The 105,581-nt window shown below is 37.1% G+C and overlaps 5 protein-coding genes across 5 annotated transcripts; 1 reads left to right on the top strand and 4 right to left on the bottom strand.

Annotated features, from left to right (window-relative positions):
• Positions 1-11,639: 11,639 nt before the first annotated feature.
• Positions 11,640-14,299, bottom strand: LOC145770465 (3-oxoacyl-[acyl-carrier-protein] reductase FabG-like). The gene has a single exon (XM_082582123.1). The coding sequence runs from the start codon at positions 12,918-12,920 to the stop codon at positions 12,147-12,149; it is 774 nt and encodes a 257-aa protein (XP_082438249.1). The 5' UTR covers positions 12,921-14,299; the 3' UTR covers positions 11,640-12,146.
• A 15-nt stretch (positions 14,300-14,314) lies between these two features.
• LOC145770123 (3-oxoacyl-[acyl-carrier-protein] reductase FabG-like) lies at positions 14,315-15,126 on the bottom strand. The gene has a single exon (XM_082581708.1). The coding sequence runs from the start codon at positions 15,124-15,126 to the stop codon at positions 14,356-14,358; it is 771 nt and encodes a 256-aa protein (XP_082437834.1). The 3' UTR covers positions 14,315-14,355.
• Positions 15,127-27,951: 12,825 nt separating this feature from the next.
• LOC145770840 (ceramide kinase-like) lies at positions 27,952-30,439 on the bottom strand. Its single transcript, XM_082582574.1, has 2 exons — positions 29,151-30,439; positions 27,952-28,770 (listed from the first exon to the last, which is right to left on the bottom strand). The coding sequence occupies exons 1-2, from the start codon at positions 30,354-30,356 to the stop codon at positions 28,276-28,278; spliced, it is 1,701 nt and encodes a 566-aa protein (XP_082438700.1). The 5' UTR covers positions 30,357-30,439; the 3' UTR covers positions 27,952-28,275.
• A 7,317-nt stretch (positions 30,440-37,756) lies between these two features.
• LOC145770199 (mucolipin-3-like) lies at positions 37,757-53,801 on the bottom strand. The gene is made up of 14 exons (XM_082581787.1): positions 53,598-53,801; positions 49,457-49,622; positions 48,788-48,934; positions 47,700-47,899; positions 46,887-46,991; positions 46,215-46,311; positions 44,776-44,988; positions 43,800-43,949; positions 43,364-43,471; positions 42,515-42,645; positions 41,827-41,935; positions 41,469-41,558; positions 41,206-41,348; positions 37,757-40,838 (listed from the first exon to the last, which is right to left on the bottom strand). Exons 1-14 carry the CDS (start codon positions 53,768-53,770, stop codon positions 40,793-40,795), a joined length of 1,878 nt encoding a protein of 625 aa, XP_082437913.1. The 5' UTR covers positions 53,771-53,801; the 3' UTR covers positions 37,757-40,792.
• Positions 53,802-69,790: 15,989 nt separating this feature from the next.
• On the top strand, positions 69,791-84,701 carry LOC145769872 (lysyl oxidase homolog 3-like). The gene is made up of 15 exons (XM_082581414.1): positions 69,791-69,923; positions 71,107-71,287; positions 73,427-73,584; positions 74,394-74,605; positions 75,904-76,135; positions 76,742-76,928; positions 77,601-77,785; positions 78,190-78,345; positions 78,815-78,986; positions 79,762-79,848; positions 80,339-80,495; positions 80,742-80,936; positions 81,476-81,539; positions 82,059-82,170; positions 84,130-84,701. The coding sequence occupies exons 1-15, from the start codon at positions 69,807-69,809 to the stop codon at positions 84,186-84,188; spliced, it is 2,274 nt and encodes a 757-aa protein (XP_082437540.1). The 5' UTR covers positions 69,791-69,806; the 3' UTR covers positions 84,189-84,701.
• The last annotated feature ends 20,880 nt before the right edge of the window (positions 84,702-105,581 follow it).

Raw genomic sequence — 105,581 nt, forward strand, 5'->3', positions numbered from 1 at the left:
CCTTCCTGTGTGAAAAAAGACGCCAAAACACACACCTTGTAAGCTGTAAGAAACGAAGAACGGCAACAACAAAGCAGCTGTTCAGGAAATTAAAATGAAAACGAACAAATTAGAAAGTGATTTGAAAGCGACAGTTTGTGGAAATGAGTTCTCACACGCTTCCGAAGATTGCTTTTCGCTCAGGTTTTTCTCTATGAACTGTGTCATGAATTTTTTGACATCGACAGTGTTCAAAATGTATTGGTGTACAGTTGTACACTGTACATTTTGTACAATGTAAGTTTACATACATCAACGCAAGATAGGAACTTTATAAATATTTCAAGCATATCAAGTAAACTTCATTATCCACGTTTCATAGCTTATGCCATGACTAAGGCTAGTCTTGATCACTTTACTAAAACCTCAGCTTTGGAACTATCAGCCAAAAACATTCGAATTAACTCTATAAATCCGAGTCTTGTGCGGACACCTCTATATGACAACATTGAAATGGGAATTGGGCTGGATGAGTTTTTTAAAACAGTGGCTGTGAAGCACCCTCTGGGTCAGCAAATGATTGAATTGAACGACATAGCGGATGCTGTTCTTTTTTTGTCTTCTGATGCAGCAAGAATGATCACTGGCGTTTTTTTGACCGTGGACGCTGTATGGAGTTTAACTGGACAATAAAGCGCAGCAGCAAGAGTTGTTTTGGATTTTGTTCAATGGCTTAAATATAACTGGAAAATGACTTGTTGTAGCAAACGCTTCAAATCAATCAATAGCTATTACATCAACTCTATTAATTAAAACTATAACCATATTTAACTTAGAACTTAGTAGGCCTATAGCTTTGCAGCCTATTTTAAGCTGGCATGTAGCCTACGTTTTGTGTATTAGATTGTAACACATATACTGTGCAATGTGCATAGTATGGGATAATATGATATAAACAATGTACATAGTATGGGATGGAATGGAAGACTTTTTTTCCATCCTATTTCCATTCCATTTCAACTTTTTTTTCCATTTTCTATTCCATCTTCCATTTGCACATTTTGTGGTTTCCGCATTGTGTATGTCGCAAGTAAGTCCATAGTGGACTATAGGCAGTGCTGGATTAACCATTATGCAAAGTAGGCACGTGCCTACAGGCCAGTCAAAAATCCAGGCCACTTTAACATCAGTAGAAATTTAGTCATGTTTTCAAAGTAATTATTTTCTAAACTAATAAGTATTTATCTTAATAGCTCTGTTTTTCCAGATGAATTAAAGGTTGCAAAAATTGTTAAAAAAAGACGAATTGAAACATGTTGCAATTTCCTTTTTGATATTTTTAAAAATTCGCATTTCCGTTGGGTGACGCAACGTAACAAACGTGGCGCTGTGTTGTGTTAAGAAATTAGAAATAACTTTTAATAGTCAGATTCAGAATGATGATCAGATCAGATTGAATATTTGGACGTAGGTAGGCCAGTGCAAGATTGGGTCTCGAGTGTATTTACTGTATAGCAGATCCAAATGATTATATTTGTAATTTTCCATAGACTAGTTTTATAGTGCAATTGAAGCTGTGAGTGTGACTTGTGAACCGTTTCTTGTCGGACGTTTTATGCAGAGGCGTTGAAAGGGGGGGTCTAGGTGATACTTTTGGACCAGGGCCCGGAATATTTAAGAAGCCCGGATTTAAAAGATTTACCGCGACTTCAAACATTACAAGATCTTAATATAAAACAGCCACTTCAGCCGTCAGACGGTAAAGCACCAGGCCCACTTCAGCTCTTTGTGATAAAATAGCCACTTCAAACACCAAACAGTAAAGTAAAAATTTAGTTTAGTCTAGTATAGCGATTTTCCTAACCACGATTATTTCGTGAAATATAACCCAAAACACGAATTTCAAAATAAACAAGCTAATATTTGTTTAAACTCAAAAACTGAAATGGCACAGGTAGGAAAATTGCTATCCCTATTTCTGGACTAAAAATTAGACCAAAATCGCTTTTCAGATTGCAGCAATCATCAAATGTTTGACCTAGGCCCAAAAACCTTTCCCAAATCAAATTGAAAACTTTCTGACCGTCTGCACTAACTTTGCTGTAAATTCTCTTCTGGTGAGCCTAGAATGACCAGTGAAACATCAATGGAATCGGGAAGTATTACTCTAGCGCCATGTGACCAATAAAAGTTCAAAAATGTAACCACTAGAAAGAGATAGTAAGTTTTGCGGTTCGGGATATTTTAGAATTGCGAAAAATTTGTTAAGCAACCATGCTTTTGGCATATCAGGTTTGATCTATTCCTTTTAATTTTCTACTTTGAACGGCATGTTGCATCCTCAGTTTAACAGCAACCTTTATATTCATAACATTGTCGATGAAAAGGGCCCGAAAATAAATTGGTACCGGACCCGAGAAATCCTGTCAACGGCGCTGGTTTTATGCTTCTAAGAAAAAAAAGGAGATTGGAGGGGTTGTTTACGTTTTCAGTCGATTTATGTGAACATTAGGGGTATCCGACTTACATAAATGTTTGGTTTTTTTGATGTTTCCAGGTGTATCGTCAACATTTTTTTTTGCGGATTGGTGTAGCGTGAGAGCGGTTCCTTTAGTTTAGTAGCCTATGATGTGTTTTCGCGATGATTTTTGCCCATTGTTTGTTTGGAGTTTGTAGCGAGACAAGCTTAAGCCTAGCCTACCTGCCTACACTGTTTTCTATAAAACAAAACAAAAAAACTTCAACCAGAAGATAGAAATGTTTTTTTTCCAGATTTTGTAAAATTCGCTGTTTCAATACCAATCACAACGTAGCGTAAGTAAAATTAAATTTAAAAAAATGAAAAACGACTAAAAGTCAAAACAATCTTGCAACTCTCAAAATTATGGCAACACTGAATCCGGAGTGGGCCACCTATAAATCGAAGAGTCTAAGTCGTATAATTTTCACCCGACTCCACAGCCCTGCATATAACCTGCTTGCTGTTTATCAAAGAAGGTGCATGCAAGTGTAAACTGAATTAGTGTGCAATATAAAGCAACGAAAATTCAACTCTCCTGGTGTGCTCTTGATTGATTGATTGGTTTATTTTGTTGTGCAATATTATAACAGCAAAATCATTAAATGATGCAGCACGCTTAACGAACACAATTGAAACAAAGAAAAATAACAAACGTACACTGCATCTTTGAAGTAAGTAATTCACAACGGGAAGCTGCGAAGTGACCATGACGGTCTTCGTGTCAAGCAGCTGTTAGAATTCATGGAAAGCACAGCATTTTAGTGGCAGCTTTTCATGTAGCGGCATCTAGTGGAATAATTTACACGCAAAAACATTTAAAAAAAATAGAATTTTCTCTATAATCTCAGCACACCAAACTGCCAAGGCTTAACCAGCGAAAAACCTGTGTCCGCTGATTTTCCCGCACCTCCTGCGACTCCAAAATAAAACATGCCCAATTCTGCTAGAAAAATAGCAGAACTGGCAACCCCAAAGTGGCTGAAGACAATAAGCGTAAAATTAAGAGCCGGCGTTTTGGTGCATTTAGGAGCAAAACTCTCGGGTATTGGCCGGAATGGAGCCGAAGTCTGAATTTCTTGGCAAAAACAGGAACCAAATTGGAGGTGGAGTCTAATTTTTTTCCGGTTGATACTTTTAACACAGCAGATAAATATTTACACTATAGGCCTACGCTACTCTTGGAGCAGTTTATTTTTGTGTAGGCTACTCTTGGAGCAGTTTGTTTTTGTGTAGGCTACTTCTATGGTTTTATATGCTTTTCTTTTCATGATAATTTGGGTAGGGAAGGTAGGCTATAAGTATTATACGTAGGCTACTAGGCTATAAAAAAACCTGGATTGTGGTTTATGTTTTGCGTTTGGATCAATATTCCCAAAATATTTGCAACAAGAGTGGATGTGGAATCGCAGCCTCGGAGTCGGAGTGAAGCAGCAGCTCAGAAAACCTGACTCCGTACACCTCTGTTGAGAACTGAGGCAATTGTAGTTTGCGATTGCATATTTGTCTCGGTTTGCACACTGCGCACACACACGTAACCTTCCAAAGAAAAGAGAGAGATACTTTGCAGGTAACGGCAAGGGCGCGGGAAGTAGGGGTGCTCAAGGGGCTGCAGCCCCCCCTAGAAAAAATTCAGCCCCCCTGGAATTTTTAATAATTCCTTGAGCCCCCCCTAGAAAATTCTGACAATTTAAGGTAGGCCTACATAACATAATTTCAGAAATTTTTTCGAACACTAATTGCTATGATGAATCGAGTTCCTGTTACGTGTCGCGCTCATCATTTGCTATAAAGAGTCGTCAATCACAGGGAGCTATACCTCTCAGTGGCGGTGCTAGCCACCTTCCCTACTAACACGGCGGTACATCGTTTATTGTACATCGTTCTGCAATATTTACATTTCATGCGTAGGCTACTTTTAAACATTACAATAATATATGATATTGCTTTGTCAAGTCTGACCGACATGACAGAAGATACCGTAATGCAATGAGAGGAGACGCACGTGCAAACATATTCGGCTTAGTAAAACAAGCACGCACGACGCGGCTTTATTTTGCGATTACCTGCAGCGGGGAAGTTTTTCAGCCTGCAGAAGCCGTCGCAAGACAGCTCCAAAACAAGATCTTTGCTTCTTCAGCTTTGGAATCAATCACCACTCTCCGCAAACAGATCAAAAATCTCAGAAAAGATGAATCCGTTTCCAAGCTTATGAAAGCAGCGAACGTCTTTGCGTCTGTCAATAACCTAAAGACGCCAAAGGATCTCCGAGTGAGAAAAACTCCAGCAAGATTTCGAAACACAGAGGAATCGGATGCTTTGTCGTCTGCGGGAGAAGGAGCGTAGAAACGGCAATACATCGAAGCCCTTGATTTGGTTCAAGCTGAGCTTGATCGAAGATTCGACCTGGCGGATCTGCTTACAGCAGCCAACAGAGAGAAGGTCCTTTTGATCTGTGCAAATGGTGAGGAAAGATTTGATACTGAGATCTGCTTACCCAATGCCATCAGAAAATATCGCCTAAAAACGGAACTTACTTTGCTCAGCGATGTTGTAAGTGGAAAAACCGCAAACTCCGTTCAAAAGGTTGCTGAGATACTATTGCAACTAAACCCTCAAACACTAAATCTTTTCAAAGAAACGCGAAAATTCGTGGAGCTCTACTTTTTGCCTCTCGGTTTCGGCTGCATCATCAGAACATTCTTTTTCTGCTCTAAGACGCCTGAAAACGTGGTTGAGAAGCTCAATGACACAAAAACGACTTACGGTACTCATCTTGCGTTGATGCTTGTCCACCAAAACATTTTGGACACTGTGGATGTCAAAGAACTTATGACACAGTTTATAGAGAAAACACCTGAGCAAAAATCAATCTTCGGAAGCGTGTGAGAGCTCATTTCTACAAACTGTCGTTTTCATATAACTTTCTAATTTGTTCGTTTTCATTTTAATTTTCTGAACAGCTGCTTTGCTGTTTGCCGTTCTTCATTTGTTACAATTTGCAATGTGTGTGTTTTAGCGTCGTTTTATTTACACAGGAGGAGACCGAATGCCCAGTACCAGTTGTAATTGTACCCCCATGTAAGGGGGTCTGGGGAGCGAAGCCCCCCAGAAGCTGACAACACTACGACAGCTTCAGCTCCCCCTAGAAAAAAATAGTTCCCGCCATGGGCGTCCGCAGGTTTTCGGCTAGGGGGGGTCAAGGTGGGTTCACTCTGCCCTTTCGGCCGGATGCAAAAAATTTTTGAAAATTTGACCATTACACCATGCAGACAATTTATCATTTTTATCAGTGTTTACATTTCTACGGATTTTTATCAAAATTGGCCAGAGCAAAAATTATCAGAGTTATATAATCGTTTTATTGCATGGGCTACTATTATCGTGCTCAAGTGAACCTTGCGTAAGGTATAATCTATACTTTTGGGGCAATAATGCACTTTATTTTGTCATAACTGTGTGGTTTCCGCAGCGACCGACTGCTTCTAGCTAGTAGTTCCAAGAAGAGATAGCAAAGGAAGGTAAGAACAGAAAAAAAGAAGCATTTCAAATACGCGATGGTATTTGGGAGTCTATAATCTTTAAAACCATACACAGAAAAAAGTTATGAGTTGTGATTATATCAACAGCAAATTTGAAAATTAGCGATTGTTCAAATAGCTTAGTTTCAATCTGCCAAGGACTGGTAGAAGTGTGGCAAGCTGTTAATGCAGTTTACCAGTAGCCTATATGTGGTGATTTGACATTTGCAGTGAGCCTAAAAAGATTTGAGCATTCTGCACTAATCCCCAAAATCAATTATTCTGATATCTACGAACCACAAATCACCATATACTTGTAACTGCGTTTGTCAAAAAACTACAGAAATTGAACAGCAAGCGTATACTGTATAGTAGGAATTTATTTTCCCATTTATGTTTGGTTTGTATTGGACCGACTTAGTAGTTCAGTGAATCCTCGCAGTTAAACTTCCAATGCTTAAAAACATAGTAAGGTGGGGCTCTGAACAGCATCGTGTACTTTCTTAGTTGCCTTTTTTTTCTGGGTTTATTATTAAATGCACATTTACATGTACATAAAACGCTATATATCATCGCTAAGTATTCATCAATTTTGGAGCCTGTCACCCAAGCCCTTCAGGCAGTCCAACTGAACATGTTAGGTGTCAAGAACCACATTGACAAACTCGTATCAATGTTTTGTGATCATCGGCAAAATACAGAAACACTTTTTGCAGAAAACATTTATACAGCGGCATTGAAGTCAGCCGAAGAGATCGGTGTCACCATATCTGTCCCACGGCAATGTGTCCGTCAAGTATTCAGAGCAAATACTGGTGGCACCAGTGAGGAATACTATTGCCGCTCCATTTACGTTCCTTACATCGACTCTTTAATCCAGTCTCTGAAAAGCCGCTTCCCAGAGACGAACATGCCGGCATTCATGCTATACCGACTGCATCCAGCGCAGATGGAGAAAATTGACCGTTCAGACTACAAAGCCCTGGTCAAAACCATACACCAATTCTACAACTTTGACAATTTTCAGCAGGACACCATGTCGTGGTATGACATAACCATAAAAGGAAAATTTCCTCAGTCCGAAGACCAGGAAGAATTGGAATTTGTGGACTTGGTGAAAAATATGGAACTTTTTCCAGCTGTACGTCAAGCGATGATAACATTACTGACCCTCCCCGCCACTACTTGTACGGTAGAAAGATCATTCAGCACAATGAGGCGGGTCAAAACATGGCTCAGATCAACCATGTCTGACAACAGGCTATTCGGGCTGTGTATGATGAGTGTCCACAGAAGCCGAATAAACTCGGACAAAAATTCGTTCATCCAAAAAGTGGTTGAAAAATTCGGCAAAGACCCACGTCGACTTCACTTTTTATTCAAGAACTGATTTACTAAATTGGTGGCTGATTGTTCTTTTCTGTATGATTCAATGTTACGAACAGCTTCATTGAATTCATGCCTATTTTTGCATGTTCTCGCTTTTTTATTTTTCATCTAACAATTTTCCAGGGGGGGTCAGCTGACCCCATTTGCCCCTATGTGCGGACGCCCATGGTTCCCGCGCCACTGGGTAACGGTGTCTATCGCTGTCAATTCTTGCTACAAATCGGATGCCGAGAAACAAATACTACAGTACATAATTATGCTCGCATGTGCAATGTAAGTTTGTTCAGCATATATACAGTACACACACGAGCAAACATACAAAATCGCATGGACAACTCTATCGTCAAATAGCTTATCCCACTTTCAAGCGATTTGCGAACTATGAGGTCTGATAGAAGTAGCTGGAAATGTGGAGACTGTTTTAGCTCAGTGAAAGCTGTTTTGAATTTTCAGAGGTGCGAACTTTGTCAAACTCTTGGGGTCTGTTTTAGCTCAGTGAAGGTTGTTTTTAATCTTCAGGGGTGCAAATTCTGTCAACGTTTGTTGAAGCAGATTCAATTTTTCAAGAGATTAATTTTTTGGTTAGTTTTAAGGTTAATTTTTTGGTTCAATGAAACAGGAAGTTTTAAAAGTCAAGTGTGAAAATAAAAAGAAATTCTCACTCACGCCATTGTGCGGACAGTAGTCTATATAGCTCTTTCGTAGAAGTTGTCACCGCTTATTAAGTCCACCTTGGGCTAGACCAGGGGTTCCCAACCTTTTTTGCTGTTCGTACCCTTTTGTCAGGTCAGAGCATTCTTCGTACCCCCAAAAAATTCTGATTGAATTTTTCAGGTATATATTGCTAAATTAAATTGCTTTTATAGCTCAATTAAAAGTTGAACCGATATTTCACACAAACATGCAAAAATTATCAATAAATTAAATGTCACTTATTTTGTTTGTCACTTCTCAGTGATATATCTGTTGCTGCTTCATTAATAAAATTCGCTCAAACGATGGTTCGATTTTACTCAAGGCAATACGTAAATCATCTTCTAGTTGCAGATGATTTCTGTACTTGTTCTTGATATACATCATGATTGAACTTTCACAGTAATAAGTTGTTGAGAAGAGAATTGACACTGTCATGGCATCCATAGCAAGACTTGGGAAGATTTCATAGCAACACACCAAAAATCTTGTAACTTTGATTTGTCAAAAGCAGTTTCAATTTTTGGCAGCTTTTTATTTTGATGATGTTCTCCTGCAAATTATCCCCATCCGACATTTTTGTTAAATCAAAAAGAAATGGATTTATAATCCAATGCTGGAAATAATTCAATTCACCAGAAAAAAGTAATTGAAAGAATCAACCATAGAAAGGCCGAGGTGTCGAAATCGACACTTTTAGAAATTTGGTGCATTATTTTGGGCCTTGTTATCGCAACGTTTTCAAACCTGCAATAGCTTCCCAATATTGTGCTTACACTTTATAGTTCAGTATTATTTTTCTAAAAAAACTTTTTATGTTATCTACAATGTGTGGATATACGTCCAACGGCCGAAGTGTAAAATCGACACCTCATACAAATTTAATTGTATTGTAAAGATTTGTAAAGTACAAAAGATTTCCTGTGTGAAAAACTAATTCAATAGTTTTCACACTTACATATAGCGTTTTTCATGGTAATTATCCAACACTTGGCTTGATGTGTGTCATAGCTTGGTTTGCTTTCTGGTCATCGTACTGAGTTTACAGATACCTTTCACAAATTTATCAGCGATTAGCAACAGATAAGTTTATTCATATTCGAGAGCCATTAGAAGGACTTGTTGCTAATTGCATCTACAACTACACGCCGGATTGGAGCCTGACAATCGATGAACAGCTATTTCCAATGAAAAACAGATGCCCTTTGGTCGTGTTTATGCCTAACTAACCAAATAAATTTGGCATGAAATTCTGGGTGTTAGCAGAGATTCATTCCAAATATGCATGCAATTTATTACCGTACCTGGGAGCTATTCAAAATGAGCAGCGAAGTGGGAGGTTTCTCGCCGAGGATGCAGTGATCAGGATCACCACCAATTTACACAGACAAAATTTACACACCACCAATTTACACAACTTCTTTACTAGGGTGAATCTTGCTGGTTTGCAACAGGAAAGAAATAATATAACCATTGTTGAAGCTGTTCGAGCGAACAGTAAAAGACTGACAAAGGAAATGACCAAGGGTGAAGGAGAAAGATTTTCCAGTAAATTCTTCTACAATTCAACGAACAGCTGCATGCTTGTAAAGCATCAGTGCAAACAAAAGAAAAATGTAAATCTTCTTTCTACTATGCATGCCAGCCCTATTATCGATGCAACGGAGAAAAAGAAACCCTTTGTGATCCATTTTTATAACGAGAACAAAGTAGAAGTTGGTGTGTTTGACCAAATGGCAAGAAAATGCACCACACATGCAGCAAGCAGAAGATGGCTTCTTGCAGTTTGAACAAATATGCTAGATATTGCAACTTTGAACTCTGGTTATTTTTAGAAAATTTCCGGCAGCAACATCAGCCGACGTGATTTTATCTTCCAGCTCATTTAGAGCTTGGAAACTGCTCATGTGCTGAAACGAAAGCCGACAGAGCAGAGAGAAGAAGAGCAGGAACGACCATCTGGAAAGCGCATGGAAATGTGCTGGACTTTATTGCAAAAACAATAGCCTACTGTTTCTATTTGCCGCCACTGTCGAAAACCAACTTGTGGGAAGTGTGGTGATGGTGACTGCTGGAAAGTTACAGAGTGCCAAGGCTGCACTGCGTAAAGTCTTTATTGGTTTGTTTGACTTTTTTTTCTTCTGAATAAGAAAACTTTGTGCTATTTTTATGATTATTCCGTCGCTCTGTTGTATTTTTAGGTTATCGTATAGAGTGAAGATACAGTCAAGATTCGAACTGAATCAAAACCTTCGTCTAAAACCAAAAAATGAACAGCGCGAATAGGTGACAAAAGTAATAAGTGCTTCAGATAATTTTCTCAGGGTAAAATAAAACGAACTTTTTCTGTTAATTTTGCAAAAAAATATTTTTTTGAGTGTTGATTTCTACATCAGAAGCCGTTGGAGGTAACCTATACCTACTTTTTTTTTGACGTTCTAGTGTTAGCAATAGGAAATTTCACTTTGTCAAACTCGGTGATTGAGCCAGAGCTAGTAAAACTGCCAGAGATATCCCATCGGAGACTGTTTTAGTCTGAGAATAAAGATTCAAACCAACCAACCAAGAAAGATTCCGAGCAGAACGCACCAGGTGAAACATGCAATACTTTGAACTTTTTCACTGTAACATTAAACTAAAGGAGACCAACCCACAAAAAAAAAACAGCAGCTAACGGAAAATTGAAGGTAAGTAGGCTGCAAAGTTTATAAATTTATTGCCAATAGATTTGTTTCCTGCCCAACTGGCAAAAGTGATTTTTTGCATTTATTGAACTGCACACGTTGAATTAGAGAAAATGGTTGGAACGCCTGGTAAATCTAATCAAAAAAATAAAGAGTTTGCTCCTAAGGTTAGAGCAATTCTCTTATTATGACACATTTTGTTTTTACAAATCCTCAGTTTTATGGTAGCCTTCGGAAATCTGAAACCTAGTACTTGCATTATCATGACCAACACAGAAATATTTTGAAATGGCAATACTGACCAAATTAGATTGGGACTTTAAATCGACTTTTGTCGTATCTTGTATTGTTTTGTTTTTGTTTCACATGTGCTGATGATGCAAAATAAAAGAACTTCTTCTTCAGACACAAAGTAGCTTGGTGTTAGTAGTTGTCCCTAACTACTTTGTACAGTACCAATTCTAATAGAAAAATGCCTCTATCTGGTAAATAAAAACTTAAATTCTAGAGTAATTTCAATCTTATTAATTTTCACGATAAGTATCACACAAAAAAGTGATCTTACATCAAGATCAAATTACCAATCTTGATCGTTAAGTTCACATTGTGATCTTCAAGATTAAGATCGAGCCCATCTAGCCTAACGTACATTGATATCATAAGCAAATTGGTGCAAATAACAAAGAAGAACTACTTGTGGATTCACAAATGTCTGTGACAACTCTCCCGGTCCCCGTAAAACTTAAGTTCTTATTTACTATAGCATAATTTACAAAAATGCTGTATAATTGCCTATAATGATCATTGGTCATGGCTGCAAATATTCAATCAAAGCCTTCTCGTAATTGTGTAGAAAGTGTATTTTTAAGAAAGACAAAAACACCTTTCGTACAACTGCATTCATGCAAAAAAAAAAACTTTTATGCCTAGTGTTGAGATAGCCTAATTATAAAAGATAATAAAAATTAAAAAGTACATCACAATCAAACGCATTGAAAACTTTAAAAGAACTAAAAAGATGGGCTACATTGAAAACAGTTATATAATTTCTACAAATTCTCCATCAGTTTATGCTTTGAAGTGTTTATCTGGCGCTGTATAGTTTATAGTAAACTAATTTTATACAGTTGCAAATATAAGTAGCCTAAGTCACGAGTATTGGTGTTAAAGTTAATGCATACAGAGTGCCAAAATAACTAAAATTGCAGCTTTGCCCACATTATTTCTAAAAACACAAACTTTATTGAGTTTACCAGAAAAATAGGTTCATTTCTTTGAGTCATATTATGAAAATATCACCCATTTTGATGCGTAAATTGTAATCTCATGTTATTTATGAAATGCATTTGTAACATTAAGCAATCATGTTTGCCCGGTTAAAACTCGTCCACCGTCTACGCTCAAACAAACTCCAGTTATCATTTTTGCTTTATCCGAAGATAAAAAGAGAACAGCATCCGCTATATCATCAGCGCCGATGTTTTTCTTGCCAAGAGGCTGTGTGGAAGCCAGTTGTTCCAAAATTTTATCCACTCCAATTTTTGATTGAACGTTATCCCATAGGGCAGTACGTACTGAACTTGGATTAATTGCGTTAACTCGAATTCCTTTCGCTGATAGTTCCAAAGCAGAGGTTTTAGTGAAATGATCAAGACTTGCTTTTGTCATGCAGTAAGCTATGGCACCAATAGACTGAATTTTACTTCCTACGCTTGAAAGATTTATGATGTTTCCTTTAGTTTTTTCAAGAAATGGTATGCACAATTGAGTCATAAAAAATGGAGCTCTGAGATTGATATTAAACATTTTGTTATAATCTTCCAATGTTGTGGATTCTGTGGTACCGCCATAAAGCAACCCTGCACTGTTCACCAACACATTGAGTGTTTCATAGTGTCCCATTGTTTCTTTGACAATCTTTTCCATTTCGTCTTTACTCGTCAAGTCAGCAACAATCGTGATGACACTTTTAGCTCCAAGACTTTTGCATTCCTCTGCAACTTTCGAGAGACCCTCTCGATCTATAGAAGCAAGACTTAAGGAAACTCCCTTTTTTGCAAAAGCTCTTGATATTTCAGCCCCGATTCCACCTGAACCACCAACAACTAGAACGGTAAGACCAGATTTTTCTGCCATTCCTATGCGTGAAAAGTAACACAGTTTAAACTCTATAAGAAATGAAACAACAATGATACACGATAGAACAATTCACATGCAACAAAACTTTAACACAAGAAAGGCCGAAGTGTCGTAATCGGTACCCGGTCATTTGGTCGACAGACATTTGGCCAGTGATGTACGCGCATACAAAAAAATATTGACGCCGTCAGCGCAAACACAAACGTTTGAAAAACCATACGCCGTATGCGTCAACGTAACTTGTAAAAAAAGTTGGCGGCGTCAGCGTCAGCGCATACACTAGCGTAAACAAATTTTGTTTGCTAGGTGTCAAACATTCACACGGTATAAACCAGTCGAAACAAACAAGTTTTATTTTGAATTTACACGAAGAAACACAAGCATCTGAAAGTGTTTATCTGACATTTTGCTGTGTTTTGGAAACATTTTTTAATTTTGAAATGGCAATACTGACCAAATTGGATTGGGACTTTAAATCGACTTTTGTCAGACACAAAGTAGCTTGGTGTTAGTAGTTACCACTAACTACTTTGTACAGTACCAATTCTAATAGAAAAATGCCTCTGTCTGGTAAAAAAAAACTTATATTCTTGAGTGATTTCAATCTTATTAATTTTCACGATAAGTATCACACAAAAAAGTGATCTTACATCAAGATCAAATTACAAATCTTGATCTTTAAGTTCACATTGTGATCTTCAAGATTAAGATTGGGCCCACTTGGCCTAACGTATATTGAAATCATAAGCAAATTGGTGCAAATAGCAAAGAAGAACTTGTGGATTCACCAATGTCTGTGACAACTTTCCCGGTCCTCCGTAAAACGTAAGTTCTTGTTTACTATAGCATAATTTACAAAAATGCTGTAGGCCTATAATTGCCAATAATGATCATTGGTCATGGTTGCAAATATTCAATCAAAACCTTCTCGTAATTGTGTAGAAAGTGTATTTTTAAGAAAGTCAAAAACACCATTTGCACAACTGCATTCATGCAAAAAAAACTTTTATGCCTAGTGTTGAGATAGCCTAATTATAAAAGATGATGAAAATTACTAAGTTCATCACAATCAAACCCATTGAAAACTTTGAAAAGACTAAAAAGATAGGCTACATTGAATTGCAAATACTCTATCAGTTCATGTTTTGAAGTGTTCATCTGGTGCTGTATACAAAACTACTTTTGTACAGTTGCAAATACAACTAGGTCACAAGTATTGGTGTTCAAATTAATGCATACAGAGTGGTAAAATAACTAAAATTGCAGCTTTGCCCACATTATTTCAAAAACCACAAACTTTATTGAGTTCACCAGAAAAATAGGTTCATTTAACCTTGAGTCATATTATGAAAATATCACTCATTCTGATGCGTAAATTGTAATCTCATGTTATTTATGAAATGCATTTGTAACATAAGCAATCATGTATGCTTCATCGCCCGATTAAAACTCGTCCACAGTCTACGCTCAAACAAACTCCAGTTATCATTTTTGCTTTATCCGAAGATAAAAAGAGAACAGCATCCGCTATATCATCAGCGCCGATGTTTTTCTTGCCAAGAGGCTGTGTGGAAGCCAATTGTTCAAAAATCTTATCCACTCCGACTTCTGATTGAAAGTTATCCCATATGGCAGTATGTACTGCACTTGGATTAATTGCGTTAACTCGAATTCCTTTCGCTGATAGTTCCAAAGCAGAGGTTTTAGTGAAATGATCAAGACTTGCTTTTGTCATGCAATAAGCTATGGCAGCTATAGACTGAATTTTACTTCCTACGCTTGAAAGATTTATGATGTTTCCTTTAGTCTTTTCAAGAAATGGTATGCACAATTGAGTCATAAAAAATGGAGCTCTGAGATTGATATTAAACATTTTGTTATAATCTTCCAATGTTGTGGATTCTGTGGTACCGCCATAAAGCAACCCTGCACTGTTCACCAACACATTGAGTGTTTCATAGTGTCCCATTGTTTTTTTGACAATCTTTTCCATTTCGTCTTTACTCGTCAAATCTGCAACAGTCGTGATGACACTCTTAGCTCCAAGACTTTTGCATTCCTCTGCAACTTTCGAGAGACCCTCTCGATCTATAGAAGCAAGACTTAAGGAAGCTCCTTTTTTTGCAAAAGCTCTTGATATTTCAGCTCCGATTCCGCCTGAACCACCAACAACTAGAACGGTAAGATCAGATTTCTCTGCCATTCCTATGCGTGAAAAGTAACCCAGTTTATACTCTATAAGAAATAAAACAACAATGAAACATGTTAAAATAATTCACATACAACAAAACTTTAACAATTGGAAATTTTACTTTGTCAAACTCGGTGAACGAGCCTGAGCTAGTAAAACTGCCAGGGATATCGCATCGAAGGCTGCTTTAGTCTGAGAATAAAGATTCAAACCAACCAACCAAGTTAAAGATAGAGAAGATTCCGAGCAAAACGCACCAGGTGAAGCATGCAGTACTTTGAACTTTTTCACTGCAGCATTAAACCAAAGGAGACCAAGCCACAAAAAATACACAACAAACGCAAGATGGAAGATATGTATAAAAAAGCAACTGGCGTTTGATGAATAGGCTAAAAATTTCTACAACGATTTTTTCACACGCTACATAGGCTACAATTGCATTAGCGATGCTCGTTGCAAGAGGCAATGCAATATTTCATTTGGAGCACACGTGTGGTAGGGAAAGGGGGGCAAAACAACAATTTTTCAAATTCCTACATAACTTTCGCTGTATGAACGATACAGACATTGTTTAAAATAACAATCGTTACATTCCAAGTTTAGTTTTATACATCATCTCATATTTCTTGTTTTTACATGACTAATTTTACAGAACAATTTTAAAATACTTTGTTTGTAGGCTACCCATCATTTGGGGCAAAGCAGATAGTATGTTCATGGTTGTGATAAACTTCAGTTGTTCGAAAAAGTGATTCTTGTATTTTTATACCTTGTATAGCAGCTTGCAATTGGTTCACTAAACACTTAGCATTTGCAGCTTTACGTTAATAACATAAAACCATGTTTTTTTACAGCGTATCATGGAGTATGATTGTAACACATACATAGATGACTTCATCTAGACATTTTTGTTGAAAATGTCATCATAATATTGCTTAATTTGATTCGAGTATGTGCAATTCAATAAAACTAGCGTTAATTACATTGAAACCATCCGCGCGGCATAGCGGAACGACGTTCCCTTTTGCCCAATGAACAATATTCCGTTTTGGCCCAATGTGTGATTATAAATAAAAGTGAAAAAAATGAAACTTTTTAAAATACAAAAGTTGTGTTCAACCTTCATGCAAGTGCGCTTTAAAAACCCTTCAAATTCAACTTAAGCTTTGATAGCTTAACTATTCGGTTAAAAACAAACTGACGCATTTGAAACAGCCCGGCTCAAGATCACGCGGGGCAAGTTCGACTCTCGGGGTGTGCGCTTGAGCAACGCATTTCAGGACTGCTCTCCATTCAGCGGCACCTAGTGAATGGAATAATTCCCTGGCAACAACACTTCAACAATCGGAAAAGTTCACTCTGCCGATCTCAGTAACCGGCCCTGCGTCAAAAGCCTTTCTACCAGGAATAACTAATCAAGGCTTTGACAGTCCGAGGATAAAGATTCAAAACCAACCAACCAACCAGGTCTCCTCATATAGCAGCATGATAAAACTGAAATTTCTACTTAACTCAGTACACCTAACCAACCGCTCAACAATTTTGGCACGGAAATCTGTCGCATGATTATCTCAAACGTGACCGATGAGGGTAGCGGTGTTTCTACCAGTTCGTGAGAAATTCTAATATTTTGCTTTGGCCGCATTCTTCTTTGCCCCAATTTCACTTTACTAAGTTTATATCAAAATTTGCAAAGTGTGGTAAATCCAGTCAATTTGTAAAATAATTGAGTAAGGTTCCCATAGGCTATTGATTTCATTAGTCTCACTCTCACCATTATATAACTAGACTATTGAGCGTTGGTGGATGTTGTGCTTTTGGCATTCATCATAACTATGGTAACTTTTGCAATGTTTTTTTTTAATGCAACTTACTGTAACCTTCTCCAAGCAGCTTATTATTCCAATAGAAAAAGTAACAAGTGGTAGGCCTAACAAGTAACAACTAACAGGTAGAGTAACAAACCATTTTTTGTTTTGACTTTGACAGCGATCCGGTTGGGATAAACTTGTAACGTAGACTAGCTTGCTTGGGTTAGCTTTGTATCACAGCACGGCACAATCCATCACGAGTTCTTCTAGAAAAAAGCAAAGGCAAAACTACTCCCACACTTCGACTCGGGACTCAGCTCCAAAAGTACCAAGATGACCATGCTTCGAAACGAAATATAGATAAGAAAGGATAGATGTTCCTCACCCAACAGAGCAACACCACACTTGATGGAATTCGAGAAGACAATCGAGGACAACGGATACCCCAAGGGTTTTCTGACGACGACACCAGCAAAATAGACAAAACCCCCTAACACCATACAACCCACTACATTTTGAATTTCCTTTTATGAGCGATGACGAGGACTGTAAAGTAACGAAAGTCTTCAAAGACCTGGATTCGCCAGTCCGCCTCTTTAGACGCTCACGAACCATCCCTTCAAAACGCCCTTCAAAAACGACTAAAATCCGAACCTTGCCAGCTACAAAATTGCCCACTACGGAACGACGACATGTGTACCATCAAGAACTGTGTTTACGAAATCATAGGCTATACAAGAAATGCAGAGAAAGTTACATAGGCCAGGCAGCACAATCCGCCCACTCCACTCCCGCCTGAAAGAACACCTAAGCTCAGATAAAAGTTCGGTCTTTGATCATCAACAACAGTACCTCACCCACTTTAAATTTACAATCATTGCCAGAGAAAACGAGATGGTGCAATTGCGCTTCAAAGAGGCCATTTTCATAAGCAGATAGAGTCCAAAGATCAACAACCGTGCCGAAAGAGAAGAACCACGTCACCTAATCCACAACTGATTCAACAAAATTTCACAGCAATAATGACAAACAACACAGAAACTCAACAGACAGCATTAAAGGCGGCAGCCTCAAGCCACAGAAAAGAGCTGCATAAAATAACGACTCACTGACTTCAACACCATTCGTCATAGCACATGACCAGGAAACTGTGTTCCGAAAGCTAGTGCAATTCGCTATTACCATAGCAAACTCGCGGCATCAAGCTAAAACAGGTGGTTAATATCTACATTGTGAAGTAAGCGACGATCATGTTGCTAAAAGCGAAACTCAATCCATTGCATATTTGCAGATTTTTCACTTTGTAGGTTAATATTGCAAAGCAGTCGCCCTAATTTTGATACTTTGAGAACTAGTATTTTAAAGTTTTTTTAATTATACAGTTGGTGTTACCAGACAATTACTGCACTTTGTCTTCAGCAAAATTAAAGCAAAACTAATGTCATAGGCTACAGTAGGCTATGTTTTAGACCAGGGGTGGGGAACCTGCGGCCCGCGGGCCGAATGTGGCCCGCGTGACTGTTCCATGTGGCCCGCGTCAAAATTTCTTTACCCAAAATATATTGAAACAACAGCTCAAAAAAGAGTAGGCTCTGCATTCTCGGTATATTGCGAATGGCCGTCGATGAAGAAATGAAACGAAACGAAGTCGATCAGTTCATGAATAATCAGGGAAACCATGTCGTCGAACTCACTGATAGCCAATGGTTGTGTGACCTAGCGTTTATGGTTGACATTAGCGAGCACCTCTCCGAGCTCAACGTCAAGTTGTAGGGACCGAATCAGCTTTTGAACTCCTTGTTTGCAAAAGTGAAATCATTTGAAGCTAAACTACATCTGTGGAAAGTACAACTTGAAAACAATATGATGTTCTTAATAATGATGTTCCTAATAACTTCCAACATGAAATAGTAGATCTCCAGAATGACGGTACGTTGAAAGCGATGTACCAAAACATTCCACAGCTCAACTTTTATCAAAGCTGCATAAATGCTGGTGATTTTCCAGTCATGCGGGAACATGCTTTGAAATATGTGTCTCTGTTTGGAAGCACCTACCGCTGCGAATCAGTTTTTTCTGTAAATAAAATTTCGAAATTTTTAGTGGCCCGCTTGTGTTATTTCTCATTTTATGTGGCCCGCAATACTGAAAAGGTTCCCCACCCCTGTTTTAGACTAAATGTCAAGACATCATCGCCCAACCAAACTACGCCCACAGTCCACGTTCAAACAAACTCCAGTGATCATTTTTGCTGCATCAGAAGTTAAAAACAGAACCGTATCAGCGATGTCATTGGCATCGATATTTTTCTTGCCTAGTGGTTGCTTGGAAGCAAATTCTTTGAAAAACTCATCAACTCCAACGTTCAGTTTACACTTGTCCCACAAACCAGTACGCACCGCGCTCGGGTTTACTGCATTGACTCGAATTCCTTTCGCTGATAGTTCTAAAGCTGACGTTTTAGTGAAGTGTTCCAGACCTGCCTTTGTCATACAATATGCAATAAAATCTGGCATGCTGCATTTGCTGCAAATGCTTGAAACATGAATAATATTTCCTTTACTTTTTTCAAGATATGGTGTGCACAGTTGAGTCATGAAAAATGGAGCTCTGAGATTGATGTTAAACATTTTGTTATAATCTTCAAATGTTGTGGATTCTACGGTGCCGGGACAAAATGATCCAGCACTATTAACAAATACATTAAGAGTTTTAAAATGTTCCATTGTTTCTTTGACAATCTTTGCCATCCCATCTTTGTTCATCAAATCTGCAACAATCGTTATGACACTTTTAGCTCCAAGACTTTTGCATTCTTCTGCAACTTTTGAAAGATCATCTGTGTCAATAGAAGCAAGACTTAATGAAGCTCGTTTTTTGGCAAACGCTCTTGATATTCCAGCTCCGATGCCACCTGAACCACCAACAACCAAGACTGTAAGATCGGATTTCTCAGCCATTGTTTTAAATGGATAGCAAGCATAAAGCTGCAGTTACGAAATCAAATCCTAATTAGACTAAATCTGAATAATGAAAACAAATGAGTGAAATCTTTGGTTATGTGATAGCTCAAGCTATAAGTTATGATTATTTTAAAGAGTAGCTTAAGGTTAGGCTGTAGGATATTTTGTAAAGTAGGTTAGTTTTTCGTTTTAAAATATAAAAAATAGTTTTCTTTTATGAATAGCCTATCTACTGCATTTCGGTAGGCAAGAGAAAAAAATGCATCAAGCTCTTCAACTGCTCCTAGGGTATGGCCTACTCGTATCCACAACAGCGTTGACTGGGAGTCCAAGAGGTAATTTTGGGACCGGGATAATTTTAGGTACCCGAAACATTTTCTGAAAGCCCAGAAAGTTAAAGAAAACGTTGCATTTGATTTTGCCATAATGCAGTTTTAGCTGTGCCTTGTTTTGGGGGCCCGCAAATGTCATTGGTACTGGGCCCAAATTAGCCTTTCTACGGCCCTGCGTAGCCAATTGCACGCTAGAGAAATTGGGAAAATTAGAGCAAGTTGTTCGCATTAGCAGTTGGCGCAACAAACGTTGGAAATATTATTCACTTTCAAAATAATGTTTACATAGCCCATCCTACCTTGGTACTTTTTTTTTCAAACCATTTGCTCCTCAATAGTGTTTGCCTAACTAATTCTTTTTTTCAGACAGCAGCATTACAATGATGTCTAACTTATTACCAGAGTAACTTGTAACTAGTTACTGTAACTAGTTACTTTTTGAGTAACTGTAACGGTAACTTCGTTACTATTTTCCAAAAGTAACGAAACGCGGTAACTAGTTCCTATTTTAACACTTTTTCAACAGTTACAGTTACAAGTTACTTTTGTATTGAAATTTTAGTTTTTAATTGCCGTTTATTTCTCTGCACGTGTTTGTGTCTTGCTTAGTGCGTGTTTGCTGCGTTTTGCGCACTAGGCTAATGCATTTTTTTCGCAGATGTATCGGCGCAGCACTGCGCATGCGCGGTTCTACTTTTGTTTTATGGTCTGGTGGAGAAGGGTTGCCATATTGGCGAATTGATCGCCAAAGTCCAGAAATCTGGCGATTTTTTAAGACGTTTAGCTTCATATTTATGATTTAGCTCTTTTTTGGCGATTTTTTATAACTGATTTGGCTAAATTAGTTGTTTTTGGCGATTAATCAATATGTACCAAAGACAGGCAAGACACAACAATGCAACAGGGTTGAGCATTATAATAATCAATTTTACATATTTACAAATGAATTTAACAGTCAAACGTTTTCGGTTTAACTTAAGCCCTCATCAGGAACCTGAAAATATTTATAAAAATGCAGTAAATTTCAACTTCTTGAAGGTAACTAACTAACTGACTTTAAGCATCAAGAAACACGCAGCGATTAAAAGAAATTTGTTGATGCTTATAGTCAGTTAGTTATAGTTATCTTCAAGAAGTTGAAACTTATTGCATTTAGTGTAACGCTTGCAATGCCTCTAAAAAGATTGTCTGACATTAAAACCAGCAACAGCATTGCTGTTTGCTTGCCGTTGGTGGACTTTCTTGTGGAAGCAATACAAACCAGATTTGGTCATTGGTTCGAGGACAGCGACTGCATTCCACCTACAATTTAGACTTATCTGTGTTTAATGCCTGATCATTAAGCGACACTGCTGAATTGAAGACAAAAATAAAACAGAACATGCTTCAAGCAATTGAAGAAGCAAACTGGTCTGCTGAAGAGGGGAGCAGCAGCGACGCTGAAGTGGATGGTGGTAGGTAGAGCCACGGAGGACTTTTGCACCACTTTACGCAAATATCTAGAAAAGAAAGCAATGCGCGTTGAATCTGTTACAGGAGTATTTGGAAGCGGACCCTGAGGACAAGTTAAGCGGATCCAGATTTACAATTGGACCGATGAAAAAACTGTTTTAAAAACATAACACTCCCATTCCGTCAAGTGCTGCAGTAGAAATATTGTTTTCATTGCAGCACTTGTTCATCACCAGACTATTCGTTCATCCCCGACGCCGACACACGCTCCATCGACCTGACACTACCAAGACAGGCATGGGTGCGCCTCAACCGTCTCCGTACGGGCGTCGGGCTTTTCCGCTCAACCATGGACCAATGGGAAATGGCCTCTTCCTCCTGTGAATGTGGTGCCGAGGAACAGACTGCAGACCACATCATTGATTGATTGATTAAATCTTTATCCTCGGACTGGGAAAGCTTCTTGCAGAACTTAATCCTGGCAGTTTCGCAACTTGTAGAGGCTTTAAATCACTGATGCAGGCCCGGTCACCGAGATTGACAGAGTGAAGTTTCCGATTGTTGAAGTCTTGTTGCCGGGAAATTATTCCATCTATTAGATGCCGCTAAATAGAGAGGAGTCCTTAACGTGCGTTGCTCAAGCGCATGCCCTGAGAGTCGAACCAGTGCCGCTTGATCTTGAAGCTTTTTCGTTCCAGAAGTGACGCGCTAACCAATTGAACTATCGGGGCGGACATCATCGATGACTGTAACATCTTCAAGCCACCTAACGGAGTGGAAGATCTGCGTCATGGATGATGAAACCAAAGACTGGCTGCTCTCTAGTAGCCTTCCAGTGTAGTCCGGGAACATCGTGAATCTGGGGCGGTAAAAGGATAGACTTTCGGCCCCAGGAGCTCACACAACGACGACGATTGGGCATGGATGGACATTTTAAAGCCCAAAAGGGCAGGCCTGAGTGACGAGCACTTTGAAATGCTCGTATTTCTCAAAGGAAATAAACATATAAGCCACTGAGTATTTTTTTTTAAATAAAACCTTGTTGGTTTTGTACTTGTGCTGTTATGTTAGCATGGATGGCTCTAACACTATATATCAAACATTGCGGTTAAACTGGGCTTGCATGCAGAGCTGGCCAGGTGCAGAATTTTATGTTCAGATTTGTGAGTAACTGAAAGTAACTAGTAACTGTAACTAGTAACGGTAACTAGTTACTTTTTAAAATTGGTAACTGTAATGGTAACTCAGTTACTATTTTGGCCAAGTAACTGTAACTGTAACTCAGTTACTTTTGAAAGTAACTTTGCCCACCTCTGCTTATTACCTACGTAAGAAGAACTACAAAAATTGGCCCTTGTTAGTGGGCTGGCATGCTTTTTGTCAGCTTCACTCTTTTTCCTCACCCCCAGTCTTTAAAACTACTTCCTTGTAGGCCATCTATAGCTAAACAGCCTCTAAGTCTCAATAATTTTAAAGCTAAAGTATTAGGCTGTTGTAGTATTCCTGGCTATATAGGCTAAGTTTCTTATGTAATTTCATGCCATTTTTTTTTATTGTAGGTCAAAGGTGAAGAGCTGGTTTCCTACATGCGTATCTTAAAATAAGGCTGTTCAAAACAGTATTTTTGGTCCAAAAAAAAGTGCATTCGTCACAAAGAACTTGGATTTTTTACAGAAGCGAATCATTGCAGCCTGGTGCTGAATAATCGAAAGTCAGAATAAAAAGAACATTTTTACACAGTCACAACGAAATCAAACGTTTTGAAATAGAACCGTGGCAACAATTTTGGCCCGAAACGAAACAATTTTGTTTTGAACAGCCACAACCGGAGTGGGAGAAAATTTTTCAGAAGCCACCATTTCAAGGAAACCGGTTAGTTTTTTATACAAGCCCTAAGCAAACTTTCAAATCCCACAACCTCAGCATCTTTTCAGCAACTTGCACGGTGCGTTGTTGATTGAGGTTGCACTAGTTTAGCGGCATTAGTCAGGTTACTCAGAAAGCAAATACCCTGAAGCAATGTGGTTTGCAAATCATTAACGCAATTTAAGCAGCTTATCATTGAAGACCTTGAATAAGGTCTAAAGCTAAAGTATTATAGCTTACAAGCTACATGAGCCATGGGCATTTATTTTATTTTTTTTAAGAGTGGCTAACGTTGAGATAACGTTTTACTATTGTTGGTTTACGGTTCATTAAAACGTTTAAAAATCCGGTTGTGCACATAGATTAAAAACCATTCTAAACGGTTTTATAGGTTACATCAAATTTCAGATTACTTCATCGACGTACACTGAATGATCCAATTCGATCATGAATGGAAGTAAAAAAAATACTTATTTCATGTATTCAGTTTGTACCTCAAAGCAATAGGCTGTCCAAACGTCTTCTAAGGTTTTGCAAAGTTGAGAAAACGTTTTGCAATTACTGGGGTCAGGGTTACAACTAGGGCTGTAAAGTTGGATTCGGAAAAAATTGGCATATCCAGAGTATAGGGTGTCTTTAAAAACGGCAGATTTCGACTTGATATACAGCGATGAACAATAAATTTTTGTTTGCAATCTTTTTTCAAAATCTTTTTTCTTGTTCTTCGTAGGCTACTGCGCTTTTAAACGTTGCCATAAAATAGCCTATTTGTAGGCCTATCAGTTTTTGGAAAAGTCGTTGTTTAAATTTCGATCGCAACTTAAGTGAAATTAAATTTTAAAATATGAAAAACAAAAACTTTAAAAAAAATCAGGCAAAAACAAAATTCTTGCAACACAACGACAAAATTCTTGAAGTCGGAATCGGTCATCCATAAACTGAGGAGTCGGAGTCGTAACAATTCTCGCCCGACTTCACAACTCTGATTACAACCAGGACCTGTAGCGCACCCAGCATGGGGCTAAGGGGGATCAAGCCCCCCCCAAACCCGCCACCAAAAATCAAGTTTTTGTATGTTTCCCAAATAAATGTGGAGGAAAATAGACGCGCCTCCAGCAAATAGGCTAAGTTAATTTTTTGTTTAAATTTGGGTTGTAGCTTTTGATTAACACTGCTTCCTGAATTTTGATGTCAAATTGAGATTTGCCTTTGCGTAGAATTATGAGTCAGCAGAGAATTTTTGATCGGTACAAAAAGAACACTCCATGATATGGTCTTTGATGGCACTTTTAAAGTTCATATGCTCTCAACGTCAAATGTCTGGTGGACATACCGATGTGCCGTACGTCAATGCTGAAGCACACGGACATGTAAAACTGAATACGAAATTTGAGCAGAAAGACGAAGGCGTCTAGGACTTCAGTTGAAAATACGAACTAATTTTGAATGTTATGTAAGTAGGAAAAATGTTCACATCAAACTTATTGTTTACAAAATTAGTGTTCTGTTTCAAATTGTTTTCGTGCTAGTTGTTGTTTTTGCACTTATTTGTCTATTGGCAAACAGGAAGCTAATTCTATTTTGTCATACATGAGGAAAAAGTCAAGATCTATAGAAGATTGCAAGAGTAGACGTAGGGATAAGGATGCTGATAGTGCTAGTAGCATGGGGTTCACTAGGCTAACTTGTAATCTGATTGAGAAATAAAATCCTGATGTATCGGCAACCGGTGGGTTGTGGGCCGTGAGTGCCTTAAATATTAATCAAAGGAATGGGTATTGGCCTATTGTCACTGTCACTCAGGGGCGTATCCTTAATGGAAGCAAGGGAAGCATTGTTTCCCCCACCAAAATTGAAAAAAAAAGATAATGTTTTTCAGTAAAACGATTTCGTAATTTCTTTATCTGAATACGAATTAAAACAGTTTCTAACTCATGTCCCGTCTAGGTTTTAATTTTAAAAAAGTTGGAAGCTTGCGGAAGCAGAGATTCGTACCGCATCCATTGCTCTCGTTTTTGTTATACGAAGAAACAAGGTGAGAAACAAAGGAAAAAAGCAGAGCAAAGTTTACGCGATTTACGTTTCTTTTAACTAATCTGTGAAAACAATCTCAGAGTTGCTTCCTGTTGGGTATTATTCCGGTGCGTAATGAGAAAATCTAAGGCTTTGGGGTTATATCTGCCTTGCAAGGAAAAGTTTGAGCCTAATGTTAGATTTACACTGTTATCCTGGCTACTAGCCTACAGCAGTAGGTAGCTGTTACTGAGCAGTTAAGCTGAATTTTTGGTGTTCTCTAATTTGAACCGCAGTTTTTGCCTGTTCATGTAAGAGCTACCTTTCATTATAAGTTACCGTAATAGCTGTTTATCTGCTAATAAATTTCATACAAATATTACCTTAAGAATGTTTTCAGAAAGCACTATAATCCATTATTCAAGTGTAATTTTGCAAAAATTTTCCGGGGGGCATGCCCCGGACCCCCTAGGATACGCGTCCCTTCGGCACGCTTTTACCCCCACGACTTTTATTGCTTCCCTTGCTCAACCCACCAGTATACGCCACTACGTGTCAGTATTGTCGTAAATCACTCAGCCGACATTTCTGAATTAGCCCCCCCCCTAAACTTTTTTCTGGGTGTGCTACTGGCCAGGGCTGTGGAGTCGGAAGGGTTTTGGCATGTGCGGAGTCTGCCAGTTATAAACCAAGGAGTCGAAGTAGTATACTTTTCCCCCAATTCTGCAGCTATGCAAAGGCTGTCAAATAGGATTTGCAGGAACTTTGACGTTTAAGGAGTCGACCAGTTATAAACTCAGGAGTAAGAGTCGGATATTTTTTGCCCGATTTCACTGCCCTGGTTACAACACAACGAAAAGCTGGAGAAGAATAAGAGTTATTGCATTTTATAGTAGATTTGCCCTATAGCTCAACTATACAAAACAACAAAACGCCATAATATGCAGGTTATCCTTTTGTGCTATTCCATTCTGGCAATATGATTCATATTTGCAGAAAAGGAAGACATGCTCCATTGTCTAACATGTGAGGATATTAGGTGACTCAAAATGGCTCCAAATGATGCAAGGCAGTGTGTCAGGAACACAATTATCTGAAGAACGTACAATGTACTAAACAAAATAAGAGATCCTGGCGTCGTAACGAAGCATTACAAAAATCCTTTACTTGCGTTTGCCACAAACGTATTAGTTTTATGGCCATTATTCTCTGATTATTTTTTGAATTAGAGCTAGGTCAAGAAACAAACAAGATGTCTTCACATACAAACAAACAAACAAACAAACAAACAAGACAAACAAACAAACAAACAAACAAACAAACAAACAAACAAACAAACAAACAAACAAACAAACAAACAAACAAACAAACAAACAAACAAACAAACAAACAAACAAACAAACAAACAAACAAACAAACAAACAAACAAACAAACAAACAAACAAACAAGATTTCTTCACATTGACCTACCCCTGGCACCTGCTGGTTTTGTTGGCTCTTTCTTTCCACAAAGATAAGAGTTAAACTGACTGGTAAAGCGGCGGTCGATTACTGATCGCTAGCCTCCCCGACCCAGCTGGGCGAACCTGCCTCAACGTCTGGCCAGTGCACATCCGTGCTCGCCGAATGAAAGCTTACTCTTCTCCAGTGAGTATTAATTACACTCCCACCTATATATATATATATATTTTTTGATTACAGTATATTGATTCATCGAGCCTCTGCTCCACATTTTTATTGAATATTCGTCTGCCACGAGAGCCAAATTATCCTTAAATGGTTCGACTCTCTTCCTCGTGGGAGACCCCAATTTTATCCGCTCTGCCTACTGGCAGACCGGGTATAAGAGTCAAAGTACCTGCGCGAGGACGCGTGAAGGAGACGTGGGCGCTGCCCGGCGGTCAATTACTGCCGGTTCCAGCGTCCACACACGACGGGTCGCCCGGTTCGTCGCAGGGCTTCTTTCTGGGCTATGCAGAAAGAGCCTGTCTCCCTGGCCCGCTCCGCCATTCTAAATTTGCGGACGGGCCATATAGTTTTTCGATCCACACTCTCCCTCCACTGGTACCTCGACTCCCCAGCCTGGCCCTCGCGACCTAAGCTGGTGGACTTAACCCTCCGGGTGCATCGTCACCCCTAAATCACGCCGCTCCCCGCCGCCGCGGGGTGTGGCAGGCCGGTTTCTGAAAGTCTTCGACCTGGCTATGTTTGTTTGTGCTCTCTCGCCGTGTCAATTATTTGTACCCGTGCGCTGTTGATGCAAATAAAACAGTTTAACATACGGTGCGATACTGATGAGCCCAGCCTCATGGGCGAAACACGTGTCTATCGCTGTCTATTCGATGCTACAATCGGCTGCCAAAATAACTTAAAACAAACAAGATAGTAGTCTATGTTCATTGTAATGTATTGGACATAGAAAACAGGATGATACGAAAAACAAAAATCTGAAACGAATTTCGTTTTGAAATAAAACGTTAATTGACACAATTAGGACAGTTCTCTGCTCTGTTTCCTAATACCTGCACCAGGGAACAATGAGTGCACTAAGATTACCGTACTTGATTATAATATATAGTAATCACCAACTTAACTCTTTCGAAAGTAGGCTATGCTTGTGAGAATATGTAGCCTATTTCCGCAGAAGAGCCTATTGACAATAACAACCACTGTCGTGCCTACACGTTTTATAATTATCGCTACCCTCCAGTTAGATAGTAGGCATTAGACGCACGATTCTAAAATTTGATATTCCTCAATTCCTTTTGCAAACACATTGATTAATCCTTTATGACCCCAAACAGTAATTTCATCATGTCCAGTTATGAGCTCACCATCTACAAACCAATCTTTGTGATTGAAAAATGTACCAGGATTATTGTCTCGATGATTTGTTACTGGTTGTGAATGAGCGGAACCATTAAAATCTTTTGATTTTTTTTGAACACTCATTGGTTCAACCTCCTCATCTGACAAAGAACGAATACGAATTCCTTTCACTCTGGCAGTTTCAAAGAAAGGTTGATCTAAATAGTTTTTTGTTCGTGAAACATAAGATCGAAAAACGTTGAGCAATTGACCTCTGGATGCGTTTTTCATCAACACTAAATCTATGTTTCCGTCGGACAAATGCGCACTTGGAGAGGCACCTCGGGGACAAGCGTTATAGATGCATGGTCCATTAGTTAAGTTCACAGCCAAGAAGTTATCATGAATCACCTGCAAAACATGAGTACTTTTTGTTACTTGATTGCGATGTAAATGGTCAACTGAATATAAAAAAATAAGTACCCTAACCCTTTCGTGAATATTAGGGTATTTTAGTATTTGTGCACCGTAGGCTATACAGTTTTTTCATGTGCGGATTTCGCTTTTTGGTTTAAAATCACCATTGTCATTAGCCTACTAGAGTAGACAATGTAGTGCTTTAAATATACTTTATCCAAATAACACCAGTTAGCCTATCACTCTCCAAGTAAAAACCTTAGAGTTTTGTGCAAAATCAACATACTGTAAAATACAGTATGAAACACAATAGCCTACTAGAAAACCATGAAAAGCAAAACTCTAAATTTAATGTTAGCTAACCTTCAACATACCTTCAAATATTTGTTCTCATCTAAGACAACGCTATCATGCTTTGATCGTTTTAATTCCTTTGTGAGATTAGTTTCTTCTAAACATGTATGACATGGGTACCTACATCTGGTGGTGTCCTTACTTATATCAACTGGATGATTGTCGCAAGCTGGAAGGTAGGTTACCTCACATGGGTAATGTTTAAAATTTGCAATAGCATAAAGCAAACCCAAAAAAACACGGCTTGGACCAAGAAAGTGAATTTTCTCGCAGGCCTTGTGGGCATCAACGCCAAAACCATAACAAGCAGTTAGAGAAGAAAAAGTTAGAAGATTTCCTCTTTTGTCATGAAGTGAAGATAAGCCAAGTGGATGATTTTCACCACTGATTATTTGTAAAGTTGCTGTTACGGGATCAGTGGTTCCTTGAGTTGAGGAGTTGAATGAATTGTTTGTTCCACCAGGTATAAGACCAAGTTTTATTGAAGGCTTGGAGTAAGGCATAGGTTTGTCAAGAAGAACACCATCGCCACACAAAGCTATACCTTTTTCTCGCTGTTTCGCAATCAACACTCCGTTTAAAACCTCACTAAAAGTTCCGTCTCCGCCTATTGCTATAACACCATCGTATGAAGACAAATCGGCAGTTTCAACATATTTTTTAGCGTGGTTTTGATATTCTGTGAGAATAACCGTTTCCTTTATCCCAGCTAGTTTGAACAAAGGTGATACAACTTTTTCATGAACGGATTTCGCTTTTCGCTTTCCGCTTTTTGGATTTACAATCACCAACAAGTTATGAGGACGGACATAACCTTGCTTGTTCAATTCTCTCTTGAGTTCCTGTTGAATGAGCGAATGCATTTCCATGCAATGTTCCTTCTTCTTTGTCCGAAGCTTAATCGTTTCAAGCTTTCGACAACGTTTATCTGATCTTACCCAAAAGTGAATATGCAAGGTGAAGCATGAAGACAATTTTGGTCTTTTGAAACTAAAATAACCGATCGTTTCTAACAGTGGCTCTCCGTTTTCATCAACTTTCCATTTGTCTTCTTCGAAGTTTGTGGATATGATGTTGACAAAATCAATGTACTTATCAAGTGTCGACAATGGTTCGGTGTTTGATTTGTATGTTCCACTTGATTTCAAACAAAGAAACCCATTTTCTATTTGAAGAATACAAATCAAATCCTCCCAAAGAAATTGGGTCGATGTTGTTGTTGACATTTTACTTGAAATTTTGTTTGCAAATAAAGTTATGTTTTAAATTAGCATCATATTGATTTAGATACATATTTTTTGTACCTGCACGCTTTCTTGCAACCACCTACAAAAATAATTGAAAAGATTGAAAGAAAATGTTTTCAAACTATTGCAGGGGCATCATTTGTTAGTTCGAGTAAGCCCATGGTAGGCCTTAAGTCGATGAAATTCCATTCTCTTCACTGTTCAGTGGCCACTCTGCTCTGTCCACTTTTCTGATGCTTTCGGCTAACCATAAACTAATGTGTCGTAGCGTAACTTAGGCTACTAGCTGTTTCGATTTCCGCCTTTGCCAATTTCTTACTTCTTGTAAACAACAAGCACATATCTCCACTGAGTAAAATTTTGCTGGGTTACTTATGGTTGCCATACCGGAAACAATTAGGCAAAAAAGATTAAAGAAGCTCAGCAGCAGCATACGAAACAGTAGAATATTTATCTCATCTGTTCTTTTCAATGTAGTCTGCATAGTGACGTACGCAGACGACTCTCAAATGACGTCAACACTTGAACATCAAGAAGCCCAGGTTCGGCTCTTGGGGTGTGCGTTTGAGCAACGCATTTCAGGGCTGCTTTCCGTTTAGCGGCACCCAGTGGATGGAAAGCTTACACACTCAACAGTTATGGAAATTTAGTCAAAGGTCTCCGCATGTATGCGAAACTACAAGAAATAACCTATCAGAGGCTTTGTCAGTCCGAGGCTAAAGTTTTAAAACAAACAATCAAAACTTCTTTTCATCTGCTCTTGCTGTTGATAACCTACTCTACTCAGCACTCATGTCATTATGACTGTAGAACCTTATTTTCTACGTAGCAAGCGATTTCACATATTGAGATCTCTTGCCAAACCAGAATAGCTAAGACGGTGCGGCTTTCTTAGGCAATTGGGTCGCTGATCTCGTCTGCAGGTGCCAAGCGAAATGCTCTCAAATAATTTCTATTAACTTCTAACGTTTCCACTCAAAAAGACAGTACGCTTCCAAAGACAAATTCGAAATAAACTACGTAGAAAGAGAGATTTTGAATAGTTGTGGCAAACACCTACAACGAGCATCTGAAAGATAGTGCGAAACTGTTATTGTTTGTATTGATGCCATAAACGAAACTGCACTAAAAGTACGAATACACGCTATAGGCTCACATCAAGCTACTAAACTGGTCAAATAAATTGGACGATGGATGTAAAGCGCGTGCGACTGGACATTGGACAATATTGTGCGCTTAGAATGCAGTGGCCCATATCTTTACTAAATACATAGAATTTACGTTGAACAACAAAACAAATACATCATAACGAGCGAGAAAGTCGCTGTCGTGACTCCACCATGATTCGTATCGAGAGAGTTTCAAACTCCACTACTCTGGCGACAAATGTAGGAAACCTAAAAATGACGTTGCCACGACGAATATTTATGAAATATCTACGCAACATCAAAATCAGAGAGAAAGCATTACAACCGGCCTGAAACGACGATGTTTGTGAAAATGCTGATAAAGCTCTTTTATCACAGTGTCACAACTCATAACCCTCCGAGCTGGAAAAATAATTCTTATTAAAGATTAACTTACTTCAAATATTTCTTGTCACAAGATGAGCAGAAGAAATGGGGTTAATTGTTATGACAGATCAGATAGGTCAAAGGTTGGCAAATTACTAGTTTTCCAAACGTTTTTTGATTAACAAATTGTCGTAGGCTACTTTTGAATAGATAATTATACCTTGCAATCAACTATAAACGTTAGAACACGTTTTGCAGATGTAAAAGTTGCAAACACGTAATTTGCAGCAAAACACTTACATTCAGATCTCAACAGAAATACAAACAGTTAGCCTATGCCAGTACGCTCTACAGTCTATCCAGTCTATCTACGCTATCATATCCATCTACGCTCTACAGTCTATGCCTAGTACGCTCTACACCAAAGGTTCTCAACCTTTTGAGATTCAAGGACCACTAAAAAACCTGTGTCTCAGCCACGGACCACTACTCCCCTTCCTCCTTCCCTTGTAACAAAAATATGTCACTTATTGCTTGCTTGCTTCTTCTTCTTGCGTTTGAGGCCGCCACAGATCACGTTGTTACATCCAGGCGCAGCAGCCAATGGATTGTGTATTCATCGAGCGTTGTTAGGTCCACATGTCTATCTTGTGGTCGGTATACAGGACATTGATAGATAATGTGGTGTGCAGTTTGAAAATCTGAGCCACACGCACAAAATGGTGAATCGGCGAGGCCCCACTGGAACATGTTGCAGCTAAAACGGCCCACTCCAGTCAGCAGGCGATTGAGCTTCACCCATTCCTTCCGGGGTAGTTCTGCTCCAGGTGGGGTGTTGGTATTGGGAAGGACTGTGAATTGGGTTGGTCTCGCAACTTCTCTCCATTCACGGTTCCAAACTTCGGAAATGTGGAAGTTCGATTTTCACATAGCTGCAGCATGTCGGGAGAACGGGCGTCGAGATTTCAAGCGCTGGGGCTTTTGGAAGTGCGAGTTTAGAACAATCTGGTTGAGGAGGTGGTCATCCCTTTTTCATTATGAAAAAAGGCACTTTTGTTGCTGAAAGGCCAATTTTTTTAAAACTTTTAAGATAAGATATTGCTGAAAAGTTTGGGTGTTCATCAGGACAATTATCGTTTCTAGCACTAGTTGCAACGTTCATCTGATGAACGTTCATCAGATGTACGTTGCAACTAGTGCTAGAAACGATAAGATATTGCGATAATGCTCATCTATCAGCTCACTATCTAGTAATGATATAAGCGTCCGGTGTACAAAGAAGGACATCATGCTATGTTATAATGATGTAACCTACTGTGTTGCAGAATTTGTGCTGTAAATATTATTTTGAGCTTTTGATTGAAAGCTTTTGATTAACAATTTCATTATTTTCATTGTCGAATATCTCGAAAACTAGAGCCAATTCGAAAAAACTAAGTGCATTTTCGGAATCAGGGGCCTTGAAATACTTTAAAATGACTCTCACCTTTTGTGCAAATTTTTTTTGTTGGCCTGTGTTATTATAGGCTAAAAGCGAATAGCAGAAATTGTTATATTGCAAAATGTGCAGTAGCTTATATGACTTTAAGAGGGCACCATTGCCCCCCTGTCCCTCCATGATGCCCTCCTGCCCCCCGCTTCTGGCGCCCCTGAGTAACAACTGAAAAATTGTTCACAAACAATTGACATATCACCTGTTTACGAACAATTCGCCTACACGAACAATTGATGTATACGAAGAAATGATTTACGAAGAATATAAATTAATTTTACGAACAACTGTTTACGAACAATTGTTTTACAAACAACTGTTTACGAACAATTCACCTGTAACCGTTTATTTTGCAGACTAACTTTATTGATTCAAGACAAATGTACGACCAGTCCAATTGATGTCAAGTTATCTTGTTGTGTATCGCGATTTCGAATAATAAATTCTCTTCAGCACAACTTTATAACAGGCATAGTAAAATCTTCAGTAGGTCAGTTTAAGAATGCAGCAGTTAAGTTTAGAAAGAAAAAAATTAAAAATTAACTTTATTGAGTTGCATACTGGTCACAGCGGTAAACCATAATCTCTTCGTGGGAAAATTGTAACATAAGATTCCCAAATCCGTTCGTCTGCATGCAATGACCGAACAAGAAACACGCCTTTGAAACGTCTATTCAAATTGTATTTCTGTAAAATTAGCCCGCGGCTACCGAAAACGAGGGGGTGCAACGCCGTACACCTCTAAAAACTGTCACTACAGAACAGATTAATTGGATAAAGACGGAATTTTTGTCCAGCTAGCAAGCACTAAGCCAACAGTTAAATGTGCGACTACTCAAGCAACCATTTCACGAATGACCAGAATAGATATCAATATCTCAAATTCACGTATGCAGTACTGTGACGCAATAAAAAGACATTGTCACGCAATTCAAAACAGGTGTTCAAAGCTGGTAATCCTATGTTTCCTGTTTAAACAGGTTTCAAACTGAAACAGGCCCAAACAGGTTTAAACAGGTTTGACACAAGTCTTATGAACGATGTGCAATTTTGGCACATTTTCTAGCAACTTCCATGACGTAATATTCAGTAGACTTGAACGGTTTTTATATGACGTTTGATTAGGTAAACAATTGTCTGGAACACATACCTATTGACATATTTGATTTACTTACTAAGATTACCATAACAAAGGCTTTATAAAACATAGCTAAACATAAACATAAAGTTAGCACCTAAACTTTACACAACCCTCACAACACAACTGAAAAGTGGACAAAGAGAAATGTGAACAAGAGCTTCGCGAATCACGCCAGATGCCAACACGTCGACTGTGCGCAGAGCACGCAAGATTAATTAAACACAACCAATCAGAAGAAAGAAGCAATAGTTTTACAACATTCTCCCAAACTTTAAAATGAAAGCAATGCATACTAACAAAAACTTGACAATAACTAATAATACATTGAACGATCAACGGGGCGTCGTTCACGAGTAGATCGACGTAATGTTTCTGGTGCGACAACACTTCGCCCTTTTGTTAGATCGTCCGTTACAGGCTCTGACTGTGTATCAGTAATTGGAGCGACAGCTTCTTCAGACAAAATCGGTGTATTATTCAATTCCGATGCTCCTGGAGGAGTTTCGGTGAAGTCAGTTTGTTCGGCGACTTTACTACTACTGGTAGTATTTTCTTCATGGACATCTTCATCATCTGGAGCACACACTTTGTCACAATTGGATATGATCTCCAGTTTTTCGGAAAATCCTCCGTACGGTGCTAAATGCTTTGTAGCTACTGTTGAGGTTCGTCCATCTGGATATTCTACACGAGCGTAATGTGATTTAGCTTCAATGAGTTGCACTTCATCAACTAACGGGTCGTTTTTAGACTTTCGTACATAGCGTTTAAGAAGCACCGGGCCCGGAGTCGACAACCACGTAGGCATTGCATATCCACTTGTAGATCTGTGAACAAAGTTAAAAAGTCTCTCATGTGGAGTGGCGTTAGTAGCTGTGCACATGCATAGGCGTAGCCATGGGGGGGGGGCATGCCCCCCCCCAAATTTTCAAAGTTTGGATTCCGAAGTTGAGCCCTTTGTTGAAAATATAATAAAGTTTGTAGAAACTTATAACGTTTTCCAAGTCATCTGGCTATTAACACCCCCAAGGGTTTGTTTTAGTCACACAGAAAGACACCAATAAATTTTGCAAATCGTAAATCGCGCAAAATTTACGCGATTTACGTTTCTTTTAACTAATTTGTGGAATCAATTTCAGAATGGCTTACTCTGTTATGTTTATGTGTAGTTATTGTAGCTGAGTTTTTGGTGTTCTCTAATTTAGCCGCAGGTTTTGCCCGTTCGTGTGTAAGAGCTACCTTTAATAAGTTAATAGCTGTTTACCTGCTAATAAATTTCATACAAATATTACCCTAAAAGTGTTTCCAGAAAGCGCTATAATCCATTATTTGAGTGTAATTTTGCAAAAATTTTCCGGGAGAGCATGCCCCCGGACCCCCCTAGAATACGCGTGCCACGCTCTAACACTCACCACTTTTATTGCTTCCCTTGCTCAACCCACCAGGATACGCCACTGCACATCAGGTGGCGATGGCTTAAATCAAACACTTTGTCGTTCTCTTCAATTCATCAAATATTTGGCCCCCCCAAATTTTTTTTCTGGCTACGCCACTGTGCACATGGCCACCTGAAGATGCGGCCTGATTTGTCACATTTTGCAGATTTTGATTACAGCTACTGCTAGTGCTTGACTGATATTTTTTGAGATGTTTTTACTTTTTGCGGTTTCCTAATGACAAAAAACTTTTTTGTTACCTTGGGGAAGCAGTAGCAAATGAGAAAAAGTAAGTTGAAAAACGCAAAATCAGACTGCTATTGAAAATTAACAGTCTGACTAAAATCTACAAAATCAAATTTCCTTTGTTTTTTAACATGTGAGGATATTAAAACTTATTGTGTCATCTGGGGAAAAGAATAAAGAAAGCGTAAAAATCTAATTTTTAGAAAAATTTATTTAAACGTTCGCTCAAAGTTAGAAAAACCTGGAAATTTTTGCAAAATGTGACAAATCGGCCCGTATCTTTAGGTGGCCATGCTGTGCATAAAAGTGATCTCATCGAATGTAGGACATCAGGAAGTACATCCTGCCAGCACTCAGTAGGTAAGTGTTTCGACTTTGGGCTAGTTGAATACCTTTTCAAATAACGCCATTGCATCTCTCGACTTGTCCGTTTCCAGCAGGATTGTACGGCGTGGTTCTGCTTGTGGCTACTCTTCTTTCTAACAAAAACTGTTTTAGTTCATGACTCATAAAAGAAGACCCTCGATCAAAATGTATGTAACCAGGCATTCCAAAAACGGCAAACAATGAAGTTAACGCTTCGATCACACTTTCAGTGGTCATACTGGGAGTGGGTATGGCAAATGGGAACCTAGAAAATTCGTCGATGACACACAAGAAGTATTTGTTACGATTACGAGATGGGAGAGGTCCTTTAAAATCTATGCTCAAACGTTCGAATGAAATGTCAGGATCAAGCTCTCAAAGAAGCTTTCTCAGTGCTAGGATAAAATTCAATTAATCAACCAGAAAACTTTAAACCTTACAGCCAGTAAAAAAACAGCAATTTTATTTTGTTAAGCGAAGCGTATCCCCCTTGGCATTCATAAAATAAATATTAATGTCATATTTTCCATCAACTAGTCAATGTTCTGCGAGAACATTGTCATTGAAAAATATTTACCCACATACAATTAGGCTAGTACTCTATTCTAACTTCGTAAAAACAAGTTTGTTCTAACTTATTTAGCCCACTTAGGCTACCCTGCCCGATTTTCTTTGTCAAAGCTACTGTAACTACTCTGAGGTTGCTTGGTTATGACTACGTAGGCTACTATCAACCAACGCAAAATTAAACATGAAGAAAACTTTGCATGAAATTAGCTTTGCCTACGACTCTGTAAAATGTAAGCTCACCACTTTTCCTGGAAAACCATGAAGCCATATGCAATTCAAGAAACTAGTGCACAAACCGCAATCAAAACTAGCTCAAAAATCCGCTACTGCTGAATTTTTTCCGCAACTCTGAAGCAAAACTAGCCCAATTCCGCGGGATAACGGCGTAAGTGGCAACTTTAGGGGGAGTGATCACCCCTTCACTCCAATAAGTGGGGGGTGATCACCCCCCCTTGGATACAGCCCATGCCAAAAGTAACAATGCTAAATCTTGGCTCGAAAGCTAACAATAAATTCATAGGCTTAGGCCCCATCTAGCAATGACTTTAAAATTGCAATCAAAAGTTATTTCAATATTTAGTTAAAGTAAAACAAAAAAGAAACCAATAAGTCAGTGATATGATCAAGAATGTATTTAACAAAACATGGTCCGATTTACGGTGAAACACATCATACAAACGTAAGAAATGTTTGAATTTACAAATGCAACAACCCCTTTACCCAGACAGCAAATTCCGTCGTTTCTACATTGATTTTAAGTCTGCAAATGTTGAATCAATGTAAAAATGATGGACTGTTCTGTCTGGGAAGAAATCAAAACAAATTTCAGGTTCCATCAAGTAAAATATTACGCTCATTAAAGAAAATAGCTTGGCCTGATTTGTCACATTTTGCAGAAATTTTCAGGTTTTTCTAACTTTGGGCGAACGTTTGAATACATTTTTCTAAAAATTAGATTTTTACGCTTTCTTAACTCTTTTCCCCAGATGACACAACAGGAACACTACCAGTGCCGACCGCGCGTATACACGCGGTCACTCCTGGACCGCACTGGTCATTTGAAAAATAGATAAATCTGGTCTTTTTGTTTGCCAAACTGCATGAGTCTGATGTTTTAGAAAGAGGAAGACTTGTATTGTCTAAAAGTTGAAAGAAATTACTAGTCGCAAAACGCGTCAATATCTCCGTGACAACCTTTGTGCGACAAGCGTAGTACTTGCCTGACATCTACCGGTGAAGTTTATCGCAGTTTGAAAATTTTTTCCCGATATCTAAACGGAAGCGAAAAAAAGTCAAAAAACGCAGAATTTTTGTAGTTTGTCAGAAATTTTAGTAATTTAAGGCATTTTAAAAAGAAAATACACAAAATTTGATAACATACTGTAAAAGACTGTTGAAAATGCAACAACTTTCATGTTTTGATTGTTTTTCCAGGAGTTACGGTTCTCAAAATACAGCAGTTCAAAATCAAAGCCTTTGCTCAAGCTAAAACCTAAAAATTTAATCAAAAAAAGCGTGGCACTGAAAGGGTTTTAACATCCTTACATGTTGAAAAACAAAGAAAAAAGATTTGGAAGATTTTAGTCAGACTGTTAATTTTTCAATAACAGTCTGATTTCGCGTTTTTCAACTCACTTTTTCTCATTTGCTACTGCTTCCCCAAGGCAACAAAAAAGTTTTATGTCATTAGGAAACCGCAAAAAGTAAAAACATCTCAAAAAATGTCAGTCAAGCACTAGCAGTAGCTGTAATCAAAATCTGCAAAATGTGACAAATCAGGCGCTTACTCCAACAAAATATAACCAAATTAATGACGATCTTTCTCACACAGCAACAGTAGCAGATAACAGGGTAACGAGAAAAGAAGAAAACTAAACACAAAAATTCAAAAACCTGTGCGTCATAATCCAAACCAACAGCTCTACAATGCATTGTTTTGTCAATTCCATTTGCTCTGGTTGTTTTTTTCATATATGGCGCTATTGAAACAAAATAAATTCCCTTGACTCTAAAGAAAGCAGCCAGCATGATAAACTATTGACAAACAAAATATATTGAAAAGAAAAATAGTAGCTTGTGTAGCAAATAGAATGAGCTACGAATATGGAAAAAATGCAATGGAAATGGAAAGTAAAATAAACAAATTAAAACAAACAAATGCGTTTATAAAAATGATTTTTTACGTTTAAAAATGGAAACATCCACATTTTTACATTAATTTGTATTGAGTAGTAGTTCCACTACAGTAATTGTCCAGGATTCGAAAAGCAGAAGAGCCCAAAATGAAACACTGAACTCTTGCTACAGTCACTCCCGCTGATGGGGACAAGACCAAATTTGGATGATGAGAACAAGAAGTTAAAATTTCAGTTTTCACCATCACCTCTTCAGCATCTTTGAAGTTAAATATATATTAGAAAGTTTTATTTTCATTACAGTTTTAAGACATGCAAGCTTTTAAACTCTGGTGTTATTCAAATATTACAATCACAAGACGTCTTTGGAGAGGTGAGGGTAAGAGAAGTCTATAAAATGACGTCACACTCCTTTTCATGTGGTTTTGTACAATGCAACTTCAAGTAAAAACACCAAATCAGCCATGAATGAAACAGCAACTCAAGTCAACGGTCAGTCATGAAGGGGTGAAAATTAAACTTGGTGAAAATTATGCGAGCACATTAGACCAAAAGCAAAACTGCCAGGGCTAGGTGAAAAATCAAACGCTTTCGAAAACATCCTAAACCTGAATTGTTCAAGTGCACTATGACAAGAAAGACTTAGTGGATAGACTTGTACAGAATCAGTAAATTTCGGTTCACTACCCTGAGTTGTCGGACCATAGCAAAAAGCTCACAAAACTGCCAATGAGAGCACATGCCGAAGTGAGTGATCATGATGGGTATTTGACTAAATTAAATTGACCGTTTGGTGCGTTCACAGTAACTCATTGCAAATGGAAACTACACTACATTTGTTTATGGCAAGTAATATCTTTAAGTTTTGAGGCAAGTCATTGCACATATGCGGATGGTGTATATATACTTGTGTAAGAAAAACATTTGGTAAAACAAAGTAGATTAAACTTAAAGAAAACTGGGTATGCGGCAATAAACCTACCACAGCAATCTGTCAAGACAAAATTTAAGTCTCAGATAAACCTCATTAACAAACGAACCGACCACTCGTACAACAAACTAAAACGGCGAAGCATGCGCAAGTCATGTTTCAGCATAATGCATTTGTCCAAAAGAAGACCGGCTGAATGAAAAGACTTAGCAAAGACTGAATGCTTAAGGCTCAGTAAACTATAGGCGGGTTGTTTTCACCATCACATGAAAAACACCTTTCCATTTTTTCAGATCTTAGTTTAGTGCAACATGAAAAAGCATGGGTGTAACACTATGGGTTGGATGCACCAACAGTGGATTGTTCACCAACATTTTTCAAAAACATAAGTTTCCAGCGCAGCAAATATAGAACAAACGCAGAATGCTCCATTCTCAAAACAATTTCAGGAAAGAACAATGTAGAAATCAAACCATATTTACAAACTTTCTATCTTAACTATTTCGAGGCAGTTATACTGTGAGTGTATGTGCAATGAAAATAATAATCTACTATGTTCCAAAGGGCTCGTCAAAGCACATTTTCTAGGTTGTGATAAGCTCTTCGTCGTCACTAGAATCATCATCGATACTGAAAGTAAACAATATGTAAGTTTTTCAACTATTATAATGAGAGAGACGTTGTTTCTACATAAACTCTCTACTAAACATTTCACAAACTTTTTTTTAATCCAGCTCGCAAATCAATCCTTTTTTACATTGATTCAACGTCTGCAGAAATCAATGTAAAAAGCACTGATTTGTTTGCGGGGAAACAATTATAAGAAACAGAAAAGAAATGCATGTGCTTCCCATGCCACAAACATGTGATGTTAATTAAGCTATTAGCTTTGTTGACTCAGCGTCAGCGTAGCTTTGTGCCTATCGCAGCGGAAAGCAAACTTCCGCTTCACGATTGTTGGTCTATTTAAAAAAAAAACAAACGAATCCGCACTTACTCTGGTCCATTGTTATGGTAGCAGCAACAGCAGCAGTAAACGTCGCTCGAAATGTCATAATCGTAATCGTCAGCACCGCCTGTGTGTTGCACTAGAAAGCGTTGAATTTCGGTTTGTGGCGGGAAATTGTTAGTCTGCCAATCCTGCATTGACCGGTACAAGTTTACATTTTTTATTTCTGTGTTTATAAAAACATACATTGGTTCACAATATAATCGATTCGACAGCATGTATGTTTAAACTGAAACGTTTCACTTTATTACCTTAATCGTTTCATACGTCTCCATTATCACTGCGATGAATAAACTGAGAACAATGTAGATAAACAATGAGATGAAAATGTAGAGATAAATCTGAAAGATAAAACATGGTCAATTTATAAACAAAAAACAATAAATTGATGCACCGTTGGGTGTGGACAACGGTTGAATATATTAACGAAAAAAGACACTGTCAAGAAGACAAAAAGTTTGTTGCGTTAAATAACAAGGCTTATAATAAAGATAAACAATGACACAGTGGAAGTTATACCACACGACCAAACCAGCCAAAAGGTCAAAACGACAAAGATGAAGCTTCAGCTTAACTAAGAAAAAGGCAAAACCTTGGCATAAACCCAACCTGTGAGAACCACCAAACAACGTTGCTTTTAACTCCCATCTCTTCAAACGTCATATACATGTCGTCACCATTGATGAGCGAAAACAGAGCTGCTGACGTCACTATGGGACTGCAATGAAAAATAGAGGCAGACGGCGTATGGTTAAAAGTTTCAAGAATTTTCAAAAATAAATAGACACTTTGAATGAGTTTAAACTCAAACCAGGAAATAGCTTCGGGATAGTTTCCATATTAAATGCTTCAAACCACGGTTGTTGTTTGAAAATGAAGTTGGTTCACGTGCCTTCCGTGAAACCGCAAACATCTGCTCTTGAGAACGCAAATTCAACGTCATAACTTGTTAAAATAATATGGAAATATTAATTGAAAATTAGGCAAATCTCAACTGTTTGATAAGATAATTTCGGTCCCAAGATTGAATGAAATGGAATTTTTTCAGGACACTGACTAATCTTAGAAACAAAAAAAACAACAAATTTCAAGAAAATGGGAAAATGGATGTTGATGATGTTGAGTAAGATAACGTTAAGGAGTTTTTTCAAACAAAACATCTAGGAGAAAATGCGACTAGACAAAATACCACACAAATTTATATTTTAAAAACATAAATCCAAGGTCAACCAACAAAACAATAAGTCAAACTAAATAGCCATGCAAACACATGGATTAAAACTCTAAACAAGCTTACGTCCTAAACTTGCGGTGGTATGGACCCAGTACAACCCAACCACAAAACATAAAACCAAGATAGAGCAGACCAGCGCAAACTATGAATCTCAAGACGTGGGGGAGGGACTTCTTCATGGTGAGAACTAAAATCTGAAATTGGAGAGTAAAAAGTTTCCTGCCCGCTTTGGTCAAGTACACTCTAGTACACTAGTACAATTTGGAAAAGAATTGATTTTCTTGAACCATAGACAAATCGAATCTAGCAACGACACGGCATTTCAGATGACACAGTAAAGTGAAAATAAACTATAAATTAAGAACGTTTTCGGCCATACACATGTTAGCCCTTATCAAGCAACGAAATTCATGACTTATTTTTACTGAACTGAATTATGTTAAAACTTAAAAGCCGTGCGGTTGCTAAGTTTTATTTGTCCATATTCTTGTAAGTGACGAAGTCGGACAATTCCCAACTGTTTTTCAGTAATAAAAGCATCAGGAAAGTCGATGACCTTCAGGATTTTTCAACCTTCAGGACTTTTCAACTCTCACAAACGGACCTCGCTACAACAACATCATTCAACGAAAGGTCTTACTATTAGGTTGCAGTGACGAGGTTGGACTGAGAATAATAATTGAAACTTTTTAACGGTTTCTCCTTATTGGCAAATTAACAAAATTTACCAGCACCAAATGAAGTGATACTTTCTGCAATTAAGCCAGAAATAAATCTACAAGCTTAGCTGAAGATGTTCTAGTAGCAGATCGAAACCGAATTTTTAGTTAAACAGAATTGAATTGAACAGAATGCTAATAAATTTATTTGTATTTAAGCAACACCATTACCGTTTTACCAATCCGAACTTACATTGTACTGGTGGAAAAAGCCGACATATCTCAGAACGCCCACCCAAACGCACAGACATCCCACACCCAGAAACAAGCTGCATAGGTCATAATTAATCACTCCTTCCATCTGATGACAAAAACAAAATCAAATAATTTTAAATAGTCATCAAGGAAACTGTAGGCGTAATAAATGTTTAGATTTTATTTTTCATTTTAACGTAAAACATAGCTTCCACAATACCAAAAGCAACTGTTGTTGGTAAGGGCCGATCCAGAAAGCGTTTTGGTTTACCAATACAGCAGAGATGCTCAATGTAAGATTATGAGATTGATTGCGAAAGCAGTAGCACGTGTTTTTTCATATAAGTGCTTCCCAAAAATTATTCTGACTGTTAGGTGACTTTAGCACATTAAGAAGAAGAAATTAAACACATTTCCGCGCGCTTGTGGCATACCTGCATTTCAACAACAATCTTTGTTATTGAACCAGAGATAGTTAGAAAATCACTTATAATTATCAACAAATGCCATCCATTAAAGAACTCCATCTTTTGCCACCACGATATTGTCTTGCCGTATCGTCGCAAGTAAAATTTCTGGAATGACTGAAGCACAAAAACAAAGAGTTAAATTTCGCTTTTTGTACGTTCATTCAATGGGATTTTATGTAGCAGATAACCCAGCCATTTACATTCAGCCTCTAACTCTTATTCAGCCTCTAACTCTTGTGAAGTAGCTAAAACCAGAGCTCAATTTAGGCTACTCATGGCTACTTCAAAAACGTAACTAACGAAACAACCCCAACAAATTTGAAAAATATGAAAATCTCACTTAGTTGACAAAAAAAAAACTTCAGAAAATAAAAATATAACAGTATGTTTGTTTCAAGTTTCTGGTGGAATTAGCCAAAAAGTTTCGCAGCAAAAATTGTAAAGATGTGTCATGCATGCAACAATGCTTTGAATATAATAAAGCAAATGACTCTATTTGTTGTAAGTTTATAAGAACAAATTAATGACTTTACTGTATAGTATAGACTATAGACTGTTCGATATATACTTTCCATCGCGCGGTAGTTCTATGTCACTCGTATCCCGCTAATTTCCTTGATGTGCTTTTGTGCTGTGCCATTTAATGTCAGAAAAACTACAAAAACTAATTGGTTTTTAGGAACAAAGAGACCTTACAAGCCCTACCCCCGTCTCCGCCCTTCCACACTCCGAGTGTCTATCCTTCCACTATTTTGTGTTCGATGTACGTCCAGATTACACTGAAAGACGCGAGCCAGAGAGCAGCCAACCATAGGTCTCGTCATGCACGATAAGAAAGTTTTATGCACCATTTGGTGGAAAGATGATGGCAAAAGCAAATAAGCAGAGTTAACTGTGCGAACTATAGCACAAAATAATAAAAAAACAAAGACCAGCTCACCTGAAGAAGGCGTTGTGCTCTGTGTAAAGATCTTATACAAAGGATAACTGACGTTGTGCATATGAGTATGATCACCAGATCAAGCATTAGAAGCAATATAAGAATAGGTTTAGTGTTTAGGTTTCTCAGGGAGTGTTCGGAAGGTGTGAGAAAAAAATTCAAATCGACATATACAAGAATCCTCCCGCTGTGAGCCGAGTTGTCAAAAGTGACCTGAAACATGAAAACAATGCATCAGTTAGTGGCATTGCATGACAAATTACATAACTGAGCAATACGACAGGTGTTGAATATTAAAACTGAATCATCGTCATTAAATTGCTTCCTCTCGTCGAGAGTTGGAGGCAATGAAACGACAAGTTTCTCTCTTTATAGTAAGACTTTTCCATTGCATATTATCTAATTAAACGTTGCAAAAATGTTATACATAATATGTAAATAACTTGGTTTGAATTAAATTTGCAGTTTGCAAGTGTTTTTTAAACACCCAGGGCATTGCATTAGATTTAAACAAAAGAAAGAAATCTTACATAACAAGGTCAGTTTATTGCTAGGTAAGCATATCAGATGCAATGAAAGATCGCATAAGCAGTATCACAGTTTATGCTGACATGAGACATCCCTTATGAAAGCTGTGGCATGAAATCTATACAACCACTGATATGAGTAACCGAGTAGTTTTGACCAGTGATGTGCAATGAACAGCTAATAAGAACGCAATTTCAAGCAAATAAAAGTTTTACTTGTCAGTATAACTTGACGCACAACAACAAGAATACTTGGAGTGATAGCAACACGAACAAAGCAGGTAATTTCTATGATCATCATCAGTTACTGCATTGGAAGGCAATCGAATTTCTTTCAAGTCTTTATTGAGTCCGATTGCTTGACGGGGAATTTTTTCAATTTTTTTTTTAAATTATCGGGTACCGTAGCCTAATTATCATTGCCGTTTTAGGGTTAGAGGTTAGGAACTCACCGAATAGTAGCAGACCCTTATTTTCACGTAGACGATAGGCAAACTATAGCTGATAGCATTTCACATCAAGTATAATGCCACATAGAATTAAACATAACTGGCGCACTCTAAATTATTCAAATTGTCGAAGGACTTGCTTTTCTGTTTCAAATTCAACTCCAAAAATTAAGGTGAAAAAGCAGACACTAAAAACATGGTCAGCGAAAAGGTTCTAAAACTATGCAGTGATGAAATCCAACCGAAGTTCTACTTTAACGCACAAACAAACTCGATTTAAGAATTATTCTCGAATGATTTCCTTTCCCCTGCACTCCGCACACCAAGTGCTTGACTCAAACTTTTTAACAGTATTATTGTCTGTCAGAAGACACACATCAGTTGCGTAGTATTATGGTCTGTCAGAAGACACAGATCAGTGTGCGTTGGTATTATGGTATTGAACGAACAAGAACTGCTTTACCTGGGCTGTAATGTTATAAAAATCTGCTTGGTGATAGTTGTGAGATGACAACATCCTGATAGTGCGAATGCCAAGAAAAATTCGGAGCGACTTCACCCTGAACAGAACCAGCCAATTGAAATAAAATGAACGTTTCAAGAACAAGGTCATTGAGAGGTGCCTTGGCGGATACACATTTGAATACTGAAAAGTTTAGGTGTTCATCAGAATAACTACCGTTTGAATCTAATCAACTTGTTTGTCTTAGCTTTTACTTTCATCAAATGAACATTGCAACTTACAACTAGTGCTAGAAAGGATATATAATATATCAACATTTCAATTTTTACGAGGTTAGCTTTAACCACAAAGATAAATAAAGTAGCCTATAGTATCATGGTTCGACGAATGTCATCACTTCTAATCTTGATGGTGTTGTATTGGACTAAGTTGTCGCGCAGCACAGTTTTACATGCTGATTGAATACTGATTATAATTTAATCAATTGCTTCGTTGCTAAATCTTTGCCAGCATCTTAGTAAGGTAGACACAAAGATTGGCTGTTCAAATCTAAATTACAATTTTTTTTACAAAACTAGATGCCAAACGACTTCAGTTGACGCCCTTACGCAATTTAAACACGAGAAGTTGTAACAGAAAACAAACGACAAGCTTCCTAACTTGCTCTCTCACCTATGGAACCTGATTTTGTATGAAGAGCCATTTGCAAGAGGGACAAATCTGTTAGAGGCAGACGAGTTTTCGTCTTTTGTCCATGGCTTTACGCAATATCGAGATCTGAAAAGGTGGAGACATTTTTAAAACAACAACAAATAGAACTTGCAAAAACAAATGAAAAACAACAAAACAAACAAACAAATCGAAACAAGAAAATCTATATAAGCTACGCAAACACAAAAATGGTTATATCATCAACACATTCTAGGTATTTTAAGTTTATTTGTACATTGTAGCTTGTATTGTCTTGTTCAAAAAAAGGATAATCTTTGCGCAGGGTCTTTGCGTCGCAATAAGTGTCTGAAGAAATTGTGACAAAAATTCAACACTGGTAAAAAAAAATATCTGCACAATGTAAGACAACATAAAATTCGCGTCAAGTAGTCTCGCAGTGAGACGTAGGCTACCCTGCGTTGCAACCTTGAGACATCTCTGCGACAGGTCAGTATCAAGTCGGCCGCGACGTAATTTACTGATCAAGTCTGTGGCTACTTCAAATTAGGCTATCATCAATTATGTTTATTTTTGACGCAGTTGCGCAGTGCGCACGAAAGTGCTTATTCAATTATATATATACAGAATGTTCTCATATACACGTTGCAATGAAAAAAGTAAAACAAGTTGAAAATATAATTACATTAAGAGGCAGAACCAACCTAGTATAAGCTTATGTGTCTGTGGTTACTACTTACTACCCTATATTTATTAAGATCAATTGGGGGTTATTTGTCTTGTAAAATCGATAAGGATATCGAATGCCGTACTTACATATTCAAACCATTTATAGACAAATTTAGAACATTGTTGTCTAAATCCGCAGTATAATGAGGATATTCCTCAACCTCCAACACAAAGGGATGTCCAATAAATTTATCATTGCTCACAGGTGGGGTTTTGGTGCACTGGTTGATGGCATCAATGCTGGCAAAACCAAAATTTCCAATGGACATATTTTCAAGCCGAGCATGCTGCAATATTATTGAACAAATCTTTTACATATCAGATAAGTATTGCATACCACAGTATCAGTTCATTAATGAAAATAGCACTTTGTGTGAACTGTAAAAGGGTTAAGTTACATAATAAGCCTGCATAAGTCCGGAATGGCCCGTTTCGGTGAGTCCGATCCCTATTCGGTGATTTTTTTAATTTTTTTTTAGATTATCGGGTACCGTAGCCTAATTATCATTGCCGTTTTAGGGTTAGGGGTTAGGAGTTAGGGGTTAGAGGTTAGAAACTCACCGAATCGGACTCACCGAATAGTAGCAGACCCGCATAAGTCAAGAGCAATTGACAAGATTTTAAACCAACAAGAAGCTTTGTAAATGCTTGCTGAATGACATAATGATGAAAACGGTATTGCATAAAAATACTTATTGAATTTATTCTACTATGATACAAGTTTTACACCATATTGAGAAAGGAGCTTGCACCAGTGTATCTTGTTGCCATTTAACCATTTACGTTTTTTTTTTAATAAACAAAAATATTCAGATACTTCTGAACTTGTTATATCAGCATGACAATATTGAGACAGCGTGTCTTTAAATGACTTGATCTTTCATGAAAAACATGTTGCTTCTCTCAACAGTATGTAAAACTCTAATTTCCAGACAGCTGCAATAATGATCACTAAAAGGTTAGGTATGTTTAATAATTGTATAGTTTAGAAATTGTAACTACACCATACCATAACCACGATTTACCACTTTAAGAATTGGTAAAGACCATTTGCAAGAGAAAATGTAAGTTAGGCTACAAATGACACACATTCACTATTTCTGTTGAAATTTATAAATCCATTGTTTAAGATATTGAACAAAACATATGAATTAGCATGATGCATAGCGTAGTACCTGTTGTCGAATGAAATTGATTCCATTGTAAACGTCTTCTCTTGTGTACAAGTATGAGCGATTATTTAGTAGAATAACACTGAAGACTTCATTTGTGCCATCCATAAAATTGACCAAGTCTTCATTCGTCCGACCAAAAATGACCAACTAAAAGACATGGAACACAGAATATATGGACAAAATGAATCATGAAATAATAGATAAATGTCATCAGTAGGCTTACACTTTTATTGTGTTGAGACTATCAGAGTTTTCTGAAGTCATAGATAGTTCTGCTAAAAAACAACAGATATAATAGTACAAAATATATTCTTTGAATGTCAACATTTCTGAAACTAGCAAAAAGTTGTTCAAACTAATATAAGCAGCGAGGTGCTTTTTTATTTTTCTGATGTAAATAATTAATTTTTTTTATAATTAATGCAGTTACTGTCAAATTAGGTTAACAGCTACAGTGCTACACTTTCATAACTAATAACAATTAATAATATCTGATAACATACCATAAATAAACCTTCATAAAAGATAATTATGAGACTACAACTACAACATGCAAAAAAATGTGACATGTTCCAAAAACTAAACAAATGTGAAAGTATCAGGATAGACATGATGTGTTCATTTTCACAGTGAACCAAACAAAGTTCATGTAGAAAAACACTTACACACCTGAAGTGTAACCAATGCAATTTTAAATATTTGAATTCCCAGTTTATATGGCTTTCTCTTTTTTGCTTTGTACTTTTGACAAGGATTCATAAAGAAATATCGCAGTTCATTGCGCATTCGGGTTTCTCTGTTTGTCCTAGTTGAAAACGTGCTTCCACTTGATGAACTGAACAAATGGTACCAGTAATAATGTTGTGTATATATATATATTAATATGATCAATAGTGCTGTATCAATCGCAGATACGCTATGAGTATCTCTCTTTGCTTATAAAGCAAGAAGCATCAATGGCACTACCAAGTACAGCAGAAATCTATTTTTTCTATGGTGTAGAGCAGTGATTCTCAACTGCAGCCCATTGGGCCGCATGGGGTCCTTAACATTTTTTTCTGCTGCCCTCATCAATGCAGCAAAAAATATAATTTGTTTTGGAAGAACTGCCAAAAACGGCCAGAGTATATGGTTGTTACATAAGTTACTTGCTAGCAAAGAAAATGTCTTACACTAACGTTTCTCCACACTATAATATTATATAGTATGTATGGATATAGAGCAATTAGCTGTGTTTATCAGGGGAATTACACCAGACAATAACTTTGGAAGCAATGTTTCACTTTGCATTCCATTTATGGCACAACAAAAGCGATAAGCTATTTATTATGTGCTTTGTGAATGTCATTTAAGTAATGCATACCACACTACCACAGTATCATTTCATTAATGAAAATAGCAAATGTGCTCCTCTAGAAGCACATTTAGACCCGTCATAAGCTGTGTTCAGTTACAACAAATGAGTGTCTTTCCTTCCAAGTGAGTGCATGTAGTCATTAACACATAGGCTATAACAGATGCTGATGGCATAAAGAGAATATCTTATCCCTGTGACTGTGTTGTGGCACCACTGCATTTTGCACCAAGAAAATATCGTTAAATCACTGATGTATAATGTATATATATTAGGGTGGCTCTTATTTGGCAAAAAATGAAAAAAAATTGAATTTTGTGTGGGACACCCTTTTAAAAGGTGAGGTTGTAAGAAAAAATAACACCTGTAAAAAATTTTTGAATTTCAAATTGATTTAGAGGTGGCCCTCCCCCCCTAAAGTTTTGCGCCCTCCTCCAAAATACAAAACCTGCATATCTCAAAAACTGCTTGAGCTAGAGATACGGTTTTTGTGTCAAAAGATGCAGAAAGCATGATTTCCTATCTGCTTTCTGAACAGTGATTGCGTCTATCTTGAGTAGAAAAGCAGTTATTTAGAAAAAACCTGTTTTCGGTATTCTAGCACAAAACAGTGCTAAACAAGTATTGTGGCCCAACCTATTCAATTAACAAAGTTCATAAACTAACCTGTAAAACTGGTAAAGCAATAAACGAAATAAGTATTCTTTAACTTTTATGCATTCATGCATAGCTAAAATAACCGTTTTTTATCATATTCCTTGGAGAAACTCCTGAGCGTGGAATCCGCTTTCCAGCTTCAGGTGCTATGCATCGCACTTGTTGGATGGCGAAGGCGATTTATGCAAAAAGCTTGATTTGCATTCATGGTATCTGTCCGAAGAAATGGTTGGACTAGCCTTGTTTGACTCTTGATTGTCCGAATGTCCGTGGAAAGTAAAAAGCTAATGGTGGCAACCATGTTAGATGAAACAGGAGAACGTCCACCAAGGAGACCAAGCATCAAAGTAGATGCGTTTCTTAGCAATAAGGGTCTAGAACAGTATTACACCTCTAATTCAAAATGGCTTCTTCAGCTGTTGGGTGAAGATGAAGCAATAATTATACTTTCAAAGGATCTTGCTCATTGGACTGAAGATGGTGCATTTATTCAAGCTTTACACATGGCGAAGGGACTTTCAGTAGTGAATGACAGAGCAGAGAGAGGAGTTGCTCTAAGTCTAATCCAGGATTTTAACAAAATCTTAACTGAAGATGAGCCACAACTTCAGTTTCTTTTGCAAGTTGTTACTGAACACAGGAAACTGTTTCCAAATTCCAACAAGAACAATATTGTCGATTCTTCTTCGTTTAAACCTTCTTTGTTACTCCAGGGGTCAAGGGCTCTGTCTTTTACCACTCTTGGGCAGTGGCGATGCGGTTTAGATGCTTGAGCAAGTGTCGAGCAGCAATCCTTTGATTCGTCCATTTATCCATTGATTCGTCATCCAGTTCAAGCAGACCACGCACCCCATTTGGCGCAGTTACAGATGGTGTGGTCTGTGGTTTGTTCCTCTTTGCCACACTCACAGATTGCGGATGGAGCCATCCCCCATTTGTGCATGTTGGAGCGGAATAGTCTGACTCCTGTAGGCTAGCCCAGTACGCAGGCGGTTGAGCCGCACCCAGGCCTTCCTTGGCAAATTATGCATTCCGGTTGGATGGGGGCTGGTGTCGGAGATACAACTTTAGAGTCTTGAGGAGTTCTTCTTCCACTCTGAGCTCCATTTGTTGTCCTCCCAGGTAGTCGCGCTGATGGATTGGTCTTCAGCGGTTTTCATCAGGAGTTGTGCGTCACATACAAATGGTTGTCTCGATTTCAGTTGCCGAGGATGCTCGATTGCTCGCTCATAGACTCATAGAGACTTGAGTGGAGCAAGTGGTTGGGGTTCGTAGTGCGGCGAGAAAGAGACAGGATGGCTTCTTCGCGACGAAACTCAGTTGGTTGGTTGCCTGCAAGGACAGGGAAATTGTCCGATGGTGTAGGTCGCAGACATCCTGTCACGATACGCAAGGCAATATGTAAAATATTGTCGATAATATCGCTTCTTCCAGTACTGACCAGAATTACATTTTGAAATGAATATTGTTACCAGTGTTCCCTCTAAGGTGCAAAAATTAAGACAAAAAAACGACATTTTGTAGACGGTTTCGTGGTCACAAAAAAGGTTGTAAAATCAAGATTTGGTCAAATGCGTTTTTTCTAAATAACTGCTTTTCTACTCAAGGTAGATGCATTCAATGTTCAGAAAGCAGATAGAAAACCATGTTTTCTGCATCTTTTAACACAAAAACTGTATCTCTAGCTGAAGTGGTTTTCGAGATATGCAGATTTGGTATTTTGAGGGAGGGCACAGAACTTTAGGGGGGGAGGGCCACCTCTAAATCAACTTCAAATTTAAAAAAAATTTGCAAGAGTTATTTTTTCTGACAACCTCACCACTTGAAAGGGTGTCCCAAGCAAAATTCAAAAACTCAATTTTAAGAGCCACCCTAATATATATAATAGAAATTGTAACATCAACAGTAACTGTAAATCTGATTCGTGCAAATCGCTTAATCATCGCAAGTTTAGGCAATTTCTGGAAGATGTTGATGCTGACTGTGGAGACTTGTTCATGTTGACAGCCGTTTGGTGTTTGAGTCATACTATGGTTACATCAGAGCACCACGTCAAAGCATTATTTAAAAATACACTACGCTTATTAGCGACATAATTGATGAATTTGAAAGTCGCATTAATGGTATCAATTCTCTCCTGCCCTTGATGAAAATATTTGCAACACCTATGGCAACTAACAAAGCCACCCCCAACAATTTTCATCTGGAGCTGCTAGATTTGCAGTCAGATGTGGATTGTGGAGCTGACACAAGCATACAAATGCGATCATGTACTTTACTTCTGGAGTCGAGTCCCACAGGGAAAGTATCTTAATTTGATAACCTAGTCATTAGTCAATGCACTAAAAATGCCTCTGTTTAACATAACTAAGTTGTGTGAAGCACATTTTAACAAAATGGTTTGAATAAAAATAAAATATCACAACCGATTGATGAACCATCATTTTAACTAGCAATTGAGTAGGCCTATTGCATCATTCAGTGTTAGGCTACCTTTCATTTTGGGAAGCTTATTAAAAGTCAAAGCCAACATCAAGTTTCACATTAAATTGTATTATATTTATTTTGTTGCAACACTTTACAAAACTTAGGTTTTGAATTTGGCCCCCATGCTGAAAAAAGTTGAGAACCATTGGTGTATAAGGTTATGGCTTTTGTTTTTTATGTATTGTATTATATAACACAATGTTAAAACCTTTGTTTTGTGTAAACATTATGCAGAAACAGTTTTATATTTTTGTTAATTTTAATTGAAGTGAAAAGCACAAAAGAGTTTTAGAAAAAAAACATCACACTTACCTTCGTTCCAAATGATGATTTGGCATTCTAGTCGATTCTGACTTTGAGATAAAGCGCCGAACTGATTTACGAACATTTATAAACCAATGACGTTTTGTTGGTTGACTTGTGGTGTCTATTACAGGGGATAACAAGTCACTACCCAAATGTTCATCATTTTCTAATACATCCATTCTCTTAATTACATATATATATAACCAAAACAAAAATCTAAACCAACATATATAGATAAAAAAAATTGTTGCTGGCTGCACTATTCTGCAAACCTGATAAAACAACAAGCTTACAGCAATATCTAGTACTTTCCTAAGTTTAGTCATTGATGATTTGCTTTAATTTGCAGAGCAAACCCATCTTTCATTTGCATTCTTGTTTCACTCAGGTTGAATTATGTTACTAATGTTCATTGCCCATATTTTTAATGCATATGATAGCCTAACAGTATAGCGGCACACCTTTGATGCATGATTGTTAGACAGTGTCAATTCTTCGATGGTATAACTTTGTGTTTGATGCTACAAGTGAGAACAGGGAAACGTTTGCAAAAATTATCTTTATTGAATGTCAAATTGAGAAAGCTTCTTTGCAAACTTAATACTGGCAATTTTGTGTACCTACTTGTATTTGAAGTGTTGTAGTTTGTGAATTATATTTTGGTATGATCACAACTACCAACATCATAACCAACATGAATAGCCATATGAGCCAGGGGGCAGCTGCCCAGCCTATTGTTTCAAAACGTCGCGAATTCAGGCAAAATCTTGAAATTATTAGGGCAAAAATTGCTATATGAAAAGCTACAAAATTGCATGAATTAAGAAAAACTATAAATTAATATCTTTTACCTATCAAACTAAGTACAGCATCTTATTTGCATAAGAAATGTCTCGCAAAATTTTCATTTGACACACTCGTCACTCGTATTGATGTATTGTATTGCATGGTGATCAAATTGTAGTATATACGACATGCATTTAACCAACTGCATCATGCCAATTTGGGCAGCCACCAAAATATGTCTCTAATACTTTTGTGAAACTGCCCAATTCAAAACGCAAAATTTGCTATACTGTATAGCTAATTTTATTAATTTTCACAAATGCATCGTGTTGATTTGGGCAGCTGAAAACATGAAATTATCTGATGAAACTGATTAGTCTGTTTATGCAACTGCCCAAATTAGCGTGAGGCAGTTTGAGTTTCCCCAAAATGAACAAATTCATTAATTTTTCCCATTTACATAACTGTATCGTTTAGATGTGGGCAAAAAAAAAAAATTATTTGATCATAGTCTATTAGTAAAACTGCCCAAATTGGCATGATGCAGTTGCCTCGGCATCAAAATTTACAAAGTCTTTAATTTTTTTCATAATATCCATACATGCATCATCTTGATTTGGGCAACTGCAAAATATGAATTTATATAAATCTGGTGAATACTTTTATAAAACAATTCGGGTGGAGAGGTTACAGTACTTTTTCAACCATAAACGGACATAGCTAAGCAACACCACAACATTTAACAAAAAAATGTTAATGTTGTGGTGTTGCTTAGCTTTGTTTGGTTAGTTTTATAAAACTACCCAAATTAAAATGATGCAGTTGCACCCTAAAATAAAAAATAAATATTTAGTTTGTTTATGCAACTGTGTCATGTTAATTTCACCAACATTTAAAATGCTACTGCTGAAATATATAATCTCAAACCAATCATAATATATTTATTTATTTCAAAGCTTTCCAAACTCAAAACCTGCCATGCAAGCTGGCAAAATATTTGTTTTGCAAGATCTTGTGTGAAACATGGCAGCTCCACTTTTTTTCATTAATATCTTGACTTCTGTTCTGTGGAGACAGATCCAGTTGTTTGCATTAACTTGACCTGCCTCTTCTGGTTGCAAAAAAATGTTGGCAAGCTGCAGGCATAGAAAGTGTTTCTTGTGATGATGTAGAAAGCATATTTTTATAGTTTTTAGCTCAAGTATTCAACAGTTTCTGCTGCACGATGGCATGCATTGGTTATGTGTACCATAGCCTACTATAGTTTACTGCAGATGTATAGCCCTTGGTTCTGATGTCAGCAGTTAGCAAGCGTCTGCAATACTTCAGAGATTTGACTGTGAGAGCAACATACCTAAAACATTATATCTGGATGTGTAGTGTATGCCTATCTTAATTTTGATATGACCTCATTGGCATAGATATTATACAATCAGTCTTCGAAATTAGCCTCGGCAATTGCCGAGGTGATTGCCGACGCAGATGCATAAATGGCGCCTTAGCGTCGGCAATAAAAGTGCCGAGGCCACGGCGAAGACAGTGTAGATTTACAGCCAAGCGATGAGCCTCTTGATGCGTCTGATTCCAGTGATGACGCGACAACCTCATCCTCCGATGCAGCATCTGATGATTCTGAAAACTAGTTCTTTATCAAACAGACTTTGTGTTGCTCACAGTATCCCAATTGTGCTGAAATTATGTTTGTGTATACGTAAATCGAGGCAATCTTCTCGCAGGGATCTATTAATTTGTTACTGGTACCTGGTTGAGCAATTAATATTATTTTATGATAATTCAACGTCGCTAGATGTCGAATTAAAGTAAAACAAATGTAAATTTCTTATTCGACATTGTTAATGATGCAATATAACCCGCCGGGAAAATTAAATCGATTTGTACTGACTCGAATGTTGAATCAACCGAAAATTAACTACCCCTCCCCGTGAGTTATTTAACGTGAATTACCGTAACAGCGTGCGTATCGCGTTGCTCGCTTTATCACTACTTTTGGTATTATTACATCACAAAAAATCTAGCAGTGCGGCCGTGATAGACTACTGTAGTATATTTTTCGCTTCTCGTTTTACATGTTTTGGTACAATTTTTTTCGTATTAAACGTTTACAGCAATTGCGGAGGCAATTTCAACTTTTGCCATTTGGCCTCGGCAACGTTTTTGCCCAAGTAAAAATATGATAATTTCGAAGACTGTACAATGGAGAATTAATTAAAGCACTTGAATGCATACGGTACTCAATGAGGTGTTTTAACACAGATAAGTTATTTTTAAGATAAGCAGTGCATTCTAGAAAAAGATTATACAGATATAAGGTAGAATGTAGGCTACTGCTACAGTGTGCAAAAAAAGGTTTTATTCTGATTACAAAAAAGAACACCTGAAAAGGATACACAGTGAGTATTATATAGTAACATTAAATTTATAAAAGCCAATGAAGATCCAAATGTTCAGTATCGGTACAACAAGAGCTCAGAATGTTTCCAGCAGTGACACAAGCTTTAGAGCAGATGAAGAGTCAACAATTGCCGAGGTTGCTAATGAAGCAAACACTGATAAGGATATGGAAAATACTGAGGCCACTCATGTATCAATTGTAAATTTGACATCTGCCAGAAACGTAGAAATAGTAACTTGAATAAATAAATTCTAGCTAGCTGGTGATCTTATTATGTTAATTTTTCACTGTTATCATGCACCGCATACATTATATTTGAGCAGTTTCTATAAAAGCGTGCAGATTTGGGCAAATTTACGTTCTGCCCCCCAAAATGGTTTGGTCTCGTACGGCTATGCCTACATGCACACACAATTATTACCCAGTGCAAAAAATATTACTATACCACCTTTTTCTATTCATTAGCGAGCCTAGTATATTTGTTAAAACTTATCATTTTCGTCAATTTAATGATTAAACATACCACCTCAAACAAAACAAAATCTCCTATGCTGTCACTATTTGCACTTTAGCCTACTTCATGAGGTCGAATTTTTAGTCAAGGCCGACTTGAGCTCAAATAAGGTTTTAAAATATGGCCCTTAATGTCTTTATTTAACAAACAAACAAATTTTAGATACTACGGTACTACCAGCCAATCAGTTTTCTTCACAACAGCTCATCATGCTCATGTATCTTTTACGTGGACCACCATTGCTCATATTTTCTACTAGCCTATTTGATGGCTGCCAGCTGGTGCAGCCTCCACTACTTTGGGATACAAGTTGGCGAGCTGGAAGCTGTCCTTTTAAAGTTATTAAATTCTCTAAATTGGTTATATTTTATTTAGTCTGAGCTAGTTAACACCAAATCGCTTAACATCAGATTTTTGGGCAAAAACATCAAACATCAAAAGGTTACCCAAAAACATCAAATTTGATGTAATTACATCAACAGTGGCATCGCATTGCTGTGGAGCGTGGAACAGTGTTGCCAGATTTTTTAAAAAAAAAGAGCCCAAAAATGCGCCAAAGCAACTTAAAAGTAGCCCAATTTGCCGTCGCGACGTCGACGGTTGAGCAACGAAGGCGCAGGCTTTCTAGGGGGGTTTTTGGGCATGCCCCCAAGAGTCATGGACAAAGCAACATCTTTGTCCATCATGCTGATTGTGTAGATACAAAATACATACATTAATACAACATACAATAAGTATATATATACAATGTTCAATATTGAATCAAGCATTGTTCAATAGAAAAAAAACTTAGACGAGCCAATGCTATATATACAGACTTCATACAAATTCCTATTTTCAAATTCAAGATACAAATGGTTCCATAGTAGATGCTAATGCATAGCATAAGCCCGTCAACTCAGATGAACTACCAAGAATCAACACCCAACAAAATTCTATCATCACTGCTGAAGCTTCATTTTCATATATAGAGCTGTCATGCTTCCGCATTGATGACCGGGGATCAAACAGCATTTTTCCAATTGTTGCAGCAAAGTTCTGATCCTCACAATCGCTGACAAAAGTTGAAGTCCGATACGATTTCGCAGTTTGGTTTTGATTGCAGAAACTCTCGAAAAGGCTCGCTCAACTACCGTAATGCATTGCTGATTGGTATAGGCTACATTGTTAGTGCCAATTGAGCAACTTCTCTAAATTTATACTCCCCTGCAGCATTTCTAAACTCGTACACCTTGGTACAAAAAATACAAAAATCTATCATTGTTTTTTAATCATACAAGGAAGACCAGTTTACATTCAGTAAGTTTCTCCACTGACATTCAATTTTTCCCACTTTAATTTATAGCTTAGACACCAATAAAAGCTTCAAAAATTATGGTACGGTACTAAACCAAGATCATAACTACCCTGTAATTTCCGATATTCGATACAAGTGCAATTTCGCTTTCGCCACTCAGTCCTTCCATTCTCCCGGATGAAAATGAATACAGCATTGCTGTAACAACAGTTAAAGCTGCTAATGGTCAGCAGTAAAATCAATCCTCATGCCGAATCAAAAAAATAACGTCATTTTTTCCGTAATAAACCGAAACTTTACCAACATTTTCAAAGGCTGGTCGGATTCTACCAATTATTCAGTACTGCCAACTCAAAATTCACTGTCAAACAACTTAAAATTCTGCCAAATTTAGGCGCCGTCTCGCGCCAAATCAGAGACTGAAAGTAGCCCAAAAAAGCGCAAGTCGCAAACCAACATTTTTTGGCGCCAAGCCCAACTAAAAGTAGCCCAATTGCAGATAAATCGCCCAATCTGACAACACTGGCGTGGAACCTAAACAAAAAGCCATTCCGGCCAACAACAACAAAAAAATATAATAGTGTGGGAATTTCCCGAAAGTGAGAAAAAACTGGGGGAGGGGCAAACATCAACATTTTTCAGTAATTTATTGAACAAAAAATATTTCGCAAAATAGTACTTTATGAGCCTACTGTCACATAATCACAAACTATGTACTTATGAAATTTATCAAGATTTGTTTGTTGTTTGTCATATATTTATCCTGCATTGCGGGAAAGCGGACTTGAGCGCTATGCATCGGTGTTCGCCTTCCGACGTACACCTGACCCACGCTGCAGCCGAGGGCAATGTCTGTTTCCGGTTGTCTACTCTACTTATGACTTAAATTTGGTGCTACCCATTACTCGAAATCGATCACTGGGTAGAGGCAATTATCGTAAAGTTTCTTGCTCAGAGAAACAACAGCAAGTGCGGGTGGCTGGAGTCGAACATGCAGGCTCTCGACTGCGAGTCCAACGCGCTAACCACTCGGCCACTGCTGCCGACAAAAACAAAATCATAATCACTTTCAACAAAAGCAACCCCGGGAGGTTACAAGAAACAAGTGTTGCAACCGTGTTTTCAACTGCTTGTTTTGTTTTGGTATCCATGCACGTTATCACGTCCGCGTTTTGTCGATTCCACCTTTTTCTAGACCTCTGCTGTGTTTGGCATATCTTGTTTTTCGTTGTGATGGTCGTCATCGCATGAGCATCTCTGGCCGAGTCAAGTCAAGTCAATTTATTTTGTTTTAACAGCGCCATATATTAACAAACAATCAGAGTAAATGCAATTGTCAAAACAATGCATTGTAGGCTACAACTGTTGGTTAGATTATGGCGCAATCAGAGGGTCTATTTTATTACCACCCCACATTCACGATGTTTACGAACAACACTGGAAGGCTGCCAGTTAGCAGCCATTCTTTGGATTCATCATCCCAGATAAGCAGACCTTCCACTTCATCAAGCGAGCTAAAGATGTTACTGTTAATTTTATAATCGACTTGAATAACATGTCAAGTAGCAGCCACTCTATTCTTTGTTGTTTTAAGAAAACCTCTGAAACGTCAATCGCGTCTTCGTGCTGATAGAATTATTACGTTACTTTTACAGACATAAAGCTTGTGTTTACTTAAATCCATATATCTCTCTCCAAGGAATTAGTAGTCTATCGAATTGTACGAAAACAATTTACATTTTTAGCAATTCCTTATTCTTCCCGAAACACAAGCTTAAATAATTGCTGTCAGTTTCTAGACAAGAGACTGGGCTTGCAAGGGATTGTAACTCATGAAACGGCACCAGAATATCTGTAGTGTGTTGTTTTAAAATGCTATTTTTAACTTCTATTGCTCTAAAAAACAATTTATGTCATCTTGTGGGCTGAAAATTAATCGTTGTTTTTCATCATCCATTTAAACGTTGGCATAGCACGGCCAACGGTAATTCAACGTCTAAATGCTGTGTGTCTGTATGTGACTATAAATACTGGCTAAGCGCGTTATTTCTTCGAAGCCTTTCGCCGCATCTGGAAAGATGTTGTATGAACGTTAGCGAACGATTGTTATCCGCTTGCTTTCTTCAACCAAGGCATATTACTGAAGCTATTTTTTCTTATCGTTGTCTTTATATAGCGCATCTTCTTTGTGTTTTGCAATATCAGCATAAAAGGCTTAGCAAAGCGAACGTTTGAGAGCATAAACCAGAAAGTCCGTTGAGTTTTGTATTAGCTGCATTTGGTAAAACGAGATGTTTAAATCTTAACTCTTAAGCATAAATTGAGAAACTTTATGTGAAATATTTCTTGACCATTTACTAATTGTACATTTTGTATTATATTCTATTTGAATAAGATGCACTAGTAGAATCAATTGCTGTATGACTGTTACGACTATTATTATTTGGATTATTATTTGTACGGATTATCACTTCAAGCCCTGATTGCTGTCTCGGTGAGTCTGAACTAATCACCAGCTCTATCTAGAATTGAAGTAGCCTATATCTGCCCACTAAGTTTGTTAAACGACCTTGCGACCTGCAACCTTGACTGGACCTTGCGACCTGCAACCTTGTGGCTGGACCTTGCGACCTGCAACCTTGTGGCTGGACCTTGCGACCTGCAACCTTGTGACTGAACCTTCGACCTGCAACTTGTGATCTTGTGACCTTGTGATCTTCTGACTTGTAATCTTGCAACCTATCTGCCACAATAAACTAACAGAACTCAAGACCGCGTTCAGATTCAATCTACTTGGCTTGTTTTTCTGTCTGTTGTAGGCGCATAACCGTATTAACTGAGCGACGCATATAATAATCCAATCCACTGTTTGGCGCCAGTGAGAAAGATATTCTTTAACGTAGAATTCGCGTCAAAATTCTACAGTTACAGTCGTTGATGATGTGGTATGAGGTCTTTTCCTCAGCACCTCACTCACAAGAGAAAAAAGAGGCCATTGCCTACATCAGTGCATAGTTTAGCGGAAAAACTCGATCTGTGCAAAAACAAAACACTCCATTACATGGTCTTTGATGGCACTTTTCTTTAAGTTCTTAAAGTTCAGATGTTCCCGTAGCCTACTTAACTAGCAACTAGAAAATGCCCAAGCAAAAGTAATTAAAAATAAATATTCAAACAACGTCTTCTGGAAGTAGGTTCTGCCCAAAGCAAATTAATTAAAAATATTTTAAATCCAAATTGAGGTAGTAGCCCACATAGCTCATATGGCACACTATTTCTCTTCCACATTGACCCAACGTGCGCCGACGTTGAATCAACGTAAAAAGTGACAATGACGGGCAAGACATATTATGTAATGAGAGAGCAATGTCCAGTCAGAAATCAAAGGCAGATTTATATATTAGGTTTTCAAAACGCATCATCAAAAGAACTGTCCAAAGAAAAGATCTACGCATGTAGCCTAATTAAAGTTTATTGAGTTTAAAATAATTAGATTTACGATTTATCAGCCAATTTTTGCTTTTGAACATATGGGCTTCAATTTTGCAAACATTACGTACCGTAAAATGGGGATAGGCTACTTTGAAACCGGCTAAACTTTGAACAGTTCCCCAAAATTAGTTGACAGGGTAATAGTTTTGTTAATAACTCCCTAATAGAGCGGAATGTCGGGTTAAAACTTAAAAGTCACTTTTTCGTAGTCCATGATAAAATTGCTTTCGATTAAGTCTGGAAATTTGGTTCGAGACTTAATTTACTTCACGCCTCAGTGCACAATTTCATAAATGAGTGATTCTACCAAAGCAGCATGGTGAAGTGTTGTGTTCTAACTTCTATCTGGTTCTCAGCCGTTTGATGGCATTTCATCTCAGTTTTGTAACCAGATGTTAGAAATATCATCAAGATCTTAGATCTAAAAGGATTTTTTTGTATTATTTTCAGTTCTTCCGAAAATCAGGGTTTTCTGGCTAGCTAAGCTTTTATTTTACTGATGGGGTTACTTTGAACGGTGTTTTTGAACAAGAAAAATGGCTGTGGAACCGGGTAAAAGCATTCGCAATGAAGATGCTCGTGATCCAGAAGTAAGTGTTCCAAGCAGTAAGAAAAAGTGTGTGCCAAGAGATGAGGATTCCATCGCAAGTGAGGAAAGAAATGAAGATGATGAAGAGATAATGAGTGATGCAAGCCTATCCAACTGCTATGAAAATGATCTGGAAGTTGAAGCAAGCTCTAACTCTACCGTTTCTGATGAAAAAAATTACAAATAATTCCCCAGCAACAGGACTGTATGCAAAACTACCAGGAATAACCTTCAAGACTTTGTCAGACCGAGGATAAAGATTCAAAAACCAACCAAACCAACCATCCATAGTAGGGTGTTTCATTTTTTCACCATTTTTGAAATTCAAAATGCCTGGGGTCCCATCTGGTGGTATTTGGGGTAAAAAGTTTACACCCCAATTTTTTTTCAATTATGACGTCATATTGAGGTGGTCCACGAGGTTTGAAGTTTTTGGGCCTCAAAATTTCGAAGTTTGGCCGTATCTCCGGAACCACTCATCATAGATCGACAAAATTAGTATCAAAATACGCAGAAGGGTCGGTTTCCTATACCTGATGTAGTGAATATTAAAGTCTATCTGCTTGAGAAAAAAAGTTATTTCAAAAAATCTGATTTTTGGTCTATTTTCTCCTGATGAACAGAGATCAGGTGATCAAGATAACAAGTTTTTCTGTATCTTTCCACTCTTGGAAGCTGCTATTGCGTAATAATAGTCATTGTTTGTTTTGCAACAGACGAAAGGGTAATAATTAAAGGTATTACTATTATAATGATAATGATGATGATGATGGCTATCCCTCGTCGAGGATATTATAATGTAACCGTTGAGGAAGAGGTACGCTGCTCACCTGCTTTAGATTTTGAATAAGTGTCGTTATGGCATTAAGGTCAAGTATTAGTAAGTCGATGTAATACTTCAAGGAATCGGAGAAAAATGCGCTTCCCCTTAATTCAGATATAGTCATCACTATTTTTACTTGAGGAAGAAAGTACGGTAGCCGACACTAATCCCAAGTTTTTGAAGAAAATACCCTATTTCAAAGATTTGAAAGATGAACTGCTGAAAGATGTAGTTGGCATATGGAACAAAGCTGGTCTTCCAGTGCTTAGCAAACAGAGAATTGAAGCCAAGTTAAAAGACGTGATAGAGAAGTACAATACCGTACAGCAAGAAAGAAAGAAATGAAACGCAGAGGTAATGAGGTTAATCAAGAATGGTTACAGAACTTGTTCGATATATGTACATGTAAGTGAAGTGTTTGATCTCCGAAAATCCGGTTGTTTTTCAAAAGAAACTCTCTTGCAGCTGTGAACTCGAAAACCGAGTCCAGGAGAAAGAAATCGCTTTCTAGAAAGACCAGCGAAAAAATTGAAAAATGTTTATAGGTGGCGTAGATGTCAACCATGTAGAAAAGGCTTTGGAACGGGAAAATCATAAAAGGAGGTGGGAAACGAGCAGTGAAGTTGAACAACCGAGCATTTCTGGCATACAATCTACCAAAGCATCGGCACTACTATGTTCGAAACAGAGAAAAAGAAATGAAGCAGAAATGTAGCGAAATGTAGCGAAAGCGACTCTGATGGTGATATGAATTGGGAAGATGATAGGGAATACGATCTTCTGAAACCAGCTGTTGGGGGAAAAGTGTACAAGAAAGTAGCTACATTCTTTTTCAATAAATGATAAAAGTTGTTTACTTGCTGATCGTAGGATGACTTCGGTACGCCAACACCCAACAGCAACTACCATTACAGCAATGGCAGAATGCTGAGTTGTTGAGATAAGAATTAAAAATTGCACTGTATTAGTGGGAATAGTCCGGAAACATCGTGAATCTGGGATGGTAAAAGGATAGACCCTCGGCCCTAGAGGCTCACACGACGACGAGTGGGAATAAAAATATTTGATTGAGGTAGGCTATGTCGCATAGGTAGCCGAAATGAGAAAGGTTATACTGTAGGTATTTAGCATAATTTTGCCACGCAACTCGATGCGCCTATTGTCATGCAAAAACTACTACAAGATGCAAAAAATGTGATGTCGGTCTGCATGTCAAATGCTTCAAGCAATAGGCTATTATATTCCGCAATGACTTGTTTCAGTGATGTTGTGTTACTTTGCTAATTTTCATCTTCATATTTTTTGAACTTTCATTTCAATAAAATGCTCGATGACATGACAAGACATGAACAAGACATTTCCCATTCATCACTTTGAGCGATAAGTAAAATGTAATAACGCTTAAAGGCATACTAAATGAAATTTTCAAACGAGAATTAAGCATTAAAATGCGTAAACTGAACATTCAAGAATACATTTCAAAAAAAAATTACCGAAAAAAAATTGTTTTCAATGGCGCTGGCAAGGTCCGAAGTTCCATATTTCATTTATTTCCATTTTTTTCAAAATGACCAAAAAGTGCACACACAGCTCGAGAATACGTCACAAAACACAGCAATAACAAAAGCAACGTTACAACATCTGATGTCTTAACATCAGATCTGAGGTTTTGAGCAAACTGTCTGATGTTTTGACGTTGAAATCTGATGTTTTGATGTACATACAATACATACATGGCCTACAGTTAAATTGCCGGCAGTAACAACTGTTGCGTGATTAGCTGATTGCTCGTCTTTTGTTACGTAGACTGTACAGTCGCACGCTTCGCTGCTCAGGCCCATTCTGGTTTTGAAAGCTCTGACAAAAGTACGCGCGGAATGCTGATCAGACCGCAATGGGGCAAAATTTTATTGAAAATCGTTTTATGGTAGCTGGTTAAACACAAAGAACGTGGAAAATCGCCAAGTCAGGTTTTTCCTTTACTATCCCTTTAAGCATTAGGCCTACGCACAAGAAACTTGTGAAATTTGATAACGGATTTGCCTAGCGTCTTATATATAGGACGGCTTTTTTCTCAAAAAGTACGAACACAATTAGGTAAAAAATAATTGTGATATGGTATTTAGGTCATAATTATGCAATATTTAAATTTTCCGAAAATTTTTTTAAGTAGGCTACTTTCACTTTCGGCACAAATGGGTTAACTTTTTAAGTTAAATGGCACTTACGCATTTGGTTATTATTTTTAGATTAAAGTTATATCGCCAAGTTAGAAAAAAATCGATCTTACAGTGTATAACCGATCTTGTGTTGTTATTGTGTGTGAATTTTGTCTTTTAAACTGAGTTTGTAACGTAACCGCACGTCTCAAGGCAAGTTCTTGCCATTTTAGTTAATCTACTCATCTAAAGATTTAATGCGCTTAAAACGGTAAGTTTTATGTTTTGACAAGAGAGATTTTATTTTTTTACGACAATTACTAAAAACTAACACTTCCAACGAAAAAAGAAAACACAAGAATAAAATAGTTGATTGTGAGGTGGCGCGAAAGACCATGTTTTCTATGTAAAAGCAGCCTCGTATTGTGACACTTTCACAAACCACTTGCCAATTTCTGTCGCTTCGCTTCAAAGGAATCTGTACCGCCTGTGCGCTTACATTTTAATTGTAAAATTCACTCGCGATTGCCGATTGCAGCAAAACAACAAGAGACTTGTTGCATGCATTTCATTGCATTGCAATTTGCAACTCTAAAAATTATTGTGTTGTCAGGGCCGTCGCTGCAGGAGGGCGTGCTCCCTCCCCTGACAACGACCTGTGCACACACACTTCAGGCACTGAAGATGAACTGGTTTTAATTTTAATTTCATTAACTATAGGTGGCTAGTAAAAATATTACTTTTCATGGTCTTTCCACTTGTGTGTTGATCCAAAATAAAATTTATCGGCGATTAATTATCGGCGATAATCAAATATTGCCTTTGGCGATAACGATAAACGATAACTGAAAAAATAATTGAGCGATAACGACAAGCGATAAAAATTTATCGCCGATAATTATCGCCGATAATGCCCATCACTGCCCCCAGATAAGGTTAAATGTCATAAAATGACTGTTGTGTGTACATATTCGTTGACTTGTGTGTTTAAAATACAATTTTCTGTTCAAAGCAGTGTGATACGCAAAACAATATTGAACTGAACACAGGAAGGAATTTAGTGCTCGTTCAAAGTAACCCCAAAATCTCGTGAAACTTTGAACACCAAATAATTTCAAAAAAAGGTAACTTGTGCAAATTTTTTTAACATTCCTTGCACATGGCAATAGGGGAATATGTAGCCCCTAATATATTGCAATATCAGGACGGTTGGTTCAGAGTTTAAAATTTCACGATATAAAAAGGACGAAAACTGTTCAAACTATCCCCAGTTTACGGTACAAAATATGTAGAAAATAATGCAGTACAGCACTGGGTAATGGGTATCTACACGTTGATGAACTGGACCAGGAGGAAAAACAAAGTAGAAAGATGAGCAAGAAATGGTAAAAATAATGCGTACATCAACGAGAAAGCTTGGCGAAAAAGCAAGAAAAAAAAAACGAGACCAGGTAGAGGATTAGCTAAAAAAAGTTGATCAATAGCCTACAAATATCTCAGATAAATTCTAGTAGAAAACAACATCGAAATTGAGTTAACCAAAGTATAGCCTGACACCAGGTTTCACAAGATTTGGTCAACAAAGAATTTGTTAAAGAATGAGAACTTTCTAGTTACCGTTAGTTCAAGACAAAAAATCATAGGCAGAGTAATTTTGCTAACCGGTAAAAGGCTAGAATTGTTAAAATACAAATAAGTTTAGTCCTAATAATTTTAACATTTTTAAAAACTAAACTACAGCATCAAAATAAATTTTATTGTACTGTAGCCTGCTGATTATAAAGTTGTACTGAAGAGGATTCAATATCAAACATTGCGATCTGCAACTTCATAATTTGTTATTTGGATTATGTCGTAAATTTATCTAAATAATTTTGATCTAAAATTTCGGCTGCATAGTGCATAGCCGAGCGGTGAGAGCCCTGGAACGGCAATCGAAAGGGCGCCGGTTCGACACCGCTCAAAAGCATCCGGCTGTGTCTTTGGCAGGACACTTAAAGTTAAAGGCATGCCTGAAGGTGGACACGAAGATTGGCTTCCTTGCCTTCCCGTCCACTTAATCTAAATCTTCAACCACCAGGTGTAAGCCTGGATACGACAAACAAAAAATCTGGGATTTTACTAGCAGTAAGCTATATCTCTATCCAACACAAACTAAATCGGGAAGCTGATGGAGATTTTAAGCCCAAACGATGCTGAAAAACCTAGTCAGTTTTATGTATGTACTATGCAGTAGCGTATTTAGGGGGGAGGATAAAGGGCGATGGCCTCCCCCTAATGATCAGGTAAAAAAATAAAATAAAATATAAATTTTGCAAAAAAAAAAGTTGTAGCGCAATAATTGCTTGGATGATTCATCCTAGCGCGGGGGGCGGGGTATACTTTTTGCAATGTAATTTATCAACAGTTTTTCTTCCTTTTCTTGACAATTGCATGGCACAAATTCACGATAGATTCAATGAGCACTGCTCAGCTTTTAAAGTCAGCACATTTCTGCCTTCATTGATTCATGAAGATGAGGACTGCACGATCGACGAGATTTTCGACTTCTACCATGGAATGCTGGATGTTGAACCAAGCAATTGCTTTGCAGCTACTATTGAATTGCGAAGATGGAGAGCGAATTGGCTTGCAGTTTCTGTGGATAAACGACCTGCGACTCTTGTGGATGCGTATCAAGCGGCTGAACAACTCGGCACTTATCCGATTATCCATAAATTATTACTTCGAATCTTTGCTACGCTTCCAGTTACAACTGCCTCCAATGAGCGATGTTTCAGTTCACTAAAGTACCTGAAAAATTATTACCGCACGACCATGACCGAGCCACGTTTGGATGGTCTAGCTCAGATGTATTTAAATAAGGATATTGTACTCGAGCATGATGCAGTCATTGATATATTTGCCAAGCACAGCCATCGCATTAAACTGTAAATTGTCATTGCGAATCGCAGAGAATGTTCAAAATGTATTCGAGGTCGGGAGGACTATATGTTCTGAAGTGTTTCATATCTTTTGTTGGTTCATTGATCGGAACAGTAACTTACTTCTGCGGATTCGCTCTTGATTTTGGACCCTCTCTCCCCTTATCTGACAGTTTCAGCTAACCCCCTCCCCCCGTTCTGACGCATCATATGACATTTTGATATACCCCATCCCTATTTAAAGGCTCAAACAAGTCTAATTTCAACCCAAGTAGAATAAATTTGAACCAATTAACTGCCATTTTCATCAAGTTTGAGCTTTCTGTGTACTACCGTTGACTACCCCGTGTGTACTACCCCCAGACCCCCATTGGACTCCAGCCGCCGATTCAGCCGCTGCGCGGCTGACTGACACAATGTCTTGGCCTTCCCTTAACAAAATTTCTAAATACGCCACTGGTACTATGTATATACTATGTAGTGGCGTGTGTCCAAATTAAAGCAAAACGCAAAACCACAACCTTGGTCAACAAAACACCTTCACCAGCCGCCACTGTGTTTATTTTGTAGCCTACGATGCATGCTAATTATTAGGCTGTTATGATTTGCTTGAAGGTTAGATAAAACGTCTTCACGGCCACGTTGGCAACTTGGCCGCTTGGCCCGCATTTTCACCTCAAAGCTTCAGTCTATTTCTCTGTTTCGCACCTGCGACTTGACGTTTGCTTTTACTGCATACGTGCGTCCGACCAAACCGCCACATTCTTGTCATCTTACCTCGAAGACGTCATGTTAGCTATTACCAGCTACTAACAGTTTCCGTTTCTACGTAACATATGTTTTGTCAGCGTACGTTAAAGTGACGTGAAAAGGACAACTTTTGCTATGCGGAGTTTTAGCTAGCAGTTGTGATTCGAATGCCATATAAAGCTGGAGGCAGTCCATGCCTGAGAGATGTGTTTTCACGTCTATTTGATGTCACTGACCGTGCACAAGCAAACATGTAGACGTAAGGAAAGCTTTAGTTGATATTATGTCTAACGACGTAGAATTAACGTGAAAAAAGCGCTGTGGTAAAACTAAAAGAATTTTTACGCTCTATTGCTAGAAAGTTCGGTACAAATCGAAGACTTTTGAAGAAAAAGGTGGAGTTGAGAAGAACTTCAATAAATTATTCTAGCACAGTTCAATTCTAAAGTAAACCAAATTACAAGCGAGATGTATTTCATAGCGTGCAGGTCAGCATTTTACAGTTTTTTAACTGGTGTGTTAGCTTTTGTCGCTACCAATGCTCAGCAAGGAGTACAGCAGGTGAAGTCGAATGCAACAATTTTGGTAAGTAAAAAACAGATGGTATGGAAGTTTTGAAGTAGCCTCAAATAACGTTTTATTTTTTTCTCTTGTAAGCTTATTTTAAATGGCAAAATCGTCATTTCCGTAGGGTGGCAATTAACTAGTAGACCGTATGGTCGTCTCATTGTCTCCCTGTCGGTATGGAAACTTGTGTAACTTTTGCATTGTGTATATTGCTAGCATATTTCAAACATGTACCCATGTTCCATTGATTAAACATTGATTGATTGATTGAATAAAACATTGATTGATTGATTGAATAACCCTTGCGGAAGGAACACAAGATTGGGCCAACCGAGTAACGCATGAAAAGCATAAACTATTCCATATAGATAGTAAGAGACAGCAGGTAGGAAAATAGAGGTTTTCGACCAAAATGAACGAATTTCTTTACTGAAAAGCTTATATTTAAGCTTTAATTGTGTTGTGGTATCCAGGTTCATGCCTGATGGTGATTCAACATTTAGATAAGTAAACGAGAAGGCAAGTAAGCAGTAGCGCAAACAGGAGGGGTCTAAGAGGTACTTTTAGACTCAGGCCCGGAATGATTTTAGGGGTCAGTAACCTTTTCAAAGGGCATGGGAATTTGACGAAACCATAAAGTATTCTTTGGGTGTAGAGGGTTTTTTCCTAAAATGTCCTGATTTGGGGCCTGAGAATCTCAATCTCACCGGGCCCAAATTATCCTCCCAGTTTTAAACCTGCCATCGAGTGTCCTGCTAAGACTCAGTCGATTGTTCTTGATTGGTGGCCGACTGAAGTCCTTCCAACTCTCAACCAGATGTCTTTATCACTTGGCCTCTCAGACAAACTTTAATGAAACGGCATTATGAAAATAACTGTACGAAACAAAGCCAAGAATCAGAAATTTTACGTTGGAAAGAAACTAAATTCGTTTTAATTAAAAAGAAAGTTCTGAAATACTTTTGTTTTCGTACATCCACATTCCTACATACTTCTCGATCAGCTCCACTCTGCTCAATCAAGTCCGATTCTGCGTAACTCCACGAACGAATTACCATCCATCCACCAAATGCATATATGCTACTTTAACATTATAAAACCTCATTAAAAATATCTTCGCTATTTGTTCAATTTCTTACCTCACGCGGTTCGTCTATTTCGTGTGTGTGTAGTTCTGGGTTCATAATAATACCTTTTCCAGGTACGACTAAGAGGAGGGGACTCCCCCACAGAAGGAAGAGTGGAGATATCTTATAATGAAGAATGGGGAACGATCTGCGACGATGACTGGGGGATTGAGGCAGCTCATATCATATGTAAAATGTTAGGGTATGACGGAGCATTGGAATACGTCCACAGTGGGAAGTTCGGCCCTGGAGAAGGTAATGATTCTTGTATTATGTTTCATACCTGCTGTACTCTGTAGGCCTACTATATTCTTATTTCTGACAAATAAACCATTAATTGATTGATTGTACGGATGTTGCAATGCCATTTTATGATGTCATTATTCAAGCAAAGTGCTTTATGCTGCATATACATGTACAACGCTGAATATTTGAGATGTAATGTTAGATGTGGCATGAGGTCTACTGTTGATATTAGCATTTAGTTTTCCCACATCACTCGTTTTCTGGAGTAGGTCTGTGGATGTTGACGTAATTTGAAAATGACTAATGTGTTGCTTGAGGTCGTTTTTTGCTTGGTTTGTTTAGTTCCTTTGGTAGCCTAGCTTCTTTTTGTGTTAATTTTGACGTTTTTTGGCTCATGAACTACGTGGTTGGCAAAATGCAAAGTTGATTTCAGTGCAACTTGTCTTTTTTTATCAAAAAGAAAGTATAGTCTCTTTTTTGCATGTTGCTGAACTTTCTTCTAATAAAAAACTCTACATCAGCAGACGTTTAAATAACACCTAAAACTGGCTGTGGCGATTGAGTCTGCTTCATCAACTTCAATTTTCTCAAGAATGTTGTCTTTGACTTTGCGTTTGGTTTCCGTCATTTGAATTGTAGGTGACGAAAGTGTAGCACTTCTAGCGAAATGCCTCTGAGCTACCTTTTGAATGTCTGATACTCTGATATATAGTATTTGAACTGGCGAAAATCTCAGCCTTATTTAGTCTTCTATACTGTAAAATCAAACCAGCATTTAGTGTCTATTAGTCACTTACAAATCATGACTTGACGTTGAACCAACGCATAATTGCGTCAGAATAATAATAAGGTGAGGTTATTGAGGCGATCCGTTATATCTTGAACTAAGAGAATTTAGAAGCTTAAAATTATGTCTCTCGTTAATTGTCTAGACTTCGTTATGCCGAGACTTCAGAAAATGTCGTGGTTGCTGATACGGCTTGGCATCCTGAAAACGAGCCACAGCATAATAATGTCTTGTGACATTAAATCTATTCCATCTAGAAAAGCGACGTTTTTAATGCATTTTTACAATTGTTTTACGTTACTGTGATGAATGAAATGCCATTAGCAATTACAACACAAAGCTACAATGTAGCAATAACTCTCTAAATGTAGCATGGATTCCTCAAACCGATTCTCAAGCAACTACAGACAGGGTCGACCTAATTATATTATAATTTTTTATGCAGTAAATATTGTTCTTATAAAATCCGTTTACAGTACTTGTATAAGAGATCGTAAACAGATGATACCGGGATTTGATGTAGGGCTGTAGGCATGAAAAGTTATCATACACATATGACACATGTCATCGTAGTAGGCTTACAGAGTTGCCAAATGCTTGATTGAAGATAAAATAAGATGAGAAGGAAATAGTGATAATGAATAAGTTCATTTTTTTCATTACAGTGTCGGCTTTTCTACTATTTTGTTAAATAGCCAAAATAGAAATTGATAATTGATAATTTAGTGTAATTATTATAAGCAATGTCTAAATGCAAAATTTAATCAATAAAACAATTGGAAACTACGGAATTCTGGTTTGTGCTAGCTTTCCGACCGTTACACTCCTGTGCTGTCAAATAGTAAATGCACATTCCTATTAGAATACTAGATTTTCGCTTTCTGGCTCAATTAAAAGTTGTGATTGCAAATTTGAGGTCCATATCTGCTGCATCCTACGAACGACGTATGTCTCGTTATGTTTCTATGCCATATAGGTTGTTATTCAACCCAGACAGCCACTTTATCTGGCCCAGGTCTGCTAAGGAACTGATCAGATCCGTACCCGATCTGATAAAGATCTGGACCAGATAAAGTGGCTGTCTGAAAAGTCATTAGGATAGTAGCCTACGACACGGTGTGGTGTCTCACAATGCAATGGCGAACTGATAAGAGTTAAGAATGGCTTAACTACCTCAGTCTATTTTTAAATGGATCATACTTGGAGTAGCAAACAACAGTAGTCGTATTCATGGCTGTGCTAGGCTAAAGAAGGGTGCTTGAAAGCGAGTTCTTTTGGGAGCAAAATAATGTGCTTAATAATATCTTTATAAAAACAGGTTTTAGGTTTACTTTGAAAAAATATACTTCCTTTTTATTTAGGTCCCATTTGGTTGGACAACGTCCATTGCACTGGAGAAGAAGACGACATTACTGGATGTTCTTTTCACGAATGGGGAGATCATGATTGCTCGCACCATGAAGATGCTGGAGTAAAGTGCAGTAAAAGAAGATTACCAGGATTTTTGCGGCATGAAGGAGTGAGTGACTTGAAACAGGCTGCTCAAAGTAAACAACATTTCGAAAAGTTTTTTGTTTTGTTTTTAATTTAATTTTAATTAAATAAAAATTTCTGGTAAAACGTTTTTTTTTCTCAAAACTCCAGTTATTTCGATTCATTTTATACGTAGATTTTTGATTGTATAGGCATCAGGTAATAGTATGCTGCACATTTTCAGTATATATAATTATGATATTATCAGCTTTATCAGTAACATGCGTAACTCAACCTATTTGTTCGGGACAAAATGCCTTGTTCTTTTACAACTGCAATTTCTGCCTATTTTATACAAAAATTAGCCAATATGAAGTTGTTTTTTAGTATACTTAACCTTTGTCAATTTATTGTTGCCAACAAACTTACTATAAATTGTAAAAAAAGGAGGGAGTGCACCTAAACGTCAGTAGGATTGGCCCATGATGCACTCAGTATAGCGTACGATGACCTGTTTGTCAGGTGTTCAGAATTTTTAGATAGTTTCAAATACATGCTTGATTGCACAGTGATTTTTTACATCATGTCACATCAGTTTATTTTAGTGTAATAGGAACAGCTAACTGGAAATCTGATGTGTGTTTAAAACTTGCTGAAAAAAGTAAATACCCAAAAAAATGGTCACTGCGCGCCACTGGATACAATATACGCTTTACTGTACAATTGTAGCCTACATGTATCCTACTACAGCAAGTTAAAAGCATCAATCTCGTTGTGGTGCAAAGGTTGTCGGATATTTAATCCTCCCATTTTTCACTTTTTAATCAATAATGTATAATTTTTGTATCTATCCAGCTCACGGTTGAAGGGTTGGATGTGATGCGACTGAAACCACCGAGAGGCCAGAAGCGCTATCTTCCACAGTTGGACGGATACGTTGAAATTCACCATGACAGTCGTTGGACGAGAATATGCACGAAAGAGTGGAACCAAAATGCAGCCAGCGTTATCTGTGGACAATTAGGATTTCCTGCCGCGGAGGAGATTCGAAATCAAAAGTTGTATTTGTAAGTTTATTCGATATGAAACGATTTTTGTTTTTGGATAAAAATAAATCTTTATGGTAGTTTCACATCTTGACAATTCTATTAATTCTACTATTGCAAACCGTAGACCAATAAGCGAAAAAAATACTTTGGCTACCAAATCACAAACATAGCTAAAACGAGACAACAGCCACGGTTTAGATATAAATGCATTACTTTTGACTAAGCAAAAGAGACGAGTTTTTACACTTAGCATAACTTTCGGACATTTCAGGACAAATAGTACAAAAAAGTTTTATTTGTGGTATAGCTCTTTACTTAAATCATAGGAAATTATTGTTTTAAAAATTTGAAAAAAAAAACAATTACAAAATAAAGTGTTTAAATCAACGATTTCATCATTGCTTTATACACAGGAAATCAAAACGTATGATAGCCTAAAATTACAAAGATATTTTATGGCGCCGCAAAATAAGAAACCTAAATTTTTGTTGAATTTTCAAAGCTTTGATATTTCTAGCACTTGAACTGGTTTTAATGTTTAAATAATTTTTGTTTCTAGGGCAAATTTCAAGATGTAATTAAATCATTTTTACACTTTCGACTAGTTTGTTTAACATAAAAATAACTTCGGTTGATCGTGAAGTAATGGGCCAGTAAGTTGCAGCCACTGGTCACTGATGGATAAACCACAAAGCTACTACAGTAATCGACTTGTAAGAGCTATAAGCCGCAAATTTTTGAAACCGCGTTTTTAATTGACCACGAGTGATGCGATACTGATGAGCCCAGCTTTTTAGACGAAACACGTGTCTATTGCTGTCAATTTTTGCTACACTCGACTGCTAAAACATATGCTTTTGGAAAAGTCTTGCTGGCTAACGTGGAGGCTACACCCATATGATTAGATTAGCGAAACACAATGCTCGCTGTTGCATTACTGAGTAGTCAACCTTGTCCTGACATCAGGAAGACCGTTCCTTTTAAACAACAATGATTTTGCAATTATTATTAAGTGCTTTCATGACAGTTTTTTAACTTGTAAAATTGATAAAAATGTGGGTAGGCTATCTGGCAAGCAGAAAAATTCATCTGTAACAACTAGCCTAAATGACAATTCAGAAACAAGTAGGCCTATCGGTATCAATCAAAAAGAAAACTTGGAACATTTTCATCTGAGGCCGTCGTCCGTCAATGCCTGCTTCAGGCAAAGCCATTAAGAAGCCTGGTTTGACAGAATATTTTTGAGATTATTGGAAATAGAAGACTTGGTCTTTACGTTGATGCTGCTGCTAACGTTATTTTATATTTTCCTACAGGGCCAAGGCAAAGAAAAAACACAATTATTGGGTAACGAATATCACTTGTTTGGGAACAGAAACAAAGCTAAGTGAGTGCAGGTTTAGTACCCTGGAAAGACCCTCAAACCAAGGATGCAAACATGGTCAACCTCTTATAATTCAATGTTTACCTGGCTACAAGTATAGCAGAGGTCGAAAATCAAAAAGGTCCAAAAAGAGAAATCGAAAAAGAAAAAGATTCGGTTTTAAGGTAATTTTTTTTTGGGTTAATTTTCGTAATGCAGTATAGGCTGTTGTAGTTGTTGTTGTAGTATAGGCTGTTGTTTGTAGTATAGGCTGTGGCTGTTACTGTTGTAGTTCTCCGCAAATTTATCCTTAATTTTCAGGAAACATAAAAGTTAATATATAGGCTTTAAATTTGGACAAAACATCGCCATAAAGATCTTTTGCTGCCTGTCGGTTGAAGAATTGCCTTCAATTGAAGTTCCAGTCAGTGAAATTTATTTTTCATTGCAGTTAGAATACAAAACTTTAATATTTTATTTCATAATCAGTTTTGATCCGTAACATTCCATGCTTGTTAATTTGCGATCTAAAATAAGTTAGTTTCTATAAGAAAGTTCTTCTCTGTAGCTCTTGGCAATTTTCTATTCAATTTCAAGATCTGAATAGAAAAGCTTCCAGCTATAAAACCTTAGGCCTAGATCTATCTGCAAAGTACAAAGCGTCACAAAAAGAAGATTTAATGAGTAAAAAAGATTAACAATTTTTGATTAAATAAACAACAATGTAGGGTATTTGTTGCCATTTAGCCTACTCTCTTGCTGACTTGAATTGTTTCTTTCTTATGTGACAGAAACCAACCAGCATCAGGCTGAAGGCTGGTTCTTCAGAGGGCGAAGGTAGAATTGAAGTGAAACGAAACGGTCGATGGGGAACAGTCTGCCATCGTCAATTTAATATTTTGTCGGCTAATGTAGCCTGCAGACAACTTGGTTATGGAACCGCTAAACGTGAATTGAGAAATTCGTTTTTTGGTCAAGGTAGGCTTGGTAGATTACACCTAGTGGACATTTGCGGTTTCTTAATGCTTCATGCACTTTGGAAAAGTTCTAACTTCAGTATATTTATTTTTTCTCTAAGACCTTGCCTCCAGTCTATGATTTATTTTCAAATCTTTATTTTCAAATTGCTTCTGAATTGCTTGATCATTAGAAGTTTGGCTCAGTAGCCTAAAAAATAAAGCCGCATTAATAAGCAGGTAGGATACCAATGATTCAATTATTGGCGTGTGCAGTTAAATGGCCCACTTAAAGTAGGCCTACATGTTGGGCAAAACTAAATGGATGAAATACAAAACTTTAACAAACAAAACTTTAACAACAACCAGATATAAAGTAGCCTAATTCCAACTCGACCACTATGTCAGTGTTAAATCAGTATTTCCTTTACAATTTTGTGAAATTGCCAGGGTTAAGCTCCAGAAAGGTATTTTTTTAACTAGATATTCCCACAAACAATAAAACTGATGTCCTAAAGACACGACTAAGTGTTATTCATGAAACGATTGTCATAAGGAAATATTGGGTATTTAATGTCTAAAATATCTGAATCTTAGCCTAACACTGCTATTGGATGACTATTATAGACAGTAAGCTTATTTTACAACTTATTGTGATTTTAGCTATTAAAATCTACTGTATAAACTTGTGCAGGTCATGGTCCAGTATGGATCAGTAACATTCAGTGCTACGGGAACGAAACTCGACTGACTCAATGTGAGCATGAAAACATATCAGCATCGTATTCTGGCTATGAAAATCCCTCGGCTGATGAATGCAGTCATTATGAAGACGCTGGTGTGTCGTGTCACATTCCACAACTTAACTCACGAAACAGAGTACGGTTTTTCTTATGACGAGTCAAGATTGCTCTCGTTGAGATTTTTTAATTGAACATGATGATGATTGTAGGCTACAGCTTTTTTAATTAGGCCTGTGCTGATTAGCTGTTGTCATAATCAACGCCAAAACGCTTTTTTTATCTCACGTTGAGCATCAATGTTTAGTTCTACCAACTGATAAAAAAAGAAGAGCCCGAAATGGAGACACTAAACTCCTGTTCAGCAAACGTTTTGAAAACTAAACTGTTTTCATTTTCGGTGCTATTGAATAAAAGTGTTATTTATATTTTCAGGGCTGTAGAATATTTTCATTTGGGCTCTTACTTTTTTGATTAGATTGAACAGACGTTCCAACTATTTTGCCCCTAAACGTTGACCATGTTCTACACGTTTCTTATCAGGTTCGAATTGTAGGGGGTAGAAACCCAATGGAAGGACGCATTGAAGTAAAAGTGAACAAAAAATGGGGCCTTATATGTAGCGACGGTTGGACTACAAAAGAAGCAATGGTTGTGTGTAAACAATTGGGTCTTGGTTTCGCTCTCCATGCGCTCATAGTGAGTTTAATATGACACCTCACTAAATTGGTGGTTTTCTTTCTCTTTTGTGCAATGCATTGTGAACAGTAGATAGCATATGATTGAAACCTGCGTGATTTTTTAACTAACGGTGTCTCAGTTTAGCACAATAGCCATGGAATCGTTGGAAAACAATTTCCAAAAGGGATCTATTTCAATAGAAACACTTTCAGTTTTTTCCTAATCTGACCTATCGAGTTTATACGTTTATAAACATTTCTGACCTTATCGTTGGAGTAGGCCTACTGCTAGTCTTCAATACACTGTGGAGACTGGATGGTTTATGCGGAAATGTATAGACAGAAGTCGTTTACAAGCTGGAAGAGATTTTTTTTTTTTAATTCAATCCTGAAAGTTTTGCTCGCATTCAGAACATGATTGTTTAAGTTAACTATCTCAACTCGGTTGAGCATGTGTGTCTCAGAGCTAACGGATCACGCCTGCATAGGATGTTTACTTTTTCCCCGGAAGTGAAAACGCAACAACATTGATGATGACAGGAGTGGAATGCAAAGGAGATGAAAGTGCTCTTCATTTGTGCAAGCATGATAAAAAGCCATCAACCTGCGGTGATCCTAGAAGATCTCTTACACCTTACGCTGGAGTGATTTGCACTGAATGTGAGCCGAGGTTTTATCTTTTTAACACCCCAGAACTAGTGCTTTGAGATAATGTCTCTATTTGTTGCCATTCACCCCTGCAAATTGCAAGTGTATATTTGGCCTCTTTTCAGCTCAAAATGTTTCAAATAGACCAAAGTTAAAAATTATTTAGAACGCATTTGAAAACTGAGTTGGAATGGTGAAAGACGAAATCGTGCTTTGATCAAAAAAAAAAAATTATTGCTCTGCAAATATTTTTAACTCCCTAAATTACAGTATGCTTGCATAGTCGACTATATAGCCGAGTGGTGAGAGCCCTCGTGCAACGTTCAAAAGGGCGTCGGTTTAACACCGCCCAAGAGCATAGGGCTGCATCCTTTCGCAGGACGTTTCATGACATGCCTGAATGTGGACACGAAGCCCGATTCCTTTGTTTTTCTGTCCACTTAATCTAAATCTTCAACCACTGGTCAAAGCATGGAAAAGACAAAACAGTTATACTTGATAGCGGCAAGAAGATTGGATTTCTTGTAGTTTCTACGTGGCGTCATCTAAAGTCTACAGACAACAGACACAATCCTGGATAGGCCTATGACAAGCCACAATTTTAATGCATCAAAAAGTTACAAATGACATAATTTTGAACATTTTTTTTACTTCTATGAAAAAATAACTGAATTTAAAATCCAACTCACTATCATTTTAATTAGAAAAGAATTCGAACTCATTACACTTTATAGAATTCTCAGAATCTCTATGCTTCAAGTAAAGTCATTTTCTGTTACTTTGGCAGTATCACCGGATCTCATACAAGATGTGCATCTGCTCCAACAATCCATTCACCTTGATGAACAACCTTTACATAATTTGTACTGTGCACGTAAGAGGCTTGTCAGATTATAGGCAACATCCTGAAAATAATTAAAATGTTACTATATTAACGTAAAAATTACTTAAAATCGTTGATTTATTGAAAAAAAAACAGAAATTCTGTAGTTCTTGCTGAATGTCAGCACTAGGTTGAGTAGCCTACTGACTAGCACAGCGAGGTTGTTAGCTGAAACATGCAATAGCATTGACACGGAGGTTCAGAGGTGTTTTGGACCCGATTCCAGATGATTTTAAAGGGCCGTAACCTTTCTAGGGCCCGTCAACTTATAGAAACCACTTCGTATTCTTGAGATATAGTTTGTTTTTCTTCGATGTGTCTTGATCTGTGGCTCGGGGATCTCATTGGTACCGGGCCCAAATTATCTTCTTAATGGCCCTGGAAACATTTGTTTATCGCTGTCAACTGTACAGTACTGCACTTGGCTGACGAAAAATGTCTAATAAGAACAATGTTTAAAAGTAAAGTCTAAATTTCTCAGATGAAGAAGAGTGTTTGGCTCCCTCGGCTTCAGATATGGAATGGCCTTATGGATCAAGAAGACTTCTCCGTTTTTCCACAAGAGTCTGGAATAGAGGAAGAGCCGATTTTAGACCAGCAAGGAGTAAAGAACAATGGATATGGCATCAGTGTCATGGGTAAGAAAAAACTCATTGTGATGTATTGTACTAGCAAAACAGTTTTCGTTTAACTTCCATTGGTATTTAATCTTTCATGAAAGTACTAAAATATGATGGACTTTGCAGAACATGTGCAATTGTGCATTCTGTATAGTTTTTTTTTTTTGAAAAAGGCATTTTGGTGAATGATGGAAAAAATGGTGCTAAGGTAGCCTAATAACTAAGTTACAGTTTGAACAATTAATGTATTTCTCTTTGTCGCAGGCACTATCACAGCATGTCAGTGTTCACACATTACGACATACTAGATTTAAACTTCACAAAGGTCGCCGAAGGTCATAAAGCTAGTTTTTGCTTAGAAGATAGTGAGTGTGATAGCGATGTGTCCCCGAGGTTTGATTGTGACCAACCGGGGGGAGGAGTTCAGGGAATCGCGGTTGGATGTTCAGACAATTATCAGTGAGTTGACTTGTCTTCATGTCGAATTTGATTAAATTCTCGGCAATGTTATGAGAAAGCAAAAATGATACGTCTCCGTTAAAATGGTAAAATTGTTGGAAAGCCGAAACCTGAAAAACAAAGGCAACATTTTTGAAACATTTTATGACAACGCAGAAACAATTTTATTCATAAATCATATCAACGGAAAACATAAGAATGTAAATTTTCACCTGAGGCTGTCGAAACTTTTCAGGTGAAGTAGTTAAAAAAGAAGCAGTTTCGTGTACTTCGCTTTATTGCGTATTGTAGTCGCACAACAAGTTACGCCAATAAGTACAAGACATAAAGTAGTTGCAAACACTTTGGTATGAATGTCATCTTTTTATTTTACAGTGAAACAATTTCTTGCTTCACAAAATCAAAGTCACGCATGTAATTGAAAACCCCTCGAGAACATTGTGTTTACTCTTACTTTGTTGATGTTTGGTTCGTGGAAGACACATTTCTTGATACAACGTAACTTTTCGTCAAAGTAATGCAATGTTTACTATATTAAGGTACAACATTGACTGCCAATGGATTGATATTACCGACATTAAAAAGGGGAATTATCTAATTAGAGTAAGTAACATCATCTGATGTTTTTCAACCTATGGTAAGAAACAGTTCCTGTTCTATATTTAATTATCTTTAAGCGGAAAAAATCCTTTCTTGCCAGCTTTGCAGACATCTAATTGTGCTTGTTAGAAGCACTGGTGCAGATGTCGTAGGCACGTGTTTGGTGCCGCAATTTATTGTAAAATACTTGCATTTCCGTAAAAAGTGAAGGTTTGAGAGGTTAGTGAGATAATAAGATTTTCATCACACTAGGACTAGGCCTGCGGTATCAACGAGAATAGGGTGGCCAGTGCCTTCCCAGCTAGCAAAATCCGTGTTGTTAGAAAGCCAACGTCTTATCCGCTGCGCCATCCTACCGGTAGTAAGTAGTCTAGGGCTAAATGCTTTTAAACAGCATTGTATTACCGATAGTTTAATTTTTTGACATTTTTTTTTGCTTTATGTATTGCTGGTATGTAGACCTCTCTATCAAGTCTGTTATTTGAGAGAGTAAATATTTTCATAATTGTCTTGTGTTTTCAGATCAGAGTCAATCCGGATGCATTGGTTGCCGAATCGGATTTCACGAACAACGAAGTATTTTGCAATCTTCAATACGACGGATTTCGAGTGTGGGCATGGAATTGTCATATCCGTAAGTCTCATTTCCGAACCAGTTTTATCAGCATGACTTGTCTAGTTGTGTTTTTTCAATAGCGTTGCCAACTAAAAACTTGACTTACAGTAAAAAGTGGTATCTTATCGGTTTTATGATCATTCTTAGTAGCGCAACCGGTGCTGGTTGTGATCATTAACTTTTCCACCCATGATGAATTTCCTTTTGTAAGATAGTCTACAGTAGCCTGTAAGATCGTAAAGCGGTGCGTGCTGTCTGATGCTAAACACTCGATCTACACTGAGATGATTCCACTCGAATTTTCTGCTCACATACCACCACCAAGCTGAATGGGTCGTTCTATGTTGGATAAACGTGTAATTGTCTCGGCGAAGCCATCCCTGAGCGAAGCACTCAACATTGTGCGTCAGGTTGCGGTTTTCTCTGGGGAAAACAACCGTGACTTTACGAATACAAAAACATAAATAAAAACAGCTACATCAAAGTGTAGTCATCATAGCATCATACATTACGATAAGCTATGCGAAATTTATATGAGATGCACAGCTCGTTAACAAATTAGACAAGCTATGAATAAAATGAAAGTCATATTTCCCGCTTGTTGACAACCCTCTTTTTCAGAATTCATTTACAAGGTGGTATGCTTATTGCTTATAAGCATTACATCACGACTGAATAAAAACAAATATAATTAACGAATACCTCAAGAAAGATCTAACATAACTTTTCTTAAATTACACTACGATCAAAGTTCTTTTCAATAGCTCATTTACCAAATGCGATATTTTTTAACTGCTAAGCTATTCTATCCATTAACCGTGTAAACTGACGCAAAGAAATGTTTGCGTATAGCTGAGCTACTCAAGCTGAATCAACAAATAACAATGCGATGTTCCGTTATTTAAAGTCAGAAATAAGAAAAAGTTCTATTTCTGGTACTGTCGGGTGTCGGCTGCATTGCCGAGTGGTGAGAGCCCTAGAACGACGTTCGAAAGGGCGCCGGTTCGACACCGCTCAAGAGCATGTGGCCGTGTCTTTGGTAAGGCATGTCTGAAGGTGGTCACGAAGATTGGCTTCCTTGCTTTTCGTCCAGTTAATCTAAATCTTCAATCACCGGGCGTAAGCCTGGATGCGACAAACAACAACCGAAACGAAATGTCATGGTTAATTTAGTAAGTCGTTCCTTAACGCAGATGTCAAGTGTTTATGATGCAACCGATCTGGCACAAAAAAGTACATTCACAAGCAAGCAAAATTCTTTTAGCATCGAAGTAGCGTAAAGCAACGTTATGCCAGTATGCATAATGCACATGGCTTTCGTTTACAATAATCAATCAATTTGACAGAATCCGATAACACAGGTTATTTTTGATGTCTTAAATGTTAAAAGTAGTACAATTCTACGAATACTGGCACCAGTATATGATTAAAGGGCGCATAGACTTCTTGAGTCTAAAATCTGTCAAAGGCAAGACAGTTAATAGACTTTCTTTTTTCCTGGCATTGCAGACAACGGAAAAAAATAAAAATGTTTTGCTATGATCTAACCAGTGCCGGTCTTGTATTTCGGGCCCTGTGCGAAATAGCCTATGCCTTGTGGGCCCCAATGACAATGATCCAATTCAGTAGCCTAGCTAGGTATTTTGAAAAGGGAGGGAGTGTTTTGACGGCCAGAGGGCGAAGCCTGACGGCGTGTTCGCCGAAGACGACACCTAACGGCGGGCGGTTTGGGGGCCTCCTCCAGAAATTTTTGAATAATTACTTTGAAATTACTGCATTCTGAGAGCATATTCAACAAAAATTTGGGTATGAATATTACTGAAAGTGGTGCTGTCCGATGGCATAACTTTTCAATTTCTTTTTAATCTTATATTACTATCATTCTCATATTCTAGCCTAACCGTCCGATACAATTCATGTTTTATAATTTTTCTTGTGTTGTGATCATACATGGGACATGTTGCTGTATTGTTGCAGGCGACGATTACGATGCAGAAGCGATCGCGCAATATTACACAGCCTCTGTATATCCTTGAAACCGAAGCTAGAAACAGCTTGCCAAATGAAACTGTTACCGTTGATTTCAGCCTTTGCTGCGTATCATGCATATCGAAGGCAAAACCAATTGAAAAAATGACATCGCTCCAGCATTGAAGTTATGTGCAATACCAGCTTAAAAAATAAACAAAGAGCTTTCACAGTGTCATTGAAGAGTTATACTTCTCTCACTTTTTTGTCTTATATTCTGTAGCAATTACGAATTCCTGGCTGGTTGGTTTTTGAATCTTTATCCTCGGATTGACAATCCTCGGAGTGAAGCTTCCGATTGAAGTGTTGTTAGCGGGAAATTATTTCATTCATTTGGTGCAGCTGAATGGAGAGCAGTCTTTAGAATGCGTTGCTCTAGCGCACACCCCGAGAGTCGAACCAGCGCTGTAGCTCGTAGCTTCTTCGTTCACGAAGACACGCGCTAACCAACTGACTTATTAGGGAGGACAATACGCTTCGCAGTTGGAGCCAGATTAAATGGACAATAAAAGAAAAAAACAAAAAAAAACAATCTTTTTGTCCACTTTCAGGCATGGTTGTGTCTTGTGTCGCAACGGCGCTCTTTCTAGAGTCGTACCAGATTACTCACTAGACTACAGAGTAATGCAGCGGACAACTGTAGAGTGTTGATTCAGCACCGTTTCTAAATTGAATCGTTCAGTTTACAGAGGTGAGTGAAACATAAGGCAAAAAAAGTTGACGCTAAAAAACTTTTCGTACAGTGGGGCAAATAGCGTGGTTAATATTAATACTCTGGGGTGGTGCAAAGAATAAACTTCAGGCCCTCGATGCCCAAACGAACACCGAGTTCTTTAAATTCGAGTTTTCAGCTTCTTCGGACGAAGTTTAAACCGTTGCAGCATAACATTTTTAAATCAAAGCAAGTTACTACATATAAGGTTTTGAGCTCCCAGTTTAGAAAAGCAGTAGGCCTAAAACACGAACAAACTTTAAAGGTGTAATTTATACAAGCGATGTTCCCACTAGCCCATTTTACTCGAATACTGCAGCTGAGATTTTCATGATTTCCTGAAATATCCGTTATGGCGTTCCAATGCTTGTGTAAGCCTTATTCTTAATGTTTTCACTAATTGTTTACCAATAACTTATTCGCTAATTATATTACCTATAATAGTATTCGTGCTTTACCAATTATACCTACAAGCGCATTTTTTCAGAGTTGTCAATAACGTTTTCTCGGCAGCCGATTGCAACAAGAATTAATAGCGATAGACACCGTGTTTCGCCCATGAGGCTGGGCTCGTCAGTATATCGCACCGTATTCTTGCCACAAGTCTTGTCATACATTATGTTAAACCCTCTAAAGTTACTACTTTGTTTTGCTTATCTATCTATCTACCGTATCTATCTATCTATCTATCTATCTATCTATCTATCTATCTATCTATCTATCTATCTATCTATCTATCTATCTATCTATCTATCTGATAAATTCTAAGCAGATATCAGTTCAAGACACTGTAAATTGCGATAAATGTAGGCTATGTACAATATATTGCACAACATCAAATACAAATCAAGATAATTGGTTTGTACATAACGTAAGTCGTCCACATTAACACTTTTACAAAGATCTCTCGCTTGTGCTACTGGATTTTTTTAACTCTGTTTCACTTCTTCCCATCAAAAGTTGAATCAAATAGAAAGATTTTCTTGTATTCCATGGGACCCATAATTTTCTCACGCTTTCTCGCCGAACACAATACAAGTAGAAGATGATAGTGCCCTGCGATTACAAAAATAGCGTGTTCAATTTTGTAATATAGGCCTACGTGGGTTAGGTTATCCTGCCACATTATTGATATGGAATCAATGAACGCAAAGTATTGAAAATAAAACACATACAGAAATACATCTGCATATATGGACATGTTTTTGATCCCAAAAACCATTTTTCGTAACCAATGAGGATAATCTCACTTTCTTTTAGATAAAGAAAATAGCTAAATCGTATTTATTTTTAAGAAACAATAAAAGTAAAGTGCAATGGAAGCAGAGGCAAAAAACACAAAACCATCCGCTCAGTCGTTTCAGACATCTTAAGTCAGATTGAGACTAAGCTTGACATGAACACAGGTGCAGGTTATCAGTTCAGAGTTCAAAGTTGATTGATTGATTTATTTTGTTTCGAGTATAATAACAGAGGTTAAAAAAGAAAAAAATGTAGGCTACTTATTTAAAAAGATCACATTCACAAAGCAATATTAAGTAAAAGAATTGTCCCGTAGGGTGTGTGGACATCGCAACAGGGGGAAGGGCTGTAAAATGACCTGGGAGGTCTTCGAGTCATAAAATCTTATAAATATTTTACTTTTGGCAAAACTTTGGAATGAAAATTTGTATATTTAGGAATTCGGTCTTAACTCTTTCGCGCCCAGCGATTTTGCACGGTTTGACTGCAAAACCCAGGCATTTTTGCTATTTTTTCTCTAACTTTAACGAGTTGACAAGCGTGATACCGATTGTGTATTTTGACATGGAATATCTCATTGGAAAGAAAATTTCAAGTTCTGACTATAAATGTTAGAACCTACTTTCCTAATACAACATATTTGAAGATGCAGTATTTTCAAAATGTGTACTTTCTTAATTTTTTTTTTGTTAAAAATTTTGTGAAAATGAACCATCTTACAAAAAAAAATACTCCCACCTTTTCTGTAGAACCTAAAAAGATTTTTTTTCTTCAGTGGACTTCCTAATGATATGAAGTGTCAAGGAAAAATCAAACATGTCTTGTTCCTTTATTATACATACCTTTCTTTTAACTGTTGTCTAAAGTAACCACACTTTGTCAAATTTGAGCAACTTTTTTTTTTGAAAAACACGAGAATATCAATAAAAAAGCATTTTACAAGGGACCAGTAAATTTATAGATATTCTGCTACAAAGACAAAGTCTTATATCACGCATCAAACAGCATCATTTTAAAATGATGCTGGGCATTTCGCATTAGACCTCAAATCATTTTAAAATGATGCTGGGCGTTTCGCATTAAACCGCAAATCATTTTAAAATGATGCTGGGCGCGAAAGAGTTAAAGGCATACTAAATGAAATTTTCAAATGGGAATTACGCATTAATATGTGTAAACTGAACATTCAAGAATACATTTCAAAAAAATTACCGAAAAAAAATTGTTTTCAATGGCACTGGCAAGGCCCAAAGTCCAATGTTTGATTTATCTTTAATTTTTTCAAAATGACCAAAATGTGGAAATACTGCTCGAGAATACGTCACTATCGACAGCAATAACAAAAGCCACGTTACCACATCTGATCTTTTAACATCAGATCTGATGTTTTGAGCAAACTGTCTGATGTTTTGATGTTGAAATCTGATGTTTTTGTGTACATACTTGCATAGCCTACAGTTAAATCGCCCGCAGTAACAACTATTGCTCGATCAGCTGATTGCTAGTCTCTAGTGACGTAGACTGTACTGTACAGTCGCACGCTTCGCTGCTCACGCCCATTCCCGTTTTGAAAGCTCTGACAAAAGCACGCGCGGAATGCTGATCAGGCCGCAATGGGGCAAAATTTTATTAAAAATCGTTTTATGGTAGCATGTTAAACATAAAGAACGTGTACAATCGCCAAATCAGGTTTTTTCTTTAGTATCCCTTTAAAAAGTAGAGCCTGCTTGGTCGCCAAAGAACCATGGTCGCCACGAATCCGTTTCTAAATCCTACAAGCTAGAGATAAAATCCACAGTCATCGATGTAATGTCCAAAACAGAATGAGGCTGTTCACCGGGCGTTTAGTTAAATGACATGATGCGTTCTACTGGTGCAAATTAAGCTGAACTATCACACGATGTATAAAATAACAATCTGCTTTTATTCCGACGTTTCGTCAATCAGACACGACTGACTTCTTCAGGGAGCTAGTCACTTTATACATTGTGTGATAGTTTAGCTTAATTTGTAGCAGTATAGCCTAAAGCAGGGCTTCCCAAACTTTTTTGCTCGCAACCCCTTTTAATCTCCTAAAACTTTTCGCGACCCTTCACGGTTAAAATGATAAGTAGTGCGAAATATAGCCTACATTTGTGATATTGATGGAAAGGTTTTCAAATGAAAACGCCCGAATGAAAACTTAAAACAAGCTAACGGTAGGCTACTCAATGACTGTTACTATTCAGTTTACACGCAGCCTACTGGAAACTAAACAAAGAACCAAACACATTTACTCAGATAGATATGAGTGAGATGGATGCAACCGTTTTTTGCTACAAAGCAAGTCCACTGTGGCTCAATTGGCTAATGCTGGTCCAAAAGCGGTTTTAATGTTGCTTAGTTTTGATGGTAGCATATCTGTTCATCAACGTTAAAAACGCTGACTCGCACAAATTGTTGTCGTCGGCTCCAGCTCGTGTCCGAGCATTGGTTTTATTTTCCAGTCGGATGTGGCTTTGGAGGCCTACTCTACAGTGGAAAAGACGTAGGCAACAGTCACATTATATGGAGAGTTGGGAACGTGGTTGAATTAGCTATTTTTCTAATGTTTTTTTTTCTGAACCTTTTGTATCCTGTTTTTTTTTGTATTTTTTTTCGAAAAATTTCGTGCCTTCCTTCGTTCTTTTCTTCCAGATTGACTTATCACTAGCAAGTTGTTCCCACTATTCTAGATCAATATTTGCTGGGTTGAGGGAGACTTTAACTCATCTTTGTAATTGTGTTATTGGGAAGACGATCCTCTCAACAAGTACCCAGCATTTGCCTCAGTTTCCTCTGCTGGAAAATTTCAAGACAAATACGTCAAAACAAACGAAAGGAGTGCGGTTAGGCCTACTCCTGAATCAGGTTATGGTAAATATTCCGCACTAACGTTAAGCCAAAAACTGTGAAAGTTTTTTGCATAACATTTATAAATTTCCACAAAATGTAAAGTTTAAGTCAGAAGATAGATCAGTGATTTCTTTCTGAGAGAAGTGCTCGGTAGGCTAGCTACTTTGTTTTTGCGTTGCAAATAGGTTTTGGATTCAATATAATTTGGTATTGTCAAATTCTGGAAAAAAAATACTTCTGAAACTGTCAACAGATTTAACAAACGTTTAATAACCAAAGGCTTAATAACATTTGATTTCACATCATTGTTAACCAAAAAATTTTAAGTACATGAGAACAATTCAAATGAATCATTTTCAACTTCTTGTTTCCAGACGTTTAATGAGTTGATGAACGCTTTTATTTTAGATTTCAATGTAAAACAAATGTAAAAACATAGATGTTTTCTCTATGGAGGGACAAATTAAGTTTGTTCAGTTTTTTAAGAAAATCGCTTAATTTAAATAAATAGCTTAATTTCAAGAACCAGATGTCATTGCGAAAATGATCGGCAAAGTCAGCATTTTTTTCGCTAGAAAAATTACGACTTCAATTTTCAACACTAATGATCTTTTTAGCTTCAACTTTGAAATCTATCTTACTTCACATTGCAATAAAAGGGTTTTGAATTCCGACTCCGTTTTACCACACCAATTTGTGAAAATACGCGTAGGCCCTACTGGGTGCGTTACTCTCAACGTGTTTGGTAACAGTTAATAACTTGCACAGAAGTGTTAATATGCAGTACTTTACGTAAAATTGACACACTCTCTGCGACCCCTGAAGTTCGTTAAGCGACCCTTTGCGGGGTCGCGACCCCAGTTTGGGAAGCCCTGGTCTAAAGCATCATGATATTTAATCGATGTAATGTCTTATATCGATTTCTACCTTTTATGAAACTGGTTCAAAAAAATAAAAAGTTCAAACTTAGAAAATGCAATGATAAAACAACGAAAACTTAAAATGATTTTTGACAAAATGCTCTTTGAACAATTTTTACATTTTACCTGAAATACATTGCATAAAGTGAAGATCCACTGAGTGGTGCTTTGGTAGACAACACTGTCGTCAAATAGAGCGAAATATCCAAAGCCCCAAGAAAGACCGAGCAATGAAATCATTGTGAATGAATAAACCAAACGATCTTTCGCCGACATTTCGTTTCTTGTACACTTGATCTGAAAAGTATTAACTCTCTTAGCACGGTAAAAGATTCTAAATTGTAGCTAGTTCTGTTTAGTTTTGGCCCACAAAAATACAATGAAACACAAAAAGCTTTTTAAAGCAATCAAAATCTCCGATATTTAACCGGGTTAAAAAAAATTAGAGCATTTCTGAAACATACCATCGTGTTTTCTGTACGATTTACAAAGAAGTAGTTTGAATTTCATCCAATTATCTTTATATTAATTTACGTTACAATATAACAAACGAATATAGGTCGTTATGAACAAACGTTGTTTACCGGAGCTGTAATTCAACCCAGCCCCATATGTTACAGCAATACAAAGCCAAAGATTAGTACAATGAGAACCTTATCTTTTTATCCCCAACACTTAGAATTAAGTTGGCCTATGGGATCCCCTTTAAAAGATAATAATCCTGATGAACACTCAAAGTTTTCTGTATAGCCTACACTTTTTTCCTTGCAGTTGCGGTTTTACTTGCATGTGAAACATCTTAGACATGATATATGCTATGCATTTGTGGTTGATTTATAGTCAAAGAATAACCTAACATTTTAAGTAACCATTGTCTTCACTGTATCAGCCGTAAGCCCATTCAAACAATTTTAAGTTACCTTTTGTTTGTACAAGACAACATTTTTCAGTAAAATAAAAAACACAACGAAGTTGAAAATCAGCAAAATTCCAAAAGGCAACAAAAACCCCCAATACAAAGAGGGTGGTCTGATCCAGCAAATGAACTTCGCTCTGTAATCCGATTCAAAGAAAGGATCTGCAATAAATTATAAGAAAAGTATAAAACTTATACCGTAGGCTACAATTCAAACCGAGGCGAGTTATAGTCGTCTTTGCCGTTGCTGTCGTTTTAGCTTCTGGAACAGAATAGGCTATTTAGCTTATCCTATCATTTCTCCGAATTTAACTTCAGTTCAATTTTTTTTTGTATTATGTGACACTAATAAGCTTGTCGGAGAAACCAGTTTTTAGTTTCATCTATCAAGGATGGTACAATTTATAATGATATATGTCAACTTCAACTGCGGATCTGTTCCTCTGCGCCACTCTCACAAAAGGTAGACTCTTTAACCTAGGACAGTTTTCCGTGCGAATCAGCTGATTTCAGTCATGTGACTCAGCACGTGATATTCCGATCTTCTCCATCCGATCTTCTCCAAAGATTTTTGATACAAAGAAAATTAAGTGAATGTATCGCCACAGCAGCGTGGCCTAATGGGTTAGGGTTAGGGCAAGGGAATAGTCATTTCGATTGCGTGGGTTCGATTCCCACCCTCTGCTAATGTTCTTTTTTCTTCTGCAACTGAACTGAGTTCAAGAAGGATCTTAAAGACTGTAATCAATTGAGTTTATAAGGTTACAATCATAATGGCGTGAGTCACATGACTGCAAACAGCTGATTCACGAGGAAACCTGTCCTACGTTAAAGTGCCTACCCTCACAAAAAGAGGAAGATGCCACTCCTATCAATTGCTGCACTGATTAGCGGAAAATTCGAAGTCTTTGCATATTGAAACGCATCGTTGCCCGTTTCGGTAGCGATAGGTCGACGAGGAGGATGTCAGTATTGACAAAGAGAAAACGTGGCCTGAAAGTTTGATTAGACAATTTCATTGATTAGAAGTTGAGCGGCCAGCACGAATAACTTTCTATGTCGATCAATGAGAACGGTCGTTGGGACAGGCACAATCCAGCTTGCAAATATTGGAACATAGCCTACTGGACTTTATGTTCAACAAACACTTTTCGAAATGACAAAAAAAAAGCAGTAACATTACTAACCTGTTTGATCTTTGTGCCGATCAAAATATAAAGTCACAATCAAATAGTTCATCAAAACCCAAAGAAAAGGCAAGCCATAACCCAAAACGTGCATCAACTTTAACTTGGAATGTCCGACAATTGTAAGCTGAACAAAGAAGTTTTTAACTTAAAAATATAGCTAATGTTGTGCAGTAGCAAGTGCAGTGCGACGGAAAATAACCCTCATTGAGCCTACTACGTTCAATTTGCTTTCTAAGTTATTATGCCTTTTCATTGACAATCGTCTCGTTTTGTCGGTTCTGGTCATGATTTGCAAAATAGTTACAAATTTTCTCTAAAGAACAAGTAATTGTAGTAGCTCAAACTAAAGTTGGAAACACGTCTTTTTGTGAAGATACATTCAAAAAATTGTCTGCAACATAGGCTATAGTAACAAAAAAAAAATGAAAAAAAGAAGAAACACGCTTGGTAGGCCTATATCGCAGTTGGTGATAATGTCTGCTGTTGTAAGCTACACTTATGATGTTGAAATGTGTGCAATGTAGGGGAAGGGAAGGTAATTTGATACACTTTTAACATTTTTGCCTGTTAACTGAAAATTATCTGACGCAAACTATTGATTTCAAACTGAAATGAAAGTCTGATCCCTTACACACTTTTTAAAAACATTTTCACTTTTTTACTTTTGTTACTTTTTTTTTAATTGAAATTTTAAAAACGTCACTCAAATGTATCAAATTACCTTCCACGGAAGGTAAATTGATACACCCGGAAGGTAATTTGATACAGTAAAACTAATACAGAAATCTCCTTTGACAGTAAAGCAATAAATGAAAATTTAATATCTGGTTGGCGTGCTTGGGTGCAAAGATGACTGTTGAGGCCCATGTGTGCGGCGAAGCTTCTGCAGCGGGATGGTCATGGGAAGGATCATTGGCTGGAGTTCTTATTTAAGGGAGGTGCTTTGCACTTTTCTCATTTTTTGACAGCAGATAGCGTGTAGGCCTACGAAAGCCTATATAATAGTTGTTTCCCAAAGTAGAAGGTCTTGTTAATAAAGAATAACTTATTTAAATCAAGTAGATCAATGTCAACATTTATTACAGTCACAAAAAAGAATTTAATATACTGTATCAATTTACCTTCTCCACATGTATCAATTTACCTTTTTCAAAAAAAGTTATAAAATACTGATTTTTATATGCTTGGATGCACATTGCAGAAAAAACGTGACATGCCCTTGAAGCCTTATCAATGAACTGTCAAATGAGTTTGGTTTCATCTTTCAGGAACTTTTCTTTAATTTTCCAGACGAAAATAATCATGAGTTAAAATTTTTACAAAAATACTCAAAAAACACACTTTTACAATTTTATGCCATAAAAGCACGAGTTAGCTGCATGATGCAATTTTTGTAGGCATTATTTTCACAGATGTTCCACCTAATGACAATATTTTTGACCAATATTTTTTGTACATTTCTGTAGGGGGGGTGTATCAAATTACCTTCCGTATCAAATTACCTTCCCTTCCCCTATCAACTTTATTTCTTGTATTATCCAGAAATAGTCAGGTTCATATTAAATAATTAAGTCGAGGAAAATGCAGCAGCCAGCATGACTTTCCATTTAGAGAACCCAATCATTTTGCACTCTTACTATTTTACAATGAGTTTAGGTCTACACTACAGTGCAGTGGTTTTCAACATTTTTGGTGGAACAGAACCCAATTAAACATTCCAAAAGCTCGAGGAACACCTGTTCGATAATTTAATTACAAAAAAACATCGTTTGATTAATAAAATTCAATTAAAATACTCATGTTCAGATTTATTTATTATGTACAATAAAAATACAAACTGTCTACCAAATTTGGCGGGAAAACAGAAAGTTAAAGGTAATCGCACCACAAGAAAACAACGAAAATTCGGGATCGCAGTGAATGTGCAAATTTATTAATATAGCAAATTTATTAATAGTGGCAAACCTAATCAATATTTGATTATATTCAAACAATATGCATATAATAATAAAATAGACTCTCGATTTGAATGTAAACTTGCGGAACCCCTAGACTTACTGGGGGAATCTTAGGGTTCCGCGGAACCTTGGTTGAAAACTTCTTCCACAGTGTATTTGCTTCAAAGTGATAACAAGCAACATTTTCACATTTTCTTCATAAGGAAATGCATAAATTGACAGAGAATACAAAGAATAGAAACTGAAAGACGGACCTCACGCAAGTTTGCAAATGTAATTGCAAGATTAGTTGATCAATTCTGTAAATCCTAAAATTTTAGACTAGTTTTGAACGGATAGACTTTATGGTCAACCATTACACTATCTTAAAATAGCATTTTTGTTTAAAATTTGAAAACACCTGGTTACAATTTTTTCCATAACACGCACTCTTATTGGTAGGTAACATGGCCTAGTGAGAAATCTTGTTCTTCTACAGCACTGTTTTGTGGCACAGTATTTCACAAAAATTTCACTTAACTGAAATATGCGATTGAACGGCAATACTGTAGGCTATGTAGACTAAGGAGCGGTTGCTAAAGTTGGACCCAAACCTAAATTTATTACGGCAGAGTGCAGAGCATTTTTTTGACCTAACGTTTGTTTTAACCTTCAAGTCTTAAATAAAATTTAATAAATAAGTATTTTTGCAAGTTAGTGCGTAGGCTATTGGTATTTCATAATGGTTATTATTTTCCTGGAAATTGCAGTTTAATGGTGAAAAACTCGTTATAAGCTAAAGGCTATGTACACATAAGCTTCACAATGAAAAATGTGGTGTCACATTATAACAAATGCATATAAAGTGAATTCCTTCCAGTTCAATAGTAGCCTAAGTTGTTTTATTGTGATCATCATATAATGCAATATTGAAAAAAAATGATTTGAAGGAGTTTTCTTAACCCTATCTGTAGCGACACGGGGTTTTATGAGGACGCCCCACTCTAGTTGTGAAATATTTCACAGAAGAAAATATGCTAGAAATGTGAAATTTCTTGACTTTTAGTTTTTATTCTTTGCGAATTTTTTAAACCTACACTGGTCATTTACTGTATCTATACCTTCCTGCCCTTCACAATAAGCATTTCGTCTCAGGTGGCTAGACATTTTCGTGCAATGCTAGTTATATATATGTTAATGTTAGTGCAATATAAATGTTAGTGTAATTACTAGGGCCATTTAAAGTCATTAAAGTCATAATTTTTTCTACGCATCAGTATGTCATGAAATCAATTTTAACGCAAAAACCGCATCCCTATGAGGTATATTAAAAAAGTTATGAAGTCATATAGAGTCATATTTTCCTGGTTAGGTCATAAATCAGCTTTTTAAGTTATATAGTCATATTTTTGAGTTATAAAGTCATACCGTTGTATACTTTAAATAAAAAGTACCAATTTAAGCGGTGAAGCAATTAAGAGCACTAAGAAAGTAAGGCATTAAGAAGCACTAAGAAAGTAAGGCAATTTCTGATTGAACAAAGGCAAACTGTAGGATTAGCCTACATAACACTTACAGTCACAAACCTATATTTTATAAGGTCACACATTGCATTAAAGTGAAAGAAATAGTCAATGCATTGGAAGGTGAAGGAGTTATTGTAAAGAGCGTCAAAAATTCAGTCAACGATCCAAAGTTGACTAGTCAGTTAACAGAAATATGCCTCCACTACAACAATATTTCAAACTTAATACTCAAAATAGAAAGTTGTACGTACACCATCAAAGAGGCCCATGCTGATCTAAATGCCCTTGATTTCGGAAAAGATCCGCTTGAGCTCAAAAATTACATTAATAAGCGATTGGACAAAAACGATGTGAAACAAATTATGGAGCTACAAAGACAATACAAAGACTTCATGCAAAACTGCAGAAGTGTCAATTCACGTCAGCGTCTGTGGAGCGCTCATTTTCCTTACTAAAGTCATTTTACGTCCAAATCGTAACTTCAAAGACTATAACATTCCACACTACATGAAACTGTACTACAACAGTGGTTTAAAATAAAAATGGATGTGTATTACTGTTATGTTGCGTATGTTTTACTCTTTAGTTCGGTGAGTGACGTTGTTCGCATGTAAAAATAAACGATTTTCACATAAAGTCATATAAAGTCATATTTTCCAAAAAATAAAGTTATATTATTGATTTTTTAAGGTCATATAAAAATGGCCCTAGTAATTACTATGAAATATAAAAACGCCCAAAATGCCTTATATTTATGAGCAAAAGTAATTTTTTGTTTAGTTTAGCATTGCTCTATGTTGTAATTCAAAAATTTTAATTTTAAAGCTATTTTCCGGAAATTAGAATAAAAACCGTCTTTTTGACGATTTTTCATCTCAAACATTTTTTTCAATAAATTTGTTGGGTAAAAATTTAATTTCTATACGTACAATACACATGGCTACTATCTTGTAAAATATTTTGGCTCTGTGATTTTCATAGCTCCCGTTATTAGCGATTAGTTAGCACGGGGCTAAAATAGCCCGTGACGTGCTTTCCGCGTACGAAAACAGCTCGTACTAAGATAGGGTTAAAACCGCATGCTGCAGAATATTCACATTATTTTTAATTGCAACAAAATTCAAATAAGAAATTAGGAAATTGGCTTTTTGATAAGCAAATTTAATACTAAAAGTTTACACTGTACTTTGACCTATCAAACTTGTCAAAAAAATCTTGAGCGATCAAAACGAACTCTGGTGCTCTTTTGATGATGTATTAAATCCTTGACAATTTTTGACTTCTTTAGCCTACTTTAGCAAACCAAATGAAGGGTCATAACAATCCATATAAATAAATAAATTGTACGATACCGTGTAAGCCAACAATAGATGTTGGCTTATTTTCACTTCTGCTACTTACATTGTTGAATGCTTTGTGCATTTGGTAAGCGTTGATGCTCATCCAAAGCATATATGTCAATGCAGCTTGGTGAAGCAAAAATGTCATCATATCACAGACAGTTTCGTTTTCGTTTCTTCTCACGCCAACAGAATATAAGAAGTTGACCGCCATGAGACAAAAGCAAATATTAATCAGGGTGACAGTTGTGGGCTTCGCACGAAGTTCGCTGAAGAAGAGAAATTTACGGCCTGAATATAATCTACACAAAATTACTTGAAATTAACTAAACGAGTATAGCCTGTCTGCCTGTTACCTATAGGGGAAGGGAAGGTAATTTGATACACTTTTAACATTTTTGCCTGTTAACTGAAAATTATCTGACACAAACTATTGATTTTAAGCTGAAATGAAAGTCTGATCCCTTACACACTTTTTAAAAACATTTTCACTTTTTTACTTTTGTTACTTTTTTTTTAATTGAAATTTTAAGAACGTCACTCAAATGTATCAAATTACCTTCCACGGAAGGTAAATTGATACACCCGGAAGGTAATTTGATACAGTAAAACTAATACAGAAATCCCCTTTGACAGCAAAGCAATAAATGAAAATGTAATATGTGGTTGGCGTGCTTGGGTGCAAAGATGACTGTTGAGGCCCATGTGCGCGGCGAAGCTTCTGCAGCGGGATGGTCATGGGAAGGATCATTGGCTGGAGTTCTTATTCAAGGGGGGTGCTTTGCACTTTTCTCATTTTTTGACAGCAGATAGCATGTAGGCCTACGAAAGCCTATATAATAGTTGTTTCACAAAGTAGCAGGTCTTGTTAATAAAGAATAACTTATTTAAATCAAGTAGATCAATGTCAACATTTATTACAGTCACAAAAAAGAGTTTAATATACTGTAGGCCTATCAATTTACCTTCTCCACATGTATCAATTTACCTTTTCCAAAAAAAGTTATAAAATACTGATTTTTGTATGCTTGGATGCACATTGCAGAAAAAACGTGACATGCCCTTGAAGCCTTATCAATGAACTGTCAAATGAGTTTGGTTTCATCTTTCAGGAACTTATCTTTAATTTTCCAGACGAAAATAATCATGAGTTAAAATTTTTACGAAAATACTCAAAAAACACACTTTCACAATTTTATGCCATAAAAGCACAAGTTAGCTGCATGGTGCAATTTTTGTAGGCATTATTTTCACAGATCTTCCACCTAATGAAAATATTTTTGACCAATATTTTTTGTACATTTCTGTAGGGGGGGTGTATCAAATTACCTTCCGTATCAAATTACCTTCCCTTCCCCTAGGCTACACAAAATTTGGACAGAATGAGCAAAAAATCAAAACATGCAAAACAAATTGCTTGAAACCCGTCCTTTTTACTGTGCATTCTTTCATCAATCCGTTTCGAGTATTTTGCTCATCTGTCACAACTTGTGTGATCTGAACCTTGTAACTGTTACCTGTTTAGGTGTCTGGTTTGAAGTTATTTTGTTCAGGAGAATTACTAACATTTCAATATTGAAAAATAAAGGCTGATTTTCAGCTGTTATTTATTTCTTTGCATGTAATTGGTTGTTTTTCCTGAAGAAGGCACACTGCAGTTGTCCGCCGAAAACGTTCAATTCGTTCTGTTATTGTTTTGCTGGAGTTTTAAATAAAAATTGAGTGCGCCTAATTAGCCCACGTTAAATCCAGGGTTTCACTTGTGCAAAATGCATTTATGTGTAGTGTAGGCTATAAATTTCTATATATTATGGGACTATATTTTATGTTGGATCGTTATGATTTAGTTTAAGGAGTTAACAAAATCAAAAACTCAAAATACATTGGGATGAGCATTGTAGCAAAAAATAGTGGTTTGCTTCTCAGCTTACAAAAGTGATTCAAAGCCAACCAACCTGTTACTCAAATATATTGTGATTGTTGCTAGCAACAAAACCATTGAAATTCCACAGCCGACCAAACTCACGGAAGCCAGGGCCACGTTGGAAGGAATAATTTTATGAGTCTAGAAACAAAACAAAAATAAATGTGTATAAACACTTTGTAGCCTTCACATGTGACAGATGACTTGTTAACAACTAATCAAAATAGGCTATCATCATCATCATCAGGCCTCAGTTAAGTTTAGCAGGCCACAGCCCTAGGAAGGGCCGTAGACATGCCTCTCTAGAGCAGCGTACTGTTCATAATCATGAGAGAAATAAAGGGCTATGTTCGAAGGGGCGCCACTCCGCAATCAACGGCATGCCTTTAAGTGTTTTGTCAAAGAAGCAGTAGCCGACGTGGCCAAACAAGCTTGTTTAGGAACAAGTTAGTCTGAAACGCTTGAAACTAACAGTTGAATGTTAAGCTTACTGCTTTCTCATCTGTTAAAAACAATACCACAGAATTGGGCATTAAGTTGTGCACTTGGTGATGTAAATCAATTAAATTAACTTACGAATAAAAGAGCATAGCTTCTCAAACGTCCACATCGGTACAAAGCGTCGTGTGCCTTTCTATGGTCACATGTTGGTGAGGAAACCCACTTTGTTTTTGTATTATCCCAGTGCACAATTTCAGCTTTATTGAGTTGTTTCTGCAACATAAAGTTAGCACAGACTCAAGATTATCGAGAAAAATTACATAGAACAAGCAAATGAAACTTCAAGTGTCATAAATTGTGTAAATAAGTTGAGGCTTATTGTTAATACTTTTAAATAGATAAGATGTTAGTAATTTAAATTTTCAAAGGCTAAGGTGCTGTATCTATAAAATGGTCACCTTGTATGGGTTTTTATTCTTTATAACAACATCAGGAATCACATCTTCTCCAAAGTTAATAGAAACATTTATTTTAGTGCCTGACATGTCCACGTTCGATATACCGACTGATACCACCTGCAACAAAAGTTTTGTATTTATTAAATAAAAACATTTGAAAAAAAATGGCAATGCAATAATGTCATATGCAAGACAATCTCAGCAATGCAATACTCAAAAAACAACCAAATCAAACAATGCACTCAACCTGTGAAGTGTTTTGTGTCGAGTCCAAGGCCAGGCGATCGCTTAGCACGGTAACGTATACAATCGATGTATTGTTTCCAGTAAGATTTGTGGCTATTTCCTCAACCAAAGATGAGGAAAATTGCACTACTGTAAATTGTTTGCTTCTTGGGGATGTGAAATTAAAAGTGATGTCATCAATGGTGTCTTTGTCTTGACGAAGATCACTGTTTAACTTTTGTGAATTGACTTGCAGAGCCTAGAAAAAAATGTAAGCTCAAAGAAGCATAGATTGAACTAGACACATGTGCACAAGCCTTCAGAAGTCAACACTAAAGTTGATTGCGCATAAACACGTACAGTAGGTTACTTGAGTCCAATATTTGCCTAAAATGTATTTTCAAGTACTTTTATTGATTATTTCAGTGTTTTTTTTTATGATAACTTTTGATATGAGAAAAAAAATTATCGAATAAATTGATTGATTGTGGAAATATTCATCTTTGGATTCTGAAACGTCTCATCCAAGCACGGTTGCCAAGTTTACGGATAGAAGTTTCTGATTGTTTTTGAAGCGTTGTTGCCTGTGAATTGTTTCATCTATTAAGTACCGCTTAATGGAAATCTGTTTTTGAAGTGCGTTGTTTTACCACACCCCAGGATTTGAACCAGGATTACTTGATTTTATCGTATCTTTGTTCAAAATGTAGGATGTTGACCATCGAAGTCGATGAATCATTCATTATATTGTAGATAGATTAACTAAAACATAAAAATGTAACAATTTATAGACAGTACAGTAGATCAAAACGTGAATAAGTTAATATTTGCTGTTTACATACCTGAACAGATACGTCAGTAGTTAAAATTTCTACCATTTTCATATTCTGTGGAATCTCAATGTTTTCAACAAAATTATTTAATGTTTGCAACAACGTTGACTTCACTTGGGTTGTTCTGAAAAAAAATTTTTGTTTTCTTCTAAGCATAGCGTAGATTTTGATAGCCCTACAACATACAGTAGGCTAGTAACCTATAGCGACATAACAAAAGCTTGGACATAGAGAGGGATTGTAACGATACTAAAGCTTGGACCATGGCCACCTAAAGATAAGGCCTGATTTGTCACATTTTGCAGAAATTTCCAGGTTTTTCTAACTTTGGGCGAACGTTTAAATATTATTTTTTTTTAGATTTTTACGCTTTCTTTATTCTTTTCCCCAGATGACACAATAGGTTTTAACATCCTCACATGTTGAAAAACAAAGAAATTTTGATTTTGTAAATTTTAGTCAGACTGTTAATTTTCAATAACAGTCTGATTTTGCGTTTTTCAACTTACTTTTTCTCATTTGCTACTGCTTCCCCAAGGCAACAAAAAAGTTTTTTGTCATTAGGAAACCGCAAAAAGTAAAAACATCTCAAAAAATGACAGTCAAGCACTAGCAGTAGCTGTAATCAAAATCTGCAAAATGTGACAAATCAGGCCGCATCTCCAGGTGGCCATGCTTGGACATAGGACGTTATGATGAAGTCATCTGCATAACTCAACAAATATCGTTATTCAACATAGCACTAACTCTGTCGTTGTATTTAAATTCGCTCCGTGCAAAAGATTTCCGATAGTGTTGGAAACGCTGGCTGCTTTTGATTGAGAAATCTGCAATAAACAAAATAAATAGGTATGTAGGTCAGCACTCTTCAACCTTTGTGTCATCGCAAAACCCCTAATTTACTTTCGTGTTTGTTACGGAACACGAATTGATTGTAAGAAAATGAAATGTTTCTTTAATACACATTAAAAAGTGATACTCGTCTTTGCACATGACTCGTCATTGCAAATGACTCGTCGTTGCACATGACTCATCATTGCAAACGACTCGTCATTGCACATGACTTGTCATTACACATGACTCGTCATTGCGAATGACTGGGAAATTGTGTTCCGAAAGCTTATGACAAACCATGACTACCGCAGCAAACACGCAGCATCCGACTAAAACAGGTCGTTTGTATCTGCACTGAAGAAACCAAAAATAAATTAGACACTTCAACAAGTAAACAGGTATATTACAAAAGTTGTAATGTCAGAAATAAGCTCTTGTGTAATTAACTGGACTACTTGGAGTGTGAATGCGGCACAGTGATCTAAAAATTCAAAATGACGCTTACTGAAGCAAAAAATCAATTCACATAAAAATCGAGGAACCTTTGCGGAACCCCCACAAAACCTTTTAACCCCACTTTATGTTTTGCGGAACCCTAGGTTTCTGTGGAACCCCTATTGAAGAGCACTGAAGTAGGTACAGTAGATGTGAAAATAAACAAAGCTTCAACACTTCAATGACATAGAAAAATCATTGAATTACTAAAGAGAAGCAGCAGGTAGGCTAAAATCTAAAATTTCAAAGTATTAAAAAAATTATGCCAAACGTCTAAAAACATTCTACAGAAAGAGCGTTTATGAAAAACGTTATATAAATTAATGGTTAATGTTTTGTACAAACTTCACCAAGTTTTTGCTGAAACTTATGGTATTCTCAATGTTTACATTAATCACTCACCGGTTGACTTTCAGTTCTGTTTTGATACTCGGATAGAATTTCAGCTGCCTTCCATATTTGTGTCGTATTAAGGGTGGATGGTTGTGATGTCAAGCCTTCCAGTGTTTCAATTATCTCATCGGTCGATGCTGTAGTGTCATGCACTGTTTGCATCAATGACGCAATAGTGACGTTGCAAGGGATAAAGATAAATGACATCTCATCGTATTTGGTTGTTTCGTTTGTTGGATTGTTGTTCTTGGTGCATTTTATGAAGGCCAAAGGGCGATCTTAACATAAGTAGATGAGTTGATGGTCGATGTTGCGAACTATGACAACCTCATGATCAGATGGGCGTATTTGTATTGCCTCACCTAGTTAAATGATTGTCATTGTCCGACAGAGAGTGATGAACCTTTGAGCAAAAACTCGAAGTAACGGTGTCGCAAAATTAATAATTTATTGTTTTCCATTGATGTCGAATTACAGTATGATCTGATTATATTATATAGATTCATTGCTGTTGATAGGCTATTTTAAAATCTTACTTTTTGGTTTGCATACTTGAATGGAAGACGCTACTTCGTACAATTTAGATTTCCCGAAATTCAATGCAGTTTTGTTGTGTGAAAAAGCAATGGGTTCACAAAACATTTCTGCAGAAAAACGCAAATGAAACAATTTGATGTAGCCTACTGCAGTGTAACTGAAGTTGTTGCAATGTTCTCTAAAATCGCTGGTGTTGGAGGAAGAACCAATGCAAAGACAAAATAATATTAATGGAATTATATATACAGTATAACGTTTGTATTTTAGTATGAGAACATGTGATGTACCGCAGTGTACCTGAAGTTGTTGCAATGTCCTCTGAAATCGCTGATGTTGGAGGAAGAACTAATGCAAAGACAAAACAATATTAGTAGAACTAGCCTACATGGCCTATAGCCTAATTATAAAGTTTATATTTCAGTATGAAAACATTTGATGTACTATAGTGTAACTGAAGTTGTTGCAATTTCTTTTGAAATCACTGATGTTGGAGGAAGAACTAATGCAAAGACAAAATAATATTAGTAGAATTATATATACAGTATAACGTTTATATTTTGGTTTGAGAACATTTGTTGTACTGCAGTGTACCTGAAATTGATGCAATTTCGTCTGAAATCGCTGGTGTTGGAGGAAGAACTAATGCAAAGACAAAACAATATTAGTAGAATTACATAGTCTATAATTATATCTGTCAGCAATGGTGTCAAACAGGGTGGTGTCCTGAGTCCTTACTTATTTACCGTGTAGTATATGGATGATCTATCGACTGTGTTAAGCAAAACCAAGGCAGGCCGTTACATAGGTAATACACTTGTCAATCATCTCATGTTTGCTGATGATATTTGTTGTATCTCTCCAAGTGTTCATGGTCTGCAGAGTATCTTGAATGTGTGTGCAGATTATGCGCTTTCTAACGATGTCATTTTTAACTGCAAAAAGTCATTTGCTATGTACTTCCAAACCAATCACTTAAAGTTAAATTTGAATCCAATGGTACGGCTCAATGGAAGTGAGATCAAATTCGTAGACAGTGTCAAATATTTGGGTGTTTTTCTTGACACGGCAATGTGTGACGACAAGGATATAAATCGACAAGTGCGATCAATCTACTGTTCTGCAAACAAATTAAAATCAAAATTTTACAAGTGCTCCAGTGATATTAAAAATGTTCTATTCCGTTCATATTGTACTCCAATGTATGCATGTCATCTGTGGGAAAATTATCATCAACGTGACATTAATCGCCTGCGTGTTGCCTTCAATAATGCATTTAGAATAATACACAATTTGCCTAAACACTATAGCGTACGTGAACATCAAGTCTTGTGCAACATCATAACATTTGATGCATTACTTCGTAAATATGTTTTTTCTTTTGTTGGAAGATGCGAAGTATCGTCTAACTCTATAGTTGCCTCCCTGATGAGGTCTGATTGTCATCGTATATCAAATTATCGTATTCATTATAATAATTCTATGTATGCTGTTATCTAGTTTTGATGGCTGCCATGTCATCTGATTGTTTTTATCGTTCTGATATACTTTCAGTTCTTCTAACTTGTAACACTACCGTACCATTGTCTGTAAACTTGTAACAGTATATAGCCTATTTAGTGAGATTTTGTGCATTTGCAGTTTGTGTATTATTTCGTTGTTTTACATTGTTATTTCGTTGTTGTTGTTCGTTATTTGTGCATTTGCAGTTTGTGTAGTATTTCGTTGTTTTGGATATGGACAGCTTTGTCTGATGCAAATAAATATTATTATAAAGTTTATATTTTGGTTTGAGAACATTTGATGTACTGCAGTGTACCTGAAATTGATGCAATTTTGTCTGAAATCGCTGGTGTTGGAGGAAGAACTAATGCAAAGACAAAACAATATTAGTAGAATTACATAGTCTATAATTATAAAGTTTATATTTTGGTTTGAGAACATTTGATGTAGTGCAGTGTACCTGAAATTGATGCAATTTCGTCTGAAATCGCTGGTGTTGGCGGAAGAACTAATGCAAAGACAAAACAATATTAGTAGAATTACATAGTCTATAATTATAAAGTTTATATTTTGGTTTGAGAACATTTGATGTACTACAGTGTATCTGAAGTTGTTGCAATTTCGTCTGAAATCGCTGATGTTGGCGGAAGAACTAATGCAAAGGCAAAACAATATTAGTAGAATTACTGCAAACAATATGAAATGTTACCAATTATCACCAAACCATTCTCAATTTATCTTGATGATGAAAAAGTAATTGCCGTTGTATATTATGTAGGCTAAGTGTGTTGTAATCAGCCAGGTTTGAATTAAATAAAGTTATTTATCAAAGTTTATCTCCAAAACTTAAAATACTTTCAAATCAAATTCGATTGATTGCATTTTGGATAAATAAGTGATAAAGCTTTTTTATGCTCAACTATACTCCAATGCGGTTGATTTTGTCGGTATCCTAAAAGTGTGTTTTGATAAAATTGCTCATTTTTATCTTCAAAATCGTTTAAAATATGCTAAATCACAGCGAAGTTAAATTGTTAGATTTCTCTGGTGTAAAAAATTCGAATTACTGTTTGTGTTTAAAATAGTCTAACAACGTCGTCACAA

This window comes from Aplidium turbinatum, chromosome 5 (assembly GCF_918807975.1).
Source record: "Aplidium turbinatum chromosome 5, kaAplTurb1.1, whole genome shotgun sequence".
Taxonomy (NCBI): Eukaryota; Metazoa; Chordata; class Ascidiacea; order Aplousobranchia; family Polyclinidae; genus Aplidium; species Aplidium turbinatum.

Excerpts from the sequence above, each read along its gene's own strand:
- LOC145770465 (XM_082582123.1), bottom strand. The coding sequence starts at position 12,920 with ATGGCAGAAAAATCTGGTCTTACCGTTCTAGTTGTTGGTGGTTCAGGT.
- LOC145770123 (XM_082581708.1), bottom strand. The coding sequence starts at position 15,126 with ATGGCAGAGAAATCTGATCTTACCGTTCTAGTTGTTGGTGGTTCAGGC.
- LOC145770840 (XM_082582574.1), bottom strand. The coding sequence starts at position 30,356 with ATGTCAACAACAACATCGACCCAATTTCTTTGGGAGGATTTGATTTGT. Across the intron at positions 28,771-29,150 it reads ATGAGAACAAATATTTGAAG|GTGATTCATGATAACTTCTT; the intron begins GTATGTTGAAGG and ends CATGTTTTGCAG.
- LOC145770199 (XM_082581787.1), bottom strand. The coding sequence starts at position 53,770 with ATGGATGTATTAGAAAATGATGAACATTTGGGTAGTGACTTGTTATCC. Across the intron at positions 49,623-53,597 it reads AATCATCATTTGGAACGAAG|TTCATCAAGTGGAAGCACGT; the intron begins GTAAGTGTGATG and ends CCATTTGTTCAG. Across the intron at positions 43,472-43,799 it reads AGATTGTTGTTGAAATGCAG|ATGGAAGGAGTGATTAATTA; the intron begins GTATGCCACAAG and ends TTTTGTCATCAG.
- LOC145769872 (XM_082581414.1), top strand. The coding sequence starts at position 69,807 with ATGTATTTCATAGCGTGCAGGTCAGCATTTTACAGTTTTTTAACTGGT. Across the intron at positions 80,937-81,475 it reads GGATGTTCAGACAATTATCA|GTACAACATTGACTGCCAAT; the intron begins GTGAGTTGACTT and ends TACTATATTAAG. Across the intron at positions 81,540-82,058 it reads AGGGGAATTATCTAATTAGA|ATCAGAGTCAATCCGGATGC; the intron begins GTAAGTAACATC and ends TTGTGTTTTCAG.